At 40.8% G+C, this 140,255-nt stretch overlaps 3 protein-coding genes, 1 long non-coding RNA gene and 2 pseudogenes across 4 annotated transcripts; 5 read left to right on the top strand and 1 right to left on the bottom strand.

Moving 5' to 3' along the window:
• Window positions 1–10,929: 10,929 nt before the first annotated feature.
• Window positions 10,930–23,754, top strand: LOC119741520 (homeobox protein MSX-2-like). Its single transcript, XM_038217305.1, has 3 exons — window positions 10,930–11,937; window positions 15,808–15,977; window positions 22,422–23,754. The coding sequence occupies exons 1-3, from the start codon at window positions 11,316–11,318 to the stop codon at window positions 22,650–22,652; spliced, it is 1,023 nt and encodes a 340-aa protein (XP_038073233.1). The 5' UTR covers window positions 10,930–11,315; the 3' UTR covers window positions 22,653–23,754.
• A 13,368-nt stretch (window positions 23,755–37,122) lies between these two features.
• Window positions 37,123–50,884, bottom strand: LOC119741403 (annotated as a pseudogene).
• Window positions 50,885–57,195: 6,311 nt separating this feature from the next.
• Window positions 57,196–60,671, top strand: LOC119740323. The gene is made up of 3 exons (XR_005272668.1): window positions 57,196–57,365; window positions 58,212–58,300; window positions 58,956–60,671. It is a non-coding gene; the product is annotated as an uncharacterized LOC119740323 (long non-coding RNA).
• Window positions 60,672–63,156: 2,485 nt separating this feature from the next.
• Window positions 63,157–71,150, top strand: LOC119741404 (annotated as a pseudogene).
• A 3,220-nt stretch (window positions 71,151–74,370) lies between these two features.
• On the top strand, window positions 74,371–81,368 carry LOC119740223. The gene is made up of 6 exons (XM_038215455.1): window positions 74,371–74,644; window positions 75,926–76,183; window positions 76,571–76,825; window positions 77,281–77,538; window positions 78,180–78,434; window positions 78,762–81,368. The coding sequence occupies exons 1-6, from the start codon at window positions 74,632–74,634 to the stop codon at window positions 80,285–80,287; spliced, it is 2,565 nt and encodes an 854-aa protein (XP_038071383.1). The 5' UTR covers window positions 74,371–74,631; the 3' UTR covers window positions 80,288–81,368.
• Window positions 81,369–121,075: 39,707 nt separating this feature from the next.
• Window positions 121,076–138,491, top strand: LOC119741170 (homeobox protein Nkx-2.2a-like). Its single transcript, XM_038216877.1, has 3 exons — window positions 121,076–121,150; window positions 130,394–130,781; window positions 134,094–138,491. Exons 2-3 carry the CDS (start codon window positions 130,472–130,474, stop codon window positions 134,795–134,797), a joined length of 1,014 nt encoding a protein of 337 aa, XP_038072805.1. The 5' UTR covers window positions 121,076–121,150; window positions 130,394–130,471; the 3' UTR covers window positions 134,798–138,491.
• The last annotated feature ends 1,764 nt before the right edge of the window (window positions 138,492–140,255 follow it).

The raw sequence follows: 140,255 nt of genomic DNA on the forward strand, positions 1-140,255 counted from the left end.
TGAGAATACTTCATTCAACATGCATCGCACAGCAAATTGTTAATAAGCACAGAAATATTACCGTACCTTTAAAAGGATGCAGGAGTCGTTTGTTTTCCATGCAATTCGTTTGATTTCAATAAAAACACTATACTCTTACATTTCAAGCAGATTGTTCAAACCCTGCACATTTCGAGACAACAGTGAAAAAAACATGCACAACCTTTTGATCACGAAACGCTATTTCCTCGATAGCACTCTTTATTTCCAAAAATCAGTCATTTGACTGATCGTTGGAAATCACTAAACATTTCTTGATTTGTACTAAATGACAGCAAGCCAGACGGAATAATTTCACAGGTTGTTTAGTATCAGTAAGATCTTTTATCCAATTAGGCTTTTTAATAATAATTTGGAAGGTTACTATTGGAATATGTAGGCCTAAATGTTAATGATCCTAAATGCAGCTGCCTATTTTTATGCAATATAAAGGCCTATATTGCATGTTTGAGAGCGTTGCTTATCAATATTTTCTGGTTAGACTCTCGCTGAAATGGCTTGATATGATCAGGTGATGCTCATTAGCAAAGATATGGAAGGAAATCATTGTACACGATATCATTTCTACGGAGGTATTTTCGTTAAAGGGAATGTACATCATTGGCTTTTGCATTAATTTTCAGAAATGAACTATTTGAGGGGTTAGTATGATAGATCAAATTATTGTTACACTGACATGTTTGAAATTTTGTGCTCGAAAATGCTGGAAAACCAAGAAAAACAAAAATTTCAAGTAGTCTGGTTTCCTGACTCCACTGAAGTTGAAATGGATCAATTTATGGATGCTGGAAAATTGTACGGTAAGGGAACCAGTCTAGCTGACCTGCACCCATTCATGAACATGCAACCAAAATTTGGACTTAAAAAAAATAGTAAATTTGGAGCAGTAGTTGAAAAATAGTCAGGTTTTCCAACGGTGGTCGGCCGATCACAGTTGGAAATGTACACAAAAATATAATTTTCTTGAAAATGACTTCACACCATAATTTTACAGGATGCTTTAGACTGTCATTTACCAACATCCTGGAAGGTATTTCGTATGTTTGCAAATGTTTGGTATTTCGATGTTTGCAAATGTTGTATTTTCCCTTTAAACTTAATTTCAAATTCAAATTCAAGGTTCAATTTAATTTCAAATGTTGGCTTTCAAGCATGGTGAGAGGAGATTTTACATTTCTGTATTTTAAAGGCAGATTGATTTTTTTATGAAATTCTTGTTTTGAAATAATTACCATTCTCATGACAACAGACGACTTTACCTGACACTGAAAAAATATATATCTAATACATATCTTGGACGTTTAATCTGTGCTTACCAAGATCCATTTAAAAGTCTATGAACAAGCTATTATGTCTTTTTTATTTTCAACCCACGCTTATCGACAAAGTAGATCATAATTAGGATTCGGGCCTGGTCAACCTTAGTCGAAACACAATGTATAATTTTCTAAATATCATCTTATGATATCATTCACCGTAATATCCATTGTTCATGACCGCAAAAAGGTCGATTTGTCCGTGCGTAGCGGCCCACACTGCATAGAGTGATAGGCAAAGTTCCATTGATTGCTGCGGATTTGACTGAACAATCCGACATCCATATCATTTGCACGTAAACCGGCAAATGCCATTTCATTCCCTGAATTGTCACATGTACAGAAATCATCATCACCCCACCCCCCTTTATTAGGGGAAATCATACTGAGACGCAAAACAGGGTCTATCTTGTCCTTGATTGATGCGTGATGCCCCGAGCGGCAAGCCCGCGACACACTGGGAACCTCTGAGGCATTTACGCTCCATCGGTGTGAAACTAAAAAGCAAAAGAAAAACTCAGACAAGACAAAAGAAGCTAAATCCCCAACCAGACCAGTCCTAAGCTTCCTGGACCGTTTGCCGCCCTTGGTTAAAGCCTACCACCCATCCCCGTCATTAAAAAAAAAACCTCAAATTATTCCCTGTGCCATATACTATTGTCAAAACTTTCAATCGCGTAACCTAATTGGGTTTTTTTCGGCGATCGCTAGAGAAATTTAAAGGAACTGTATTGATGAATAGGCCTATCCTGCTGACAAAATGTGGTCACACTTGATATACCAAGTGTGTATCACCAGGAGCAATAGCTCCATGAGAGAACCAAGGCCGCATTGAAATATCAAAAACATGGTCGCTATGCAGGCTTTACGAACAAGGGGAGCTTCGGTCTAAAGTTAGGCCGCCACCGCGCACCATTAGGCGGTCAGTCAGCTGAGACCAACAGTAATCGCTGGGCTCTTAGCTGGTCCTGCTCCAGCTGTAATGACGCCAGTTTCTTTACGGTGATTATTTTATACGGAAGGATCCTCCCACTCAATTAGGCTGTCAGTGAGGACACGTGCATGTGGTATAATTGAAAAGAACAATAGGCCAACAAAACAAACAAACAAACAAACAAATATGCCTAAGCTATAGGCCTAGAAAGCAAGCTTGTCGACAAAAAAGTTGTGTAGGGCCTAATTAACGCAAGCGCGCAAAAAAATTAGAGATGGCTTTCAACTTCTATGGGTACAAAAAGAAAGGCTGTTTAAACATAGTCGATAAAAACAAACTCGGGTTTCATACAACACCTTTCACTTTCACGAAATCGAACCCGTTTGCTTTCCATCATGTTGTCTCTGAAGCTATCATTAATTAACAAAAGCCATCGGACTCGAGGTTATTTTATGACACTATAACAACACATATCACGGAAGGGCTGAAACAGACAGAAGTTTAGCTTTTCATTAAGTGAATTTTCAAATGTGGTCAATTGACCAATTAAAAAAATTCCAAAACTGTTGGATTTGCTCCTGCGTGATTTCCCTTAATTTGTCATATAAATCATTTTCTGATTTCTGATAAAAAAAATAATGGATAGCAAAGTGAGTACCGTAAATTGTCCGGCCAGATTTAATTCCCAGGATCTGATCGACACTGGCATCATTGGGGCGGGATCTGAATCCATGCGTGTAGACGTGTTCGTTATGTTTGGTCTACTGCGCAAAGCCATCACAAGTCATGATAGATCACCCGGAAAACAAACCGGGTATTTTCTCTTAAACCGTCTCCACCGCCAAGGGGTTCTCAGGGCATGTTACCGGCGCCATCACTCGGCATTTCTCGGTTGCCTGGTGACGGGATGCAGACTGGGGTGTTACCACGCAACTCCTTGCCTCATTTAACGCGCTGGGCTCCGTGCCCTTGCATGCCGAGCGGGCATCCGAGCGAGAGCAGCCCTGGGAGAGCAGCGCATAATACCCACTATTTTCTCCGGTCGCCACGTATGAACTCGGCGGCGCCAACGCGGAATTCTTCCCCGTATTGGTCGGCTTTAATTCCATTACGACCTTACACCAACACACCTTTGTCCGCTAGTTATCCAATTAGCCACTTATGGTAATTTCTTCTCAACAAACTCCATTGTGGAGGGAGGGTTCCTCTCGGTTGTGCTTATTCAAACGCTCTGCTTTGGATTCATCTTGTTTCTTCACTTCCTTTCAGGTTTGGACAGTGAGGGCCCCATTCGGGAGCTCTAGGTAAATGGGGCTTTCTTCCAGTAATTACGCGTGAAGACTCAAGGAAATTCCCCATTTGTTGGTCCTGAAAAGGAGGCTTGCTTCTGACAGAGGAGGCCATTAAGCACACAGTGACGTTTATAAGTTCCTCCGTCAACCGGATCGATGCAACGATGACATCTCGGACCAAAAGAAGCCCACAAGAGGGGGGCTTGTTTGTATAAGGCAGATGCTTAGCTGCATTACTTGATATTTAGAGGGACCCTTGGCTCCGAAGCCTCTGGTTTTTCGATGGACTAGAACAGCAAATATAAATCACTCCATCAAACGGCAAACCAGGGGCCACCGAAGATCGGCCCTCCAACCTCCTCGGTACTCCAGCTCCACGCACGGCCAGATGATAGAATAATAGATTTATGATAGATTATTGAATTAGCTAGTACTTGAATGGCTACTCGAGGCTGGCATTTTTGCGTTGCCCGACGCAGGGGCCCGTTTCGGAGACGCGATTTTTCATCCTTAAAGACGGAGTGAAGAATAAAATAATAGATAGAGATTCATCGTCAGAAGATCACATTGGTCTGTAAAACATTTATCGTTATGTGCCGCATTGATTACTTGGACTAACTATGCCTAGAGCAAACGATCCATTGCCACAAGTACATTTTCAATTGAGTTTTTGTGCCGTTTCTTGAAAGCTTTGGAAAGATCACTGTGGGATTGCTAATTTAAGGAATAGCATGTTTTTTATTCCTCTTTTCTGCCTTGCCTTTGGTTTCAAGGTTTTGCCAGCCTAGACTGTAACAACCTAAACGACACTGATTTTCTACAATGTCCTCATTTTTACGAGTCCCGTGTCAAGATGAGTTTCCTTTATAGTAACTCAAACAGTGTAGTTCCAACTTCACTGCAAAGAATGCACGCATTTACAAAATCAATGGTTCCACTGAGTATCGAATTTTCAGAGAGCACTATATTGCAGCGCTGACTCTTTATAGAAAAAAAAGGCCAACAAGCCACTTGCAGTATGTCATCCTGTGTCCAATTTTCTGCGTATTTAGGCAAACTTAAAAGACCCCAGCCGCGCTGTCTGAGCGCTTCCATTCAGATCACCGCTGCCTATTCATCGGTCCCTTTTCTTTGAGACGATTTCTGGACCACGACGTTTCTTGAGTCATTAACTCTCCAATTCTTACCCCCTCTCCGCTATTTGTCAGACTTGTGCTCGTGTTAAAGCCCTCTGTGTATACTAAAGAAGTGAAAGTTCTAAATAACATCGGTCTCTGATTCTCCAAAGGGTGGGGACTATTATAATAATGTGCCCGTCGATTGATGGGACAAGTCTTCCATCATCTTCACCCATTCCAAGTTTCCCCTCCTCCGCTCCTCCTCCACTATTAGGCCAGATCATCCCAGCCCAAACAAAGCGAGGGTACATTATCTCATTACAGCCTCATTGGAAATGACAATAAGCAATTGGGGGACCCTTCCAGTTACATCTATTGTCCGCTCTTTCTCCCGGGACAACTGGTGTTGGGTGTTTTTCAAGCGGGGTTTCGCCGCGGTCTGCCCGTGTAACACCGGACTGTCTGGCTTGGTGGCGCGGGCCTTTTCAAGTCGGATGGTTTTAACCGGTCGTCCTTCACGTGCTGGCGTCTGATTATCTCCTACCTCTATTCTTTCCTTTTTTTCCCCCGTGTATACCAAGACTGGCTTTTATTTTGCCGTCAAACTAAGGATTGTGATTCCGTCTTCACTGGGTATAAGATGACCTGTGAATTTTATCCGACATTTACACCGAAGCCAGTGCAGTCGTGCCGGGGTTTGTTCCGCCGCTAATGGCTTCGCTCGTCGAGCACACCATTATAGGTTTCCCTCCCCCATGGTTTCAGTTGCTTCAAAAAGATTATCCCAACTTGCCCACAAGAGAGGATCCATTTGAGTGGTGCTGTGTTAACAGGGGCTTTCAGCTGAAAATAATGTTAAGGTAGTTGTGCAAAAGTTTGATATTTGACCAACACATGTTCAATTGAAACGCTTATAGGTTGTGTCCGTTTCAAGAGCTATGATTTATGACATGGCCATCTTTTTCCATGCGCTATGTGCAATAATTGCACCTATAGATGGAAACAGTGATTAGTTCCACCCAACCACATTTAATATTTCTTGGTGTTGATTTGTTCATAATTTTTGATAGTGTTTTGAATATCACACCGTGGTTTTAAATCAGTCCCTTACCATTCGTTTGTGCAGCGGTGAATAAATTCGATCAATAAATGCACAAGCTGCAACATTGGATGAATCGCATAATTTTGACTCCTGGCCTGATTTCGATTTGCCTAATTATGAGTTGCCTGATTTTGTGTCGCCTCATTAAGATTTGCCCAATTAGCGACCATGACGAGCAACCTTTTGAGCGCAGTGCTCTCATTAAATACGACACAGATACCCACTCCTTTTTGTTTAGGCCCAACACACGCCTGGAAGTATAAACCCTCTCTTCTCCCTTGTTTATTTAGATGACTCTCCGCTACCGAGAAATAATAACGCAGGGGCTGACAATGGCGCACAACAATGGCCCCTGTTCTAGTGCAAGAAGTTGACAGACTTGGCGTCGCCCGGCCGTTTATTATTTCTCCCCCAAAACCGTAGAGAAGATCGCCGGATTGTTCATAAAATAATCACCCACTTTATTCACAGCTTTGTGTTATGAGGAAGATGCATTGTTGTAATCAGCCGTATTGGTCCGTATACGGGTATCGGATACACTACCCAACGGTGCAATGTATACACGTCCCTAATCGGTGCGGTTTCCCAGTTACAGTCAGTATTGTGCGAATTAGTTACACGTCATTCTTTTCAGGCACTAGCACTTTTTTGTCCGGTTGTTTAAGTGCTAATTACTTAACGGTTTTGCGAGCAAGATCACGGCTTCCCGTATTCCTGGGGGTGTCGTAAACAAACAAGCCGGGAGGCGCAAGTGTAGTGGGTATAGAGGGGGCATTTCATTGTGTGGCTTGCCAAATCAATTTTGATATCATCGGGGTATGCTCATTGGTAATTTGGATACAGTTTGATATTTTCAGGAAATATACATACATTGCAGAGAGAATGAAAATACGGTGTTAATCTATTCGTGAGCACCATAAAAACAAGAAGGCATCAAAAGCTAGATCACTAGTGGACACAACAAACTATAAATATATGTACCACTCAAGAAATTGGGCAGAAACAAGATTTGCACTGTTGTTTTTTTATAGTTAAACAAGTTCTTTGTGTTGTTGGTTTTTTTTTTCAAAACTGAATAGCATTTTGTGTTTGTAGGCTACACAGTTCCGTCAGTCGCAGAAGAAAAAAAACAGTTTTGAAACTGTTGTGCTATTTCACCAAATTTAAGGTAATTAACACCATTTGCAAATAAACTGATGTATACTTGCAGATATCGAGAAACGTCAACAGAATAAATATAAAGCAGGTTATTAAAAAACTATCCAGTTAAAATTTCAGCTCAGTCGATATACTTTATGAGAAAAAGCGGAAATGCATCTTCAATTTATCAGCGCAAAGCAAGTTTCCGTCCGTTGCAAGCCTTTCAAAATGTGCATGAAACGATTTGACTTACAAACTCTTCTGATACTCTCTAAATTCTAAAGAGTGAAAATTCACTCCATTCGAGTGAAGAATCACTCCCACAGTTGGAAACTAGGGACTAGACGTTTTAGAGTGAAATTTCTTCCATCGTAAAGATCGAGGTTTCACTCGAGCTTCGACTGAAGTGATTCATGTCAATCGAAAAGGAGAGTGATTTTCACTCTAAAATGTCTAGTCCCTAATTTCACTCTTGGAATTTAGAGAGTATGATCCCAGTTTGTCACTCTGGTAAATAGTTCTCATTCAGTGACATGTAACCGATTGCAAACTAAAGTAAATTCGGTTAGTAGGGATGGGAGCAGTATTTGGCCCTAGCCATCGCGAGGAAATGATGGCAATTCCTTTTTTTTTCTTGAAAATGACAGCACACTATAGTTGCAACTCAGAGGATCATTGATCCTATTATGTACATTAATCAAGTAGGATATTTCATAAAAGTTTAGCAGTTTCGTTTTTGAATGTTTGTAAATGTTGTCCATTACGTTTAAGACCGATAATCTAGTAAGACGTTGTTTTTTTTCTGGCGACTTCTGCTCATGGTAAAGGTTATAATTTAGCACGCTTGATGGTCCTGCAGACACTTATTGTCAGGTTATTATAGGCAGTTTTTAAAATAGAGAAGAGTAAATTCGCCCAAGAGACGTCCGGTGTATTTTCAAAACCTATGCACCCAGACCCTTTAAACATGGGGCCATTATACTTAAATCATACCCAGTAAATAATGAACACTTCAAATGTCCCTCATTTCAATCTCCGGAAATTTCTAGTGCCGGCCAAAAAAGAGGGGAAAAAACAGGAAAGCCTCAAAATGGCAAAATTCAGTCCTCAAGACCATGCGGTCAAATCAAGCAGAACCCACGCCATAAAAAAAGCCAACCGGCTCAGGTTTTGCGAGTCTAGTGATTGGAAGCTAACAGGAGCAATGCTACTTATACTCTTTACATCCAAGTTGATGAAAGGACAGCATGATTGCACGTGCCAAAGAAATCAAACTCATCGCCCGCGTCTCCCCTTCATCAGAGGTCATAATTCACCGATACACAGTAATGAAAACACCAAATGAGTTTTGTATATCCGACTGTTCAGTCTCTCTTTCTCTCTTTCTCTCTCAGCTCCTGAGCTATAATTGTTATATGGATCTCCGTTCCTTGATTAAAGCCGTTTTTGTACCCTTCTCCTATCTTCTCCTTTGCATCTCTTTGAGATAGATACACACTCTTTGCCGTGATTAAGTCTCGCTCGCACCGTCGCCAGATATGAATTAGCTTTCAGGTCGGATGTCCGTGTCATATCATGCATCGCTCTCGGGACAATTTTCTAAATTGAAAATAGTAACCTTCGCCGTGGCGAGTGTGCCTGCCGTCCTAGGCTGTTGATAGGTCTAAATCCCCGGCGCTGATGCCCGTCCCAGACAGCTTGTAGCGGGACATGTGTCTTATTGTTTCAAGCTTTTTTTTCTCTCTTCGTCTTCAGTGCTGTTTTTTTGATTGCCCTGTCTTGTGTGTATTTCTTTTCTTGGCCTGCATGAACTTCCACCGTGATAATTGCGGATTTGGTGCAGGTAAGATTGATGGTTTGATGGAAGTAACAACCCGTGTTTCAACGGCTGCCAAAATGTTTTCGGAGGATCTCTTTCCACGTTTTATAGTCTCATAAAAAAAGCTCTTTTGGAAGTTCAATGGTGCATTAAGTGAAGAGGCAAACCACATGATGAAATATTGTGGTGTTCTCTAAAAAAAGAAGATGAAATAAGTACTGTTGAGTTCTCTTTATTGCGTCTGTATTAGTTATTTTTAAGATTATGCTTCAACCTCATCACAGTGGCTTGACCATTTAACGCACCCATTTTGATGGTCGATTGTGTGCTTCCTATTTCTTGATTTTTTTCATTTTAGCATAGGTTTATTTGAATTATGGTCACAGCATTTAAATTTACCAAGTTGTTTGTAAATATAGGGGAAATATATAAAGCATTTCGGGAATATGAGTTATGGGAGACCACTGTTTCTGTTTTATTGCTCTGATTCTCCTTCGTACTTGTTGATGCATTTCGATAACATAATTTCTTCTTCATGCGTAGTAAAGGAAGTGATGAACAAAACTGACGAAGATGATCCTACAGCCATTGGTTTTTTTTTCCAATTTACTCTCTTAACTTTGTTTTCTGAGTTCCACAGCTGCCTCGAAGACGTCGGTGACTCAGCCGACTGGATGATACTTGGTGGATTTCAAATGATGCCCGATGTCATTGCTATCGCATTACCATGAATCAATGGGCAAGCAGGTCCTAGCTGACAGTGCCTACATGTGACTCCCTGGGCCCCGAGACAACCCATTCCGCTAGCCAGGGCCCGGCCGCTCCGCGACGCCAAACGCTTGATTATTTCAGGAGTTTAGTTTCATATCAACTTATTTTCCTCCTGTCCATTCATTATTGTGCAGCTTTTTCTTGGTATTACTCCCGATAAATAATTCCGTCACTGGAAACCCTGTCTGCCTTTCAGATACTTGTCGGCGACTTCTTGGGGGCGATTGCAATTCCGAGTTGGGGGGGGGGGGGGATTTCACAAAAGGAGGGCCTGAAACCCTAGCTGGATTATTGTCTTCATCTGGTGCCAGTGCAAATACCATTACAATTTAACGAGACACATCATTTTGCAAATTTCAATTAAAGTGAGTCCGATTTCCGAGTTGCTGTGGAACTGTGGAATTAATACCTAAAAGTTCATCGACTTCAGGTCGCGTACAACAGACAATCTTGGGAACTTGGTTTTGTCCACTTTGACCTTCGGAAACATTTGGTTCAGTGTTTGAAAAATGAGCCGGTGGTATTGTGTTGTCATTCATTGTGGTGTAGGTTTATGTTACGACTTCCCTTTGCGATTTATAAACACATTTCTCTACATGAGTGTTGACAATAATCTTTACAAAAATTACTGGATGTGGATTTAACATCTCATGGTTTTCAGATAGGGTAGGGGCATGAGCAAGAGTGGAACATGAAAACATTGCCGGCGATCCTTTGATCTATGGCCGGTTCCTCTCGCAACTAATTGGGCGGTCGGATTAGTCACGAGTTACTGAAGTTTCACAAAGTACTCTGTAAGATGTTGACAGTAAAAGCTAATTTGGTGTTTTTGTTTTGTGAAATTGTTTCGTTGGAAACATTTTAAAAGCCCGTTAATTATTTGAGTTTCTTAAACCAAACAAAATATAAAGGCCAAGGAGTATAAAATGGCTGAGATGCTCAGAATGTAGAAAAATTTCGACACAAAAACGAAAACTAACTGAAATATATTTTGAAGCACAGTCTGAACTAAAGAGAATTGGAAAGAAAATGTTCTTTTTTAACGGCACTCATTAAAATATAATTCATATGCTTTGATTTCTTTCATCGTTATACTTTTTTTATTGGGGGGGGAAGGGCTTGGGGGCTACGTCCTTGCCTTTCCCACAGGCGTGTCAGTAATTGTCACACTTATTAGTATCCCCATTTGTTGTGCTACGTCGAAACAAGTGTTGTACTTGTTTCAAACCAGCGTGTGGGAACAGGTACCGGTATACCTTGCTTTTGTGGTCCATCGGCTGAGAGAGGGGAATCGAATTTCTCGCACGTATCGAGTTAATCAGCCACCAACATCGCGTCACCACCACACGAGACGGGGAAAAGTTGGGGACGACAAACACTTTGCCGTTCTGCGCATGGGCGAAGGGCCCTCCGTCAATTCTAGCGCAGTGTGTTGTGTGTAGTAGTACACTACCAACGAAGCTAAGCGACTGGCTGGTTGGTTGTTCAACCATGACCGTGATATAGATGAACACCGCTCTGTGATTCTCACAGAACCCTGAAACCAGATTTCGCAGGTGGACTTCACATGAACGCAGTCCTTAAGAAACATCTCTTCAACCTTAAGTCTGTTTACGAATTTCACTGCCGATTTCCCCAAACTATCAACCGACACTGAAGCTCAAAGGATAGCAAACTGCTAGTTCCACTGGCTGCAAAACCTTTTTACCTTTCAACTCTACGAGGACAACATTTCACCGAATCGGTGCCATCTCGGTCTGCCGTCTACACGCCACTCTGTTCCCATGAGGAGACAGAGTATGGCTCTGCTTAGCTCTGGCTACCCGGCCGCTTTCCAGGGCGGACTACCGTGCAGCGGTCTCCTCTCTATAGGTGTGCCCGGCACGTCGGCCCAACTACCGTACCCAAATCTGTCCCTGATGAGGGTCCCACCTCACCTGCCCGTCGGCTTCACCACCGTGGCCAATCTCTCCGCTGCTTACCTCCAGTCCGCCCAGCTATCGGACTCGGATTTCTCGCCAGTCTTGTCCAAACATCACGGTCACCACCAACACCACCACCACCGTCAGTATCCCCACCAACAACCACAGCTCCATCACACCCATGGACGGACTGCCAACTCCTCGTCCAAGCGCAAAGGTGTCACGAACTTCTCGATTGCCGGTATCCTGGGCCGGGACGACGAGGACTGCACGAATCCCAGCGAGAAATGCATAGACGCTAGCCCGTCCAAGACGGCCGAGGTGCCCGAGGAGTCCCCGGCAAATGGCCCGGGACTCGAGGCAAAGGTGCATGTTAAAACAGAATGCTTGAGCTCGCCCAAGGGTGATGAGGATGAAACGGACAACCCCCTCACGAGATTCTCCTGGCTGCAGTGCACCAGATATAAACCGCCCCGATTACCAAGTAAGTTCCATTAACCATCATAACCATGATAAAATGTAAGCTGTAGGGTTTATTCCAAGTGCTAGATGGTTAAAAGAAAATGCCAACAACAAAAGACCATAAAGACGATCGGAGTAATACTCGATTAAGACGAAAATCCACTACAGAATTATTCATTCACCACTAAATCCAAATAACGTGTCTTTCAATACCTCTCATGTGCATTTTGTCCGTCTTAGTTTTCTTATCATCTAAAATTTGGATTTTATTTTTAAACAGAACTATTCTCTGAATTGAACGACATATCGACGTGACTGAAGAAGCAGTTACATCATTTCATATGAAGAAACGTGAATTTATGATTATGAGTTGCCTTTTTCCCTACATACAGTAAGATTCATTTCCATCTATTTTCCCAATATGCAAAAACAAAAATTGGCAACTTTACCTAGGCCTATATAAAGACAACAATTAAAACAAAAATAATATTTCGGTATTTTAATGCAACTGCCTTTCCCTTCTGATTTCATGGACATATATTTCACTAATTTTGTGTCCGTCTAAACGAACTTTCAATCATTAAATCGACACTACTTTAACTGGGTTTTTTTCGACCAGTAGAACATATCACCTTTAACTTTTCCAAAAATCAATTAAACAAGTTGAAAACGGTTCTCCTTTGCAGCAAATTATATTTCAAACATGTCAAAATATTTTCAATTCGTCGTGAAACTTTTTTTTTTTCGGCATCTGAAACACGTTGTTGCGATGCCTGGGCAAACACATTGCAGTTTAAACAACCATACACAAATCCAAACCATCATTTTATCTGAAAAAAAAAATGAAATGGAATGACTTTGTTATGTAATTTTTTTTCAAGCAACGGTTGAACAGGTTTTGTTTCTTCATCCACCGATGGAATTAATGTGGGTTTTGTTTACAGTCAGTACAAATCACTTGCAGGCAACAGGTTTTTAGGTCTGATTAATATCACATGTCACAGAGACAAGCCTTGATTTTGAAACCTTTTCTCATTTGTTTTGTAATGTACATTATCCGTACATAACCAACAAACATCAGGTGATGGATGACACTTAATGAGCAACCGGTAGCCAAGGGATCTGCGCGGGTGCGATTCGGAAATTAATTACTCTTCGACATCAAATTGGTCTCGAATGTCCCGGCATACTGGGCCCGTTGACCGCATGATTTGCGTCACATTATCTGCTACTCCAGCAATACACATTACCTGTTTGTCAACATTTCAACCAGGAACAAATTTGACGTGTTTGATAAGCCGTTGTATTTTGGATTTATGATTGATACCTCTTTTTTTTGGGGGGGGGGAATAATAACATTGATTTTATTGTCAGGAGTAAAGAACTTCACTGCGTAAATTACATACTGCTTACTATATTCTTTTCGTGGAATGTTGTGGGATTTTTGCCGTGGTTTGGAGTTTACAGCTGTTAGTTATGGGTCATGCTTGGTTTAATTAAAACTGTTTTGAATGAGACGCACCGTCACGCACGTAACAGTCATTCTCGCAAACTTGTGAATAACGATGCAGCAATGTAAGTAAGATGGATCATTGTTTATAGCTCATAAGGAAGTTATTTGTTTTTTCCACCTGCCGATACGAATGTTTCACCCTGAATAATAACTGTACTCAAGGCTTCATCAGTACCCGAATTTTGTAACATTTATTTCGAGATTTTGTCCAAATAGAATCATGTGTTGATGTTTCAAATTTGTAATATTCAAACCTATAGAAAATGGCCTTAAAATTATCAGTGAAGAATGTTTCGTCCTGGTAACATAATATTTGTAAATTTATTATTATTATTATTTGGGGGGTTCAGCTGATGCATAATCACATTTCACATTTCAGAAATACTACATTTTGTGGTTTCTTATGAACAAATGATGTTTGAATATTGTCACCGTTATTTTATAATTCAACCCTCTTTTTTTATTTGCCGTTCTTGAACTTATGTTTATTAAAAAAAAAATTAAAATAAACAAACTAATCATTTAGTTTCTGTTGCACTGCATTTGGCGGTAATAGTTTTGTATAGTTTCAAAGTACAACTTTGACCGGGGACCATTACAACTACATGTATTGCGCTATAACATTCGCCCAACATGGCCGCCGAGTTGGCAGACTGTAAAAGGGAAACAAAACCATGACAAAACATAGGCCTAGGACTGAGAGAAAAGAAAAAAACAAGACTGTAGAGCTGAATGACGTGGCTGTCTCATCTCTTTGTTGATTGGGTCTTCTCGATCATTGGACTGTCAGTTCAATCAGCGCGTATCTCATCCCAACCCAGCAGGGGCACAATGAACCCCGTCCCCCTCCAACGCACAGCTAGCTGTTGCATGCCCCCGCTCCACCGGACGGGTCCCCACGATCGATCGGTGTTATAGCCCGGCTTGTACTCCCAGAAGCCCTGGCACCAGCTTGGATCAACATCCAAACATGAACACTTGCCAGCAGTCTAGCCAACCGCTGGGCATTACCCGTCTCTGAATTTCACAGAAATCCCGCCTAATTATACAATTTTTAGGCAAACATTTAGTTTGACACAGTGACAAGCTCATTGCTGTATGGACAGGTGGTGTTTACATTAAGCATTGTGAATTGAAAGGTTGACTGCTTAATGTATTCATCTGCAACATGTTTTGCATGTCACGGGCATGTGTTTACTTCGCCACACTGCACCTTAAATAATCCCAACTACAATATATACCAGATGGCATGTGTTTTCTAACAATATTAACCACTTATTACATAGTCTTGCATCACTGAGTTGCTGTGAAACTCTCCTCACAAAAAAATACGAACAGAAAAAGTCCTAAGCTATTCTGAGTTGCTCAAGGCGATATGCGGTGCTACCACGCGTGAAGCCTGTCCTACTTTTTTCACTTTTAGTCCAACTGTATAGATATGAACTATTATAACAAAGTACAAAGTAGTTTTTTCTGGCAATGAAACCTCATTATCGGCAGTTCCAGCAGGGGTATTTATCACTCCGATTAGGGAACAAGTTTACTTAATAGAGTTTCTCTTCTTTAGAAAAAAGGCTGAAAGGGCTCTATGAAGTGTTGTTTTGGATGGGCTAACTGCTGACCGGAAAACCATATTTCACCTGCGCCGGCTTGGCGACACAATGACATGTCTGTCGTTTTTTGAGGCCCATAAAAATTGATTTGTTGCAGTTTTTTCATTGTCTATTCTAAAACACGTCGTTAAGATGTATGTCAACATGTACAAAATATTACCAGAACCGGGTCAGATCGTCAGTAATTTCGCACAGCCTTTATTACACGTATGCTTTTTGTGTGAGATTTTGACAATTCAGCTTGCCAAGTTCGGTTGCAGTTAATAGTCTGTTAGAGATCCAATTACTGTATGATTTAGCCTTGGGTAGCGTCAATATTATTCATATGCATGGCTTTCCCAACCCTCTCCTTCAAGCCCAGAGGCAACAGGCAATTTCATTGAGCTTTTAGGCAAAAAAAGGGGAAAGGCTAGGCAAAAAAAGCTTTGTTAGCTTTATTTGGTATTGAACACAATACAAAATAGAGCATATTTTTCGATTCAAAGAGACATTCCGGATACATAACGGCCTGAAGACAATTACACATCCACTTGGCATGGTTTCAAAATTAAATGTTTTTTCAGTTTTGAAAAGAAAACATGAATATTTAATCTGCATTCAAATCTAACTTCAGTTTGCATCGATTCTCAACTATATATAAGGTGCAGAGTGTTGCAAAGAAAACAAAACAGGTTTTTATAGTTTTAGATATTCTTTCAATCGAATTTCCCAACACAGCACCGACGACTTCTGATCGTTTTTTTATGTTCTCTCCCGGAACATTTAGGAGCGAAGAGGAAGGACGGAGCCAAGAAGCGTAAGCTGGGCCGCAACCCCCGGGTGCCTTTCTCGCCCTCACAGGTCACCACGTTGGAGCAGAAGTTCCGTTGCACGCACTATCTCAGCAGCATTGACGTGGCTGAGCTGTCGGCAGCCCTCAACCTGTCAGAGAATAGGGTGAGTAATTATGACATGCTCCTAATTCACTTGTAACTCCACTTCTGAGACGGTGAGAGAAAGGGTCTACAGAGAGCTTCGGAGTCGATGCCATGAAACTGCTAAGCAATAAGACAAAACCGCCCATGTGTTAACCAAAGACAAAAAGGAGAGAGGGCAAAGCAATTTTTAGCGATTTTCCTCGCAAGACGTTTTTCGCTATATGATAATCCGTTTCTTGTTTAAGCAATTTATCTTCTTAGCTTAGTACAATAAAATGATGTGCTTAATGTGCAAAGCAGCTTCACTAAACCCCGGGCATTCAAATCAGATAATAAGTTAATTGTTAATCCTTCAGTTGCATGCATAATAGACATCGCATCACATTACCCTGACAAAATTGCCCTAAAAATTAATGATAAGTATGATTGTTAACTTAATATATCTTCACATTTGTCTGTGCCTGCTTAAGTTGCGGTGGATTATATGCTGATAGTCGTTTTGATTTTCACTCTTACAATAATTTAGCCATCGATTACTGAGATCGGTGCTAGGGAAAATTGGCTAAGAAAACTTCCGGAAATGTTACAATGACTCCCGTGGTTTCAACCGATCAAGTCTGATTTGGGCTGCACCATCAACAAATGTGTCGCGATTAGTTTGCAAAGCCGGCGTCCCAGCAATTCCGGATGTTAAGCCGTGCCTTGCCAGTTCCAACTTCGCTCCCGATCCTTAAGTCCATCTGATCCCCTTCGCCAGGAAACATGTACCAAGAAAAAGGTGTCACTTGTCGTTATCCGCAATGGCTTATAGTGCTATCCACGTGAAAAGATCGCGTTCTGATGGATAAGGAAAAGCACAAACTAAGGCAGAGATGTGCAAAAGGGACCTTGTGGAATTCCCTTGTGTGAGGCAATGTACAATGATTGATTGAAGTAGGGTAATCTTCATGTAGCTTTAACTAGTTTGGATAATAAAGAGTTGTTCTAAACGGGGCGCGTTTATATAGCGGAAGGTCCAGTTAAGTGTGAGACATAATTTTTGGGGGAAGTACATAGTAAAAGCCCTTAATTCATAAATGTATTGGCTGAATCTGTGCAAAAAACTATTTTACAAATACAAATGCTTAAAAATGAAAATAAGTTTATCTTCTGCTGCTAGAATTATGTCGATCGTGTATACACCAGTCGTCGCTTCATCTATGTTTTCTTAAACGCAGTTGCTACTTTAAAAAAAAACTGGCCTTTAGTGATTAACTACATGGAAAACACCTTGTCTTCACTCAAACAACTGTCCGTTTGCTTATTGTGCATTTAACATTTTAAGGTATGATTGGTTGAAACGTGGATACTGACTACCCATTGGACTTAAGTAATAAGCCTCATCCATGTTGAAGCATTGTAATTACCGCACGACAAAACGAACTGAGTGATATCCGATCATATCGCGTGAGAAAAGAAAATTTATGACGAGAGACTGTATCCCGCATGGCAATTTCCTTACTTCTAGCAATATGATATAAAATAGAGCAATATACAGGAGCAATAGGGATAATTAGAATGCACTCTGCACTGGTCTAGCAGCCATGGTTCCACGTTGGTGTGATTCATCGATAGGCCTATACGGCCGCAGCCTAATCAAAATTCTTGCCTAATCGGACTTTTACTCAACGACTCCCGATAAGAAGGTCTGATCGCGACCAAGAGCTCATTATCAACTCGTCAGGCTGTCGCAGGGGGAGATTTGTACCTGCCTTGTCTGGCGTGTGTCGAAATATGGTTTTCATCGAAAAGACCATATATGGGGAACACTTGGTTGACATCCACGTGCGTTTTGTAAATGCCAATTTGCTGCGAAATTCAACCCCCCCCCCTCCCCACTGTAGAAACCCCTAGTTAGATTTGACTAGAAAACAGTCAAGTTTTATCCAGCTGACTACAGCTAGGGTCAGCTGGGTGCAGGTTCGATTGTTCGTTTTTCTTTTAAGTCAAATTTAATTCGAGTGTTTTCAGAGTGTCCCCTGCCCCTAAAGGGCTGAGAATCTTCGCCTGAGAATTGTAAATGAGGGAGATCAGTACGTATAGTGGAGACACAATAGAACAAAATTTGCATAATAACAGCGATCTGTGGGTTATTGGTATCCGCATCCACAGTCGCAGGCTGCTCTTATTGAGGGTAAGGGTGGCAGGGCATGTTGATGAAATTGTAAAAAAAAAAAGGCTATGGTATTAAGCGGTCATGATCGTGGTCACATGACACTTAGTAAAAAATATAATAAAACAATCACCAAATGTAGACTTATTTCAGTTCCACCGACGAAATCCATTTCAAAGTATCCCTCGAAGTCTAAACTCCGCCCCCCCCCCCCCCCCCGTCAAAACAAGAAATAGTCCTGAAGCGTTTAAACTTGATCGATGACAGTTGACTTGAAGTATTTGAACGAACACAATCATAGAGGTGTCGCTCATAAGACCAAATAAAAAAAAACATGTTACGCGTCCTGCCTTTTTGAAAAAAAGGAAGGAGGAGGCCCTTTTTTTTTCTTTTTTTTCCCAAAACGACTGGCCAGGCTATTTTTCATTATCTAATCTAAAGCATTTACTCCGTCCATGCAGTGGAAAAAATTAACCCCTATAGTATCCGTGTCAAATTCTATTCTCGTGGAAAGTGCAGTTGTGAACGCGGTACAAAGCACCCCACACAAATGCCTGTATGACTTGTTAATGTAATTAAAACTACCATAAGAAGGCGATGGCCACACTCGTGCGGGCGACCCCCGACTGCCTCATTATCCGTGTTAATTGACTTACGCATTGTGTGGTGTTAAGTCGGCTTCCTCATTATTTAAAACAACGCCACTTTCCACCCCGTCAATTATAGAAAGACGGCCCACTGCCGTGGGCGATGGAAACATCGCAACGTCCCGTGCGTCTATAGGGGAAAAGTAGTAGTCATTTTAACGGGTTTGATTGGACGATTCATAACTACACAAAGCTGGGAAAATATTGGCGATAAACAGTTTTATTATGAGGAAGATTAACTTTGCCATGCTGGTGCATACATTTCTCATTGGATTACTTTTCTTTGTTGTTTTTTCTTGCATTCGCAAATCTGTGTGTTCCCCATCTCAATTCATGTTGTCCATGTCATGACTTCACATTATCTTTATGGTTTGCTTGTATTCCCAGTTCACATTGTGTGACAGGGGATACGTGGAAACATCTCCCTTTGAACCTTTTTGAAAGGCTTTATAGTTAAAGATGGTACCCCGTGGTCATCAAACATGTTTTTTTTTTCTCCTAAAGAATTTTCAATTTTTATATTTTGTTTAAAACGAAAAAAATCTTTTACGGTTTTTGGGCATCTGCAAGTCTGTGGAAAGAGCTTTCATATTGCGCACGAAATAATGAACCGCCCTCTGAGAGTCGAATTATTGTAGGACCGCAAATAATTCGAGTTTTGTAAAGAAATATAATTCAATAACTAAACGTCGGTGAAATATTTTTTTCGTTCGACGTCTCATTCAAAAGTGAATGACAAATAAATTCTGCTTGGAAAATAGCAAATGAAAAAAAAAGTTATTTTCGGTGTCAAACTCGAAAGTAGAATGGGGAATACATCTTTAACGATTTTTTGCGTCCAAAAAAACCCCGATATTATCAACTAGTCCTCGCTTAAAAGGACCTGACATCAAGCAGTTTTCTCTTTCAATTTGATGATCAACTGAAAGCACTTTGGAGAACCAACATGACAGTGGCTGAATTATCTGTAATCAAAATTTTTCACAAACCTTCATCTGAAGATTGCACTTTTAGTCCATCTCAAGCAAATATTGATTCGTCTTATTAAATAGCCTTTTGCGTTTTGTTTAAATGATTCTGTGTTAACGAAGTTCCTAAACTTCCCAACCGTTAAAAACAAAATACCAGCCTTGATTCACATAAATGTTTGACTTTCTCATACTAACTATTATTTTTTGCCGAATATGCAAAGTTTCGGTAAAATTTCATCAGTAAAATTCGACATTCCTCTGCCATGTCAAACCAGGGTCATACAATCTATAGGAAGCACTTTATCGATACCGTTCGAAACTTGAGCCTTTGATACAGCAAGGCCTAAAACCAACAACAACATGATAGTATAGCTCTTCAAAACAACACACAAACCTATTAAACAAAGCACATACTGCCCCGAGGGGTGTCCAACTAACAAGTTAACTCGTTTAGTCCACTTCATTGAACCGCAGCATCGGGTCCAGACCCGCCGGCTGTGGTGGGGAAGGGCCGACGGAAAGGTACGGTGCATAACATACGCGCCGCTGCTAAAAAAGCACCGTAGACACTTCAAGATCGGCCCGGGGGAAAAGGGCCCACTACACGGCGTCACCGCTCCAACGAGCACCGCTTGTGTCGCGCCGTGCTCGTCCCAAAAAAAATACGCTATAAAAGGGGAGTCCTTGCCTCGTTCGTCAAACTGTCAATACACAAAGGATTTGCTACATTTTTGGTCTATTAAACCAAGGATAGAGATGATATATGTTTGTGACTTTAATGACTCGAGACTAAATGCGTAGTTTTACGGGGGAGGGGGGAGGAAAAAATCAATAGTATACTTTATCATAGAATTGTTGGTATCATCTTCCGCATATGGGCGTGCATGCTCATTATAGAGTGGGTTATCATACGTAATGCTGTGTTTGGAGGATAACACAGTCCCAAGAGCCCAACGCAAAGACATAATGATGCCATATGACGGAAGAATCGAAATTAATGATGTGATTGTGAATTTAAAATTACCTAATACAGTCGAGTCTCGTTATAACAAACTCGTTCGGACCTAGCCAAATTGTTTGTTATATCAGAATTTTGTATTAAGAGGAACATCAGTCCCATTCATTGTGCACATAAATGCACAGTCGGGACCAAGGCTTTATGTTTGTTATAACCAGAATTTTGTATTAACAGAGTTTGTACTAACGAGAGTCGACTGTAGTTCTCTTAATTGAGCGGGTGGAGGTATTACTTGGTCAACAGTTTGGACCCCTTCCGTCTTTGTCTAGCTAGATTTTCAACGTTTGGGTGGGTTTTTTCCCGATTTAAAAACGCGTTTTTGTCGACAGCTTTTTCTCGACGTAGAAGGAATGGCTTACATTTTCTTTAAAATTAACGTCATGTTGGTGAAACAGTATCTTTTCAAGCTATTCGCACCAATCACGGAATTAAGCAATCTCAGTGAATCGTCATGTACAATTACATCAACTTACAAACAATCTAAGTGAAATTTTGCATGAGAGAACTGGGCACACTTATCGTGGCATTGAGACAATTTTGTGGGCATGATGCTACAGGCTAAACTTTAATTGTTTGCAGGAAATACCAAAGATCACTTGTATTGTGGTCAATGAATTTGACAGAATGCACTTTCTACGAACTCCTTCTGTGGTGGATATAGCGCACTGGTCGAGAGACCCCCTTTCACATGACTTCACATGTCATAAACAAGTTAGCGGCGCGGAGGCAACGCGTCGCCGAGGACGGGCCGCGACGCGACGGGCCCGGGGTCGTCTGTGGGGCCAGGGCCCCGCGAGCAGGCCACTTAACCCGGGCCGTCTCGGTGTGGCGAACATCGTAATAGAACGGTGAAACGATCCGTATGGCACGGAGGAGTAGGGATAGTCGAGATAATAATACCCGGTCACACGAGGCAACAAGCCTGCAAGTGAAAAAGAAACTGCCGTGATACCTAACACCACGGCGGTCCGATACACAGTTCTTCAAGTTGTTTGTACCGTGGATACTGTATAACTTGACGCGGTCATAGGGCTGTAACATACAGCTATCACTTTCCCAAATGATACTCTCAAGTTAAATAAAAAAGTTCATTTACCGGCTGAGCACGGCTCTCAATTATACAATATTGGTTTCAAACTGGAGTCAATGCACTCCTTCATGAAAGATTGGACACGAAAAAAAACCCCAAAAAACCCGAAATAATCTGCCTCTACAAGGTTTTAAAAAAAACTCCCCATCATGTACCATGTATTGTTAACCGAAGCAAGTCAAGGCGCGTATATTGCCTGGGAGTGCGAACCCCTTGCGACATGCCTTGAAATTCCTCCTTTTTTTAACAATTTCCTTTTTTGTAAATAATAATGTTAATATTATGTGCCACTGCATTGGAAGACCAGATAGTAACATTAATGTAATCATAGTGTCAGAGATATATATAGAGCTTTATGGTAATGTGAATGCAAAACAAAATAATGTTTGTAACGTTCAATCTCAGCACATGTTGTTCTCTATGTAATGATAAAACAATTGTCCACTCTTGTCCACTGGAAAACTGTCGAAAGTTTCAGAAGCACTGCAACTTTCCCCATTTGTTATTTCCTTCGAACCACTTACTCCCGTGTAATCCCGATATCTGTAATAGAAATGTTTTTCTCATTTTTGTTTTGCTTTATAGGTCAAAATCTGGTTCCAGAACCGAAGGGCTCGGGAGCGCCGTGACAAAGAAACAGCCAGCAAAGACACCCCGTCCTCACCGAGCCACAGCCTGATGAAGCCCTGCGGCTCCCCGGCACCGGCCGCCGGGCCGTCCCCGCTGATCGGCATGGGACATCCCGCACTGTCTCCCTCCCCCGTAGATGGCTGTGCCTCGGCTTTCACACCGCTCTCGTACCCGTTCAGCCGTTAAGTGTTATCCTACCGTTCACCAGCTTTGCATGTCACAGTGTTGGTTAAACCATAGCTCAGAATCTCTCGTTGTTGTTCAAAGAAGAAACTTTTAGAAATTGTACTTTAGAGCATAAAAGTACTAAACTAATGTACCATTTTGTGTATTGTAGGCGTACAATGTGGAACGAGGCGAGTCGTATTTTACACTGAATGTTCAAAGAGTACCATAGGTTAGGTATAAAAATGTTAAATGTTTGCTAATCTTTCAATGATTTTTTTAGGCATGTGGGCACCGATAAAGAAACACTGATTTAGATTTCATTGATGACAAGTGTTTGTTTCAATCATTCCAACTGTATCAAAGTAAGTCAAGGTTTTCTTAATTGATATAAACAATTTACTTTCTTCTGAAAAAAAATCCCAAGAAATTGCTTCAGAGTTTGTTTGAGCATACCCCTCAGAAAAAAAGAGAAAAACATACCCTGCTGTGTTGGAGTCCGTAATCGTCGTGTCCATTCATTTCATACTTGTATGACGGATTGAAAATCTCTTGGTTGTACCTGTCAAAGCTTTCAAATTATATGCACCTATATAATTGTACCTGTAAGAAAGATGGCATATTATTGCATTTTATGCTCACATTTCAATGAAAAAAAAATCCAGTGAAGGTCGCCACTAAAATTTGGGCTGGTTGAGGATTTCAAAGGAAAAGGATTCTAAATTATTTTTTTCAAGGTGATTCTGAAAGATATTAAGAGGTACCATTTAAAAACCACCCACTAATCTGATTCAATAATTTTGGGTGGAAGTTGATGACTGCATGTTGACCATGTTTTAATCCAACGGGCTATATTCACAGAAGGCAAGAGGGTGGTGTTAGAGCTGTTAAATCCTTCAGACGCAAAGTGAAAAGTCCAATATGTTATCGGTGGGATAACTTCAGTTACCTAGTGAATTGTATCAGTGTAGTACATAAACATTAAATTGTCGGTGAATAATGATGCCATGTATATAAAGAACATCTTTATGAGTACACTGTTTTGTAAGATACAGTAATGTAGAAACGTTGTAAATATAAATTAAATATTGTTGAATGGAAGAAAGTCAGATGTTCACATTCAGTACTTGGTGATGTCTTTTGTTTGTTATTAAGCTGTGCAATACCCGTCTGCGCATGCCAATCATAGAAGAGAAAAGACAGCTGCACGACCGATTCAGCCAAATGTTAACAAACTGCAAGACTTGGCATCGATCCCACTTCATGATGATGATTGATGCGACTCTCACCTTGTGAGGCGCCCTCTCTTGAATGATAACGGTCAAATGACTAGATGGTGTATTTATGAACACTTTATGAATAGTTAAATATTCTCGGCGTCTTTTATAGATTGGCGCGAAATTTTTTTACAATAAATTCGCTCACAAATTTGTACAAATTTATACCTGAAAAACGAACACGGGTTAAAAGTATACGGCTTTTTTTTCTCTCCGACACCATGTGACAGTGGCGACAGAGGGCGCTAATCAAAACAAACAAAATGTGGCGCGCAACCACATGGCGTAAACAATAATAGGGTTGTAGATGAAGGCAGTTTCGTTCAAAAATAAAAAAAAATACCATATACTCACAACTCCTGAAGGTGATTAATATATACACTTACATTAAATTTAAATCTTGATTTGCCATCTCCTTTCTGGTCACATTTTTTGTCAGGTATACGAATGCCCCATTCACAATAAATACAGTCCTGAAACCAATCTCCTTTTGAAAAATAAATGATCCCTCCACTTAATGAGTACAAATAGAGCAATTCTCACTCCAATGTAACAACTTCGCCACATTAAAACCCTAACCGCCCTGAATCTTATTTGGAGGATTGAGTTTACATGGCAAAAGTGCGTTACTGATTTCGTGGGATGCACTTTCAAAAGTCTTGGGCCGGACCTTGCATTGTTTTTGCTCAGCCACGCATAAATATAGGCCTGGATTATGCTTGAAATCCTTCCTACTGCTCCAGGATGTCGCTGGCCAAGCCTCAACATGTTGACAGTCACTGCCGCAGGATTTTGCAGGATTCAGGCAGTGGTCACCCTAGCCCTCTACGGTCCACATTCAAGAAATAATGGAGGAAAATGCAGGATTAAATTGATGCTATTTTTCCACGAGGCCAATTGGACTTTTTTGCAGGATTGAGGCTACATCTCAGCAAAATGGCTTGTCATTTTGTGTTGCTAATGTCATGTTGGTCTAATCGGTTGTATTATTTTGTATTGCCTCAAGCTATACCCGAACTATATGTCAGGTTATATCGTGCATGCATTGTATTCTACGGGGCCCAGATTCTCCCCAGAATAATTACTTTCCCGTTAATTTGAAGCCGTACGGGTACGGGCATGCTTCATAAAAAACGATACCATTCAACACAGTTTCCATGTGAATTTGCAATTTTGTTTTTACTGAGATTAACAATTTTCAAAAGTGACCAACCTTGATTAACATGTCGTATTTTACGAGCCGTGTCTGCCGAAGTAAATCTGGGCTAATTCCGGCGGGAGTTCAATGAGCAACGCCACCATAAAACGTTAAACGGGTGATTAACGCGCACTGCAGTGGAAATGAGCTCGTGTCAAACCCTACAAACCTATCAACTGTCTCTTCATTAAACCTCCGATCGTCATCATCAAGATGAAATCTCTTCTTTTCCCCCTATCATCTACAAAATAGCCAATTTGGCGGTGAGGTGGTACGTCTTTAACCAATTTGCGAGTGGTAAATACATCCACACGGTGGCATCAGAATCACTTACACTGATGAATTGCTCTCACAGTCACCGGTTAGGATGTGTTGGTTTGTGTTGGTATAATCATAGAGCAATACCGAGGCAGCGCGGCGGTTTGTTACCGGCCGGTTGAGTAATCAACCAGCCGGGGCTGAGGCCCGCACGCGCGCTGCCTCGTTCCCCTGTCCCGTGGTCAGTCACTCGTCGGCTGCGGCGGGACCCCGGGTTCAGGTTTCAGCCGACCCGTGCGTTATTACTATTTTCTCGCAGGCCCATCATTTGCCGGGCGACAGTGCCAACATGATGTTGCTCATCCTTTGAACTTTCCTGCCGAGGATAATCTCGAATCGTGCATGGTTCTTAGTGATTGAACCTCTTACCGTGATGTTTGTTGCTATTTTTTCAATCATCTTCCATCATGTTTACTTATAAAGCCAATCATCTTCCATGGTTACTTTTGTCGACTTTGTTGTTTCCCAACTGGTTTATTCGCTAACAACACGGTTTTTGTTCGTTCAGTAAAGGTATATTTTTGTTTCTCCTTGATATTAAAAGAAAGTGATCTGACTTTTCAAACTAGATTATGATCTACCCCGAATCCGATTTTTATCTTTGTTGGTAAATCTGGGATAGAATAGAGTTTGCAGACCTATCACGATTTTCGTTTTTTGCATCATTTTAAGCAGGCACTTTAAATTAAGTGTTTAATGTTTCTATTTACATGGATTAACATTTCTGAACAAGTGATAATGACCAAGCTAATAACCGTTTCAAAAGGGGAACGCAGTTGCTTACGCCTTATGACAATTTTAGAAATGTCATCAATAGTATCGAAATAGAGAGAAAAAAGACGCCAGCCTTGTTTTAAGTAAAAGGTGACACAAGGATCATGCTCTAGTAAGCCCGCAGATAAAAATAAAGGGTGGGGGTCCGTGGAGCATAAGGACAAAAATCAAACGGCTACGCTGAGCAACAAAAACACGGTAGTTTCAAAGCTATACGATCTATCCTCAAAAAGAACGAGTGACAAGCTTAGTCCGCGATGGCTTCCCTTTGAAGCGACGCGTCGTTCAACCGTACCGAATTCCCCCCTCGTCCATCACTGAAACTCCCTGGCCCAAAGGGGTCTTCAACCTCGGGTCCGAGTTGCAACAAACCTTCGATTCATTTTTGTTGTCCCATTAAAACTGCACTCGGTAAGTTTGTCTTTTCGCAGTGAATCTAATCCTCTTTACAACAGATTAGACCCCTCCAGCTATCACTGTGCTTTCTCGTCCGCTTGTCAGTCAGAATGGGGTCAAAAGACAGAGCATATATATATACGCGTCGATGGTAACAACTGCTCAGAAGTCTTTGTGTCATTAGTTACAGCCAGGTCGAGGTTTTCCCTTTTTTCTTCTTTTTTAAACAGCATGAATGGGAAGTAATTACAAGAAATAGGGGGATTGATTGCGGAGGAGGGAGATTCGCTTGACCGCGATACCTTTGGGTTGGGTTTTAATGGTTGACCGGTGCGTCCAAGCGAGAAGCAGAGTATACCCTGGTCAAGTAATCCTGATGGCGTGATAAGTGAACAAATGGAGGTGCCCTATACACAGTTACATATGCCGGAATTCAAGACTATAGCTAAACCAGGGGCGGGGGAACCGGGGGGCAGGGGGGCAATTCCCCCCCCCCCCCCCCCCGCCCAGATTTACCCAAATGCCCCTCTTGCGGACATAAATGTGCCCCCTCGAACATAAATGTGGCCCCTCGAGATGAAAACAAAAGTGGCCCAAAAATTTCGAATAATTTGTTTTCAGTAACCATTTCCCAAAATGGTGTACCCAGTTCTGATATGAATGAGGAATATGAAAACCAAGCCCCAAGTACCAGCCCTCCCCCCCCCCCCCTCCCCACTATTTGATTTTACGGAGGCCAAGTGTCCGGTGACATTTCAGATGTGCCCCCCCCCCCCCCCAAAAAAAAATGCTGGATACGCTGCTGCACCGACGGAAGATGCCTTTTACTGAGCAAGTGCCCTTTTTGGTCATGCCCCCAGTTTGAAAACCGTTCCGCCGCCGCTGAGCTAAACTGTATACCATTTTTTTTCGAAATTTGATTTTTCAGGAGCACATGCCTTTAATGAGGGGATGGGGTAGTAAAGAGTCAAAAAGGAACTATCATATTAAATGCTTTGTATATAGGATTATTAAAAACGAAAAAAAGGCAATCCAAACATATTGGATAAGTGTAAAATTTATAAAGTTGAACTGTCAAAGTAGTTTCATCATCTCATTAAGGATTGTTCATCAGCTTTCCATAACTAATACCCGATTTGCATCGTTGTTGCCTCGGATGACCGAGCACCACTGATTTTCAACAAGGAAACAGAGTAAATAAAAAACAATTTGGTATAACGTTTGTGCTCCCCATATTAACGCACTTCTTCTGAGTTTAGTAACTGTTACATGCACACCACACGTATGTGAATAGCGCCCTCAAGAATATCACCAAGACAAGTCTCTGTCCTTTCCTAAATGCTACAAATTATAAGCATTACAATAACTACTCAGTCAAAGGAATTGAGCCCAATTACCGAGACAAATGTAGAACTTAGGGAGGGTTCTCTAGCTATACCTTACACTTAAAGGTCCGGGTTTTTTAAAAAAGAAAAGGAGAAAAGATAAAAACACATTGAAAGCTGGCAAACAAGAATCATGCGTCAATCCATATCGTTTCGTATTTGCTGTCTCTATAACCGTAATGAAATCAATCGATCCCCATGAGTGGATCAATACAAACAATTAGAATTCGTGGCTCTCTATAATTGAATCGATAATTTCTCACCCAGTTTGCGGCAGGTGACATGCTGAAGGAGCGATGGTTTATGACAGAAACAAATTCAAGAGGCAAGAAAGACAAGGCTTGCCACTTTTTCGCGAAACGTTCGGATTTCTTTAGTAGACAACAATTGTTGGGTAAACAGAAAAGGAGGCCGTCTAGATCGACGCGCGGGATCATAACTTATTTGTCGGAATTACCACAATACTGCTTTGGTAACGTCATCAAAATAATAAGGTTCATTTAATAAAGTTAGAACATCCCTACACCTCTCAACCGTTAGGCACCAGGGAACCCTCCTCTGGAACGAAATTCAATCTTCCTGCCCAATAACGTCAATTAGATCATGTAAAATGTATCATAAGAAAAACTACTTCTCACTGCGGTTGATGTTAATGGTGATTAAGAGCAAAATTATTAAATTAATTGCCAAATAAAGTCGTTAATAACACATTGAAAGTTAAGGATGGTAATTTAGTACATGTAATTTATTAATTTTATTAGGTCATGAATTCATGAATTTAATGTATAGGTTTTCCCGGCTAATTTCCTTCAATTCAACAAAAAAAGTTCAGTCGTTTTCATTTCTGTGCATTCGGTTTTGAGAAACAGACGGCCAATTACGTTACCTGTGCATTCATTTACGCAAACATACCATTTCGCGCAGAGTTCTGGCATACAATTTTGTGAATGTACAATACAAAGTGCGTTTTTCCTATTCAAAATAGCAGATTGCATCGCATACATTAAGCTAAAAGTGAAATAGAATGACCAATGTTTGAAATCGCCCTCTAAAAGCGAAAAGGAAGTCTTGTAAACGAATTTGAATGAGCATAAACGAAATGTGCTGCTTAATCACTTAATTGATTGAACTGATTGAACTTAATTGATTGAAATTGAATCGAATGCTCTGGTAGCAAAAATAAAACGCGTGTTCAGAGCGATTCTCAAATTCAGACGGAATTGAATGACCGCTTTTCAGAAGTGAATGAACATTTTAGGAAATTGGCTGGGAAAACCTATATTAACATCTATTATTTCTTTTTGATATCTACTTTGGTTAATCATGAATTGTATAACTACATGTATTCTTTGTGAAGGGGGCAGACACAGTACAAGCTTCGGCTTTTGTCTGACCTCCCCATACTATTATTTCAAGTTTCGTTAAATTTTTCCCCATGTATTTAACATTCCTTATAGCATGGAAATAAATCTGAACCTGAACCTGCACCTAAACATACAAAGCCAAAAGGAACTATACAACAAAGGTATGGCGCAAGTCGTTCTAAATGGCATCCTTTTTCCTAGATATGTTTTCGTGTTCTTTTTCTGCTGTGCTGTGACCATTTTTTTCCTATTAATATCTGAGATTTTCAAACCTGTACATTATTGGCCCAAATTTCCAACTTGCTTGATTGTTAAAACAAAAAAGAATGACTGGGAGTCTTAAAACTGTAAGCTTCCGTGGTGTTTTTTTTTCAGGTTAGGAATCAGATGAACCCCTTGATACAGAATCCACTGGCATTTTGAATTTAGGTTAAAAATCGCATCTAGGTTGGACTTAGGCCCTAAATATTTATTAACTGTGACGTTTTTTTATTTGTGACCGAAAGCCACGAAATTAGACTAGGGAATACTTTTAACGTATTAATTTTTCATCTGCAATAAATATGCATGCCTTGTTGTTCATTGAAGTAAAAGCGGCCGTGCAGAAGTTTCACGATGGCTGTTTGTTTTCGTACAATAGCGCCCTCTTGCAGCTTGATGCAAACAGAGGGCGCACTATACTGGATTAGAGAATGCAGGCATAGAGCAAGTTCGGTCGCGAACTAGACCTAGTTAATCGTAGTTCGACTAACGTCGCTCGAACGAAGGATGGTTGAACTACTCTAGGCGACTATTTCGAACCGGAGCATGTTCACGGTTTCATCGCTGGTTACCCATAGCCTAGCCAGCCGTGTGCGTCATAAAGCACAACAGGGAGCCAGGAAAAAGCTGTTTCGACCATCGTTCGACTAGATTGAGGCGTTCTCAAGTTGCTATTAGTGCGCAGGCGTAAGTTACGTCAAGAATTGACCACTATTCGACTAGTGGTCCTCACCCGAACTTGCTCTGAGATACAATACAACGTGGTCGAATAATCAACTTGAATAATTTGAAGTTATGTCTGGTCACCAAATCTAACTCGTTCGTGTAGTCTCATTCCCAGACCTTAAGATTTTGAGTATTTAATAAATCTTAGGTCCAGTAGGTACCACGGCATGTGACCAAAACGGGGAAGATTCTACCCGTTTCCGAAAACTTCAGAAGTTTTATTGGCACTCGGGTATGTTTGCGACAGCTGGGGCATTTCTGTTTGTAAAGCGGGTGTTTATTGACCAACAGAGTAACTATCATGCTTGCTTGTTATCATTCCTGAAAACTGAGGCAGAGGGTTGCCTATAAACGTGAAGCGCACTTCAGCAAATTTCCCCACAATTCCCAAGAGATGAACGTCAAATTTTTTTCGAAGGTGGCGTATTATGCTAAACCATTTTTCATACCCAGCTACATGTCTGCAAGCAATGCTATGGCACCCAGCCTGTCGGCATATGCCGCAGATAGAGCAGCATATAGGCCCTATGCCGCATGCTTCGATGTAAAGCCGCAGCAAATAGCGCCACCTACTGCCCAATGGGATCCAGTCACGTCTGCATTGAACCATTAGGATGCAGGGCAGTAAATCGGTCCGAAGTTGCCTGTGCCGGCCAGATCACGATTCGCATGCCTTCGGATCTTCAGTATTTGAGCATGCTGTGGGCCATGAACTTGAGGGTTTGTAAAAATAAGGGTGGAGCCGTGCACATGACTGTGGGCTTGTAGTTCCGTGCAATTTGGATAAAATTGGGGCCCTAAAAGCGCTCTATTCTGCAATGGAGTGTAGGCATCGTTTTTTAAAATGGCGATGGGCTTCAAGACTATTTTTAGGGGGTGATCATCTTCGGATGGAAATTTCTCCTAAAAGTCATCAGTTGACCCCCCAAAAATTGAAAAGAAAACGAAAGATGATGAAATAAGCTTTAATTTGATGTGTGTCTCGAACACCTTGGAGAGCTGAGTATTTTTCCTGAATTTCTGAAGTGGGGGCATTTATCATTGGGGGTCTATGGAAATTTATTTACTGGTCTGCAACCAATAGGCAGTTGGTCTGATGACGGTCCAGCCCCCTCTCTCCTCACACATCACCGCTTTTTGTGACTTGGAAACCAACTCTTGGCTACCTTCCAGCAAGGAGTAGTCAGCAATTTGTGTTTTGTTCCGCCCAGTGGCGTACATCCGTGTCGGCGAGAGCAGGGGGGGGGGGGGGACGGGGGATGACCATACTGCAAAATCCTTAAATTACCCGGCCGTGGAAATTTGAAAAGCAGGGCGGGGGGGGGGGGGGAGGCGCGGATCCAGAGGGGTTTTTTGGGGGGTCACCCCCCCCCCAGCTCTGTCCAAAAAAAATAATTATCATACAAATTCCTAAACAATAAGTCGATAACCCCCCCCCCCCCGTGACACCCCCCAAAAAATAAACCGGTATAATTCCTGGATCCGCCCCTGCGGGGGGGGGGGAGGGTTAATAATACGTGGCACTAGAGGCGCTATTAATGATACAAATGTGAATGTAATGCCAACTTGAGCACTTATATCCCTTGGCCTTTTACAAAAACAGTGGTTTGAAAGCTTTTGTACTGTTTGTTCTCCGTTGTTCTAAATTATTTCATACATCAGGACCATGGAAAAGTTAAAAGATAACCTCAAAATCGGCATTTTTTTACCACAACATTGGGGGGGGGGGGAAATGATCCAATTACCCATCCCCGGTCAAAACTGGAGCAAAGGTTAATTCCACCGGACATTTGTTATTTGAAGGCAGAGATGCGACCGAGGCCCCCCCCCCCCTTCCCCTCTTGAGTGTTGATCATTGTGTTCCCGGAGTCTCAGAAATTCTTTTGAGATATCTAGGGGGGGGGTGTTAGGTAACAATAGTCTAGTGTGTCCTTTCTCTATGGTTATAGGGACATTGGGGGTTGGAGCACCCTCTGTGTCTAATCGTGAACGGTATATAATTCCAGGTCGGTTCTATTAACGTCATCATCGTTTGTGCATTAATATATTTATTGCGGTGCTTTATGTATCTTCATAACATTACAATGTGTTTTGATAGAAATTCATCAATATTGTTGTGCTTGCTACTCCAATATACACAGTGAAAATGAGGGACCTTACGATAGTAATTATACCTAATAATAAGTAATTATACCCTTTAACAAATATTGCACAATTAAAATGAAAAGAATATCCACATTCATCAGAATGTTGAACTATGAGATATTATTTTAAATACAAATGGTGAGCTCATCAAGCACTCTCTAATGCGTGGGAAAAGAGTAAGCCTACATAAAGAAATATCGTTAAGACTCATTTCATTATAATCCAATCGGCGATAAAAACAAAATGTACCCCCCCCCCTCCACCCAGGGCCTCTTGTAAATATGCCACCAAAGTGGCCCCATCCCTCTCACAAATCACAAATCTTTTATACAATCAAATCTTTAACTATAGAACGCAATCTGCCAAGCTCAATATTGTCAGCTTGATTAAACACTTTTAAAACCCAATTTCTCATCTATTCAATACAATTTTTCAAACAAACTTTATAATAACAATTAATAATCATGTGCAGCTACTTTTTAAAATGTGCTCCAACAATATTTTGTTTCCTCAATATTAGCAGCGCAAATGTTTTAAGCTAAATGCGACAACGATATTTTTAAATAAAATTTAACCAATACAAATCAAACCTCATAATGTCAGTTGACCTGCATAAACGCCTAAAAAGCAGAACGAAATCGCTATTAATTAAACAAATGTCTTTCTTTTTTTAAATACCATGCGTGTCCTCACTGTTTTCTGATTTTGTTTCCACAATTGGTGTCGACGTATCTTTCAGACTTTAATATGTTTAAGAGTAAAGAGTATAACATATACATGTAGTTGTGTTCCCCGTGCTCTTCAACAAAATTCGTGGTTTTTTTTGTCAATTAATAATTTAAACATTAAATTAATTAAATGTTCTATTTCATCCAACACCCTCCCTTTTTCCTTTTTGGATGTATGCAACCCTCTGAAAAACGGTTTTTGTTTCCGGCACAAACATATCCGCTTTGTTAGCAGACTGGCTCCCGGTCCGTATATTATCAATACTGATTTTAGGGGCGGAAACACGCCTACCCCGAGAGAAAGGAATTATTGTCTGTCAACCAACGGTTCGAAATTGTACGATAAAACTTCAATAACTAAACATTAGCAGATTTTTGTTTGGGGGGATTGATGTTTTTAAAATTCAAAAGTGAATAACTTTTGTGTCAAAAAGAAAAATAGCAATTTAGAAAATAGATCTATTTTTCAGGATGAAACTCGAAAATAGCACAGGGAATGCAACTTTAAAAGTAACTCTTTTAGGCAGTACCCTAGGCTTAGGTTGTCCAAATCTTGCACAACAGAAATGAAAAAGGAATTGTCACTTTAAAATCCACACAATGTCCATATTCATCAAAATGTTGAACAACGCGATAATTTTTGGATCCAAAAATAGAGCCCAGTGAGCTAGCTCTCTCTAAATGCAATGAAAAAATAAGAGAGTACATTAAATTTTAAATAAAATACATGATACAAATCAAACTCATAATGTCTGCTGACCGAATGCCTAAAAAGCAGAATGCAATTTCAATTAAACAATTTTTTTCATACCAATTTGCGTCCTCACTGTTTTCAGATTTCGTTTCCTTAATTAGTACCGAGTCTCTTAAACGAAAGTTAAAGAGTAGCAACAACGATCATCACATATCATCTATCACTAAATGTTGCAAGAAAATAACATTCATAAATTGTAACCAATACGAAGCATTTTTCTTCATAAAGTTAACCTAAACTTCTACAACAGAACGCATTTAAAATGTAACAAATGCATTTACACTTATATTAAATATTTTTAAATATTATTTGCCTTAATTGAGTGTGTAAAAAAAATCTTTGTAAGATTCATTTTGTAGGATACGGTCACATTTACTATCCAGGGGGTGAAATAAACAAATCGTCACCGTTTTCACGAAGGGTCGAATTTCATGAAAATCGTCTGTTTTTTATTCTATATCTATGATCACGAAGGGGCGAATTCCATGCGCGTGCAATAAAACGTTTTCACGAAGGGGCGAATTTCAAGGTGCAGGCGCAGTGGGGCAGAATCTGCGCGTACTGTACAAAAAAATGCATTGACTCAGACCGCAGAAGGGCGAAATCTGTGCGTAGTCAATTTAGCGTTTTCACGAAGGGGCGAATTTGCTAATTGGTCTTTTTTTCGTTTTCACGAACAGCCACTTCTCTTAATTGATTAATTCTGCAAAACTAATCACCTATTTTTCTTAAAGTTTGCTACATTTAGGAAGATTAGAAACTCTGTTTTCCTCTGATACCTAAATCTTGCATATTTTATGCATCTTTAAGTTTCAAATTGTCAAATGAAAAAAAGGACCAACTTTAAACGCGATTATCTCGAATGTTTGTTCAGACAGTGAAATACTAAATTCGCCTCTTCGTGAAAACGAAACGAAAACGAAAATATCCACCTCCACACTGGGCCTGTAGTAAACGCAACACCAAAATGGCCCAATCCCCCAAAAAATATTTTTAAGACCTGCCCCCAACTAGAAGACAATAATAATGCTAAGCTCAATATTGATAAAAACCTTTAAAACACGATTTCACAACCATTCAATACAATTTTCAACACAATAATGAGGAAATAAATGTGTGATTGGCCGGTTTTAAACACTATGTTTAAGACCGGTTTGGAGTCTGGATGCTGATGATCGGAGCCGAATACAATCAGCACCATGACTCTAACCAGTCTTAAAATCTACAACATAGTGTTTAAATACAGGTCGAGCACATTTTGTTCCCATTCTTAAATACCTATTTCGTCATAAAATCAAAAAATTTCGGCCCAACAGTCAAAACAAGTCAAAATTTATATATTTCCAACGATTTTGTTCAAAAGTTTTACATCATGTTTTTCGAAACACCCCTCTAGCTATGTTAGGGCATGTCCCTCTCATGAGTAGTCGTAAACAACTCCTTATATGGAGATTTGCGCGCGCGTCGTGCGTACTGCGCGATGTGACGCAGAACGCACCTGTGTCGGTGCAGTGTGAATTTAGGACTATGAAATACTGAATAAAGCCCGGTTCATACTTCATGCGAATGCGAATGCGAAGCGATTTTGACGTCATGAAACATTCGCAGCGAAATTCGCCCGAGTTGAAATGTGTTCAACTTTTGCGAATTCGCAGCGCGAATACTTGCCATGACGTCACAGATTCGCGTTCGCTTTCGCTTTCGCATGAAGTACGAACCGGGCTTTAGTGGTAGTTTTGCGAATGCTCACGTGAGGATTGTGAACGTTCAACAAATAAAACGGTAGCAGGCACCGGATTTCATAGGAGTCCAAATTTCATGTGACACTGGAAAAGTGTTTAAGACCAGCCAACCGGTGGTTTATCAACCGTTTAAGACCGGCCACGTGACGGGCTCTCGTTCAATAGGAATGGTAAATTGTCTTAGGTATTTATAAATGACATTGTTTTAACAATCATGCGCAAAAACGTATTAAAATGTGAGTCAACAATATTTTGTTTCTTCAACATTGGCAGCGCCAAGAAATGTTTCTATTTTAAATGGAACCAATTAAACCTCATCGTGAATGTGGACCTGAAAGCATAAAAAGCAGACCGCAGTCAAAATAGCTATTAAAACTAATTTTTGTTTCTTTTTAAATACATGCGCCTCCACATTGTTTCTGAGTTTGTATCCTGAATCGGTGCCGAATCTCTCACAAAAAACTTTTAAGAGTAAATGTAACGATAGTGACATTTTAATGATCTTATACTAAAAGTGACACGAAAATTACATAGTAACAAGTGTGCTCTTTTTTTAAATAATATTTTCCTTCCACATGGAGCTGCTTTTATAATGTTGATTTTGAATGGAAGACTTTTGAGACGATTGGTGGCAGCAAACACACCGGTCCTTTTCAATTGTTTTCAATTTTCAATTTTGTGCATGTTTAAAGTGACGCAAAGAAAAGAAAAGCACGGTGTGTTTGCTGCAACCAGGCGTCTCACAAGTCTCCCATTGAATTGAATTGAGTTGTAATCTTTCAATTTCAAGGGAACTACAATGAAGGCAGTATTGGCCCAAGACGGATTCGGATTTTTTTTCCCCCAATGCAACCAACCGAACCCTGACAAGAACAGTAAAGCCCCTACGGTGATACAGGTCGCTGATAAACAGCAATCAATCAAGTCTTTGAACTTCGGCAGCGCTACCAACGCGCGTGCATTAGCTTGAATATACGGCGCGCGTGATGTATGCTCATAGAATTGACTAGGTAGCGTTGCCAAAGTTCTAACGACTGGATTTAATTGATTTTATATATAACTACATTTACCGCCGTGGTTGCTAAACTGTGGCTTGCCAAAGAGCAGCTGCATTCGGAAACAACCCAAAATACAGTCTTGGACAAAGACTACCATGAAGGTACACGGCCCAAGTCGTGTATTAAAACGTCTCGCTCCTCCAGATGCACCCGTAGCTCCCTTGAGCTTCAAAGTCTAGATTCATAAAATTGTCATTTCAGGCAGCACTCACCAGAAAAACCCCTTAGATTCCGTCGCAAGCTGGTTCTTCCTTCGTCCTGCATTCTTACGCCGCTCGTCAGGTACCATTTCGAAGCAGTCACCACCAGTTTTTACCGAGCAGTTTTGTCTTTCTTGTCTCCACCCGCATCACGAATCGTTTGCATTAACGAAGTTTCATGCTGCAACTCTTGAGAGAAACATCATAGTGCCAGTTCTACCACCGAATGCCCTTGTGCTGAACGCCAGGCTGCACGTGGCAATATTTGCCGTTTAAGTGATTTGTTTCTCCATCTACTCCTTTGCACTCATCGAACCACCATGCCCCTTCAGTGTACTCCGCACAATTCAAACCAGAGTAGTCGCCATCATTGTCTCTGTCCTTAGTCGTGAATGGCCAATCACGGTTAAACCAAAAATAGTCAAAAGCAGTGCTGCTTTTATCATACAAACCAACTTCTAAATAATAGAGGTCTGTATTAACAAAAAAAGTCCGTACTTGGCCCAAGCTGTGTTGTTTTGCCAGTTCCCCAGATCTACTCACAGCTCCTTTGGTCCTTCAGAGGTCAGACTCACCAGATTGTCATTACCAAGCCAGAACTCACCGGACAGATCACTAAAGCCAAACTGGTACTCGGTCCAGTTTCGGTAAAAGTCCACGCTGCCATCTTGTCGCCTCTGAAAAACGATCCATCCCCCGCCATCAGTTTCCATGTCACAGTAGACTTGTAGACCGTTGTCGTATCCTTCTGGGTAGATTGTGTAGACGCCGCTCGTGTCGTAACCTGCCTCCAACAGTTTCTTGCAACTTTCAGCACGGGCCAAGGGGCTGTCAGCCAAAGAGAAGAGAGTTGTGGTCTAATTGGAGTCGTAGTAAGCGCTCCCTGCCTCTGCCAAGAAGTATCCTGAGTGTACGTCTTGTCTCGTTGCATTGTTCAGTTCGCACAGACCACTGGTCCCATTGAAGTTGAGTGACTTGCAGTGGTTATCCATGCTGCATTCTCTCCCGCAGATGACACGAGAGCGCGTTGTTTTCGTCGCGTATGCAAACTGTCTCAGGACTCGATTTTCCACAGCATGTAAAATCAATGCATGCCCGAAATCGCACTTGCTTCCGAAACCAACGGCACCTTCGAAATTCCCACCAAGTGCAATAAAAATGAAGAAAGAAATCTTAAAAGCACTGAAAAAAATTGCCATCTTTTTCTGTTTACATTAAAAACTTTCAACGATTTAAAGAATAGTGCTTGATTGGAAAAGGAACTCTGCGTAAGGTATTGACGAGAAAATGCAAACTCTGACGCGAGGATGCTGCTTGGTCGAAATTGCCACACACATTACTCCGTCGCTCGGGGAGCAGGTATCGCCAGCCGAGAGTCTGATGGAATGTCGAGATGTGATTGGCTCTCCTTCCATACTAGGCGTCATTCTGGCATGTGGACGTGTGTGATTGGTTAAAAGATTTTACCTCCTTCACTTGACATGTGACGTCATCACCATCTCAAGCTGTATACGAACAACGGATCGGGGTTTCGCCGTGTGTGTGGCGGGGAGCCGGGTGAAAAATAGCCTTTCGCCCAGGCCATCGTGGCTTAGAGCGGCGGAGTTGCGAAGACCCGAAGCGACTGGAGCAAAGATTAAGTCAGCATGTCATATGCACGAGTGGCTTTGCCACTCTCATGTGTGGTCTCCATCTCCAGTCGCTTCGCATTTTCACCGCTTTGAATGTGGGCAAGTTAAGCCACGATGGCCTTGGTGAAAGGCTAGGTGAACTACGGCCAGTCATGCGCGCCCACTGATACAGCATAATTATACCTAATTGTACATGTACACAGCCTTGCAATCAGGTCCGGGACCAACCTCGTCTCCAGTGCTTACTTTATTTCCAACCGCGTTTCCAATAGTAAACCCTGGATAGGAAACTTTCTTCCTGTATCCTGATTGGATACCGCAACTGGCTAGTAATGGATTTTTATCGTGTACTTGGTGCTATTATTCACAACGTGCAGTACGTGTTTTCGCGATCATTCGTCCACGCCTTCTCGAAAATACTAATTTCCTTTCCAATTTGCTCATATTAATATGAAATATGATACTGCATGTTGTCTCGATAAGATCGTAACAGTTTGATTTCAAAAATCGTGTTATCGTAACTCACGCCGTACTCGCGCTGCTACGAATTGACTCTGTTTTTACCCCAGACACCGCATACAAAAACAAACGCTAATGTGTAACGCATATCCAGGCACCAGACTGTTCCTCATTTGCATACGTGTTCAAAAATCTTGCACATGCAAATGATCCAATACCAGGGTGAGAGAGCAGGTAGTGGTGGGCGCGTACTGCTCGACACCCTGGGGACGAGGTTGGCAAGACCCCGCCTCTTGACTTCCTAGATTTTGACCAATCAGCAGGTGCTTTCTATAGGTCTATCAGGCCTTTGGTCATTCACCTATTGCGCGTCATAGACATGGATTGTCACGGCGTGCGGCGCTCGGTACAAATGCGCTCCCGAGTGATGTTGTATTACAAAACGCTGCATTCGGATTGACCAATCACGGCGCGCGGCGCTCGGTATCATGTTAGGCGAATGCGCTCCTGGCTGTTGTTGTATTACAAAACGCTGCATTCGAATTGACCAATCACAGCGTTAGTCCTGATTTTGGGATGAAGTGACGTCACGATTTAGTAAAGTCGACTCCGATTGGCTGGCGCGCGGCTTGCATAAATCTGCATGCTTTGACATATCAGACGTTAGACAGGAGATGGCTCCGTGGATAACGGGTGATACTCAGACTACACCGTCGCCAGCTGCGGGCATTAGGGGGGGGGGGGGAGTGCACAGTACAAACTAGGGGGGCACACCATAAGAAAAAACACAGTTAGGCCAAATTAAAAAAAAACATATTTAGCTCAAGGAGGAGGCCCTTTTTTTCTTCTTCTTCTTCCAAAATGGCCGCCCGACCCGGCTGCGATATTTTTTTTCCGTACGCATTTCGAATTAGGCCTACGTTGAGTTGCAAGTCAGGTTCTCGGACTTTATTTTCCCTTTAAAAAAAATACTCTAAACCACATATTGGTAAAAGACAAATGTTCCAAATGACTAACAAACCTTTTTAAGAGAAACTAGACATACATGTATGTTTGTGGACAAACATAGGGCTGTTTCGGCATTATGTTACAGACTGATAGGTAATGCAGGTGTAGTAAAAGAAAATGCAAAATGTAGATTTATAGGCTGTACAAAATGCAGCTTTAATGTGAGTGAGATGTCATGTCAAGACGTCATCATGACGTCAGTTGGATTTATGTATACGACATGGCGGCTTAGGTTCATACCAAGCTACAACCAAATTGGATAGTATTGTGCTGCAGACAGACCATATGATAGAATAATGGCCACTTAATGTTACGTAAAACTCCAATTGTAGCAGGTCTTCATTCAAGGTTTCTCCCCAGTTATAAATTGTAAAGAGTTTCCTTGTAGTGATTTATTTATTCATTACCCATCGAAGCCGGCGATGCGGGCTTAGTTCGTATTAATGTGCTCAATTATAAGTGTATAGGGGTGTTTACACAATAAAGGAAACTGAGAGCAATCTAAGATGGCATTGGCGGAGATCAACAAAAAGCGAAATGCCCAAGATCAGTATTTAAAACCAATGCAATCACATGTGTCTGAAGCATGCACTGGAAGGGGATGTTTTGGCAGTATTACCTACCGTATTTGGAAAAAGTTTAATTTTCTCCACATGCCACACGCTTGTGGTCAATTTCTAAGCCTTTTTTTCTGTGTTTTTTTTTCTTCAATTTTTGCAGTCAAACTTACATGCAGTCGTTGCGTCATTTGAAATTGTCATATAGCTTTGACCTTAAATCCGATTCATATAATTAAGAAAATTGACTTTAGCATTTCTGTTCATGAGATTTATTGACGTGTGAAAAGTGTTTGAAAAAGGATTAACAATATTATTGAATTGGTGTCATATGATGTTCAGATATTGTGTTTTCTCATGCTTCCTCCTCTCTTCCTTACTCATACGCTGTTCAATGACCTTGCCATTCCTTAACCTATGCAATGCTTGTCTTCGTTCACATCTTCTGATTTTCTTTCTGTTTGGTTTTGACACCTTCTTTGTCTCTTTGATATACTCTACAACACAATCCAATACCTGATGTCTACTGCAGCATGTTTGCCCACTGGCCTTCAACCTTCGCACTGCTTTCTGCTGTTTCAATCTCTTTGTAGTCATTTTGTTGATTCTCCACTTCTTCCATCGATTCACATGTCTTTCAACATCTGCCACAGGAACAAACATGTACACAGGTTCTAATTCACACACATGTTCAGCATTAGACTCAAGCATGCCTGTACCTTCTTGTATGAACTCCATGATACACAATGGGATTGCATTTTGTCCACACTTTGATTCTTGTTGGAAATTTGGTTTCCACACATCCCCTGTTATAAATCTTGAGTTTACCTTGAAAACATTAACTGACTTCAACTTTGTCATCTTTGGCTACAAATTGACAATCAACTTCAGTTTTGTAATCTTTAGCTCAGAATTGACAATCAGCTTTAGCAAGTAACCGTTGCCTTTGAATTGGCAATCAACTTCAGCAAGTAATCTTTGCCTTTGAATTGGCAATCAACTTCAGCAAGTAATCTTTGCCTTTGAATTGGCAATCAACTTCAGCAAGTAATCTTTGCCTTTGATCTGGCAATCAACTTCAGCAAGTAATCTTTGCCTTAGAATTGGCAATCAACTTCAGCAAGTAATCTTTGCCTTTGAATTCGCAATCAACTTCAGCACGTAATCTTTGCCTTTGAATTGGCAATCAACTTCAGCAAGTAATCTTTGCCTTTGAATTCGCAATCAACTTCAGCAAGTAATCTTTGCCTTTGAATTCGCAATCAACTTCAGCAAGTAATCTTTGCCTTTGATCTGGCAATCAACTTCAGCAAGTAATCTTTGCCTTAGAATTGGCAATCAACTTCAGCAAGTAATCTTTGCCTTTGAATTCGCAATCAACTTCAGCACGTAATCTTTGCCTTTGAATTTGCAATCAACTTCAGCAAGTAATCTTTGCCTTTGAATTGGCAATCAACTTCAGCATGTAATCTTTGCCTTTGAATTGGCAATCAACTTCAGCTTTGTAACTTCAGCTTTAATGTGAGTGAGATGTCATGTCAAGACGTCATCATGAAGTCAGTTTGGATTTATGTATACGACATGGCGGCTTAGGTTCATACCAAGCTACAACCAAATTGGATAGTATTGTGCTGCAGACAGAATATATGATAGAACAATGGCCACTTAATGTTACGTAAAACTCCAATTGTAGCAGGTCTTCATTCAAGGTTTCTCCCCAGTTATAAATTGTAAAGAGTTTCCTTGTAGTGATTTATTTTATTCATTACCCATCGAAGCCGGCGATGCGGGCTTAGTTCGTATTAATGTGCTCAATTATAAGTGTATAGGGGTGTTTACAAAATAAAGGAAACTGAGAGCAATCTAAGATGGCATTGGCGGAGATCAACAAAAGGCGAAATGCCCAAGATCAGTATTTAAAACCAATGCAATCGCATGTGTCTGAAGCATGCACTGGAAGGGGATGTTTTGGCAGTATTACCTACCGTATTTGGAAAAAGTTTAATTTTCTCCACATGCCACACGCTTGTGGTCAATTTCTAAGCCTTTTTTTCTGTGTTTTTTTTTTCTTCAATTTTTGCAGTCAAACTTACATGCAGTCGTTGCGTCATTTGAAATTGTCATATAGCTTTGACCTTAAATCCGATTCATATTATTAAGAAAATTGACTTTAGCATTTCTGTTCATGAGATTTATTGACGTGTGAAAAGTGTTTGAAAAAGGATTAACAATATTATTGAATTGGTGTCATATGATGTCAGATATTTTTTTTCAAAATTTTGTGCAAATACCTTTTACCTAACAGACCATTTACACACACAGAATTTTGAATTTTGCATGTTATGTTCATGAGATATGGCTAAAAGGTCAAAAACTTCAAATATTCATATAAAATCTCCGGATGACGTCATCATGGCGTCACCTAATTTGTTTTTACCTATAACACATCCCGGTCTAGCCACATACATGTACCAAGTTTCAACCCAATCAGACTTACAGTTCTGTAGATATAGGCCTAGGACTTCATAATATGCACGTAAATTTTCAAAAATCCATTAAAAAAAATTAGGTGATGACGTCATCATGACGTCATAGTCTTGGCATAATTTTTGTATGAGGGTCTTCCTTGGCTGTAACATTGATGACGATTCCAGATCGCCAAGTTATAGAAATGGTGGCTTGAAAACGTGTACAAAGTCAATGGGCTAACACGTGTACAAAGTTAACGGGCTAAAATAAAAAAAAACACTGCAGAAAAATTGCACCTTTAAATTTGTAATTTGCCTTTGAACTGAGACATTTTTATGAAATATTACTTGATATTCTGACCCTTAGGAATATGTTCAATCGAATGACAGCGCGAAAAAAAATACGATTTCTCTTTTCTTCTCATAGTAATTCTCGGCTGAAGTTCAGAACTACTCAGTAAGATATCAGTGTTGTATAGGAAAAGACTTGTGGAAAATCCCACTGCAGAAAAACTGCACCTTTAAATACGTAACATAGGGCTTTTAGGCATTATGATTTTTTATTATACGGTACGTCCCTGACTATGCGCATGCATGAACATAAAATCTGTCAGAGATAGCCGAAAATCAGCTAAAACGGTCACTGTGATGTGGACAGGATTTGACCTCGGCAACACGTGCTCTGCAGGCTGACTGACATACGATGTACATGTATGTGTGTAACGTTTGTGTATGTACATATAGACGTTCTGTGCATGTTTTAGAGCAGAGGTATTGTCAGCCTGAAGTTTTAAGCGTGCGCAGGGCATGTCTGAGTTCGCTTATTGCCTCGAAGCTTTGAAATGTTTTAGACCTACCCTTAAATCGACAATTAAAGTAAAAACTAACATAAAAACTGCCATGGTTGATTTTTCAGGAATTTTCAAATGAAAAAGGGTCTTTTTATTATAACTTCCGGTCTGATGACGTCATTCGCCTAAAACTTCGCACACGTCTTAAGTGGGTCAAGGTCATCATTTACACCAATATTTAGGCGATTCCGACAAACTTCGCCACAGACATCTATAGATTCAAAATAAATTTTTGCTAATTTTCAACCTGTTGCTAGAGGGCGCTCGAAGATTGCATGACGTCATTGGTAGATGATTTGAAGAATACTTTTAGCCAAAAGACTAACACCGTTAAAAGCAAGTTCATATCTATTACCATTTTCAAATAATAAGCCACTTCCGGTTTTGGCCTTTTTCGACCGGAAGCATTATGGGCGCGCCCGGCGTGCAATCTTCGAAATGCCCGCGCAGTACGCTGTGAATAGCCATTCAGTGTCATTTACGTCATCATCACAGCCAGGGGTTAGTGTAAGGAACGAGCACGCGCCCCTGGAGTCGAGGCTGCTTTGCTACGAACAAACCTAGTGCATGTACATGTTCTGTATAAAGTATAGGCCTAGTACCCAGAACCATATATCAGCTTTCGAGGTACGACCTGCGATATACGAGCAGTTTTGTTAGCGGAAAATTTAGTGATGTTAGCAGATTGTTTTGTTTAGCTTGTATTTGTAAATGTCTGTTGGATAATAATACTGTTTTGTATGTAAACGTTTCAGATGAAGTGTTAGGCCTAATTGTATAATTGGTGATTTTTTGACGACTGGTGACGATATGGTCACGTCACCATGGTCACGTGGATAATGTATGCAGAGCTAGCTGCATGGTGTATCACGTGGATATGTATACAAGCAAAGTACCGGCCGGCTTTAGGTGTATCCATGGTGTATCGTGGCCCAGGACGGGTGTACCCCACATTAATGTGGCTCAAATACTCCACTTTTTACTTGTTGTTAACTGTACTGGGATGATATGGGGGGCATGTGTTTCACGAAAAGTTGACAAAATTGAGGTGAAGTCATCACGACATGAATATGATGGGATCTTTGTGTTAACATCTTTTTATTTGGAAGATATACACAAACTCACAGACTCACAGAGTGGTGTTTTGTACTTGTAGGTCAAAAAATAGTGAATGAAAAGAAATCAGAGTACTAGTGTAGTCATGGAGCTATAAAAGTGAAATTGTTAGGAGTATATGACCTGAGCCTGTCATGGCTGTTGTTAGTGCAATCTTTAGGATGAACTGACTGACTTACATTTCCTGCATAATGATCTATGTTTCCTACCTCCATGTTGCATGCATGTTTGCTATGAACTGACATGATCTATTTTGAATTGGATGATGTAGTCAGTGAACATTTATTAATTGAAATTTCATGGAAGTGATTTTGTTGAACATCTTTTCTCCAGATGGTTTGATCAAATGTGTTATCTTTGAGGAATGTGGTTACTTGGTAGGCCCTAGTCTTTTGTGGCATTTCAGTTGACTCAATATGGTTACAGCGGCATACAACTGTATTGAAATGCCCCAAAGAGTATTTGGTGACTACAAAGTAGGCAGTATTGTTAAATCAGTCTATGTTAATTATTAATTTTGTGGGTTGCTGTGGTCAATTTATACATATGATGTGTTGCATTAGATGATCAATTTACAAAGTGGTGTATTAAATTCTTTGGTACATCATTTGTCAGACGTCAGACCCTTATGCTTATTGAGGTTCAACATTTAGAAATAGGGTGACAACTAAAGTGTTACTACTGCAATGGTATTCTCCACAAATTAAGGATTGACTATAAACAAAATAAAAGTGCCCTTTACAAATACAATAAAGTATTTACAATCTAAGCTCCCCCCCCCCCCCAAGAGTGTGACTGTACATAATGTAGTTAAGTCACTTCAAAAAGGCAAATGTCTTTTGATTCTAGTTGATCATGTGTCTTTTAAAATCTTGAGTATTACACAAATCTGCATGTTGTGCAAGGCAAAAGGCAATTTTGTGAAGAATTGTATTGCGGTTTTTACACACTAGTTGTCACCCTAACTGTATTCATACTTCATTTACAAATGTATTTTTCTTCTTATTTTGTTTTCAGAAATGAAGAGTGTCGTGACGCCATCCAAGACATCAAGTTCCTTCTGGTCTGTTTTTGTGCAGTTCGTCCAGTGTGTCTGTCCCATTAACCCTGCCCTGTCATCTCATTTCATTCCTTAGTGTGTTCAGTTCATTCCACATTCACTCCAACATTTGATCTCCTAAATATCATATGAATAAAAGTTGTTACATGTGAGCTGAAGTTGTTATATGTGAGCTGAAGTTGTTATATATGTGAGCTGAAGTTGTTATATGTGAGCTGAAGTTGTTTTTTGTGAGCTAAACGTGTTCTGTGTTAAAGCTATTTTGTTATAAAGTTACAAAGCTGAAGTTGATTGCCAATTCAAAGGCAAAGATTACATGCTGAAGTTGATTGCCAATTCAAAGGCAAAGATTACTTGCTGAAGTTGATTGCCAATTCAAAGGCAAAGATTACTTGCTGAAGTTGATTGGCAATTCTAAGGCAAAGATTACTTGCTGAAGTTGATTGCCAATTCAAAGGCAAAGATTACTTGCTGAAGTTGATTGCCAATTCAAAGGCAAAGATTACTTGCTGAAGTTGATTGCCAATTCAAAGGCAAAGATTACTTGCTGAAGTTGATTGCCAATTCAAAGGCAAAAATTACTTGCTGAAATTGATTGCCAATTCAAAGGCAAAGATTACTTGCTGAAGTTGATTGCGAATTCAAAGGCAAAGATTACATTCACTCCAACATTTGATCTCCTAAATATCATATGAATAAAAGTTGTTACATGTGAGCTGAAGTTGTTAAATGTGAGCTGAAGTTGTTAATATGTGAGCTGAAGTTGTTATATGTGAGCTGAAGTTGTTTTTTGTGAGCTAAACGTGTTCTGTGTTAAAGCTATTTTGTTATAAAGTTACAAAGCTGAAGTTGATTGCCAATTCAAAGGCAAAGATTACTTGCTGAAGTTGTTTGCCAATTCTAAGACAAAGATTACTTGCTGAAGTTGATTGCGAATTCAAAGGCAAAGATTACATTCACTCTAACATTTGATCTCCTAAATATCATATGAATAAAAGTTTTTGTGAGCTAAACGTGTTCTGTGTTAAAGCTATTTTGTTATAAAGTTACAAAGCTGAAGTTGATTGCCAATTCAAAGGCAAAGATTACATGCTGAAGTTGATTGCCAATTCAAAGGCAAAGATTACTTGCTGAAGTTGATTGCCAATTCAAAGGCAAAGATTACTTGCTGAAGTTGATTGCGAATTCAAAGGCAAAGATTACTTGCTGAAGTTAATTGCCAATTCAAAGGCAAAGATTACTTGCTGAAGTTGATTGCCAATTCTAAGGCAAAGATTACTTGCTGAAGTTGATTGCAAATTCAAAGGCAAAGATTGCATTCACTCTAACATTTGATCTCCTAAATATCATATGAATAAAAGTTGTTACATGTGAGCTGAAGTTGTTATATTTGAGCTGAAGTTGTTTTTTTGTGAGCTAAACGTGTTCTGTTTAGCAAAGATTACATGCTGAAGTTGATTGCCAATTCAAAGGCAAAGATTACTTGCTGAAGTTGATTGCCAATTCAAAGGCAAAGATTACATGCTGAAGTTGATTGGCAATTCTAATGCAAAGATTACTTGCTAAAGTTGATTGCCAATTTAAAGGCAAAGATTACTTGCTGAAGTTGATTGCGAATTCAAAGGCAAAGATTACTTGCTCAAGTTGATTGCCAATTCAAAGGCAAAGATTACATTCAATCCAACATTTGATCTCCTAAATATCTTATGAATAAAAGTTGTTACATGTGAGCTGAAGTTGTTATATGTGAGCTGAAGTTGTTATATATGTGAGCTGAAGTTGTTATATGTGAGCTGAAGTTGTTTTTTGTGAGCTAAACGTGTTCTGTGTTCAAGCTATTTTGTTATAAAGTTACAAAGCTAAAGTTGATTGCCAATTCAACGGCAAAGATTACTTGCTGAAGTTGATTGCCAATGCAAAGGCAAAGATTACTTGCTGAAGTTGATTGCCAATTCAAAGGCAAAGATTACTTGCTGAAGTTGATTGCCAATTCTAAGGCAAAGATTACTTGCTGAAGTTGATTGCGAATTCAAAGGCAAAGATTACATTCACTCCAACATTTGATCTCCTAAATATCATATGAATAAAAGTTTTTGTGAGCTAAACGTGTTCTGTGTTAAAGCTATTTTGTTATAAAGTTACAAAGCTGAAGTTGATTGCCAATTCAAAGGCAAAGATTACTTGCTGCAGTTGATTACCAATTCAAAGGCAAAGATTACTTGCTGAAGTTGATTGGTAATTCTAAGGCAAAGATTACTTGCTGAAGTTGATTGCCAATTCAAAGGCAAAGATTACTTGCTGAAGTTGATTGCGAATTCAAAGGCAAAGATTACTTGCTGAAGTTAATTGCCAATTCAAAGGCAAAGATTACTTGCTGAAGTTGATTGCCAATTCTAAGGCAAAGATTACTTGCTGAAGTTGATTGCGAATTCAAAGGCAAAGATTACATTCACTCCAACATTTGATCTCCTAAATATCATATGAATAAAAGTTGTTACATGTGAGCTGAAGTTGTTATATTTGAGCTGAAGTTGTTTTTTGTGAGCTAAACGTGTTCTGTGTTAAAGCTATTTTGTTATAAAGTTACAAAGCTGAAGTTGATTGCCAATTCAAAGGCAAAGATTACTTGCTGAAGTTGATTGCCAATTCAAAGGCAAAGATTACTTGCTGAAGTTGATTGCCAATTCAAAGGCAAAGATTACTTGCTGAAGTTGATTGCCAATTCAAAGGCAACGATTACTTGCTGAAGCTGATTGTCAATTCTGAGCTAAAGATTACAAAACTGAAGTTGATTGTCAATTTGTAGCCAAAGATGACAAAGTTGAAGTCAGTTAATGTTTTCAAGGTAAACTCAATATTTATATCAGGGAATATATCATTGGATTGTGTTGTAGAGTATATCAAAGAGACAAAGAAGGTGTCAAAACCGAACAGAAAGAAAATCAGAAGATGTGAACGAAGACAAGCATTGCATAGGTCGAGGAATGGCAAGGTCATTGAACAGCGTATGAGTAAGGAAGAGAGGAGGAACCATGAGAAAACACAAAAGAGTATGCAGAGTCACACAAAAAGAAGTCTGTCTTATGTTATCAAGAAAATGAAAAATAAAGAGCAAATCAAAAAAAGGAAGTCGATCAAACATAAGAATGAACCGGTCTTGTTAAAGAGAAGTAAATGTTCAGATGGACTAAATGGAAATATAGGAAGGAAACTTCACAAGAGATGTAGTGTTGAGAAGTCAGCAGTTAAGGATGTGAATCGTTCTATAAACGAATTACAAGTCAAGCAATGTTGGTTGTGTGATCAAGTGGCTAGTGAACACGATCAAGTTGTGCAGTGTGATACTTGTAAAATCTACTATCATGTCAATTGTATGGGATTTGCAAACATTCAGTCTGTGCTTGCAAGCAAATCCGTAGCATGGCTGTGTCTAAAATGTGGGAGGTGTACCTACAATGACTCTTTGTTGTATGATCTTGACATTCCGACAGATCAGAGCAAATTTGAGATGCCATCATCTGAAGTGTACACGGAGGAAGCAGCTTATGAGTCATGCACTGAATGTGTTTCTAGCACACAAGAGCACATTAAAGTTTCAACTGTACATGGAAATGAAGGTGAGGAACAGGCAGGCAATGACAAAATTGAGCATGTAGATAACATGGACAGCAAACATGCATGATTAAATACAGGTGAAAGATGTTGCATTGTTCAGCAGACTGGAGGTTATTTTTTACGCAGCAAGAAAAGTACTAATGCTGAGATTAGTTGTAGTAGTGGAAAGGATAAGAATGAGGAAAATCAAGACAATGTACAGAGGACAAGAGGTCAGTCTGCAAGGAAAAGTAGAGATGTTAATGGCAAAAGTAGAAGGAAAGAGCGAATGTTCATACAGAATGAAAAGAACAGTGTTGAGAAAATTAAGTCCAAAAGAAAGCTGGAGACAACATGGAAGATTTAGCACAAGATTGTGACAAGAAAAAACTCAGAGCCAAAATACATGTATGTACATACATAGTAAGTAAAAAGTAGTAAACACAGTTGCTCTTGTAAAGACAATCAACAGATTAATGAGACTAAAGAAATCAGATGTATTCAAGGTAGCTTCCATCAAGGTGATCTCAGATTTGCGGAACTGGCTGGAAGACAATGTGTTTGTATGAGCCTGTGTGGAATTCTCTATAGCCGAATTAAGCCGTTAAATATGTGGAGTTGCAAAGACGTGGATTTTGTGTTGAATACTGGGAATGAATTGTACAGTTGTTTGTCTCGTAGCTCTACAATGATGGATGAATATTTTTTAATCAGTGAGTTGCCTGATGAAATTGATGCATTCGGTAAACATTTTCACTTGAAGATAGATGAATCTGTTTCTGATAGTTTTGGGGAAGAAACATGTCTGAATGAATTCAACATGATTCCATTGAGTTGTGCAGTGGAGCAGACAGTGCAGAAATATCGTGCATGTTTTATTTGCTTCAAAGGGAATACAATATCAGTAATTGCTCAAGATGGAATGTATTATATTTTCGATTCACATTCTAGAAATCAGCATGGACATCAGAACAGTGAAGGAAGAAGTTTGCTCAAATGTGCATCATCATGGCAAGGTGTGTGCAGGTATTGTACTGAACTTGGAAAGTCTATGAATGTCAGAGATAATGAACAATTTGAAATTACAGGTGTTACTGTCTGGGTAGATGATGATGTCAGTATCTGTGGTTGTGATGAGACTCTCAATGGTAGCTCCAGTAGTATTGCACGGATAAAGAAACATGGTGAACATGACAGAGGACTCATACAAGCTAATCAACCTGACAATTTAAAATTTGTTCCCTTGTCTTATGACCATAAGATTGCACTGTGTGAGAAATTAGATGTGACAAAAATTTGTCTAGATGGTCATGAAATTCCTGTGAAATGTGAGAAGTTGACAAGACCTGATGCTATAAAGAAAATTCAAGGTGACGGTAACTGTTTTTACAGAGCTATTTCATATGCTATTTCGGGCACTGAAAATAATCACATGCAACTCAGAATGGCAATTGTTAATCACTTGTTGGAAAATGCTGATCAGTTTAAGGGCTATTTACGTGAAGGTTACAGGACGGTGGAAGAGTATGTCACAAATGCAAGACTGTATAACAATGGAACATGGGCTACTGAGGTAGAATCATTGTAACAGCACACATGTTGGATGTTGGTATTTACACGTATGATGATGCTAATAAGTGGTATTTATTTTCGAACAGATATACATGTACAGAAAGAAGTAGTGACAGTTCAGTCCAGTCGGGAATTTATTTGCACCATAAGAAACAGGTACATTATGATTTAGTGACAAGTGTACATGGGTCCAGAAGAAAGGAACGAGACAACATTCAGGAGCATAATGACAATACATCAGAAACACAAGTGTTGAAAAGATCAAAGAGACAGACACGTGTTAATATAAGGAAGAGGCAAAAATCACGCAGAGACCAGCAAAGGGAAAGATATCAGAGAAAGAAAGATAAACAAAATAGAAACGATGCTGTAAGTGTCAAAGAGAAGAAGAAATGTGCAAAGAAAGAAAAATATCATAAATCTGTGGAATACAGACAAGGTGCTATTGAGTGTAGCAAAAAAAACGATACAAAGAAAATGCAGCAAATATCACTGGGGTCATGCGGAAAAGATACCAGGACAATGCTGATTATAGGAGTAAAAGAATTGGCGGTGATAAATTGAAGTATGACAGAGATGCAGAACATAGGCAAAGTAAGAAAAAAAGTGCCAAAATATATAGCAAGAGAAAATACCATAGTGATTTATCATATAGAAATGCTCGTGTTAAATCAGTGAAAAACAAGTACCACAGTGCTTCATCATATAGAAATGCTCTTGATAGATCTATGAAAAACAAGTACCATAATGATATATCATATAAAAATGGTCTTATTAGTTCGATTAAAAAGAAGTATTCTTTGAACAAATTTTATAGGATGAAATTGATACATTTTCAGAAAGCAAAGTACCACAGCAATCAATGTTATCGTCAAAAAATGCAGCAAAGGAATGCTGAACGGGAAAAAAAGAAAGAGAGCAAGTCAACGTATTATGAACAATGTAATGAGATATTGGAGGCAAGATGTGTCATCAGGACCTGAATATATATGTGCAGTTTGTCACAAACTCCTTTTTCGAAAGCAGGTTGTAAAGTGTAAAGAAAGTAAATACAAAAGTGTTGATTGCATATCTCATAAGTATCTGCATAAGTGTGCCAACAATGAAAGTTGTGGTGATAAGTGTCGTGTGGCAGAATCAAGTAGATCAAGTTTGTGGATTTGTTATACATGTCACAGGAAATTGCTTCAGAACAGGATCCCAGCAGAAGCTTGTGCAAACAATTTGGCATTGGAAGATATCCCAGAGGAATTGAGTTGTTTAAATATATTGGAGGAGCATCTGATTGCAATCAATGTGGCATTTATGAAGATGATGGCTTTACCCAGAGGTGGACAGAATGCAGCGCATGGCACAGTTGTTTGTGTACCTTCAAATATTTCGCAAACCGTAACAGCATTGCCTAGATGTTCTAATGATAATGAGTTAATCAGGGTTAAGTTCAAGAGGAAATTGTCATTCAAAGGATATTACCAGTACCAATTTGTAAGTAGAGAACGTGTTCAGCGTGCACTCCAGTGTCTTAAGGAGCATTATGTGTGGTACAAGGACATTGAGATAAACTGTGAGTGGGACAATCCCCTGGAAGATGAAAGTGATAGCCAAGAAGAGCATGAATCTGATAATTCAAGTGAAAGTGATGAAGACATAGATGTGGACACAGATGAAGAACGTTTGACAGGTATTGTTCACGATACATGTTTGCAGCCAGTGAACATTGCTCAAGATGCTTTGGATCAATATTTGATGATGTCATGTGTGTTGCACCTTGTGAAGGAAATAGCCCAGTCAGAGTATTAATGGAAGAAGGTAATGAGGCCAAATGTTTCCCAACATTATTTCCAACAGGCGGCCCTATTTTCAGTGATGATCGTGATGTAAAGTTACGTCTCTGCAGATATTTTCATATTGGGTTAATGAATGCAAATAATAGATTTGCAAAGTGTACTCAGTATATCTTCTATGCTCAATACCTGTCAGAAATACAACAAGTAATGTCAAAAGTCTCAATAGCAATGCGTCAGAGCTCATCAGGCAGTATACACAGTGCTGAAAGTGTAAATGCTAGCATGATTAACGATAGAGATCAACTGAGAGATATTTTACAGTCTGACAGTGGTTACAGGTTCTTGAAACCAATCAGAGGTACACCCCCATACTGGCAGGCAGCTCAGAAAGATGTCATGGCTATGATTAGGCAACTTGGAATACCAACATGGTTTTGCTCATTTTCAGCAGCTGATATGAGATGGCCTGAAATCATAAACACGATATTGAGACAACAAGGTGATCCTAAAGATATTGAAGATTTGGATTGGAATGAGAAATGTAAAATATTGCGAAGTAACCCTGTGACTGCAGCTAGAATGTTTGACAAAAGATTCCATTCATTTTTGAAAGATGTCATTATGTCGAGAGCTCAGTCTATTGGCAAAGTGAACGATTATTTTTATAGAGTTGAATTTCAGCAAAGAGGAAGTCCACATACCCATTGCTTATTTTGGATTGAGAATGTTCCAAGATTGGGATATGATAGTGATTTAGAAGTTATTCAATTCATTGATTCATATATCAGCTGCAAATTGCCATCCAAGGACGAGGATTCAGAGCTGAATGACATTGTGAGTCACGTGCAGCTACATAGCAAGAAGCATTCTAAGTCATGTAAAAAGAAAGGAACTGAGTGTAGATTTAATTTTCCAAGACCACCATCCAGTAGAACCTTCATTACTGAGCCAGATCCAATGGATAATGATGATGAGCATGATGATAATTATGTTGATCATGATCAGGCGCGGATCCAGGGGTGGGCCGCGGGGGCACGTGCCCCCCCCCCCCCTCCCCCCCCCCCCCCTGTCAAATTGAGTCAAAAAAAAAAACAGGGGGGAAAAGAGGGGGAGGTGAGAGAAATGGAAGCAAGGAGGAAGGCAACCTTCTAACAAAAATACCGGCGCCGATATTAAACATCAGCGGCCTGCAAACATTGTGTGGCCGTATGACACAGGGAACTCGAGAAGCTTCGAAATAAACCGCGATCCCACCGTACGTACTCCATACGTAACCTTGCATAGTATATCGGTTTATGATATGCGATTCTGAGCGTACATGTGTATGTACCCGTACGAAAAACACGCACGTGTACGTGTGACAGCCGTTATAGTGTGCTCTTTGGACCACACTATTGGTCATAGGGGCCAGCATTTCTTCCACGCGCTTTCAAGGATCGAGTCCAAAACATGTCCGCTTCCGTAGAAAATTTCCGTAGAAAATCTTATCTTGTTGATAAACTGAAAATTTAACTTTATACAAAACATTATCAAAGCAAGAAGCACTCAATTTATAAAGGTCATTGAATGAACAGCAGAGACAAGTGTTTAATAAGATTCGTAACTGGTGCTTGAAGAAGGTCAATGGCAAAAATCCTGAACCATTTCATGTATTTGTGACAGGTGGAGCTGGAACAGGAAAAAGCCACTTGATAAAGTCAGTTCATTATGAAGCAACAGGACTGTTTGCTAGAATGGTTCAAAATCCTGAGAACATGTCAGTTTTGATAGTTGCGCCTACAGGAGTTGCTGCATTTAATGTCAATGGTAGTACAATTCACAGTGCTCTTTCAATCCCTGTTGATGCGAGATTGCCATACCAACCACTTGGAGAAGAGAAATTGAATACGCTGAGGAATGTGTTACAAGATCTTCAAATTTTGATTATAGATGAAATATCGATGGTTGATCATAAGATTCTGTGCTACATACATGGACGTTTGCGTCAGTTGAAACAAACACTAATCATAATCTTTTTGGTGATATCAGTATTTTAGCTGTTGGAGATTTTTATCAACTACCTCCAGTCAAAGGAAAAGCATTGTATCAGAGAGCACTCCCAGTAGATCTATGGAATGATATTTTCCAGAAAGTAGAACTTAATGAAATCATGCGACAAAAAGATGATGTACAGTTTGCAAAAGCACTGAATAGGTTGCGAGTGTAACAAACAAGTCGATGAATACAATACACAAACACTCTTTGCAACGTGTACTGATTGTATATTGATTATTGCTAAGGATTTACAGAAAGATGCTAGTAAAGGTAGTCAGAATGGAAGGGTAAAAGTTCCTAAGAAATCAACATACACAAGCTTGCCTGAATCATTGTGGTTAGGTGTTGGTGCTAGAGTAATGTTAACTAAGAACATTGATGTATCAGATGGACTTGTGAATGGAGTATTTGGCACTGTACGTGAAATTATTATGTTGCCGGATAAATCTTGGCCGAAGTGCATTGAAGTTCAGTTTCATAATAAGGATGTTGGATTGAAGTTAAAAAGAAAATACAAATCGTCAAATAAAAAAAAAAAACAGTTCCAATTCAAAAGGAAGAAGAAAATGTCAGTAAGCAGTGTGTTCGACAGCAGTTTCCCTTAAAATTAGCCTGGGCAGCACAGTTCACAAAGTGCAAGGAATGACAACAGATAGAGCAGTTGTTTCACTTGAACGTACATTTTCAGCTGGACAAGCTTATGTTGCACTGAGTAGAGTCACATCAATGCATGGACTTGTTATTCAAGGGTTTGATGAAAAATATATCTACTGTAACAAGGCAGTTTCGGAATCATTGAAAAGTATGCCAGAATTTACTGATGCTGAAGAATGCATAAAAGAGGTGAAATTAAACAAGACTGTAATCATGATGCATAACATTCAAGGATTAAAAGAACATCAAATGGACCTTAAATGTAATAATGAAATGATCAAATCTGATTTCATTTGTCTTACTGAAACATGGATCGATGATGAGGAATACTCTGATTTAGAATTACCTGAATTCAAATGCTATCATCAGATCAGAAGTGCGTCATATGATAACTCAAGTACAGTTACACAAATGTTGAAGCAGCAATGTCATGGAGGTGTAGCAGTATTTGGTAGAAGGAACAAAACATTTAGCAGACTGACTCTTCCTGTGCAGAATCTAGAGCATATTGCATTTCAGGTAATAAGTCAGATGTCATATTCTGTGGCAGTAATATATCGTCCAGCTTCATATTCAATGGATGAATTTCTTGGCTATCTTAAAATTCTGTTGAGTGAACTTCATAAAGTTTCCAATAGATGCATTGTGATGGGTGATTTTAATGAAAACATTCTGAAACACTGTTCACGGATTGAAAAGTTAATGCAAGATAATGGTTATAGACAGTGTGTTCATGATGAAACTACAGAAAATGGCACATTGATTGACCACGTATACATCAGAAATATGGATACGGTAGATGCTGCAGTGATTCCAACATACTACAGTTATCATGAAGCAGTTTCCATAAGAATATAAATTTAATATTTTTATTGAGGACATTCTGAAACCTATAACATTGAAACTGTCAATGTGAAGTACACTAGTGTACACGTACACTGTATTTCTCAGTTCCGTGATGTTGGGATCATTTTGGACATTATAGAAATTTCTGATCAAGTGAATTTTTATTCTCATGAAATGTATGAATTTGTTTTCATCATGTTTAACCTGAACCGTGAAGGCCCTTTTAAAATAGCTTGGTTGCATCCTCAAATTGTTCAAAATATTCTAATTGCCACAGAGTACAAATTGAATACAGCGTCAGTCTGCCTAAATAATTTTTTTGTGCATGACATTTGTTCACGGAGGGATGATCACTGGCTAAATATCCTTCATTTGTATACCGGTACATACAAGTTTTTCTATTAAATGTAATATTGTTAAATAATGTTGTTGTTATGTGAACATGGTGAAGCTGACCTTTCAAACTAACATACAATTGACTAATTTTAAGTAGTCATGAAATTATGATGGATTTTTTTTGGGTAAATCATGTTCATTTTTCAAGTTGTATACTCAAAAGACGTACACTCGAATTCATTAACAATAGCACTGTTGTAAGGTTCCTGTTATAACAAGAAAAATTGTTGGTCCCAACTCTTATGTTTTCTTTGTTTTCAACTCCTGACAATACAAGGTTCCCGTTATAACGAGGGAATTTGTAAAGTCCCAAGGACCTCTTATTAATGAGAGTGGACTGTACACAAGGTGCAAGATGGAATTATGTCATTCATGGTAAGTAAACAATGTAAAAATAGTACAGTGAAACATTGACACCGAGATATATCATAGAAAGATGCTTTTCAAAACAGCATGACCGGCTTGATGTCTAGTGCACAGTGTCACACTGCACAGATCAACACCTTTGTGGTTTTGCAAGGAGGAAGCTCCTGAATTGCATCTTTCATTTTGCTGAGATCAAAGTAGAAATCTTAGAAAACATACAGACCAGATTAGTTATAAGCCCAGCTACCCAGTGGTCTGAGCTTCAAAAGTGCTATAGCTCAACATTGAGGCAACTATTCTTTTAACAAAGAAATCCTTAAAAAACAATTGAGAATATCGGACTCCTTGTGACGAGGAGATCTGCATGTGACGCACATCTCAAGAAGAGCCACCCACTGATATGCATTGATCAGAGAATTCAGTAACACATACTTAGAAATGTAATCTTCTCTGATGTCAAGATTGATGTAGCGATAGATGTGGACAAACAGTCGATTTGGCAGCCAGTGGAAGAACAATAATGCTTTGGCACCTGCCACTGACCATACACCTGCTTAGGCTGGACCAGTCTGTTCAGCATACATGTATGACTTATCAGCTACAAAAGCACCTGAAGCAGATGTGTACATCAAAGTCATAACTATTGGCCACATTACAGTGGGGCCACCCAGAACTCTTGTGTGTTATTTGCTCTCCAACAGGATCACTTTACCTGCCAGTATTTGAACATGGTTGAGATGAGTGAGATTGTCAGATTTTCTGCGGGGTTTTTTTTTTTTGGGGGGGGGGTTGGTTGGTGGTGTTCAAGTGTTAGTAAACCCTCACATGTCATTCTCTTTTATCCACTTACTGTAGAAGTCATCAACTACAAATCCACATGTTTCCTGCCAGTTGCCAGTGTGCTATAGCATCACTGTGTATGCCAGTAGTTGAACGTGGTTCAGGTGAGTAAGATTGTCAGATTTTCTGGGTTTTCTAGAGTTTTGGTTGGTGGTGTTCAAGTGTTCTTCAAAGTGAAACTTGCTGGCTTGTGTTTGGTGTGTGTGAGTCTTGGAGGTAATAGACAATCACACATGTCATTCTCTTGTATCCACCTTCTGTAGAAGGTTTCAACTACAAATCTACTTGTTTTCTGCCCGTTGTCATGGCCAGTGTGCTCTTCAAAAGCATCACTCTGTATGCCAGTATATGAACATGGTTCAGGTGAATAAGATTTATCATGAAACTTTGTTTCCATTACCATTATCTGAAACCTACTGTATTTTCAAACTTTGGACAATTTCATACTTTGCTTATAAAAATACACGCGGACAACTGCAGTCTGACCTATTTACCTCAAATTTGAGGTAAAAGGCAAATGATACAGAATACAAGGGGTATGCTACTGACAAATGGAATTGTCCTTGAATGAGGCATTTGCAACAGAACCTACATCTCTACAAATAGTGTACCTTGAATGCAACTGGTAGCTTAAAATTGAGTTTGTCCCCTAATATTTTAGCATTTTGCAAAAGTGAAGCTAGGTGGCAAAATTGTACGAGACATAATTTTGTATGAGTGTTGCTTCTTATAAACCACTTCCTATTATATTGTATTCAGGGAAACATGATGACTCTACAGCAGATGAAATTGCCCGCTGGATGCCGACATTGCCACCGTCTCTCTGAACGAAGAACTCCAGAAGATCTACGAGTGAGGGCAAAAATGGAACGTCATGTTTGCCACAGAGAAATGCAAGGTGATGTCTCTGAGCAGAAGGTCCCCTTCTGAGCAGCCTCTAGAATTGATTATGGGAGGAAAGCCCCTGCAGAGAGTTCAGGAGCTGGACATACTTGGAGTGAGATTCTCTAGGAGTCTATGCTTCCAGTCTCATGTAAACTCCATCGCTGCTAGAGCTGGACAATGAGTGAGTACGCTTCGTAGAATCGCTCCATACCTGGATCCTCATAGTCGTGCTCAAGTCTATAAAGCCCTTGCCCGGAGCACAATGGAGTAAGCCCCTGTACCGTACATGTCTGCAAGTTCCATGTATTGCAAGAAGCTCAATGATGTGCAACATCACGCAATCAGTATCATCAAGGCCCCTCCAAAAGAAGTTAACATCAATCTCCTGCCGCACAGGAGAACTGTGGTAGGTCTCGGTCTGATGTACCGACTACATTCAGAGGGAGCTCCAGCGCTTCTTAAGACCATGCTACCGCCTTAAGACCATGCTACTATTGCGAGGCCTAATTGTCATATAGTTTGACCTAACAACCTATGTGTATGCGTGGACCTCCAAGAAGTGTGAAATGTACATAGAGACTCTTCTACGAAACTATGTCCAAAGCAACACTGATAAAAATCCTATCACTAAATACAGTGCTTGGGAAACAAAGTGAGTCCTTCACTACGGTGCAGAAAACAACTAAAAGTATCAGTGTTGTACAGGAACATAATCATGTTCAATTTGTATTTATATTCTTATCTTGCAAAAACGAGCTGTTCGAATAATTTCCAATGCTGGTTATCGAGATCATACCACACCATTATTTGCCAATCTTAAATTATTGCAATTTAATGATCTTTATTATCTCAATCTCGGTAAATTCATGTACAAATATATGAATAATTTGCTCCCTTTGTGTTTTAGCTCATGTTTTACTTTAACTTCAAATGTCCATTGTTATAAAACCAGGAGTATCGCAAAGAAAAATCTTCATGTTGGCTTCAATAGAACGACAGTGTTCAAAAATGGAATAGTTCAACGTGGCACGAGTATCTGGAATAGTCTAAGTATCCCTCTTAAAACGTCTTTAACTCTATCTACATTTACCAAAAAATTAAAAACACAACTTCTTACATTTTATTCGTATTCTGTTGATACTTTGTAAACATACAACAATAGCTTAATGATACTCCTGTTTGTCTGTTTGTCTGTCATTGTCCTTAGTTCGTACTTAATTGTCCGTCAGTCTGTAAGTGTCCAACGGGTCAGGGAACAAAAGCGATCGCTTCACCCTATCCCCGTGTTGTTATGTGGATTATGCATATATTTTTATTATGTTAATAACGGTGTTGTGTAAAATTATTTCGTAGTATATTTTGTATGCTTAAATTTTAACAACGATTTAATATTTCTAGTGACATAACTTTCAAATAAATGTTCAGCAATTAAATGATGATACAAGTACATGTTACGTGTAAAATACAACTGACAGTGTACACTGTTCATCTTTATGTTTGTATGAAAACATTCAGTTTTAGTTTGATGAAGCTGTAATTATGTACTGTACTAATTTCTTGTGGCATGCCCCAGATAGGTGTGGAGACACGCCGTCTCTAAAAGTCTGAAGGCTTTTGTGCATTCTAGAGTATGTTTTGGGGAACAGTTTTCCCTCAATATTTTAGCTGTAAATGTGTAGTGTTTATTTTATCCATCAAAATTCTTTATAAATGCTCAGTAACATATATCAGGGATAGTTTGTATGCACTTATCTTACTTTTAGATGAAATCGTCTTTTCCACCGTTTTTTTATTGTGTTAAAAAATTAGCTATATTGTCAATTGTTAAGGATTTTGATAGTGCATGTACCGTGACGACATCTATTAACGGATGGTGTAGACATTTTAATGTTGATCAATTATATGTAAAGCCATTGTCACATATAGGCCCTTTCCAATGTAGCAACCAACAAGTCATCAGCAAGCATGTTCAAAATTAAAACACTTTACAAAAAAACAATTTTAATTTGACTTTTAGTTTCTGGGGGGAGTGTTGTGAGCATTATGCATGCTGGTAGAGATGGGCTGACTATTAAACAATTAAATATACATAAGCTTTACTTATACTGTGAGTAATCCTTTACATGTCCAAAAGGTTCCACAATGATTAAGGATATCAGTAGGACTTATCTTACGTTTAGATGAAATTTGTCTTTTCCTCCGTTTCTGAAGTCTTAAGAAATTAGCTATATTGTCATTCTCAAACATTTTGATAGTACATGTACTAAAAAAGGTGACATCTTTCATGTAGACATTTGAATTATTTGTATTGTGGTCAATTGCCATTGTTACATATTTGCCATTTCCAATGTACCAACCAACAAGTCGTCAACCAAGCCTTTTCTTCAATAAAATACTTTATGAAAAATAAGTCAAATTTGTCTTCTATTTTTTTGTTTTTTGAACTGATTGTTTCTTTTGGGGGGGGGGGGTATTTGGAGTGTAATGAGACTAATCATCTGAGCACGTACTCATTTGAATAAATAATATGATCGTGTAAGTTTCACTATAACATAAATTATTGCAGTCATTTCGTTTAATTAACTAAAACAACGCCTTTGAATTTTTTCCGCATTATTTTTTTTAATTGAGGCGATGTTTTTTCTGTTTTATTGCATTATTATTTTATGTGCTGTTGTTGTTTTTGTTTATACATGTATATAGATTTAGGACTTGCAGACTGTACACCTATAAGATGATGCACTGCGACCCATTATGACATCATCATGGCTTCTGATTTGGTATCTACATGTATACTAAGAAAGGAACGACATCTGTCTGTTGCCCTTCCCCTGAAGCAGAACAAAAGCACTGATACAAGTCTACTGATTGGCGAATGGGGGCGCCATTCACTTTGTACGCTGTGTGCCGCTGTATTTTTTTGTGACACGCTGCCCTTTTGACCCCGTAAAAGCGTTTTACGCCTCCTCGCGCACATGCGCAGCCTAGCCGGTGCGCTCCGTACAACCGTTAAAGTTATGTACTGCCCTCTTTTGTGAGAATGAAGCGACGTAATGTACATTGCATTGTACGACGTTTCAAAGCCACATGTACATGTGCGTGCTATGCGTGTGGAAGTCCTGTGTATGTTTTAGAGCTCTCTGCCGCAACTTGCGCAAGGGTATTGTTTTTGCCGATCGACGCCGCGTCATCTGTGGGAACAATTTGACAAGCTGGGAACTTGGCACTGTTGAGGCAAATGTTTACGCTACCATTTAATGGGCAATTCAAGATTATATCTGTACGAATTGATTTGTTAGCAATTTTTGAAAAAAGAAAGGTCTTTTCAACGGAACTTCCGGTCTGATGACGTCATACGCCTAAAACTTCGCAGACGTCTTAAGTGGGTCAAGGTCATCATATACACCAATATTTAAGCGATTCCGACAAACTTCGCCACAGACATCTATTCAAAATACATTTTTGAAAAATTTTCCACCTGTCGCTAGAGGGCGCTCGAAGATTGCATGACGTCATTGGTAGATGATTTGAAGAATACTTTTAGCCAAGAGACTAACACCGTTTGAAAGCAAGTTCATATCTATTACCATTTTCAAAAAATAAGCCACTTCCGGTTTTGGTCTTTTTCGACCGGAAGCAAGGGTCACGTGATTTCACGCACACTGAATGAAATAAAGACCTCAACCCACTCTACCACTTGCCGGTGTGACAGGTAATTCTGTTCCCCCTGGTAAATGTGTCCCCCCGGACACATTTACCGGCTCGTGACCCGGTAAATGTGTCCGGGGGGACACTTTTACCTAGGTAAATTTGTCCCCCTCCAGGTAAAAATGTCCGGCCCCCTGCCCAACGGTGAAAGTGTCCCACTGGTAAATGTGTCCCCATGCAGTATGTACTGAGAGCAGCAGCGTGTCGCACGCGCCAGTACATGCTGCAAGATTTGAGGCAGTGATTATAACATGTGTACATAATTATGCGTCTCCCTCTACAATGGAAATTCGTCCAATAGGAAATTTCGTTACGCGCTATGATGGGAACACAGACCAATCAAAGGAGACGTTGTATCATACTATCAATGAGACGAGGGCCATCGCCACGCATCGCCGCTGTGTACGTGTTGACCTATCGCGGTAGAATCGCGATAGACTTCACAGTACTCCGAATCGAAACATTGTGTTCACGTATCACCTAATAAATGATAATAGACTAAATTAAATATTTTTTATATTCATGAAGGGCAAGCTAAAAGTCCAAAATGTATACCTTGAAGAGTGAATTCATCAAAACAATAACCTTCCGAGTTTCAAAAAGAGGGGGATTAAAAAACCTGGGGGACAGAATTACCTGGAGGGGACAGAATTACCTGGAGGGGGACAGAATTAACGGGCCAGGGAGGACACTTTTACCTAGGTAATTCTGTCCCCCCGGACACTTTTACCTTCCACACCGGTAACAGAATGCTGCGGACGCGTACGGTTGATTTCTTATGCATTTTTAAATATTAAAAGTGTCACAATTTAATTGCCTATAAATACACACCGGATGACGTCATCATGACGCCATCATTACACAATGTTGTTTGAATTAGGGTCTTTGCTTGGACAAAGATTGGTGCAAATGAATTACTAGCAAAGAGTCAAAAATGCCCTTTAAAAATCGACAATTTTTTCTAAATTTCTGTACAAAGTCTATGGGAAAAATTAAATATTCAAAAATCTATAATAAATTAGTCGATGACGTCACCATGACGTCAATCTTCGGGACACATCTTTTCTATAGGGACTATGCTTATGCAAACTTAGAATGATGTATGACAAAGATTAATGCCAAAAGTGGAGGCCAGAAAAAACGTGCACAAAGTCTATGGGGTTTAGGCAACAAAAAGAAGAAAGAAGATGAAGATGAAAAAAAAAAAAACTAGAGGTTTATGTCTGTTCAAACAACAGAACATATGGCTTTTTCGCATTGTTGATTGTTGTTGTTGATGTTGATTGTTGATTGTTGATGTTGATTGTTGATTGTTGATGTTGATTGTTGACGTTGATTGTTGATGTTGATTATTTATGTCGATTGTTGATGTTTCTTGATGTTGATTGTTGATGTTGGTTATTGATGTTGATTGTTGATGATGATTGTTGATGTTGCTTGTTAATTGTTGATAGTTGATAGTTGATTGTTAATTGTTGATTGTTGATGTTGATTGATGATTAGTTGATGCTGATTGTTGATGTTGATGTTGATTGTTAATGTTGATGATGTTGTTATTGGATGTTGATGTTGATTTTTGATATTGATTTTTGATGTTGATGATTGTTGATGTTGATTATTTACGTCGATTGTTGATGTTTCTTGATGTTGATTGTTGATGTTGGTTATTGATGTTGATTGTTGATGATGATTGTTGATGTTAATTGTTAATTGTTGATTTTGATGTTGATGTCGGTTGATGATTATTGATAGTTGATTGTTGATGTTGATTAATGATTGTTGATGTTGATTGTTGTTGATTTTTGGTGTTGATTGTTGATTTTGATTGTTGATTTTGATTTTTGATTTTGTATTGTTGATTAGTTGATGGTGATTCTTGATGTTGATGTTATGTTTATATGTGTTTTCAACTATCGCATTTTTGATGACGTCATGATGACGTCACATTCTTTTCAAAAGTTTGTGTATATACTTATTCCCTATCAAACCAAATACCAAAGAATTTTGAATTTTGCATGTTGCGTTCGTGTGATATGGCTTAAAGGTCCAACAAGTCATAAAATCATATAAAATCGCATGATGACGTCATTATGACGTCATTTCAATTTGTACCTATAACACATCCCGATCTACCTTCATACCGAGTTTCAACCCAATCAGACTTACCGTGCTGTATATATTGTGCTTTGAAATATGAACTTTAAAGATGACGTCACGTGACCCATGATGACGTCATTAAAACAATACTTGGCGGTGCTCATTATTCTTTTGTGGATTTAGCCTGTACCAAGTTTGAAGCGACTCAGATGAATAAAAGTGTTAAATTTTGTAATAAGAATAAAATTGTAATTTTTTTAAAAATCGTTAAAAATCTGTTGATGACGTCATCGTGACGTCATTTCATATTTTGTGCACTGGTACAATTATCTACATACCCACCAAGTTTCAGTACGATCAAACATTCCCTTATATGTGTTTTACAAATCGCATTTTTGATGACGTCATCATGACGTCACACATTTTTCAAAATTGTGTGCATATACCTATTGCTTAATAAACCTAATACAAAAAGAATTTTGAATTTAGCATATTGTGTTCGTGAGATATGGCTTAAAGGTCCAAAACGTCAAAAATCGATATAAAATCACACGATGACGTCATGATGACCTCAATTTTGATCTATAACACATCCCGGTCTACCAACATCAAGTCCAAACCCAATCCGACTTATAGTTCTTGAGATATAGAGTCCTAGAGTTTGCACATTTCAGATGACGTCACGTGGCCCATGATGACGTCATGATGACGTCACTTTTTCATGCACGAGTTCACTTCTTTTTTTTAAATGGCCGCCACTTGGACTCAGGAAATGACATACCAGCTTTATATGGGCTAGATGCAACAGACAAAGAGGCCAAAATAAGGTCACTGTTTAAAACTTATCATTTTGGGGTTTAAAAAAAAAGTAGGGGGCCTAAGTTGAAAATACTCCGAGAGAAAACAAAAATTGATTCTGTTGAAGAACACGGACGGTATACATGCTCAAACTGTCGTTCACAGGTGGAAGTGTTATCTCTGATGACTCATCAGTGATGAGTCCCTAGCAAAAACAGCCTCGGCACTTAGAGACACCTGGCCGAGTCTTGCAGAGCATCTTGGCTTCGATCAGGATGAATGTCTGCTCATTCGCCTGGAATGTTCAGGGGATGTCAAGGAACAGGCCCGGCACATGTTGACGGCATGGACGGAGAGATACAACGGCGTGGACATGCAAGGATTCCTCATCGGAGCTCTGAGGAAGATTGGACGGTACGACTTACTGCGAGAGCACGGTAAGCGTGTTGGCAAAAATGTAGCCGGCCTATTATTGATGCCACTTTGTGTAGATAGTCTGTGGCAACCTTGAAGGATAACGAATTTTCAAAAAAATTAAATGTTTTTCAGGCACAAAATGTTATATGTTTTAGCAACCTAGGCCCTATTTGTAATAAGGTATAGAATCGATAAACAACTAAAGATAACATTTTGTGGACGAAAAAATAAACAGAAAAGCTTCGATCCTACAGCTTTCTATTCGCTTACTCTAACCAGTTAAACATCCCAAATCAGGTGATGCAATCACGTGATTCGTCTTATGAATGCGTTTCATGTTAAAGGGAATATACATCATTTGCTTTTGCTGTAATTTTCAGAAATGGTTGGAATTGGGGGGTTGGAAATATAAAGCAAATATAGTTACACTGACTTTTTGGAGGTTTTGGGTTCGAAAATGCTATAAAAACCAAGAAAAACGATCATTTTCCTTTAGTCTGGTTCCCTGACTCCATATAAGAAGAAACAGAGCAGTTTACATACATTGGGGAATTGTAAGGTTAGGGAACCAGTCTAGCTGGCTCGTACCCGTTCATAGGTTTGTAATCGATTGTAAACAAGTGCGATGGTCAATTGGGGCCAGTATTTGAAAAAAAAGCCAGTTGTTTCCAACGCTGATCGGCCGATCAGCGTTGGAAATTGATACAAAAATACCACTTTTCTTGAAAATGACAGTATACCAGGTGCCATAATTTTACAGGATGCTTTAGACTGTCATTTACCAACATCCTATTAAGGTATTTCGCAAAAACTTGGTAGTTTTATTTTTCGATGTTTGCAAATGTTGTATATTCCCTTTAAAGCCAGAGTCCATCATTTGCAGCTATCCCAAAAGTAACTGGCGTAATTATTGTTGTAAAACATACTTGGTTGAAAGATAGTAAGGGGACTAAACCCCCTGTGAAATTATTCTTTCTGTCAAGCTGTCATTTTGAAGAAATCAACGAAAGAAGGCCTTTCCAACGGTGCGTCTTAAGAAGCGTCTTAATTCGTCGGATCGGTGCGCGACATCGCGTAGCTGCAATCGGCTCAGTGAGAACGTGTCTCGGACGCTGAATTCAGGCCCAATTTAAAACATGATTCAGCAACTTTTGATTTGAAATCGAGATCCTAGAATGTTGTTTTTCTCGAAATACACAGCTGAAGCTGAGCTGAAACTTCATCAGGTGAGTTGTTCAGCACCCTTCTTTAGATTTTGAGCACTTTTGTTGCTTCAAACGAACAAAATGCACAAATTACAAATGATGGACTATACCTTTAATGAACCACAGCTGGTATTTGCAACCTGCGTGTATTAATTAACAGGAGCGGAGGTTTTTGATGACCCTTTGCTGGTGCCTCTGGCTGATGCGCTTGGAGAAGCCTGGCAGACACTGGCTGTTTATCTGCACCTGGACGACAATCAGATTTTAAGCATCGAAGGATCATTTGACCAAGTTCACAAGCAGGCCCGACGCATGCTGACGGTGTGGAGAGAAGACTACCCAGGCATTGACACGATTGGTCAATTGACCAAGGCACTGAAGCGAATGGGGAAGTATGACCTGCTGAAAATAATAGGTAAGAATCCCGTCATTTATTGTCATCCATTCTCACTGTCACATTATTTCGAACTGCTCACGACGAGAGCCTTAAATCATCAGAGAATAGGATGGGTTAAACAACTAACAGGTGATTATTTTGTGTTCATTTGCGAAAAGATAATATCTATACAGGGTGTAGAAATAAAGGTAATGTTAAATAATAGTCAGGTAAGTGAACAATTGAGGTTGCATCAGTAAGATATTGTTTATGGGCTTTCCACAGATATTTCACTTGAAACTGTTGGGTGTGGATGATCGGGATTTACTGGTTCAAAATCGGAGGGTCATTATTCTTTGCCAAAATAATTACAAATGAGTTTTGTCACTTCTGACAAGGCACTGTTGATAGCAAAACAAGCTAGTTGTTTATAGTAAACAACGGACTCTTCCCACCTTATTTTCCTGACAGGGATGGAAACTGTGGACGAAAAGTCTCTCCTGAAACTGGCGGATGAACTTAAAGGAGTGTGGCCCGAGGTAGCAGAACATCTTGGATTTGACGATGACGACTGTGGGAGCATCCGCGTTGCTTACCCCGAAGACATCAAGGAACAGGCCTGGCAGATGCTTAAAGCTCTCCGGGAGCGACACGATGGTCTTGTCAAGATAGACGAATTGAAAGGCGCCCTGAAGAAAATCAGTCGGTATGATCTGCTGAAGTTGCTAGGTAAGCATCTTTATATTTTTAATGATTATTTTAGGAGAATCGGTTTGGATAAAAGAAGCGCCACGTCCTTTCAGCTCGCAAACAAATGGACTAAAAATATCTGTCTGTCTAGCTAGGGAACTTAGAATGCGAAGCTTTTGTATTTCAATATCTTTTGTGCACTTTAACGGTCCCTGGTCAAATTGGACTCGGAATACGGGGTCTATACGACCTAACGCTTGTCGATGTCAGACATGGAATTGAAACGTTAAAGGTTTCCTGATCAAAATGACCCAGAAAATATCTAGGGAAGTGTCATTTAGACCTGGAAAGTTGTCATTTCTAAACCTGAAACGTACCAATACAACCAGGATTCGGGGTCAATCTGACTTATAGGAACTTTTTTTAGAGTGTACAGGGGACACAACACTCATATCATTATTAAACCTTGAGCAGTGCACTTGTCCATCAATAGCGCCGAATGGGTCTGGAGATCTCCCTAAATAAAATGATTCTTGAAATTATTTGAAATGGGTCTCTTACTGATTGCGCTCCTCTGGCGTTCGTGATGACGAGCTGGTACAACGCAAGTGGAAGTAAAGAACCTAATTCGCCTACCGATACTATCTCCTGTCTTTTGATCAACAGGTGAGGAGATTCTAGAGACAACCACCATCCGCAAGGTTGCTAGGGGCCTGGGTGAGTCCTGGCCGAAGTTGGCTCTCTATCTCCTGATGGACGAGGTCCAGTGTGAAGCAGTCATGGAGTACCGTTCAGAGCCCTGGCAGCAGGCCGAGGAGATGATGGTTCTCTGGCGAGAAGACTTCGAGGGTGATAACCCTGTGGAGCACTTGGGCAGAGCCCTGATGATGATGGACCGCGAAGATCTAGCTCAAGCACTTGGTAAGCCAAGGATGGTCCAAGTAGACACAAGAAAGCCTATTTCTTTTTCTCTTATGACAAGTTTTTGGTGCAGATGCAAAAAATTCACAAAACACTATCCAATTGTTACGTTATTGAAAACAACACGAAGAATTGCGGCCCTATCCGTGTGAACAAAAAAGTACACCGTAATATTACCAGTAAAACGAGTGAAACATATTCCTCGTTTTTGAACATAAGTACTTGTTGAGAGTCCAGCCCACCCCAGCCAAACAAATTAGGAGTAAATAATAAAAATCAGTAACTCGTACGTTAAATCTTTGCTCCATATCACGATCTCATTCCGATTGCAGTACCGTCGCAACAGCTTCAACCGTGTGGACGATGCGGCAATGCAAATCCCCTCAAGATGCGAAGATACTACAGCAAAGACTACGAAGGTTTCACCCGTGTGATTGGTCTTTGCTGCGCCTCATGCGGCCAGGAGTGGCTCTCAGAGCGCTTCTTGTTCCATCCAGACGTGGACAACACTCGCCCGTGGGTGAAACTCGGTGGGGTCGTGCTGAAGGAACAACTAGAGGTACCTGTGGAGAAAAATCCGGTCTTTCAGGTGAAGGACTGTCGCACCAAGATTGAACACTTCGACGACATTAGTCATTACATGAAGGTAGGGGATCATATCACGTGGCACCGACCTTATGGCATATGGCACCATGCAGTCGTGTCTGGCCTCAGTGATGAGGTTGGAAAAGTCAAAGTTATACATTGGCATAAACCAAACTGCAGCGTTACGGCGCAGATCGTTGAAGAAGAGCTTGACTTGCGCCAGCAGTGGGGCGACATGTTTCGAATCGATTATCCTGACGAGATTACCGCGGCCAACACGACGGAGTTGGTTATTGCCCGGGCTGAATCGCGAAAGGGAGACATCGGTTACAACCTGTTCGGGGATAACTGCGAAGCGTTCGCGTCTTACTGTAAGACTGGGGTTGCAGAGAGCTGCCAGCTTGTCTGGCTGTATCGCAAATACACGGAAATTGTGGAAAAAGCGCTAGCTAGTCTCGCAGACGGCGTGTGGAAGGTTGGGTATAGTCTCGTCAGGAAGATCGCTAATGATGCGATGGCGGGTGGAGGAAAAGAAGCAATGAAAGCGGTGGGGGAGCAGAGTTTATTGAGCAGGTATGGAAATGATCTAACTTGGTAGGGGTGGGTCTTGTGTTTGCTTTTGAAGGTCGTACGTGTTACTGGGACCTCAGACAGGTGTATGACAAAAGAAAGTCAGGTGGCATTTCTTTGAAAGATTTCATTGAAACTGCTTCACGGCGTGTGAGCGAAGCAATTTTTGGTGCCGGGCTTGCTTCATTCATAGGCATAGCGGGACAGGCTGCTGGTAGTTTCATTTTGCCCGGAATACTATCGCCAGTCGGTGCGTTTCTTGGAAGTGTAGTGGGAGGTACCTTGGGCTTGATTATTGGAAAACCCCTGGGCTCCATTGTCGGACCCCACATCGGCCGTGCCATAACTTCGGCAATGGGGACCGACGACAGGGCAGTGGAGAGAATCGAGGACATGAACCCGGGAGACCAAGTCGTGTTTTACGGCAACCTGTTGCATCCGAGACACCACGCCATAGTGGTTGACCGGTTCCCAGGTGCGAAGAAAGTGCAGGTGGTACACAACACGTACAAGCAGGGTGTCGTAGAAGAGAAAGTTGATTTCTCAACACCTGTCTTCAGGCTGGTGTACGACGAGCGGAAGTGTTATCCACCTGACGAGGTGATCCAGAGAGCCCGATCTAAGATCGGGGACGAGACCAACCGATACTCCTTAGTCTGGAACAACTGTAAGCATTTTGCTCGATGGTGCAAACTGAGATAGCTCACTGAGTTACACCTCTATGTTCCGACACCCCTATGTTCCGACTGCACATATTCCTATTCCTAACCCTAACCCTAACCCTAACCGGGAGTAACACAATCTAGGTTGTCGGAACATAGGGGTGTCGGAGCATAGAGCAGTCACCGCTCACTCACATACGGTCTGGTTTGAAAATGCAGTTTGTAATGAAATTGATTGGTATGCTGGATGGTTGTTTGTGCCTTGAGCGATTGGGAAGTGCAGTCGACCGCACGCATGATACGCTGTTTTTTGGAGATACCTGATGTGTTCATGTTGGTAGATCAGTAAGTAGGATGGTGTGAATGTACAATATAGCCTGGATGTCTAAATTGATTATATCTCTCAACAGCGTTTAGTTCAATGAGCTTATTGTTGATGACGATAATGGCTTGAAGCTCAGCAAAACCTGTCTCACTGATGGCTGTGTTAATTTTTGATCTTGGTTGGCTTGAGGTCTCTCGATCATAATTTTGAAAACAAAAATGTTCGATTGATTGTGTTGATTGGAGGTGCTGTAAATGCATTTGCAGTCGTTTGTGTCTTCTGTAGTCATTCTCAATAGTAACGTTCATTTATTTATTTCCATGTAACACGCTCGACCTTCTGTACAAAGCGCACATTGTTCCCCCTTTTTCGTGGCTGCTTCGCGTTAGCTGACGGGCAGTTTGTGTTTTAAAGATGAGTGCCATATGCAGTTACCCGTGAATGGTCGCCTATTTATAGTGCCCCTCAACGGTAAAAACAACAACAACAACAACAACAACAACGGCAACAACAACCGCGAAATATATTGTCAGTGCCGGACTCGCATTGATTTTATAACTGAAATTTATTTAGAAATTTGTTTTATATCTTAAAAAAATAATTGTGTGACAGTTGCACTCTATAATGTCAGCAGGCCTATCTTGACAGTATCGGTCACAGAAAAAAGAGAACTCATAGTCGCGCACTCATTGACAGTTAAGGGACCGGATTTCACAGGGTATAATGCTTGGGTGAAACAGGGATTTTAAAAATTGCGCAACCATTTTCTAGAGAAGTAATATAATAGAACAAATATGCAGATTTTGTTTATCAATGCTGCCAGTATAAGTACCTACATGTACATAGCATGTTTTTCAGTCTTTGAAACTGATATATCTTTAAACGTTTTCATTTCTATTAAATCCCAGCGTTATGTGAATTTTGATATTGGATATAATACAATGCAGTAAGGACAACATTGAACAAGAATCTTATGTTTAGTTTCGTTAAGGTAAAGGTTTTTTGTTCATTCAAGTGTGAATGAAATGAAGCCGTTTTGCATCACTGTTGTAACCAATTTTTTTTAACTTACAGAGCGCAGTTGAAAAGATATCAACAGTGTTGTAGGACTCGAGTCCAGGACTCGGACTCGAGTCGGACTCGAGTCACATTTTTTGTGACTCGGACTCGACTCGAGTCACATTGGAAAATGACTCGGACTCGGACTCGGACTCGACCATGATGACTCGGACTCGAGGTTGGTGACTCGTGACTCGACTCATGCATTTTCATATAAAGAAAAAACATAACGTAGGGATGGGAAAGGATCATTGAGGAATAATGTTGGGATGATAAAACATGAAGGGAAGGGATGGAGGAGGCTTTTTAGGGATGGGAATTAAAAGAAAAACACATTTTGGTTCTAAACAACATGTACACACACAAGGTAAACTATATACACTGGGATTTACTTAAAAGACGGAATGGATGATTAAAATTTAATTTGAAAAAAACAATTTGGTTAGTTTGGTATACAACTAAGAACAAGTGACTCGTGGCTCGTACTTGGACTCGAGGCTTGTAACTCGAGACTCGGACTGGAGGCTTGTGACTCGGGACTCGGACTCGATGTTGGTGACGGCGACTACAACACTGGATATCAAACATATTATCTTATATTCAGTTGAGAATTGAGCCATGTGAAAACGATTTAAAGTATTATCACGTCGGGGAGGGATCGATACACAAAACTCTTTACCACTTTTAATCTCAATTCTTGCAGATGGAAAAGTGTGTCTTTGGCAAAGTAAGTACAGAAAGTATTCACTATTTCAAAACATGTTGTGGTTTTTCTGGAAACAAAATGTGACATGACTTTGAAGGACTCGATCATGCTCGATTTGTCACCAAATAAAATTGTTCTTTAAAAAAAAAAAGGTTTCATTAATTTTGTTGAATTTCTTGTTACTATTCCCCCCCCCCCCTAAAAAATTAAAAATTGATCCAGCCTGGCTTATATGATACTCTGGCATAGGCCTAATATTAATTGAAACTGCAGATCCACGGGCAAGCGAGATTGCCATTTCTTTTCAGAAAAAAAATTGTTTGTCTGACATAAAAGTAACTTGGTTTTTCAAACAAACTTCCGCGAGTAGTATATTAATATCAACCTGCTGCGAGAGGACATATAATTACTATCAACCTACAGCGATTTAATTGCGGGTTTAATCTAAATCTGTACAAATCGTAGAATCAACTCGAAGTGCCATGCAATGTCAACTATCCTCCAATTTGTTGTTATATAAGATACAATCTATTTTCTGATTGTCTTCAGTTTGATTGTGTAATTGTGTCTTTGTAACTTTCTTCAGGGCTGAGCCGTTACGTCTCTCCAGCACCGATCGATGTGGTATTTGTGGCGACTCGGCGTGGCCTTTCTATGCTTCTGTGCTAAGCTAAATGTCTAAGCGAAGCAGAGGACCACCAAAAATCAAGATGACTCATTTTGCATTTTTTTTTTTTGGACGAAGCAGCATGGGTGATTGTATGGAAATATTATTCAAATTGTTAAGAATGTCTAGTTTTGTAGTGATTATTCACAATGCTGCTTTTAATAAAAAGAATTTTGTATCAGTTTTGTACCCATGTTAATGTTTTAAAAAGTTGTACAAACAATATAGGTGCCGTGGTCGTGTGCCCACAATAATTGTGCTTGTCATTTATTGTTTTGTTTTTAATTGAATGTGCATTGCCTTCACAGCCGGTATACATGTACTGGAAAATACCCTAAGTTAAAAAATATTTTATACGAATGAAGGTTATTTTTCCCCCAAGCGATCCACACTTGTCCTCACTGGACTGTGTTCGAAACCCGGACAGATAAATAACACCTCGATCAGCGCCGTCGCGCTAATTGTACATGCATTCTTTTCGTACAAAGAGCGCCGACAAAGGAGGGCGCTTTCAGTGTCAAGCAGTTGGTTGCCGTAAACATAGCCCCAAAAATACACACGGGATTTCCCCTTCGTACGGCGAGCTCGAAACCCAAAATAGCGCCATGGGAATTTCCGTACACGGAAGTGTTGCACAACAACAACAGCGCAGTGTTCAATACAAGATCGTCAAAATGGACATTTTCTAATTGAAGAGTCAAGAAGTATCGCTCTACAAAACGTGTGCTGATATTTCAACAGTACACGAATGAAGAAGACGGATCATGGCTAGCCAAGGTAAAGTAGAAAGCAACCTGTATGTAATGACATGCTCTTGTTATACCATAACACCGCTATTTTGTTTGGACTTTGAACTGTAATGAGCTGCAACATGGCTGCTATAACTCACACGGTGCTTATTAAAAATCGTCCACATTAAATTACCCAGCATGCTTGTGGATCGAGACTGATGTTAATTACAGCGGTTAGCACAAAATTTGTAGGTACACCCTCCTACAACCCCCCCCCCCCCCCCCCCCCCCCGGTTCTGTGTGGGACGTAAATTATCCTTATCATGCTCATGTTGTGCTGAATTCTCACTGAGGTAAGTTAGTTGTCATGCAATAATGATGGTCTGTTGAGCAGCACCGTCGCCAGCTCCGGGCATTAGAAGGGGGGGGGGCACACCACAAGAAAAAACACAGTTAGGCCAAATAAAAAAAAAAAATGTTTAGCGGAAGGAGGAAGCCGGGTTTTTTTCTTCTTCTTCCAAAATGGCCGCCCGACCCGGCTGCGATATTTTTTTTTCCGTACGTATTTCGAATTAGGCCTACGTTGAGTCAGGTTCTCGGACTTTTTTCCCCCTTGAAAAAAATTCTCTAAACCACATATTGTAAAAGAAAAATTGGTAAAAGAAAAATGTTCCAAATGACTAACAAATCTTTTTAAGATGAGATTTGAAGGTTTGCAATTGCATGGTGGAAAGATACTAAGACAAGATAAGTTTGCGGTAGCACCATGTGAATAACCTTTTTAAGAGAAAAAAAAAGAAGTAAAGAAGAAAAAATTGAAAAGAAGCATCCAATGGGAATCGAACTCACACCATGGGATTCGTAATCCAATGTAGTATCCATGACACTACAGCAGTGACTCGATCGATGTGGTAGTTTTAAACATTATACTATTGCATATATTGGGCCCTCCAGCATAATTCTATATAGACAGCATGTGGTATGGATTTTTTTTTTAAATGGCCGCCACTTGGACTCAGGAAATGACATACCAGCTTAATATGGGCTAGATGCAACAGACAAAGAGGCCAAAATGATGTCACTGTTTAAAATTTATCATTTTTTGGGTTAAAAAAAAAAGGAGGGGGGCCTCCAAAAAGGAAGCGGGCGGGAACGCTAATCAGGTTTGTTTTTTTATTTGGCCTTATATATAACTTTTACGCTTATGGTTTTGGCCGATGGGGGGGGGCAGTAATTATAGGCTACAGATTGAAAATACTCCGAGAGAAAAGAAAAATTGATTCTGTTGAAGAACACGGACAGTACATGTTCAAACTGTCGTTCACAGGTGGAAGTGTTGTCTCTGATGAGTCCCTAGCAAAAACAGCCTCGGCACTTAGAGACACCTGGCCGAGTCTTGCAGAGCATCTTGGCTTCGATCAGTATGAATGTCTGCTCATTCGCCTGGAATGTTCAGGGGATGTCAAGGAACAGGCCCGGCACATGTTGACGGCATGGACGAAGAGATACAACGGCGTGGACATGCAAGGATTCCTCATCGGGGCTCTGAGGAAGATTGGACGGTACGACCTGCTGGGAGAGCATGGTAAGCGTGTTGGCAAAAATGTAGTAGGCCTATATCGATGCCACTTTGTGTAGATAGTCTGTGGCAGTCTTGAACGATAAAGAATTTTCAATTTTTTTTAATGTTTTTCAGGCACAAAATGTTATATGTTTTAGCAACTTAGGCCATATTTGTAATGAGGTATAGAATCGATAAATAACTAAAGAAAGGAAGATAACGTTTTGTGGACGAAAAAAAATAAATAGAAAAGCTTCGATCCTACAGCTTTCCCATAATTAAATTCGCTCACTCTAACCAGTTAAAAATTATTCCAAATCAGGAGATGCAATCACGTGATGCGTCTTACGAATGCTTTTCATGTTAACGAACCACACGTGGTATTTGCAACCTTCGTCTATTAATTAACAGGAGCGGAGATTTTTGATGACCCTTTGCTGGTGCCTCTGGCTGATGCACTTGGAGAAGCCTGGCAGACACTGGCTTTTTATCTGCACCTGGACGACAATCAGATTGTTAGCATCGCCGGGTCATTTGACCAAGTTCACAAGCAGGCCCGACGCATGCTGACGGTGTGGAGAGAAGACTACCCAGGCATTGACATGATTGGTCAATTGACCAAGGCACTGAAGCGAATGGGGAAGTATGACCTGCTGAAAATAATAGGTAAGAATCCCGTCATTTATTGTCACCCATTTTAACTGTCACATTATTTCGAACTGTTCACGACGAGAGCCTTAAATCATCAGAGAATAGGATAGGTTAAACAACTAACAGCTTCAAATATCCAATTGAATGATTATTTTCATGTGTTCATTTGCGAAAAGATAATATCTATACAGGGTGTAGAAATAAAGGTAACCTTAAATAATAGGCTGGTAAGTGAACAATTGAGGTCGCATCAGTGAGATATTGTTTATGGGCTTTCCACAAATATTTCACTTGAAACTGTTGGGTGTGGAAGACTGGCATTTACTGGTTTAAAATCGGAGGGTCATTAATATTTGCCAAAATAGTTACAAATGAGTTTTTGTCACTTCTGACAAGGCACTGCAGATAGCAAAAAAAGCTAGTTGTTTATAGTAAACAACGGACTCTTTCCCGCTTTATTTTCCCGACAGGCCTGGAAACTGTGGATGAAAAGTCTCTCCAGACACTGGCGGATGAACTTAAAGGAGTATGGCCCGAGGTAGCAGAACATCTTGGATTTGACGATGACGACTGTGGGAGCATCCGCGTTGCTTACCCCGAAGACATCAAGGAACAGGCCTGGCAGATGCTTAAAGCTCTCCGGGAGCGACACGATGGTCTTGTCAAGATGGACGAATTAAAAGGCGCCCTCAAGAAAATCAGTCGGTATGATCTGCTTAAGTGGCTAGGTAAGCATCTTTATATTTTTTAGTGATTATTTTGGAGAATCGGTTTGGATAAGAGAAGCGCCACGTTCTTTCAGCTCACAAACGATGGACTAATAATATCTGTGTAGCTAGCTAGGGAACTAAGAATGCGAAGCTTTTGTATTTCAATATCTTTTGTGCACTTTAATGGTCCCTGGTCAAATTGGACTCGGAATAGGGGGTCTATATGGCCTAAAGCTTGTCATTGTCAGACATGGAATTGAAACGTTAAAGGTTTCCTGGTCAAAATGACCCAGAAAATATCTAGGGAAGTGTCATTTAGACCTTGAAAGTTGTCATTTCTAAACCTGAAACGTACCAATACAACCAGGATTCGGGGTCAATCTGACTTATAGGAACTTTTTTAGAGTGTACAGGGGACACAACACTCATATCAGTATTAAACCTTGAGCAGTGCACTTGTCCACCAATAGCGCCGAATGGGTCTGGAGATCTCCCTAAATAATAATGAAGTCCGTGAAAATGATTCTTGAGATTATTTGAAATGGGTCTCCTACTGATTGCGCTCCTCTGGCGTTCGTGATGACGAGCTGGTCCAACGCAAGTGGAAGTAAAGAACCTAATTCGCCTACCGATACTGTCTCCTGTCTTTTGATCAACAGGTGAGGAGATTCTAGAGACAACCACCATCCGCAAGATTGCTAGGGGCCTGGGTGAGTCTTGGCCGAAGTTGGCTCTCTATCTCCTGATGGACGAGGTTCAGTGTGAAGCAATCATGAAGTACCATTCAGAGCCCTGGCAGCAGGCCGAGGAGATGCTTGTTCTCTGGCGAGAAGACTTCGAGGGTGATAACCCTGTGGAGCACTTGGGCAGAGCCCTGATGATGATGGACCGCGAAGATCTAGCTCAAGCACTTGGTAAGCCAAGGATGGTCCAAGTAGACACAAGAAAGCCTTTTTTTTTATGACAAGTTTTTGTGCAGATGCAAAAAATTCACAAAACACTACAATCCAAATGTTACGTTATTGAAAACAACACGAAGAATTGCGGTCCTATCCGTGTGAACAAAAAAGTACACCGTAATATTACCAGTGAAACGAGTGAAACATATTTTTCGTTTTTGAACATAAGTACTTGCTGAGAGTCCAGCCCACCCCAGCCAAAAAAATTAGGAGTTGATAATACAAATCAGTAACTCGTACGTTAAATCTTTGCTCCATATCACGATCTCATTCCGATTGCAGTACCGTCGCAACAGCTTCAACCGTGTGGACAATGCGGCAATGCCAATCCCCTCAAGATGCGAAGATACTACAGCAAAGACTACGAAGGTTTCACCCGTGTGATTGGTCTTTGCTGCGCCTTATGCGGCCAGGAGTGGCTCTCAGAGCGCTTCTTGTTCCATCCAGACGTGGACAACACTCGCCCGTGGGTGAAACTCGGTGGGGTCGTGCTGAAGGAACAACTAGAGGTACCTTTGGAGAAAAATCCGGTCTTTCAGGTGAAGGACTGTCGCACCAAGATTGAACACTTCGACGACATTAGTCATTACATAAAGGTAGGGGATCATATCACGTGGCACCGCCCTTGGGGCATATGGCACCATGCAGTCGTGTCTGGCCTCTGTGATGAGGTTGGAAAAGTCAAAGTTATACATTGGAATAAACCAAACTGCAGCGTTTCAACGCAGATCGTTGAAGAAGAGCTTGACTTGCGCCAGCAGTGGGGGGACACGTTTCGTATCGATTATCCTAAAGAGATTACCGCGGCCAACACGCCGGAGTTGGTTATTGCCCGGGCTGAATCGAGAAAGGGGGACATTGGTTACAATCTGCTCGGAGATAACTGCGAAGCGTTCGCGTCTTACTGTAAGACTGGGGTTGCAGAGAGCTGCCAGCTTGTCTGGCTGTATCGCAAATACACGGAAATTGTGGAAAAAGCGCTAGCTAGTCTCGCAGACGGCGTGTGGAAGGTTGGGTATAGTCTCGTCAGGAAGATCGCTAATGATGCGATGGCGGGTGGAGGAAAAAAAGCAGTGGAAGCGGTGGGGGAAGCAGAGTTTATTGAGCAGGTATGGAAAGGATCTAACTGGGTAGGGGTGGGTCTTGTGTTCGCTTTTGAAGGTCGTACGTGTTATTGGGACCTCAGACAGGTGTATGAGAAAAGAAAGTCGGGTGGCATTTCTTTGAAAGATTTCATTGAAACTGCTTCACGGCGTGTGAGCGAAGCAATTTTTGGTGCCGGGCTTGCTTCATTCATAGGCATAGCGGGACAGGCTGCTGGTAGTTTCATTTTGCCTGGAATACTATCACCAGTCGGTGCGTTTCTTGGAAGTGTCGTGGGAGGTACCTTGGGCTTGATTATCGGAAAACCCCTGGGCTCCATTGTCGGACCCCATATCGGCCGTGCCATAACTTCGGCAATGGGGACCGACGACAGGGCAGTGGAGAGAATCGAGGACCTTAAGCCTGGAGACCAAGTCGTGTTTTACGGCAACCTGCTGCATCCAAGACACCACGCCATAGTGGTTGACCGGTTCCCAGGTGCGAAGAAAGTGCAGGTGGTACACAACACGTACAATCAGGGTGTCATAGAAGAGAAAGTTGATTTCTCAACATCTGTCTTCAGGCTGGTGTACGACGAGCGGAAGTGTTATCCACCTGACGAGGTGATCCAGAGGGCCCGATCTAAGATCGGGGACGAGACGTACCGATACTCCTTAGTCTGGAACAACTGTAAGCATTTTGCTCGATGGTGCAAACTGAGATAGCTCACTCACATACGGTCTGGTTTGAAAATGCAGTTTGTAATGAAATTGATTGGTATGCTGGATGGTTGTTTGTGCCTTGAGCGATTGTGGAGTGCAGTCGACCGCACGCATGATACGCTGGTTTGGGGAGATACCTGATGTGTTCATGTTGGTAGATCAGAAGGTAGGATGGTGTGAATGTACAATATAGCCTGTCTCTCTAAATTGATTATATCTCTCAACATCATTAAGTTCAATGAGCTTATTGTTGATGACGATAATGGCTTGAAGCTCAGCAAAACCTGTCTCACTGATGGCTGTTTTAATTTTCGATCTTGGTTGGCTTGAGGTCTCTCGATCATAATTTTGAAAACAAAAATGTTCGATTGATTGTGTTGATTGGAGGTGCTGTAAATGCATTGGACAGTCGTCTGTGTCTTCTGTGTTCATTCTCAATTATAGTGTCAACGTTCATTTACATGTATATACTTCCATGAAGCACGCTTGACCTTCTGTACAAAGCGCACATTGTTCCCCTTTTTCGTGGCTGCTTCGCGTTAGCTGACGGGCAGTTTGTGTTTTATAGATGAGTGCCATGCAGTTAGCCGTGAAATGATCGCCTATTTATAGTGCCCCTCAACGGTAAAAAAAAAACAACAACAACAACAACGGCAACAACAACCGCGAAATATATTCTCAGTGCCGGACTCGCATTGATTTTATAACTGAAATTTATTTAGAAATTTGTTTTATATCTTAAAAAAGATATAGTTGCACTGTATATTGTCAGCAGGCCTATCTTGACAGTATCGGTCACAGAAAAAAAGAGAACTCGTAGTCGCGCACTCATTGACAGTTAAGGGATCGGATTTCACAGGGTATAATGCTTGGGTGAAACATGAATTTAAAAAATTGTACAACCATTTTCTAGAGAAGTAATATTATAGAACAAATATGCAGATTTTGTTTATCAATGCTGCCAGTATAAGTACCTACATGTACATAGCATGTTTTTCAGTCTTTGAAAATGATATATCTTTAAACGTTTTCATTTCTATTAAATCCAAGCGTTATGAGAATTTTAATATTGGATATAGGAACAATGCAGTAAGGACAACATTGAACAAGAATCTTATGTTTAGTTAATGTAAAGGTTTTTGTTCATTCAAGTGTGAATGAAATGAAGCCGTTTTGCATCACTGTTGTAATCAATTTTTTTAACTTACAGAGCGCAGTTGAAAAGATATCAACAGTGTTGAAGGACTCGAGTCCAGGACTCAGACCCGAGTCGGACTCGAGTCACATTTTTTGTGACTCGGACTCGACTTGAGTCACATTGGAAAATGACTCGGACCTGGACTCGACCATGATGACTCGGACTCGAGCTTGGTGACTCGTGACTCGACTCATGCATTTTCATATAAAGAAAAAACATAACGTAGGGATGGGAAAGGATCATTGAGGAAAAATGTTGGGATAATAAAACATGAGTAGAAGAGGTCTGGGTCTTGGTCTGCCAGTGGTCTTACGCCCCATTGCAGAAACCCCCCCCCCCGTAGAAAATTACTAGATTCACCATACACTGCTCCCAGCAATAAAAAAAAAAAAAAACAAATAAATAAAATTAAGTAAATTTTAGTCTGATCATGAACAATGTAAATCTTTTGTGTTTTTCGAAACACGATTGTAAACTTTCATTTCAAGCGCGTTCCAAATTTGACCTTAAAGTGACCCACAAAATTCCAAAAATTCTTCACAATGCACTTCTCACCCTGGGTTTGTCCCCACCAACGCAGTGGTGCAGTGTTGGAATTTGGAAACCTCGTCCCCTATAGTCACACCATTTTGACATCGGTTTCATCGGGCAGGATCTCGTTTTATGGAAAGGAGGTTGCAGCGTGGGCCTCTTTGTACGCCCGCCCTCTATTGATTAAAGCTTATGGCAGCGGATATCTTCGCGGCAATTTCACCGGCACTGTTTAAGGTTGAATAGTTATCAGAGAGACATTTCGATTGCATAAACCTATGTTAACTAGAAAATAATGAATTGTTTGCAGTGTTAGTTCCAGCTCATTATCGTCCATCCTTTGTAGCAAGTCAATAACCATTTCCGATCGGTCAAAATATTATTTTTGACGTTTCTAGTTTAGATTCCGGTGGCCATAGGTTTGGATATCAACGTGATCATTTTTAGTTGAAAAATACCTGTAAATGCCCATTTTGATCCCAATGGCAGTGGTTCAATTTAATTAATACCAATATGTCCTAATTTTTCCAAAATGATGTATAAGTTATTCTTTAGTTTTCAGTCTAAATGTTAAGCAGAGACTGAAAATAAGCTGCAGAAAAACTGAATCCGATTGCGCGCTTCAGTGAAAATGGCCAGAAGACCTGTATAGCGCCTCCAAGCGCTCGTAGACTGCATGGCCGTGGTTTATTTTCCAACAAAATATTTGATTGCGTTTTTCTAGCGGAGCTTTAGGCCAAAAAAAAAAGGCTCCGGTTTCTGGTATGGAGCTTGCCCAAAAAGTGGTGCGGCGACGCGGCTTTTTTTTTTTTTTTTACCTGATTTTTTTGCTTCAAATGTTGGCTGATGACTGCAAATGGTGCCCGACTAAACTTAGTGCAAATATATGGGAGTCCAGAGAGGCCACATAAAGCTTATTCTTGACCATAACCCAATCTAAAAACACGTTAAAATTGTGCAGCAGCAGGATTCCAGTCAAACCAGTGAGTTTGGCGGTTTTGAGACATCATCTTTCATTGATAAAACAAACTTTTCATTGCCGACGCGCATGGCTACGGCGACGCGCGCGCATACCAGAAACCGGAGACTTTTTTTTTTGGCCTTAGGCCAAAAAAAAGAAGTCTCCGGTTTCTGGTATGGAGCTTGCCCAAAAAGTGGTGCGGCGACGCGGCTTTTTTTTTTTTTTTACCTGTTTTTTTTGCTTCAAATGCCGGCTGATGACTGCAAATGGTGCCCGACTAAACTTTGTGCAATTATATGGGAGTCCAGAGAGGCCACATAAAGCTTATTCTCGATTATAACCCCATCTAAAAACACGTTAAAATTGTGCAGCAGCAGGATTCCAGTCAAACCAGTGAGTTTGGCGGTTTTGAGACATCATCTTTTATTGAAAAAAAAACTTTTTCATTTTGCCGACGCGCATGGCTACGGCGACGCGCGCGCATACCAGAAACCGGAGACTTTTTTTTTTTTGGCCTTAGGTCTTTTTTTTTTTTTGGCAGTCATCAATCATTTATTCTTCTTTACTTTGTCTTTCTTTCGTTTCATACAGCCTTTTTATTATCTTGTCTCGTTTGCATCCTTTTAATTTCAAATTCAATAGATGTGCAATAGTGTGGCATCGTTCCGTTTTTAATTTAGGAGTCTTCCTTTTGTACCAATCCTGGGTTTGCATGAAAGTAAACAATTGTTTAAAAGATCCATTTCATCCAGAATTCAATAAGAGACATGGGTATTTGAACAAAGCCTTTGTTTTAAGTATGAAATGAATCATTTGGGCCCCATTTTTAGTTGAATGCTATAAAGGCCGCCCAGCTGTAGGCCTATGCTGGCCCTCCAAGCATCCACACAAAATCACATTGTAGGTAATTATATAAACCTTTTCATTTGTTCAATCTCATCGCAACCATCACTGCAGTATATTCAGGTGCCGCTAAATGCCCAGGTCGAAAAGTCACTGATTAGTTTTTGTAAAGTAATTGACACTATATAATAAATTGCCAAGAACAGGTGTTTTTCCCCGTTAAAGAACAATACAAGAGATCTGAAGCAAGTTATTGAAATACAATAACCTGTCGAAATTTCAGCTCAGTGCATATTATTATCAGTGGCGTAAATCCATGTCGACAACTGGGGACACGAGCGCCCCCAAAACTCCTGAAGCTTGCCCATACGTTGCAAAATCTAAAAGAAGGAGGGGGGCTGGACACCATTCCACACTAGATGGCGCTGTTTGTGGAGTGCCGTGGCCTTGTGGCCTGGGACATTGAATTTGTGGTCTGCGGGTAATTCTGCAGGTTATTGGTTCGATTTCAGCCTGGGGTAATGGTGCGTGTGCCTTGGGCGAGGCACTTTGTCACTCATTGCTTCTCTCCACCTAGGAGTAGATGGGTACCTGTGAGGGCAGAGATGGTTATTGTGATTGAATTAGCTTCCTTGCGCCTAACAGGCTGCACCGAGCTGTATACTCCCCAGGGAGCTGAGATGGTATTTGGAACGTTTAATTGGCCAAATGATCAGGGGTAATATTAATGTAAAGCGCTTTGATCTTAGTTAAAAGCGCTATATAAAAACCCGTTATTATCATTTATTATTATTATTCAGAAAACCGCATAAACATATAAGATCTGCGGCATGAGTAGGCCTATACTGTTTTATGAAACTTTACCTTAATTACTGGCATTTTTAACTAGTTCAAATTTTACTTTTAATTTTAATGTCCACCAGAAAAAGGGGGTGGTGGGGTGGATGATCCGAATGCCAATCCGCCCTGGCCAAAAATGGGGAAAATACAACCCTATCCCTCCCGGGACTTACGCCACCATACTTAAAAAAAAAAACTCTGAAAATGCATCTTCATTTTCAAAAAACAAAAGGCACTGTTTCCGTTGAAAGCCCTCCTTTCAAAAATGTTCATTGATACATTTTGACTTATACGTATAGTATAATGTCACTCGGGAAAAATAATTGTCATTCACGGACATGTAATCGATTGCAAACTAAACTAAATTGGGAGCAGTATTAGAAAAACAAAGAGCAGTTTCTTCTCACGATGGTTTGGTCATAACCATCTCGAGGAACTATAGTGGTAACTCCTCTTTTGACAACATGCTAGACGCACTAATTTATTAACTTCCAACCAAGTATATTTCATAATATTTGGGCAGTAAGTTCGTTTTGGAATGTTTGCAAATCTGGTCCTGACTCACACTGACCTTTACACGGTGAGTAAAAATAGAAACCGACCAAGTGAGAAAAAATATTAATAATATACAGAGTGTGCCCCAAAAATTGCAACATTCAGAAAACAAGTGATTAAAGCTGTTTAATGGTTTTTTGATGAATACCAATGAAATAAAATGAACCATGGGGTTTCCGTACTTCCATAAATGAACGAAAACTTCCAAATGAAAACTGACAAAAATCACCAGCATCATTTCAGAAAAAAAACGTGATTGATTTTGCAAAACACAAAGTCTGACAGAAAAAAATACAGTTTAAGTCTTGACTCAAATTATTAAATTATTGTATTTGAATTTCTGTGTTTAATCTCTGGTTCTCTCGCGGCTGAATAACTTCAAAGTATTTTAGCATTCAATGGACAACTGTAAAAATGGATTCTTTTAGTAAAAACAAATTGCATAATTTCCAATAGCATTGATCAATTTCAGTAATTCTGTTCAGATGAGTGCAAGAACATGCTCGTTTAATAAGTGCTGCATTGGTGTATCAAATTTAATTGCTTTTTAAGGGGAAAACCATTAATCCAGCGCACTTTCTTTTTGATTCACCCTATAGAACAAGGTGAAGTTTAGTGGTCATCACCTGTTTTTATGCTAAATTCAGCTGTATATCGCTTTACCTCATACATGAAGGCAACGAATGGACGTCCCGTTAATCTCAATATTTCAAGTTGTTGGCGAAAACATCACAACAGAATATTGCACTTTTAATAACCTACACTGCTCAGATATCAGTTTGTCAACTGCACGTTATATTTTTATGAATATTTCCCGCTGTTTGTCCTGTACTTCCCACAAAATATCGCGTGTGCGGAACACTAGCTTTAACTTTTCCATGGACAATCTACACCGTCATTTATCACTACTCCGCAAATTGGGTTAACGATTCCAGACAATCTGTCCTGATCCAATCACGGGCCTGCCCCGTGCCTGCGCATTCCTGCATCGCCCCCCAAACAAGACTCGCCCTCGTCTGTCTCCAGAACTCTGGAGAAAATAATGGGGACATTCAAGTAGGTTGCCCGCGAGAGGGCGCTTTCGTGCCCCAAGGCTGTTTCATCGGCCATGGTGAGAGCGGTTGTGTAAATGCGTATATATATTTTGGCGAAGACGTTTGGGTTAAATCTCATCCAATGCATGTTTGTGTTACATTGTGCCTTTTTTGTTTATCTTGAAATTTTATAGTATGTTGTTTTGCTTATTTATCTTTAGCTAATTTTTTTCTGTCCTCTTTTCTCATAACCATGCAGGTATAAATTTACTGAATTGAGAGATTTTTCAAGAGCGCTTTCGTCCCCTTATTGTAAAAGCTTACTTTTAAGTTACTGTTTCATTTTCGTTTTGTCTTCTTAAAGGCAAATGGCGTCTCGAGGAGAAAAAAAACCCTGAACCGACAGAATATGAGCGATGCGTGACGAATTGATTTTAAAAGGTTTAATGAGGTACATTTGACGAGTGCAACTCGACACGTTACACGACACTTGGGCAAAGCAATAAGCGAGGGGAAAACGTGCAAAGGCCATGCAGGATGGAGAGGAATATAGAGGAGAGGGGAGATTTGTTCTTAGAGCCGTAAATTGAAGTATCCCGGGGAACAGCCGGGAGATGTGCGTGTTCTGGCCGAGTCCCGGGGTTTCAGTTATACCGGCACTCTGCCCGGACCTGACAGCCGGGGCCTGCTTCTCAAATCACGGCGCAGAGCCAGACGGGAGATGGGCATTCCGTGGTTGCTATTGGCATGGCTGTACAGCGGGGGATGGGATAGGGTCGAGAAAATGGCAGGAAAGAGAAGACAACTTAAAGGGTAGACATACAGCCATGCATTACGGGAGAATGCATTTACGGGAAAGTGCATTCTAGTCTGAGTTTATTGTGCGGGATCGGTGATTGGATGCAGTTTACTGCTGACGCGACTTCAAATCTCTCAGCGTTCATTGAGAGTCTGTAGTGCATAATGCCAATAGCCTACTTCGATTAGAATATCACTCCGACTTGTCATATTCAATTATATTGTCAACAACAGTATTCTCTCTTTTTTTTATATGCTGATACCAAGAACAGATAAAGTTGCTTTCAAAATTACGAAGAGACACAGAACTACATTGTATTATTATTATTCATTTTGCACGTTGCATATGAAGTCAGATGTGCATTATCACGCTGTTGAGCTTTGGTTTTATTTCACCATAGATTTTCATATTTGTTCTTTACTTTATCTTTCTATAGGCCTACTCTCTTTTCATTTCTGATCCGTTGTTATGTTCTGCTCTTTGCTTTCCTCCGCTCGATTTTTACCCGGCTCTTCTCAGCTTAACTCGGCTCATCTCGATGTGGTTCAGCACTGCTCGGCTTGCCTCAACTCTTTTGTGTTCATTTAAGATGGATTAATAAGGGAATCAATTTGTGCGTTTGGCCGGTTTTAACGGGCTTTAGACCAATAGGAATGGGTAAACTTTCCTACGTATTTATGAATTGTGGTTTAAGCTTATGATTAATATGTATCCTTTTAATATAATAAATTTCAATTTTGTGGTTAAAAAATTACTACAGTTAATTTACTTAGTTGAATACAAAGCTGTTTCAGTTTGTTTTATTTTCTACTCGGCCCCAGTGCTTTGATTCAAAGTGGTTTTGATTTTGTGATTTACGACATGTATATTGGATTCTCACAGAGATGGAGTGAAGAGGTCAGCGGAGCGTAATGTGGCGTTAAAACACAAGGCAATTTATTACTTTTAGAGCGCGGGAGCTGCGGGGTCTTCGCACGTGCAAGGCCACCGGTGAACACGGCCCGGTAGCGATGTTGATGTGGCATCACTCTGGCTTCATCATCGTCAGCTACACAGGAATCTAATCATCGTGAGGATTAGTGCAGTCATCATTACAGGTCAATTGTCCTTGCTTGCAGTGTGCGATTCTTCCGATCGTTTTGGTTTTCCAGCGTTTTAGGCACACTCGCGCCAATCAATAAATGAAATCTTTAAAATAAATCGGTACACGCAATATCATGCTTAAGATGGCGCGGCCCTTATTTCTTTCTACGAGCTACCAAAAAAATCATACCAGAGGTCATAAACATAAAAATGAGGAAAATAGAGGGTGGCGAAATCGATATCGTTGGCAAAATCAACAAGTGAACGGTCGGTCGTTTATAACCCACTTTTGATGTTACATAATATGTAAAGACAACAAAACATTAGGATTTCAAAATACAAAATACAAACTTCAACTTCAACAAACTACGGGCGCTCGGAATGCATCACAGTAAAAGAAAAAAACCAATAAAACCGGTTTTTACAGGAAATTCCTGGCAGTCGGGAAGCCAGCACCATCCTATGAACAATGTAGAGACAAAGCGTTTCATTTGAGAGGGAATTCGTGTATATTAACATCATTTTCCTGTAATGGCATTAAAATGGAATTTTACACCAAACAATAGAAAACATCTGTATCAGAGATGGTCAAGAATGATTAAACAAAAGCATGATCAAAATCAAAGTAACAATTGATTTGATACAGTTAGGGTACAGACAAGGCGTTTTGGCAAAATGGGCTAGGTTTTTTTTCTTCAATTTTCATGTTTATTCATAATTTGTAATCTTGTCTACTACACATATTTTACAGAAATGGTATTTCAAAAATCGTGAATAATAGTGTTTTTAACGAAAAAAAATTGAAATCTTTCATTTTCACGACAACAAAACAGTCGAAACTATTTATTAAGGCCATTCTTTCAGTATTTTACTTTTTTGACATGTCGATAAATGCGAGCTTTCAACAGCCGTAACTTGTCAACGGAATGTCTGATAGAAGTGCAACAAACAGTATTGTAAGGAGAATTTTATAATTATTTATTGCCTAATACCCGCAAACCCTCATTTCGACCTCCGCCCAGTTCCCATCTCATTTTGCCCGAACGCCTCACAAATCAGCCTTAGTCACAGCTCTATCCCGAGCAATCTCTCATAGCGAAAGGAAATTAATTCTTAAAGTTACTTTACCAGTGCTCTTTGCAACACAATCGATTTCGTTTCTCTTTTCAAAAAAAATATATATTTGTACTTTAATATCAACGGAAAACCTACTTGTTGGACGTTCTCAACCCTCTGAAAGTATTTTTCATTTTAGCTTGCTTTTGCGCCCGTAACACACACAAGGATTATTGTTGGGCCGGAAATAATTCGAAATTTGTACTGTAATTATCCGTAGGCGGATTTTTATGTTCGATGTCTGATGCTAAAGCGAATAACTTTTGTTTAATGCTAGAAAAAAATAGCAAATTAAAAACAGCATCTATTTTTCTGGGGAAACTCGCAAACAGCACCGCGAGAACAATTTTAATTCTGATGGCCATGGAGGACATTATACGGGTTTAGTGATACAGAAATTCATGCCGCGGTGACTCACTCATGTTTTCTCTGTAAGTATACCATTCTTAAAGCCGTTGCCAGTTTTGACTGTAGAATGAATACATTTTCACCCACATTTGCTGCTTCAGTAAAAGTAATGACTGGTTTGAGCTAGTAAAGGTGAGAGTTTGACTGTTTTTGCGTCAATTCAGACCAGATAGTATCAACTTCACCGAAAACTTGCCTGGGTTAATTTTACAAAAGCAAGGGTGAAAACTGCATCTACCCAATTTGGGTTGTCCTTTTCCCAATCGTTTGGGTTAGAATTTCTGTTAAATTCAACCAAAACCTTTGGTCATACCAGATTAAATATAATTTGGACCGTTGTATGATCACAGGTTTTGATTGAATTTAACAGAAATACTAACCCAAAGAAGTGGGTCAAGCACAACCCAATTTTGGTAGTTGCAGTTTCCACCCTTGCTCGGGTAAAATTAACCCAGGCAATTTTTCAGTGCTGGCTAAAACCTTAACTTCACAATCCACGGGTTGGATGATCAAACCTAAAAAACGCAATCACATACGCGAAGAATGTCAACACCAGTGCAATAACACTGTTCCCATATTACACTCTGCTGGTCAGATGTAAACATGTTTTGCGAATAGAAATCCTAGGTGGAATGAAGGCGATTAAATGATAATTGTGCACAGACCACTGGGGAGCATCAGCTTTTCATCTCCGCGAAACGGCTCGGACAGGCGTGAGGGCCTGCGCCGTCACGGGATCTTGCGCTGCAAATGACCCGTGAGGATTGCCAGTGTCTTCGGTCAGTCATCATTCCGTGTCTTTTTTTTCATATCCTTCTGGTGTTTATTTTGCTCATCGAGGAGGCCTTCACTAACCGCCTATTGCCTTGCATGAGAGCGCCACCCGTCATCACCTCTTCAGCCCTGATCACATTCCGATTAGGGAAACCCATAGAAAGTGCTGAAAGACTTCTCTTCATGGTGCTCTCATGACTCGACACTTGGTACGAGGCAGTCAATTCTCCACATCGAGTTGGGTGGTGTATTTTCTCTTTGAGTAAATCGTTGATTCCGTAGAATGTTGCATCAGTTTACCTTACGACAATGTCGGTTTGATTACAAAGGATTCGTTCTTATCCCTATGAGGTAATCTTGTGGAACGCCCCACCCCTAAAAAAAACACTCTGGCACTCACACATAAGTACTGCCCTTAACTATCCTTCTTTGACTTTTGAGAATTATATTGGTTTGAGTCATTGCGTCTGTGCCATTATCATTGAATAATTGTGATAATTAGGTTTTGTGTATGCCTTGCAAAAGTTTCTTATCAATTTTACTAGATCGCTTTAAAGGAATTCCCAAGTCGATAGAAGGCTTGAAAAGTTTATTTTGTTTGTCGCCGACTGTAAAGAGATGTCAAAGTTGTTTATCTCATCACGGCTTTAGGGACAGTTGTCGCAAACAAATCAATTCCACTCAGGTAGTTTTTCTCAAGACGGGTGCCAAGACGGGCCGGTTTTTGATTTTGTTTTGTCGTGTATTGCCGTCTGTTTCCGGGGATCTTGGTGTGTTCGACCACCCATCAATGGAACCAGTCGCCCCGTCTGGGCGTAGGGGTGTCTGTCTGTCTCCCTCTCGCCTCCAGACAGGGTTTCAGTTCGGTGCCTTTCTTTACCCTGTCTCCACACCACTCATCTTGGAGGGTTTAGGGACAATGGCCCGGCCTCGTGGGGACAATAGCCCGGTGAGGAGAGTTGAACATCCCTAGGTAGGGCTAAATGGCGCAACAATGGGCAATTATGGTATTTGGGTAATTAGGTGGGTATCCCGCTACAGGACAAACAGTCAGAGAGGGAGAGAAAAAGAGGAATGGACGGGGATCGCTGGCGTCTACATATTCCCAGGTCTGACTCGGAAGCCTTTTGAGACAAAAAGCTATTACATGAAAATGAGCAACAATACAGACCCTGCCTATCCCCACTAATGGATCTCCCCTCCCCCATGTCTCAAACCATTATATGATGTCATCTGCGTTGTCAGGCCGTTGCACGGTATGTCTGACACTGTTGTTGTTTTTCCTTCAATCCTCGCAATTGATATTGTTGCTATATCAGACTAGTACTTCAGTGGAGTAAGTTGTAAGTGGACTTCGGCAAGGTACACTGGTCTCGAAAGCCTGAAAATAACGGATCAGAAGAGGTGTAGCGGAAGTCGAGGATTTCAGGGCTGAAGAAGATAGCTACGTTCAAATCGAACAGGTAAGTTTGAAAATGGAGTCACTGTTGCGCTGTTTGTATTTCCCACTTAGTTTCACTTACTTTAATTAGTTTGGTTTTTTGGCAATGGGCCGAAAATCTCAAAAAAGGACATTTCTTATGTTTGTATTCCTTTTTTTTTTAATGTAACATTTCCTTTCATCATGCTACCTCATTAGCCGAATTTATTGAGAAACTCCATTTGAGAGGGGAGCAGTTTTAATATTCCTGGACTGGCTTTTTTTATCGAGAATTATTAATAACGACGACTAACGGGTTTTAATAATCGGGACACCCAAGATTATGTGTCTTTTAGATTAAAACGGTTTTACGAGCGTGATAAATGTTGGTGTGGTACGGGAGTCGGTATATATTGCCAAGGCGCGGTCCGAAGTCCGATGCGCCTCCATATGTCGCGTTTATTGCCATGCAGACTCGGGGCTAGCTCTGCCGGGGCCGGGCCACGCGGTAAATGGCATGATTTTTATTGCCGCACGCTAGCTGCTGTAGTTTGACATTCATTGCACTTTTAATACCGCCAATTCCACGCGACGGCCATAAGTGAATGGCTGTAAACAGAGATAGTGAAAAAAAAGGGCAAAACAAACTTACGCTAGAAGCGCGACTTTTTTCCCGCCTCTTTTTATTTTTTTAAGAAAGAGAATTCGTGGTGCATTTGGAGAGATCAAAGCTCGCAAACCGTGTTGATATAGGGCGTCAGGTTGGGAATAGGCCCGGACATTTTTTTGATTAATAATGAAGCGATGAAGTGCAGTCGGTACACTGATACGGTTAAGAGATTAACGTAAAAGACAATTGTTTGGGTTTTTTCCTGAGTACTTTCTTTTTGTAGTGGCACTGACCATAATTTGACTTTGATACAGATACTGCAGGGCCAACACTCCCAGATTCAGAAACTAGTTTTCCGGTACTCCCAAGTTTATACTGGCAGTATCATGGCACTAGATTTTTCGTTAATTTAATGATAAATTATTGTTGACGCATTTTTATATTTCCGATGTCCTCGAATGCATTTGTCAACTTTCTTTTATTCTACTTGTAACCGTTTTAGCGTTAGTGCTCTTAGCCCAGTTATCTTATAGATGTGAACAGGTAGCAAAATTTTTCCCCCAAAATACCATTTCGAGTACTACAGGAATGTGCACACCGCTTGAGTTCTGGTACTTGAATCTTGTAAAATTTAGTAGGTGATTCGAAGACGGAAGAAACTAATTGTCTCAGAACTTTAGAAAAAAAATCTGAATTATTATGTGTTTTCTGTAAGTGCTTGCAAATTCAACTCATTGTGTACCTTTATGTTAATTCCATTGATTATCATACAATCTTAATCTTGATTTGCGTAATTGCACTTATTTAAGTGGACTATGAATCGTGTTGTATCGTTCGTTTTTTTTGGGGGGGGGGTTTGAGTAGATAAATGCAGAAGGCCTACAATTTCGTATTCCAGGGCAGGTCTTCTTTCAATAGTGGCCCATTTAGCATCTGTTTGGAACCCCCCACAAAACCATGCGATCTGGTTGGTGTAGGTTTAGTATTCATGATCTCTGAAAAAGACTAAATAGAAAGCAAAACCATCCACACTAATCTCGTTAGTGGAGACAGCAGATTGCAGCCGCCACAAACACTTGTACTCTGGCGTTTTTCTTTCCCGGACGACCAAGCAATGTTCATATTGCCGCAACCCAAATGGGTTAATGACATCCCGTACCAGAGAGGTCTCATGTTTTCACTCACTATACCATATCTCTCTCTAAAAAGAAATCCCAGTAAACCCTCGCTGCCAGTGACTTGCTACGAGTCCTATTGTTCTTAGCAACCGCACCGCGTAAGGACCGCATAGTGGTCAAGAGCCCCTTGATACCGCCCCGTCACAACCGGCCGAGAAACCCCCGGCGACGGAGTGGCTCACAACTCAACGCCTACTCCAGATTCTTAGGACTCTTAGCTGAATACAAGTGTCTGTATATAAGGAACAGCAATAGAGGGGATACAATACAAGTAAAAGACACAGAGTCAAGGTGTGAGACTATCAAGGAGACTCTCCCTGACTTCCACAGCAATAAGACGACTTGTCATTACAGAGCAAGACCCCCGTGCTACTCCTCTCTACTCACAATTTCACAAACCAGCCCCCCCCCCCCCCCGGACGTCAATTCAGTGTCTTCAAGGAGCCTCTTGCGTATAAGGAGTTTTTGTTGTTAATGCTTTGAATCCGGTGACTTGGGCACAAGGTACATTAGTTAAGTCTTGCGGAACTAATCCAGCCGGTCTACCCGCGCTATTAGCAGAACTGCAATCATATTCACCGCAGGTACGGAAAAGAGAAGGAAAAAAACAACCAACCCCGGAGTGGCTATGGGACGGCCGGCCGGGCCGTCCGTCCGTTCTTATCAAGCCACGCCTGCATGCACCGCGCTGCTGCCTGCTCTCTAAACATCTCCACTGCTCTTCAGATTCAAGAATAGGAGAAAAAAGTCAACGTAATTTAAGATGGAAAAGGCAGTGATTTTCCTTAGACAAAGTGATTTCCTCCCAGTTCATGGTAATGGGTACGTTTGGCAATGCTAATTGGATAGGGAAGAAAACGGTGATGTAAATACAATCCAACCCCCCCCCCCCCAAAAAAAAGGTCGTGAATTATACCTTGTTTATTTTCTATGTCTGTTCTTACATATAACACAGATTTCAATTTTTATCTTGCCCAATCTCTTGTGACAAATGAAAAAAAATAACTTGGTAACATTTTGATGTACATTGTACATGTAATACATTTCAAATACATTTCATATACATTTCATGTATTATAAAACGATATTGGATTACTTAACTATTTAAAATCTGAGCCCAAATTATTCCCTCCTTGTTTTATTTATTTTTTAATTCATTCACTAGATACACCTTTTTTATTGATAGGGAAATGTTTTGAACAATGTTCAGTTCTGTTTACTTGTTTTAATCTTATTCCTGACACTGGATTCGGGACAAAGTCGCATTCTGATATGAGCTCTCGAGTCTGTCCCTCCTGATTTCTAGAGGGCCGTATGAGGAGAGGGGAAAACAATTCAAAGGAGCATTACATTCGAATCTCATCATCTAGAAAATCTGGAGAATCTATCATCTCGCAACCACTCTTGAGAACTGAGGCTTACAAGGGAGATTGTGGTGTTGGCCTGCCGACTCGCACATGAATTCTTGCATCTTTCTCGGCCCGTGTTTATACACTGTGTCAGCCACAAGTACCCGCTAATGCCTAGAATTCTGACATGAAGTGGCTTGGCTTATACGACCGATGAACTGGCGAGAAGTGCCATACCCTTCTGGTTCAAAACGGCGTGAGATAGTCACATAAAGCTGTGTAGCAAGTGCTGACAAGCTGCGTGCCAGGGTGGACGGGTAAGTCTTAGGCGAACACCTGAGGAAAATGACGAGAGGTGACGAGACACGGGAGGCATTCCGAAATACCTGGACACTCGACAAAGCCAGCGAGTAGCGTTATTGTGAGTGCTAATGTAAAATTTGTGCCGTCTTTGTTGGGGATGAAATATATGAAGGTGATATAAACTGATGCGCTTGGCTAGATACAGCTCATCGTTATTATCACGGCGAGCGGGTCTTTTTGCGGCCTCCATGGAAAGACCAATTACCGGCGCGTGCGCGGGGAAGTAGCTACCGACCAACGCCTCGTAACGCCTTAGGGTGATGTTTCCAGCGATTTCTTGCATACGTGCAGCGTATAAAGTAACTCCACCGGGACTCGGCCAGTCAACACTCGTTTTTGCGTGTAAAATAATGACATTATGACTTTCCCGCGAGTGCGATCAATCATACAAATCTACAGCAAGCAGAAGGTAATTTATTTGGGGCCGGCGGCTAGCTTTCAGCCAGGGCTGTCTGAAGGAAAAAGAGCACGCAAGACTGATCTCGTATAGCGGACGAACTGGGACCACTCTATCACGGTGTCCGAATCTGGGCATTTAGCCGGGCTAAAACGGCATGTTACATGCATGTGGGTTTCCTGTTCCCCAATTTGCCCGGCGGAGTTAACTAGTTGAGGCTCAATTGTCATTCGGCACCAATATTTAAGTGAACTGGTTCATCTAAACAGCTCACAGCGGGCCTGCAAAGACTTTGTTGTCAAGTGCAACATGTAACAAGATGAAATCCAAATGGCAGGTTGCAGCACACGATTTTCTCATAAACGCTGTGGGCAATTTTACTACATCGAAAAACACAATAAGTCAAAGTAACATATTTAGAATTTTGATTAAACTACCTTCGACACATAACATGGCTACAACACAGACCTATAAATAATAGCTACGAATCGTGAGGTGATGGTTTTTGTGTGAATCGTATGCGTTGCACAATTCAATCTCATTATACTGGGTATTAGATTCAGTCAGCACTTTCAAATTTTGACAGTTGGAACCATTTCCTTAGTTTTAAACAATAAACAACAAGTACTAATGCAAAAGAGCAGTTGCTCTATTTTTACATAAATTTTGCGTGGTCATGGGGATTTCCAACGTCAAATTTAATTTGCTTTGGGAATCAACTCAGGCTCCAGTCAGGCTATTTGTTTCTCTTTGCACTGACAACACGGGCAGGTTTATTGTCAAATATCGGGGCGTGATTCCAGTATTTTATCTCAATAATGCCAGCCAAGACGAATCCGACCAAAAAAAATAACAAGAGAAGGAGACTAAGACGAAGCAGGGGAAGAGCAGAGTTATTAACGTCACTTTCCTGCAGTTAATAATAATTCCGGCTGAGGATCGAATTCTAACTGGGCGAAAATCGCGGCAAATTATCTACGCAGAGTAAATAGACACATCACACAGATCGGCCCGGGCGAAACTCAATCTAGGACGCGGGGGGAGAGGCTCGACGGATCGCGCTAGTCTGCAGGACGTGCCATAGTTACTCCCCATTCGGTGTTGGATTGTAAGACAGTATATTGCCGGCCTGCTTGGCACGACTCGTCACTGTAACCCCCATCGGAGGTGGGGGGATACAAGAAGAGTGAGAGAGCCAGATTAAATTTCAACCCAGAGAGGAAATATGCGATGTTGCATCTCGCCAAACTCGTTCGTCGTTTGCAAAATACGCCAGACAGTTGGACGCCGGCATTTGACACATGATTTCTGTCCTCTTTTTTTCGTGTCTTTTTTTGTTCCCTTTCTTTTTTTGTTCCCTTTCTACGTCGACTTCTGCTCGCCGAGATGCCTCGCGGGTTAATCGTACAATATTGCCAACCTGCTTGACCGTGTTCTAATTCCGTTGCTGTGGTATTTCGGTGTTGCGTGTAATATTGACGTATCTTTTTATTAGTGAGGCACCAAAACACGATCCGCTCGATCGGAGACACATCTTCGGGTGCCTTCTAAAGATTAGATGCACTTTCATTTTGGAAGTCGGCTTTTTTTCAGTGAGGACACATTTTAGCTTCGGACGCATGTTTTTTATCTTGGCTCAGACAAAAACTTTGTGGTATTTTCCTTGAACTGCTTTTGTCGTGTATAAAATACTATAGCCTACAAAGGAGAGTTGAAACTAAAAACGAGGTGTCGAAAGAGAAACCTGACTTTTGGACTTTCGTCTTAAATTACATTCGGATACCGAATTAAAATATCTGTGTAGTTTCGGTTTGGAGAATGGATTTTCCATAAAACCATGAAAATGAATCAGGCTTTGCCATTTGTTGAAATTAAATCTGGCTTCGTAAGCATTAGCTGTATAACTTCGTATATTTTGTGGTTTGGGTCGTGGATAATTTCGATTTTCATTCTCGGTCTGGTCCTGGCTCTAAAGTAATCCTCCTTCTTGATTTTACCTTCCCTCCGTAATTCTGATTCCATTTCAACTCCTTTATTTCATTGGGTCTTTACTGTATGGACTCGATCGAATTGTTGTTTAAATGATTTCCTTTTGTTTTCCTAACGAGGTACTTCGGCTGAGCGCAAGTTCCGACCGCATGAATATTCATGCGCGTAGGCAGCGGCCGATACTGTTCATTTCCTTCCATTGAGCCGGCAGGTACCTCGAGTGCCTTAATGGCCAAGCTGATCGCCTCCGATGAAAACCCACATGGTAGCCCCCGGGGCTTGAATAGGAATATGATGACTTGGCTCATAAATAATGCATTATTCAAATGAGAAGGGATGAAAAAAAAGATGCCTCCGTGAAATCCAAATCGGTAGATGCTCAGTTGTTCTAGATTCAGCCGGGAGATTTTCCGTCAATCAGATCTTTTCTTTAATGAAATACAGATCTAGCTCTCAGTGTCATTGTGGCTTTCGCCGTGGCTTTTCTTTTATTTCCCACTTGACTGAGCAGAGGGATAATTATTGGTTGTCTCCCTCAGAATTAATGTGCAGCTTTTAAGTGAAATGTTTTCAAATTATGGCCCTGAGCAGATTCTATGCGAGCCGGGTGTTGATCTTCGATTATCTATGTATGACCTTCGATTGCAGAGCTGTCAGCAAATAAGTTTCTCGTCGGTTTACAGCACGACTAATTATCAAAAGGAGAAAGTCAGAAAGCATCCCGAAAATAAAAATCTACAGTCCATATACAGCTTGGTTACACTAATTGAATTGAAAGTGCGCCCTCTCTTGCCGGCATCTTTGTTAAGGTTCAACCCATCAAATCTAAAAACCTGCCTTGTGCATTAGTTATGAGATCAGATATCAAGATATTCTTCTCCAATCGCACGGGCTCACTACACTTTCGGGGACAGAAATTACTCGCGTCGCTTATTTTCCGTAAACGGGCCGGTGTTCTTTCCCCTTCTCCGAAGAAAACAAGAAGCCATTTTGCAATTAAGGCATTTCCGTCACTTCCGGCCAGGGCCCGGGAGCAGTTTTGCCTTTTATCGATCGCCCACGGGGCATTCGGGGCCCCGGCCTCGGCTGACTTCAGAACTTTCGAGGAAGACAATTCGCAAGTGCAATTCATCAATTCAGGGCCAAGATTCTCCCTCCAATCCTCCCTTAGCTGCGGCTAAAAAACAAGATATGCGGACTCAAGAAGGGGTCGAGACCAAGGTTTCGTAAGCTATTTCTCTGGATCTTGCTCCGAGGTACGAACAATCCCATGGCGTCTTTTTGTAGCGAGTCCAATAATAGACATGCTCGAGTGTCTACCGTGCTTGTATCTTAATGCAGAAAATTCATATCGGCCGGCCCGAGCGCCTAAGGCGGTCTTGTCAGCCAATAAGTTGAAATTTCATCTCCGGAATAGGGGTACCTTTTATTTTCTCTTTCTCCCTACCTCTCTCTCTCTCTCTGCCTCATTCAAACTTGTCAAGTTCCTGAGAGGATGAGTGGCCCCGTATCCTCCAAGAAGTTGGCAAGTGCTGCCAGCGACAGTTATTAACTCCCAAGATTTGCACATCGGGGGGAAAAACATCATCTTCTGGCCCACATGGCTGTTAATGAAATCAGCTCTCGAGGCCTTTTTTACGCCGGGTTCATAAAAAAAAGTTATCTGAGTGTTGTTGCAATCTGGATGGATGCGTGTCGTTTCTCAGGAACTGGGGGAATTTGCGGGTTTCAATATTGCGGACGTATTAGTTTTTAACATGCGCGGACTTCTCAAGCTGATTTTGTTATTGTATTTCTTTAGTTATACTATTCTTTAATGTAAAAAAAAAACATGATAAAACTCTTTAAAAAAACGAGGGTGTTACAAATATCACATTGATTAAAACTTTTTTTAAAGCCGCTCCGTTTTTACGCATGTCTTGTCGTCATTAATATTCAGTGGTCACCGTGGCTTGTTGCTGTTTTTTTGTATCTTATTGTCTAATCGTTTATGTTGTTTTTGGATCGGCATACCATTTTGATTTATGTTTCTGAATGGTATAAAGGCATAACTAGGGTTCAAATTCTGGGCAAGGATTGCATAATGTTTTCAAGGGGGACACTGAAGGCAAATTATATATATATAAGATTTTAAGCTGGGGCACCTGGGAGGGCGGGGCACGTGTGCCCCCCCCCCCTTCCTCCCCTGTGCCGCTACCCCCAACCCCACCCCACTGGTTAACAGTGGCTTATAGAAAAGTCATTTCATCAATGGCTCCTTGTCCAGTTTCACTGTTTTGTTTGAAGCAGTTTCATCTTCTTTTTGGCTGCAGGTAGCAGCTCAAGACATCATTATGTCTCGTCAGTCAGTCAGTCAGTTAGTTTAGTAACAAACGTTGACATTGTCTATTGCTCCTACATATTTTTACCAATTTCAACCAAACTTTGTCAGAAGTATCAGTAGCCCAGCCTCAACATGTCACATGTGCACACGTTGGCGTCAACGGTCATCATGATGTGACCCCAGTGACCCACTGGGGTCAAAAACCTGATTTTTTTAAACTAAAAACACTACTCCTTCCAGAAATTACATGGAACAATCACGTGACTCATGCATGAACATGATTTCGTTGGCCCACAGCTTCCAAGATCCGATCGAGCATGTTAATTCATGCACCGTGTCACTGATAAAGCTCACATGTAATTATCATGTGACAATTGTTGCCCATCCGCTAACCGGTGGGTCTGAATAACAACAAAGAAAACATTAATTAAAGTCAATCATTTAAAAAGAAAACACGTTGCCAACTCTGTGTTTGGATTAGATATTAAAATTGCGAAGGTGCGTCTGTTTCGCTCTCCTAAACAAACCCATTGCTTGTTAGTCTTTCTACTTTCTTCTGCTCCAGGGGATTATTTTAAGAACAAATGCATCGTTGTTAGTAATAACAATGCTTTGGTGTCGATTTCGCGGGGGCAATTGTGGTGGGGCCTTATACCAAGCTTTGTACCGAGTGCAGGGGTTGTCAAAACACGGGCGGGCTGCCCGTTTGATGACCGTTGGATCGCGTGCTGGCCACGCGGTGTGTCGACCTACGGTCTGACTGTCCATCGCAAGATGACGCACGTGTATCACACGCGTTGTGAGAAAGGCCAGTATTTTTTTGTTGGAGACTGTTGCAAGACGAACTATAAAATAGCATATTGAAATAAATGTTTCTCGTTTTCTTATAATATGCTTAATGTTCAAGTGGAGTATTAAATAAGAGCGGCCGCAGAATATAAGGGCGTTACCAAACACACATGTAAAGCGTTTCCGTGTCATCAGAATAGCTCGTTCGACCTTTGACACACTAGGGCGCCCTCTTTTGTCAGATAAACGGTTGCCACCTACAAATGGGAGAGTTTTTTTATTTTATGACAGAAATAAGTCACTTCAAAATTATGTGGAGGTAATAGTGCGGTACTGAGTACATAGAACACGAATAAATTTAAGTAGTACGCGTGAACATAAAGCTATAGCAGAATGCTCATGAACTAATGCCATTGTTTTGTTTTGTTTGTGCAAACAAGACAAAACCCAGTGGTTAAGATATCTTCATTTAGACGTTTCTGTTGAATTTTTTTTTTTTTTGTATGGGACAACAACAAGATCTTGTATACTTTGTTCTACAGCTTACTATGCATTCTATAAATATCATAACATTGAACCATGGCAACGTGGTATCATTCCTGGCTGACTGTGGTTAGTAGGTATAGACCCCTGTGCAACACACAGTAGAGTGTGAAACTTGTAGATGTAACCACTTTGTCGGTATGATCTTTTTCTCTCTCTCTCTATGTGAGTGCTGTAGTCTCTTTGTCTCGGCTGCAATGATTCGATATACCGTCTGGGGGTAAATATATGCCGAACGAAAATGTGAACATAACCAAACGGAGTTTACACGTCGGGACTGCCCCGGCTGAGTGCCTCTCTCAATGAGGCCCTGTCACAACACGTGTAATCGACGCTAAAATGACGAACTAAATCGAAAGCAACAAGAAGAAAGAAGCGTTAAATGTTTGCGCTGATGATGGCGTTGGACAGTCCATTTACGGAGTGACAGCCGCATCCATCAGCGGGGGCTCAGCGTGTTTTAAGTGCAGCGCGCCGGGCCGGCCGGGTGAGCTGGGGCCGTGGGCGACCGGAGCTGGCTAGCGGTACAAGCGCGCTCCATTCTCCCCATCCATCCCCGTCCATCCACCGTGCTCACCTGACTCGAATTTGACTCTCCCACAATAGTACGCTTGGCTGACAGGAATGAATCATAAAAATAAAGGAAGAGAAACTGCAATATATAGTGACTTCATGCCTGAGCGTGTATACATACCCCATCCCTGAGTTATATCCGACTGTTATATCAACAAAATGACTACAGGGGCCCAGCTGTCATGATTACTGTATACCAGAGACGAGCAATGCCTATACCGTTGGTATAGTGGTCCCGTTGGGCATATAGCAATACACTTCATTAACTCTCTTATCTCCCTCTCTGGTTTTTTTACTCTCCCCCTTTCTCCCTTGTTGGACTTGTTAAAAGCAGAGGGGACATAATGCTCTCACGAGTGGTGCGATTACCCCTAAAAAGTCAGTGCATTTAAGGCGCATTCAGTCAGCTTCGATGTGTTAAGCGACGCGGCCGGCGCACGTGTGTCGTCTCCATCAGAGAATACACCACTTTAGCCTCCATAATAAATCCAGCTTGTTACATGGTCAAGGGCAACAACATTGTCTGCATTGTACTTATTGAGTCAACCGGCATGCTGTAATTTTCTTTCTTCCTCCTGTTTTCCCCTTCTCATTGGGATTTTCCTAAGCCCAACCCCTCGGGCTAAACGGCGGCAATTCGGCCGTCCAAAACCCCCACATTGTGGGTTTTGTATGCGCAAATACAACCCACAGCCGATTTAACAGGCACAATATAGGCTACCAAATAGACAGACTGGTTCGGATGTAGTAGTGCGACTAGGGAGCTCCCACCCTTTTCTCTTGCCCCAGTGCCCAGTCACTCTCGGTGTTTTTCTTAGCACGTCGACCATATGTGCCACGCCGTCGACCCTTACGTGAGCGGGCGGTGTACGGTACACCATGGGGTCCCCGTGGGGGTAAAAAGAGGGAGGTGCTGCCGCTTGGAGCGTACGCTTATCGCTTCAAACATTTCATGCTTCATCAGTGTACGGGGACAGAACAAAAACACTTAGCACTGCGTTTTATAGGAGGAAAAGTGATCATATTTGGTAATATCAACACACTCGCTGGGAGAATCACTACCGTCAGTTTAGTAAGCGCCATAAGAAGGGACCCATGTTTACCCAACAAGCTATTAGCACGGCAATAAATGCAAATCACTGGCAGTGCATGCGAGTGAACGTAACGCGAATTAAACACAAGCCAAGCGTTGTCTGTATATCAATAGGACTTTCACCCCAATGCCTTCGCGTTCGCCGATTTTTGCCAATTCTATAATCAGCCAGTTTGACTTATAGTTGTTTTCCTACCTACATGGTTGTCTCTCATTTTGCTTGTCCGGGATTGTTTCCACTGCATTCACTTTTATAAATACGGTTACAAAATAAATGCTTCCAATGGTGTGTTTTTTTAATGAAAGAGAGCTTGAAAAAAAAAAAAACCCGAAGGAACTTTTTGTTTTCTTTTTTTTAGTAATAATGCAACGAAATAACCGATAGATTTTTTTTTAAATTACCATTCCTGCTGTTTTTGGTAGATTTTGTGTTTTAATGGAATTGAGGTGAATTATTCAAGACTTTGTTCACTCATCCAACATTAAGATTTCATATAGGTTATTAAAATATCAAAGATCATTGTCAGTTCCTAACTTCATCCTGTACCAACATTTACTAATTATGATGTTACAACCTAAGATGCGCGTCATGAAAATGAACACAGTTTGTGACGTCAGTACACTCTCGTTTTTTATTATTAAGCCTGACGAGACTCCTGATCACATAGTTAGCTTTTCAGACCTTATTAGAGAAAATACGATATCAAAATGTCCAAACTTTTTTTCCCCTAAGCATCTGCTTAGTCATATGTCCACGTCTCCTTTATTTCCAAAGCATTACCCACTGAAGATGCGGCTGCTCCACTAACATTCACACTGTACTCCAACTCCAAGAGGCTCTCATGTTAAACTAGCAACCCCTCTCCCATTGACTAACTCCATGGGCAAATAACGAGTATTGGTCCTTGAGTATGCTCCAAGTAGCGACACCCCATAAACACCGGAATAGCGGGGTGATGATGGGGATAGCGGGACTCGAGCCGGGTAAAGGGGGTGCTTAGGACCTGAAGGGTTACCATCTTATATAGGCCCGATGGAGGATACTTGGGTATGGAGGAGGGGCGCGTGATACGGTCTGTCTTGGGCCTTCTTGACCGACAATCACAACAGTGGTTCACCCCTGAAAGAACGTGCGTGGCGCCCACTTGAGTTGAATAGCAACCCAACCACCATAAATTATCAAGATTTATATCGCTAGACGCTTTTGGATATGTGCTGTGCGGGGATTTTTTTCCGAAGGAGCTCATCTGCATTTTGAAAGACATTTTTGTTAAACTGGAAGTGAGATGGAGTTGATTAGTCTATACATTGTGTACTACTTTTGAATGGCCTGTAATGGCATGACGCGATGATAGCATCAGGCTAAACCTAGAGTACTGAACCCGCAGGTGTTATTGAAGCTGCTTGCTATATATTAAACAAAAAATGACCGGCCATTTAGAAAGCCATAATTCTTACCAAACGTCCTTGATGTCATCAAATAATTTGTGAATTAATGTTTTTATTACACAGAACATCGTCTAATGACAACCACTTTTCTAGCTCTTAGTGTACTTACAAATAGTTAACTTTCAAAGTAAAAGACTAGCCTATGGGCGCTTAAAAAAAATATCAGACTGGGTGCTGCTTAATTTTGGTCATGTAAAAGAAAGTGCAAACGAGGTTTTCAGTTGACGACCGAAAGCCCCGTTTTGTTCCTCCCACTCAGTGGAAATTCACGCGTGCTGCCGCCCAATGCCTTGCCCGCGGTCGCCGGCATTTTTCTCTCCAAATTGACATAAAAGGAACGGCAATTTAGAGTAGCGAGTGCGGTGCGTCCTCGAATTACAACTCAGTATTTGTTGGGACATCAACGGCCGGCCCTCAGCGCTCAGTTGGGCATGCATTGTCACAGCGCGCTCTCTCCGTCTCTATAAACCCCCCTCACTCCATATCTCGAGTTGACTCTTCAGTTTCTTTGGCAACTGTAGCAGCGTGACAAGGGGGCTCCAGCGCCGCAGAGCCCCCGCGCATATCAAAGAGTTTGAAGCCCAGCAAAACGTTGGTTACAAAAAAGAGGGAATTGCAGAAGCGCGGTCAATCGATGTAACAACATCCAGACGCAATTATGCCTGTTTTGTTCGTTTCATCGCCCGCTGCTCCCCTTAACCGTCTTTTTATTTTATTTTTTTATTCTCCGCTCGTACGGTGAAAGTCAAAACCCAAGTCAGTACCGAGTAGACAATGCTCGATGTATCAAATGATCGGCCCGAATCGATAGCTAGACGGTGTGAAATGAGGTTTGAACAACCACCAAACAACAGACCAAACTGACATCGGCACAAAAAAATCCGTAATTTAGGCCCTCAAGGAAATCCGCTCCCCCTTCTAAAAATGATACCTTTGCGAGGCCGATAATAAAAGAAAAGTGCAGCATTTAGAAGATACAAATATGTGCTCAAATTCATGACCAATGTGAGCCATAACTTACCGAGCAGCGCGTATAAAACTGTACTGTTGATACAGCGCCACAAAGGCCTTGAAAGCACATTCGCAGACAGTGAAGCTTTAACCGCGCATTTACAAACAAGGTCCTCGAAGCATCATTGTACACGCCGCGTATTAGTACACTAATCAGTTAAGAAAAACCTTCACGCGGTGAAAAGTTTTGTTTTTCAAACTTGAAATATTTTGCACTTATGCTATAAATTTTGTCCACAAGTCATTGAAATAATGTCAGTTTCTATTAAACGACGCCGCAGCTTACTTTAGTTAAAGTTTTTGCGTCAGTCGTCAGTCGACTGTGTGGTTCATTTACAAGATATTTAAAAGCAACCAAAAAGTACATAGTTATATGCACACGATTTTACCACCATGAAAAGCTCTACAATTTGGTCTAAGAACTCAACCCATCAAACCCCAACAGCATGTTTTGTTGGAATCTGTCGGGACGGGTACAGTACCCCCAAACTGACATCTTTTACATTGGGTTGGCACACCTCCAGAATCTAAGTCAGAAATATGTGTGTGCAGTTTCCCATATGGTGTTGGAATTTGCCAGGATGGGTATGGTTCCTAGTAAATCATGCTAGGGTGATTTGGCGCAAGACAGTCCATGCTTCATGTATCACGCGATTGTCACATTTAGCCAAACGTATATTTGTGATTTCCCCAACATAGTGATGTTATCGCCCATGCCCTCCCCCCGCAGTAGTAAGACAATCCTACCAAGCGAATCAGATTACTCATCAACTCAGTATTTGAGGGATGGCGCCCTGAGTGATGTGCAGAGATTTCCGTGGGGGTTGATAAAAAATAAACCAACAACTACCTCCACAAGACATTGTCTTATAATTCCAACTATAAAGGTATACCTATTGGCATATCCAAATGATCTGGCACTGAAGCCCTTGTAAAACTACTTAACTCGTTGGCTCGTTCTATCTCCCCGTGGATTCGCAATCCCACTCCCTAACTAGAGGGATTGATACTTACCGATAATTAATTTAAAACATAATTTACTACCCCCATAACACACGGCCAATGCATTTAATCAAGTTAAATGTATTTGATAATTCCATTTATCTATTGTGCCACGCGCGCGAGCCCGGCCGGCCCGGGCTGCTATGCTGGACACTCGATGAGCTCACTAATTTGTCAAATACGAAGCTCCCCCCTAAATTAATTGATAATGTATCTGTGTTATCAAGGAGGCCAGGCCTAATATGTAGGCTAAAAGACTCGATCAGATAGCAAAGTGAAGATGGCAGCTACGCGCCGTGTACATTGATGCTTCGAGGACCTTGTTTATAAATGCGCGGTTAAAGCTTCGCTGTCTGCGAATGTGCTTTTCATGCCGTTGTGGCGCTTTATCAACCTTTAAAACTTCGGGGAAACGTCTAATAGCATTTTTTTTATATCCGAACTATTGCATTGACTTTGATAAGGTCGCATTGTGTAGCATGAAAATGCTCCGTATAACGTTACGTCACGTTAATGTTCAGTAATCCATGTATTATTAGTTGGTGTGCATGTGCACTATGCCTATGCCTATTTTTTTTCAGTTGGGGAAGTGGAATGAAGAACAATGACATGCAATAAGCAGATTAATAAAATAATACCATGTTTTGGCCGTGTGTTTATATAATCGTTTGGAATCATTGCGAAGTTGGACAGAGAAATACCGGGTGTGGTAACTTTGGGTATAATCTTATTACTCCTGCCAATAACACGCTCAATCCATTATTGCTTCATATTTTGTCAAGTCACTGTCATTTAAGACGTTGATCTTGGTCTTTGAGAGGTTTTAAAAACGGCTCGTCTTGAGAAGAACAATGACACTGGTACCAGGCACTCTTGTGTGTGCCAACGGAGACGGTCTCTCTTCAAGAAAACTTCAAACAGTAAGCAAAACACCACAAGAGAAACCTTTGTCCGAGATCATTAAAAAATACTCAAAAATACACACACAAAATCTTCAGTTGAGGGTTGGAAATCCACCGAATAGGTCAAACACCTCTTCAGCTGAAATAAAAAGTAAAGTTTTACAGGTTGCTCTCAAGTTTGTTACAAGTGTGTCAAAGTATCGTAATTCTAGCGGAGACTGCAGGAAAGTTTCTCATAATGGACGTGGGACCAAGGTCCGTGATTGGGAATAAAGCAGTACAGGTTGATGTGGTGCGACGGCCGGCAGAGACCGGCCACGGGTTATCAGTAGTTCCCGCTCGCTCCCCCGTAGTTCCAATAACCATCCTCGGACCACGAATATGGACCGAGAGGGAATAAGTGAGTGGGGGGAAAAAAGATAAATGACTGGCCATATGGAGCCTTTGGGGGTACCCGGCGAATATCGCCCAGTGTTTGCTTTTACTGCACGGTTGTCACTGGCAGGAAATTGCCGCACAAATGAGTTTATTTTGGGAGCTTTTAATAATTTGACGAACCTCGTTTGCCGAATCGCTGATTCCGGCCGGTTTTTTTTTATTGTGTAATGTTTTTCTTTCCGTTTTTATGCTACTTTTGCTTTGCTTATCATAGTGAAGAATAAAAAAAAATTTAAAAAGGGGGCCCAAAAAGGAGAATATTAATGTTAAAATGTCAATACTCCAGTACTAGTACAATCGTCCTTAATTCTGGCCACTTTACACATTATTGTTGATCACCATTCACTAAAACCTATACTGACTGATTTTATCAGAAAAACTCCGAAGCGCATACAGTTCCGCAGGTTGGGGATAGGGACCCCCCTTCCCAATTAAATAAATAAATAAATAAAACATATCGAACGTGTTCCTGGAACTTCTAAAAAAATTAATAAAACAAGTTTCAATAATTAAAAAAAATGTAGGCCTAGTGATGCCGATGTTGGAAAAGCAGGTCCCCTGACTTATTAAAAAAATAATTGCTATAGACGGCCTCTTACGTTGAAATTATGCTGCCAAGGACGAATTGATTATCTGAAAACATCAATTCTTTTCCTGGCTTAGTTATAAAGTAGAAAAGACTCCAAATGCAGATAAGCTATACAAGTTGTCCAATTTCCATTTTCATCCATTCGTTGTGACAATGTCTCTCTGTTGACTAAACACACAAACCCCCTTTTTCCCCGAATGTTTAGATTTTTAAGGTCCAATGCCCCTAATAGGTTAATGCAAGTACAACGGGGCATACATTTCCGGCCGGCATGCGGCATCCCAGCATATCGGTGTGTATACATCCATGCAACGGGTGATGTATAAATTGAAGGTCTGCATAGTGCACGCATCGCATGATACAAGAAACAAAAATCAGTCGGAGGAAATTTGCTTTCTGGTTTGTTTCGCAGCGCGCCAACCTTGGGGGAAAACCATTAGGCGCTTTAACTTCGGGATCCTCACAAATGAGCAAAACGGGGGGAACACCAGATCGCCGCCCGGTTTCCTGCGAACGGTCATTTAGGCAGGAAAGCGTGTATACAGCCGTTAATGAGCGATCTCTAGCGAACGTCTAAGCGTCAGGCTAAGCGGTGCGGTGATATTACCGGTTTCCGAGCGGGAATGAATTGCGCATGTTTCTAATGGAAGAGTCGTTCAGCCCCAGAGCTCTTTCCCCCCGTCTTTCTCTCTCTCTCCGTCTTCCCCTTTAGTCTATTTCTGTTTTTTTACACGGGGTCTATAAAATGGTAAAAAGATTGTGAGCGACACTGCGTTAACGCGTATTGCCTGAGGCACAACCAGCTCATCGAAGTGATACAGAATGAGAGAAAATATAGCCCCGGCTGTATAAAGGGGTAAAATGCAAGCCACACTAGACCGCACAAGGCAATATTACTGTCAGCCTAGCGTTAAATATGCAGCGAGTTTTGCCCATCCAAGCTGAGTAGTCAGCCGGGCCCGTATACGACGGACAGAGACTTGCCCGCACGCATAAGGAGGGAGGGAGCGGATTCATAGCAGCGAACCGATTTCATGCACGTCTTGACAAGCGATATTTGTTCATTTCGAGCATTTTTACGAGGACGAGGGAGAGAGGAGGGGGAATGACGGAAAATCGATGCGCGTAAATGGACGTGGGGCTGGTAAGTGGCCCGCTTTCTGCACCTAGAGTGTCTCGCATTTACCCTAGCTTGAATTTTAATAGGCAAGAATATGTCTCATCATTGACTGGATGAAGTCATCGTTGGAACACTCTGGACTGCTGCCGTTCGTTGAACCTCGCCCCTCTCTCTATGTGACTCTCTTTACAATCACACACTCGTGGCTAGCAGGATAGCCACAAGGTGAAAAGGCGAAATAACAAATAACGTAGATCTAAAAGTCAGCAAATACTAGCACAGGAATCAAGCCACATCGAGAGGGTGTTCTCTAAATTCTCTTCAAAAAATCGGATCCTATCAGAAAACGTAAAGCGAAAATTTTGTTTTTGATTTTACGCACTTCACTAAATTGACTTTCATGTAAAATGAATAACGCTATTATTATCGATCGTTGGATGTTGGCAAAGTTTTTGATTTCTCAAACGAACAAGAATTTCCTGTTTAGTCTCTATATAACATAAAGTTTTGTTTTCTGCTCCTATTCTGCCCCGTCCCTCATATTCCGTCCTGTCCTGTTCTGTCCTGTCCTGTCCTGTCCTGTCCTGTCCTGTCCTGTCCTGTCCTATCCTGTCCTGCCCTGTCCCGTTTCGTCCCGTCCTGTCTTGCCCTGTTCTATACCCTGTCCCTCATATTCCGTCCTGTCCTGTCCTGTCCTGTCCTGTCCTGTCCTGTCCTGTCCTGTCCTATCCTGTCCTGCCCTGTCCCGTTTCGTCCCGTCCTGTCTTGCCCTGTTCTATACCCTGTCCCTCATATTCCGTCCTTTCCTGTCCTGTACTCTCCTTTTATGTCATGTCACGCCATGTCTTGTCTCGTGTCGTATAGACTCGTATCGTTTAATCGTGTCTCGTCTGTACTAGTTTCTTGCCTGTTAAAACGACGTATTTTCTTAAGTCGTTTTAGAACACTTTTCACGCCTTATTCGATGACGTTTTAGCCTTAATAAATGTTGGGATACAAAAATACCTTCTTTTTAATAATAGATGTAACACCGTTGCACTAACGTTCAGTTTATTAGCATTGCTATAACAATCATTTTCCATCCATCTCACTTACTGTAAAGGTCGAGCTATAGCGATGGTTTCAAATATCAGCATTTTTTTGTACGTCCCCTTTTAGCTTTTAAATGTCCTGACAAGAAGAAAAGGCCCTTTAGGTCCATCAGCAATCAGATATCAGATCTCGTATGTTTGATATTAAGACCCCGCACCAGCCTGCCACACACGCCCGGCGGGACAGTCTGCCGCGCAGGGCCCCGGCAAGCACGCTACTCTACGTCTGCTGCCTTCATCGGACACCACGGAGTTGTCGTAGGTGAAAGGCTGTAATGACTGTGATAAAACCTAATCATGGGGATCATGAATGGCTGATCATGACATAGGGCCGAGCGGAACATTGTTCGGTCAAAGCGGCGGCTGATAGAGCGATTTCTTGTTTAAACTTTGCACACAATAAGTTGCCTGCGACGGCCATATGTCAGTGTCTATTATCGACAATGCCTAAACGCATTTGAGCCGGAGAAAATCCGCCGCATATACACAGTTCTTGGCTTTGCCCTAGTATTTAGTGCCGGACTGCGTTGCTATACAGTGGGGAGATGCCTCGAGGGATTGGGGCCCTAGGGAGTGATAGACTGCGGAAAAGCAAACATCATTTTGACAGTGCCCAGACCCTGGGTTTAGGAGCGAGTGGATGCAACTTGAACGCCCGGCGTTTTTTGGCGCGCCAGATGGGTGCGAGCCGTGAGTAAACAGCCGACTCTGACCTACGCAGGCATGCATTGTTGCTAATAGTTGCCAGAGCAAACCCGCCAAGTATTTAGTTACCGCATATTAGAAAACCGAAATTGTGATTTATGCCGTTTATGAGGAAATCATAAAATGTTTTGCTTGGGCATGGTATACATGTATTGGGGGACACGGCAAATACTATGAAAGGCTGAGCGGGCCGTGGGCAGAAGTGCTCACCGTCTGTTGGCTAAATTGACCCTCCCGCCCATCCCTCTTAAAACCTGGGGACAACATCCACCCAATTTGATGTACTCTCTCCCTTCAACGTGTTCCCCAAGCTCTTGGCAGGGCTTTTTAACCACCCCCCCCCCCTTCCAAGTCTGCGACCAAATAAAATTCATAAGATCCCTTATGAGTTGTATGGATATGGCCCTGTGACTGAGTATTTGTTATTAACACTGAGTTTGCGGCCCACTGTTTACCCAGGAAGCAACCCGAGTCAACACCATGTCATCTTCGCGCGCGCGGCGAGCATATTGCGCCAAGTCAAATGATGGGGGGGGGGTGTTTCAGCAATATTGACAATTATTAGGGGAAGCATATGGCAGGCTTTGCACTGCCGAAACAGAAATGTGATGTGCAGATATAATAATTGTCTAACGGGCTCAGGGAAGCTAGCTAGCTAGCGAGCTCAGCCAGGGAGTGAGGGGGGTAGAGAGAGCTGACGAGATAGAGAAACGGAGAGCGCTCCAGTCAGCTTGAGAGTCGAAGCGCTGTGACCATTTGACTGTGTCAACACGCGGTCCCAAGTCAAGAACTCCCCCTGCCTCAACGTCATCACCGTCCGATATAAACTACCAGTGGGTGGATCGGCAGCGACACTCATTTCAGGGCTCTTGGCTAGTCAAGTTTTTTCGCCCTCATCTTGGCCTCATTGTTTCTGGACAAGAGAGAACAAGAGCTGTCCTCAAGACAGGGCCCTCCTGGATCATCAACAGCTGCCCGGAAAAATAGGTAAGGCTCTCTTGGCTTGACGCGCTATTGACAGTGTATTATAAACCGCACCGTGCTTAAGGAACCATGCTTGATTTTGGTTTGAATAGGAAAGGGGGTTCATAGATTTGTTTACCGGACCCAGATTGTACATACAAGAGGCAAAAGGAATTCTTTCCTTCCTAAGTTTCCTTGCAATATTGAAGTGTCACACACTTGTCTCTGTCTTATTTATGTACTCGCTCCGTCGCACGTTGAAGAAGCAGCGTTTTTTCTCCTGTTGCCGGTGCCAACGGAAAACGCGTTTTGATGAATTCAGATGCGAAAAAAATTATGTTTAAATGTAGATTTTCACTTTTTATCGTGAACTTTGTTTTACAAACATAATTACGAACGCATATTTTCAAGTTTATCAATATGATTCTTTCTGCTAATTGCTGTCTATGCTTTATTCTTTATTTCATGTCCACACTTTCTTGTCCTTGCTGGATTTAGTGAGTGGATTTAGTGCTGGGTAAAATGAAGCAGTCTTTTTTTCGGAATTTGTCACGGCAAAACAATTTAATGTTGTAATTTTGTCACCTTGTTTCCGTCACAAATTGTGTTTTTGTTGCCTATAACGTTTTAATATCTGTGAGCAAAAGTCAGTTTTGGAAAACCGTACGTTTGTCTTTAGGCCTATGTGCTAATATTAACCAGGAGGTAAGACACTTCGAAATTGTAGTTAACAATAGAACATGTACAAAATGTGGAGCCGTTACATCGCATGGGATGTTTTTATTCATTATTTAATTTTCATTTTGATCATAGCAAAAGCTAGTATTTTTTTAAGCAGTCTAATTTTCATGGACAGTGTTTTGATCATAATTTATTTGAATGTCATTTATTTGAATTCAGGTTGAAAATATTTGCGTTTGTTTTTCTTTTATGTTTGTTTCGGATTTTAAAGATTAGTTTAATTAGTCATTCTTATATAATGCGAACAATTTATACCTGAATTTTAATTCGGTTCGGGCATGATTTTTCAAGTCGCGCCGTGTTTTCTACACAGGCGTAGACATTTTTTTGTTTTCGTTTATTCCTGGACGATCTGGGTCTCGGCCTTATGAAGCACACGCTCCATTAGTCATCAATAAGAATGACATTGAAAGTCCTTGATTAAGATCATTTGTCAATTATTTCATGCGATTTACACTGATTTAATGAAGGATCTCTCTGTGGTCTGTACAGATAATCGAGTCGTTGCGGGGCCTTGTGACACGAACTGTCGCTCGCGATTAACATTAGAGAAGAGCAACGCAAGTTGCTCTCGAATCCAGCCGCTAAATCCTCTCGTCGCCATCGTTATGTTGTCAGAAATGACATTCCAGGGAAAATTGATAATGTCGTGAAGATATTCGTGCCCCAAAAACATATGGTTATTGAATTCTTCGCCTGATTTTCGTTAACAGAAAACGCAGTGTCAGGACGCGTGAGTGCTCATTGTGTGCATGCGCGATTCCCGTTGCACCTTCATCAACACTGAAGACAATGCTGGCACGCTGCAAATTATGTGCCCCGTGCTTCAACTTTAAATATATGTCTGAGCATTAGAGCTCTACGTTTGTACGAATTCAATTCAATTCAATTCAAAACTCACATTTATTTCCATACCAAAATGAGAAATACAAGCATAGAATACACGATTATAAAGTACATAAATCAATAAATAGTGTTTGTCAAAAAGGTGAATATATAAAAAGGTATGGAGAAATCTTCTGGAAGCCTGCAACCATATATGACTATTTCATTAAAAATCATGTCCATAATATGAATCAGTTGTTAAAATACACAGTGTGATTTTAAAACGTAATAACACTTCTTCGCACGACAACGATGAGTTGGCAGCTGCTTCGAAAATACATGATGATCTTCTGTCAGGCTATTTTCATCTTTAAAAATCCGTAGTTGTGACATGTCATGGAAGATTTTTTTTTATGTATAATAATATTGTCGTTTTAAAACGGGTTTAAAGGTAACATACCGGTACTATATTTGCAAACATCATAAAACAAAACTACCAAATTATTATGGAATACCTAAGTTACTGGATTGTTAGTAAATGATAGTCTAAAGCATCCTGTAAAATCATGGCAACTGATGCGCTGACATTTTCAAGAACAGTATATGTCCATACTTGAGCCATCGAAAAAGTAGCTTTAAAAATTTAAAAAAACCTGTTTATTGTCTTCCATTATTTGAATCATTTACCAGAAGAGGCGTTTTAGCGACCATTCCTGTTAAAGTTTGGTTGACTGAGAGAGGTACATTTTAATTTTGTCAAGGTGCGTTTCAATTTCTTAGTATTGTACTGATTTAGGAACCCTTGTACGTGTTGAATTTCAGCAACAGAGCAACCGTCTTCACGACGAAAATGTTGCGTCTGCAAATACTCCACTCTGTCGATTTCTGCAATTCGCTTGGTAATAAGTAGGCGCCGCATCACATTAATGACATGCGTCTCTGTGACATTACTCTGTTTTCTAGAGATGGTAAAATGTATACGCGTAGCCTATCGCACACAAAAATGTTCGTCAACACATACCTCATGCACTGTATTCTTCACTTCTATTAATTTCTTTCACTGTTTAATGTTTTCAATGTTTGTCGCGGACCTTGTGGCTTGAATTTTTACACTTGCTATAAAGACGAGAAAATAGCCACTTATAACGAACCCTTCACTCACATATTTGATCATGTTTGAATTTTAAATCAATAGGAATTTTTTTTTGAAAAAAAGATGGTTGTATTTCATGAAGTATAATCATAATGCATAAACTTAGATGAGCGGGGTTTTTTTGTCCTACGTGTTAACTATTTCACGACTTTACTAATTGAGACTGTACTCAACAAACGATATATATACTGAAATAAAATTAAAGAAAATGAAGTTCCAATTTTGAATACTGAAAACCGGTATCCATCAAAATGACAGGTAAATTGGCCTGGTTCCTTTTCAATATCTCTGTGTGTATGCTCAGAAGTGTTTGAAAGTCAATAGTGACAGCCGAAAACAAGACAGCCAATATGGAAACAAGGCCCGCCGCCGCACCACCCGCGTCTGCAAAAAAGATGGTATCAAGTATCTTCCGAACAAGAAATAAGAAGGGGAAAATCGGTGAAAGGGAGCAGCCGAAATGCGGTTAGCCTGCAGCTAAAGCGATTAGGAGTAGAATGGGGAACCGTTCGGATCTGTGACGTGCCCGCCCGTAAACCGGACCGTCTTTGGTAATCTGATCTGTGGGAGGTCTGTTCCATATTTCCCTGCAGAGGAAATGGGGCCATAGAGCACGGTCGGTGTACGGGGCAAATGGAACGGATCCCCGGCTGCATCTGTCGAGGTTTACGCTGAGCTGTTCCCGTGTGGTCTTCCTAGCGACACGGCGAGAAATATGGTCTATAATGTAGGATGGCTTATTGACAATCGTAACAAAAACTAATGATTAATCTGGAAAACTAGAATTTCGATCTAGTCCATCGATTTGGCTTACCAAAATATTTTCTCATTTTTTTTTATCTTTTGATTGATCATGTGTTATCGGGTTTTATGTCTTTTTTATAGTTTTCTTATGATTTACTTTAGCTCAAAAAATTACGTTTTAATAATCCATAATCAATGAAATATGTGCTTTTCGCTTAAACAGTTTTTTGAATGCTGATTTGAAATGCATTTATACACGGATTCACCCAGTCAAACCAAAGGCTGTTTTTCGTCTTTGACCCATACATTTTCACTTCTTTACCTTTCTAGAGAAAAAAATGCTATCTTGTTTACATTTTCTGTTTTGAGTTCCAAGAGATCCATGGCATTAAACAAAACCTCAATGGGAAAAAGAATTGACCAAATTAAAAATTATATTCAAAATGAGGGTAAATGCACCTTTGTAATACGAATGTTTAACAATTATAACTAATAAATTAAAAAACATCTTACAGGAATACAAGAGACATTTCAGCCAAATGTTCCATAATTATTGATTTAGCACTGAGAATCCCAGTAAAATTATAGGCTCTATGAATAGGATAATTTCTGTAAAATTTGCAGCAACGAAAAATTAAGATATTAAGTCAAATTCAATGAAGTTTCTTCGACGACTTGCCTGAAGTTCACTTGACAAACAAGGAAATGTCATAGTTTGATTTGAGTCTCATTCAAACAAAGGGTACCATTGGTTTGTTGGGTTGGTTCAGCATTTGCAGACATTGAAAAACAAAACTACCGCATTTTTACGAAATACCTTTCTAGGATGTTGGTTAATAACAGTCTAAAGCATCTTGTAAAATTATGGCACCTGGTGTGAAGTCATTTTCAAGAAAAGTGGTATTTTGTATAAATTTCCATCGGTGGTCGGCCGACCACCGTTGGAAAAACCTAATTATTTTTCAACTTCTGCTCCAAATTTATCATTTTTTCAATCCAAATTTTGTTTGCTATTGGTTACATGTTCGTGAACGGTTGCAGGCCAGCTAGACTGGTTTCCCTACCTTACAATTTTCCGGCATTTATAAATTGATCCATTTTATCTTTAGTGGAGTCAAGGAACCAGACTACTTGAACATTTTTGTTTTTCTTAGTTTTTCCAGCACTTTCGAACACAAAACTTCAAACATGTCAGTGTAACAATATTTGATCTATTATACTAACCCTTCAAATAGTTCATTTCTGAAAATTACAGCAAAAGCCAATGATGTACATTCCCTTTAATGTAGTATTCAATGTGACTAATAGTAATGGTGTGGAAATAAATGTTTTCTTGAATTCTATATAAGTTATACATTCCTTTCATAAAGGTGAAAAAATCGTAGCCTGCATTAGACAGATCTTGTTTTCAATCTTTTTAATATAGTGTTGATTCGTAGGGTATTATGAATTGTGCATTGTACACTAATTGCTTTAATTTGTTTTAGTTTTTGAGATTATATCGTGTTCATTCCAAAAGTTTCCTCAGTAACTTGTAATTATATTGTTGTATCAACAAGTATAGCTGACAGTGGTTTTTCTTGTGTCATCTATTAAAAGGACTTTGAGTGATACAAACCATGGAATTTGGTTTGCATTCAGAGTGAGTATTGGTGCATATTTTTAATTTTAGAAGTGGTGGATGATAAGTGAAGGTTTCAAGTCTGTAAGCATACATTTAGCAACGAGTTACTCTGAAAATTCAGCCGAGCTTGAGAGTCGTTTTAAAGCCCCAAACATAATGAGAAATGCCGTCGGCGGTAAATAGCACTTGATGAAAAGTGACTTGCCACATTGGTGATGGGTCTGCATGGCGCCCTCAACCGCCGCAGAATTTACCCGCGTTAGTCATCACCCAAACCCGACGTAATGAACTAAAATGAAGTGGCAATGGTTAAACAATACTTCCCCGTCAGCTCCATTCCTCGACAGTATAACGAAGCATACATCATATGGCTCGACAGCAGAGGATTCAAGCAGTTTAGCACGGGGAGGGGACATTGCGGTGGGGGATGTATTACCGTATACGAGTCACGTAGTGAGTCAATGGTTGGCTTGCGAATCTCCGCTTAGATCTAGGCACGTTCTTGAATGGTCTGCGGTCATTATAATGGTGTGACGGAGTAAATGTCTCAAGGAAGGCAAATAAAGCAAATCCACCGACTCATATTTTATAGGGGTTTATGGTATGTGTAAAATATTAACTGATCATTCCAGGTGAAAAGGAGACAATTTAATGTCATCGGGCATTCTGACATTCTAATCTATATAGCTTTTGTTCTTCACGTGCAGATATTTTAAGTAGAATCAAACAAGACAATGTTGAATTGTCTTTTTAGTCCATGGCCACTGTTGTTTTGAACAAAACTATACAAACAGTATTCTTTTCCTGTGACAGGCCTCTGTAAAACATTTCATCATGTTCCCTGAAGAATGACTTCTGTCTGTTATTTCCGCATGTTTATCTTGGTCTGTTTCTTCCCACTATAATCGCTGCAAGTTCAAAGCTCAGCCGAATAACCACGTCTAAAGTGTTATTAATGCATCGCCTTAATCTTTCCAACAATTGCATTCGAACCAAGTTTGCACTTTTCCTGTATGTTCTACGTCACTTCCCCGTCATTAGTAGAATTAATTGTAAAGTTAATCGCTTCTAAGAGTTCTTATAAATTGATCACTCAGTGATAGCAATTATTTTGTTGGCATTAGGCCTATGTGTTTGTTTTTAGAGGGGGGATGTGCGAAGTATGACATTTGTATTAAAAAAAACATCTCGACTTTGCTGAAATTTTCATCCTTACCAAGGGCCACTTTCATGGAATTGTTAAACAAAGTAAATTGCTGAGCACAAAAAAATGCTAAACAAAACTAGGCCACCAGCCAATTTGTCATGCAGTGTACACCAAAGACTAGTTCTTAATTGATTTCGGCTTAGCAGCCCCTATAAAACTCCACCATACCGTAATTCACAAAAGTGTGGCCTTTTGATGGCTTTTTAATGGCGATGCGATTTCGCCTGAAACCTTTGACAAAATGGCGGCTGCGTGACATGAGTAGCCATACTGTCTTGTCATCTTGTATACTTGGCGCGTCAATGGTCCATTTTTGCGAGTTTCGGTTCTGTATCATGCGTTTGTTTCGACCTCTTCAAAAAGAAATTGATGTTCAGTGTTTCAACAAGTGGCTTTAACGACGCATGAAGGAATTCGTCTGTCTTCTGCTTCTCCCGCCAATTTTTCTGCCGATATGTATAAAGAGACAAGCTTTTCAATGTTGTGGTAGTGTGTTCATAGTAGACAAAAGTAACTAACCGCATTATTTGAGAGGAGCTAAGAAACTTAAATATGTTCTCAATTCATCTCAAAATACGTTCACAAAATTAATTTTCTCACAGGTGCGCCTGAGTCGTATAGGCATAAATTTATTTTGTCCGGTTAGAAGAAAAAAAAATTGTGATAATTCCTTGCCGACTTTGACCGGTCGTTTGCCACGCCAAGTGTTGGTCTTCATTCATTCAGTACCATTCGCTGACAAAGAACAACGACAAAAGTCCTATTTGCTTTGCTGTTATGGCTTTGTGACATTATGGCACGGACCCGCGCAATTCACCATTAGACCCACTTCAGTCGGAATTGCAGCTTTATTGTACGGACAACATTTATATCAACTCTTGGCGGTTCGTTTTATTACCGTATAATCGCCGCGTATTCAGGCTAATGTCCCTGCTTCATTGTTGATCTTCCCCGACAATATGGGGTTTCTTTGTTGGTTTGATATCTTCGTGTTAAGACACAAATGGCCCTGGACTTATGATTGGACTTATTACCGAGCGGCGTGCCCATTATATGTGGCCTGCCATAGCAGCTCAATTTGCTTTGCGAGCTGGGGTCAACTGGATTGTGTGTTTTAATATCAACATGCTTCAAATTGAACAAATAATGTTTGGACTCTTTTCCCGTCACGTCCTGTTCCATTTTCCCTTTTGAAAGAGTCAAATCTATCTCAAAGCAGATAAAGTCGTCAGCCAATTGAATCAATGTCATCTTGTCTAGTAGATTCCCGGCTTCAGTTGAAACAAACAGTTACACGACCTCTCGGCTCCCTTCATTTCTAATATTAATTATTTGATTTGTTTGTATAATCGGAAACTGATCTGCTGAATAAATGAGTTTGCGCTCGTAGTCAAGCTGAAAAGAACATCCTTACCTTTATTGATGATCGTCATTAAGCAAGAGTGAGCATTGTGTCTATAATGTGTTTTTACTCTGCCCAATATAGTCCTATAGCTCTAGAAGAAAAGAAACCGAATGACACCCCAATTACCCTCATTAGGGGTGAAGGGCCAGGGAGGCCCCTCTCATGTCCACGCGCTCTCATAAAATCAGTTTACCAACGAGCAATTTGTGTCAGCTACGGCGAGTGATTTACGCCCAGGAATGGGCCGGCATCAGCCTTTATGGCCGGTGATTTGCCCAGACGCGATGTCCCTGTCAACGAACTTGAGCCCAGTCGCTGGGAAGGCTCCTGTACCTGTTCCTGCTAGTACAGGAGGGAAGAGTGTGATATGAACTCGGTGGTTTGGTCCCTTGCACTGATCGGCTACAGATTGGGATCCGGCATCGTTAAAGCTACAGCAGAAGACCTATATCTCTGTCAAAAATGACAGACCACATCGGCATTTATGTAGATGACAAGCATGTGGATATTCTCTAGAAGTCCAATCCAAAGCCGGTAAAGAAGCTGCCGAGTTTGATGATCAACTTATTGCTCTGTATACGGGAAAATAGCCCAAGTAAGTCAATCACTTTGCGTAATAACGTGAGCTTCTGACTACAGACATCCTTTTGAACAATGCATTTTCGGAGATTCAATATCTTCTGCACCAATATAGTGTACTTACTGAACCAACAATTTGTCGATGATGGCTGTCAAACTCCGAATTTATACGACAGCTTTTTTTCCAGATAGGTTTCCAATCCGCAATGGGAATGCTTGTGAAGGCTTTTTGTATGTGATGATGCATGGGTATATCAATGGTCCTATCAGTTATTCGATAAGCTAGATCATCCTATCTTTACAATGTGCTGGTCATGTATTTTATGAGCCATGTGAATCCTAAAGAGTCATATGAGCTACTTTTATCTTTCCTGATCAAAGGAAAAGGCAAAAAAGTACGCATTACCGGTTTCATTTTTGCTATTTTGTAATATCATTATGACGTATCATGTATCCTGCATCACATATCGCTATTCGGAAGAGTATTCGAGGGGTGACGAGGGATAATTTAGATGCTGTAGGTGTTGCAGAAGTGCACCGAGCAATGAGGTGATTATTTTGTCATATTCGTCTGTCTGTATCTGCGTCGTGGTCGCTGTCCGCACGGTGACCGTGTGGTGACTGTCGTTTGTCAAAGGTGTGTTTCCCAATTGAAATTGCATTAATTAGGCCGAGTTGTCACTTTCGTAGGCAATGCTGATGCCATCTCTGAGTGGTGTCACAAGTTGTTTTGTCATTCAAATCGTGTCATTAACTTCATGAAACGATTGTGCATGGTGCTTCTATGCAAATGATGATACGATCAGAATGATGTGAAAAACATAATGTATGCAAAATATCTCGTCATCCAAAGTTATATATGAAGCGTGTCCTGGCATTGTCACGCCTTGATTAAGAATTACCATATCGGTTGTGAAATTGGACCAGTTGATTCTCGCTGAAATACTAAGCTCTGACTGATGTTGGATTTTGTTGGAGCCCCTTTTCATTTCTGACGGAGAATCTTGTGGATTTTATAGTGTGGTGTCGCTGCTGTGCATGTCCTAGTGTTGAGTGTTCCAAAACCAGCTGCAACTGCTGAAACAAATAGATCATTTGAAGCGTCATTCGGTTGTGCTATTACATGTATTGCAGTGAGTGTTTGCTTATTCTTTTTTTGTATGCTTCGTTTTTGTTGTTTTGCTGCTGCTGCTGTATTGTCCTCGTTTCATCGTGGAATGTGAGTGCACGGAGTCAATGCCTCTCGGCTTTATACCTGCACAATGCGCACGTGAACTCTTGTCATTAATCTCAAACTGTGACAATACCGCGACTTGCTCAGAGAAAAGACCGGTTCAACGAGTGCCCTGCAAGTGTACTCAGTACAGTGTTATCAGTGACAAACTTTAGAGGCTGGTCAATCCGTCAATTTGCGCCATGTCGTACACACACACTGACTTGTGTTGCGCCGGTTTTAAAAGGCGTAGGCCTATTTCTTTGAGAGGAACACAGACGTGAATTGAATTAAATTCACAACGTGCATGTGGACACTGCAGACTTGTTCAGAGTCTTATCTAATAATTCGTAAAGTCATGACGATTGAGGGCCTCTTTCATACGAAAAAAAAGAGTCCCGATAAGTTATCGAATGTGAACCTTAATTGTTTTTAAAACGAGTGAAACATACCATATCCCGTAAGAGAGGCTCCTGACGTTTGACTCTATAACTTCATTGAACAAATTTCAGAAAATTCATATTTTAGTTCATGTTAATTTATTTTATTTATATGATAATTGTCAGATGTCAGATAATTGTTCTTGTCTTTGTTTCTTGTTTGTCCACTCATGTTTGTAATTTTTTGTGTTTGTTTGTACTGGCATGGCAATATAAGCCTTTGGCTCCTGCGCATGCCACCCTATTGCTGTTTTATTTGTTAATGAGTCGTAGTTTTTGTGGATTATTTACATTATTTGTTGGTTATATAATTTTTTTTGTTCCTTACTCAGTTTCTCATTAATGTTATTTTTAAATAGACTCATTGTGCATTTTGTGTCAGCAATATTCAAATAAATGTTTTGTATGAATGAATGAATGAATGAATGAACTGTAAAAAGTATCAGTTAATGCAGCATCGAACGTAAGGTAAAGCACGCCCCCCGGATTATCATAATGTTTGTGTTGTCTCAGCATCATCGGTAGAAATTTCGCAGTGCATGAAAACATCGGGTAGAAAAACTTTGTCGTTTTACACGCAAACAAAGAATTTGCTCTACATCTACAAACATGTACATAACCATTATAGAAATTCCCCAAGATTACAACTTACTATAATAGCAAGGACAAAAAAGAAAGGGTTGCTCTCTAACCACGGGGAAAAAGGAACAAGAAGGATTTGTTTGGTTTGCTGAATAGGTTTAAGTTGCTGTAAAAACCCTTAGACAAACTTGACAAACAAAGCCCGTAGAGTCGTGCAGTGTGTGGCGAGGACCGTTGACGGTACTCGAAGGAGTGCTTAATCCACGGCCTCCGTTGAGTGAGTTGTATGCTCTCTTGATTTTTGAACCCCGTAATGTGGCTGTATTTGGTTGACAGGGGGAAATTGCTTGCATCTAACAGTACGAAAGTTGTCGCTTTAGAACTAGGACCCTTTGTGGTTTACCAGGCATTTTGAGGATTAACTGCTGAAATGGATTTGTTGGGTTTTTTTCCAAGCAATTTTATTATATGAAGGGCAAAACCTAATTTAATTGTATTATATAGTTTTTGTTACACGCAACAAAAACGGACCAAAATATTTTCAAACATCTTTCTATAACTAAGCATCATTCTCATTCTAGACACTCGAATTTCGATTAAGCTGGCATCTTTGGAGATTCGAGCGAGAATACATTGAAATACATCGAATTAACGGAGAAGACATGTTTGATGAACAAGACTTAAACGAGAATTAACGAGAATGTTGATAATTTAATTATAATAACAGCATTTAGTCGGAATCAACACTACCGTGGCCTCTAGATGCAGAATGCATTAAAAGCACCATTGTGATCAATAATTTTGTAGTCTATGAAAGAGCTTTAGACCAGTACACGAGTCATATGTCATAAATAGGCTACCAACATCTTCAACAATCCCGCGTTTTAAATTTCGTCTGGCTTTTCGTCGCGATTGTGGTTGGGCCATGGCTGTAATGCCGAGTATCTATATGCATAGGTGATATCTGATGAGTGCCTATTTATAATCCTTTGTTTGTAGATGACAAAAATAATCATCATTACACTCATAACCAGACAGATAGATGTTCCCTTTCAAGGACACCGTTAGTGTGCTGGCCTTATTATGATCATAGGAAAAGCATGCATGTAATGGCGAGACCATTGCTAGAAACACCTCAGGCAGTGTTTATGACTGTAAAGGTCTCCCTGGCATGTACGAGCATTAATAACACCATGCGGCACATATTGTTTTGTATCTTTAAGTTAAAACCAACGTTTGGGGGATATTCGAATGATTCAGAACAATAGTGCGGTTGCAGCTAGTGGTAGCGCACGTCTCGTAGCCGTACGCCGTGAGGACGAGGTTAGCCTGCACAAAATGGACGGAGGCTCTGTAAAAAAAAAAGCCCGTGCTTTGCGAACTAATGCAGTGGGAACCAGACCATCCTCCTGTACAATCTTTATGTCGAATCAGGCCATACAGACTGGATTCTTTTTCCAGATTTAGGCCAATATACATCAAAACCTTTGGTACGTAAATACGCTGTAAAAATGGTGCATAGAGTTTAAACACTTTTTGTACCCACTTTCTAACACGTTTAGTCCATAGAGAAAGGACTTCTCTATGTTTAGTCTAAAACATGTTTAGATTTTGCACAGTATATGAAAGCCTGTTCATACTATCCTAAATAATTTATGAAAAAAAGTCAATTTTATATTTTCAAATTCGTTTTTTTTTTTTTGACAGGTGATAAAAGAATATTGATAAAAATGTGTAGTTAGAATGTCATTCGACTAAAACCCGATAAGTCGATTGTATTTACTTTTACAATTGATACTTGATGGTACTAACAGGCTTTCGTTGTGTACCTAAACATGTCACAGACACCCATAAACTTAAACATTTCATAGATTCAAACATGTAAAAACAAGTTGGTACACTGTTTAAACTCAAAACACAGTTTTTACATTGTATTGTGAATCTGTCTACCGAACTAGGTCTCCAGCGAGATTTAACCCCAAAGCTCTTCGGGGTTACAGAAAAGACTCTTGAGATATGTGTCAGGACTCAATAAAAACCGTGTTACAATGTGGTGGTTATGTGTTCTGAAAAAAGAAACACCCAAAGTCTGTGTATCGATAAAGGAATCTGTACGGGCTGTGGACCGTTGTGTGCTGGGGCGTTCCCGGGTCCAGATGTGTCTTGGTTTTCGCTGCTTTGATTCTGTCAACATTAAACTCTTGAAGAACACATGAGGCAGAGAGGATTGAACACAAATGTGCTCAATATACCAGTATTCTTTTGAGTCTATTAATGTCAAAGGAATCGTCAGAAAGGGTTCAATCCATGACCTTTTGTATAGCTCTAAGTTACTGCCTTAGAAAACCGGCATATCATAGAAAATATTTATAAAGTTGAATCCTCACATTGGATTGTGAACACGATTTTGAATTTTCACAATATATACGCCAGTGTGAACAGTCATAAAATACTAGACAAAAAGATATTTCTTAAAATGTGTCGAAACACGACGCTGTTGATAATAGCGAATGGCAGTTAGCACTATTAATTCCATGGCCTACTTCACTACTTCAGTGCAGAGCGCTTTTGGAATACTATTTATCTATATAAGGTGCAATCTATGTGATAAAATGCATCTGCCTTTGTCATTATTTGAGAACTTTATCGGGCCTATCACAAGTGTTGGGTTTATACCAGCCCTAATCTTTCACTAAAACTTTAGTCTCTGCTCTCAAATTCCAAATTAATTCATCTGTGTCTGATAATAATGGTGCCCTAAATTGCCAAAGTACTTCCACCCCTTGGTATCGGGATTTTCTGTTATCTTTCCCCTAAAAACCCTGCACCCAGGGCTAAAAAGGAAAGAGAGAAAGAGGCAAAAAAGACACACACGTACACAAAAAGTTTTGTAAAGAAGTTAATAAATTGCAGCTTTTGACAGGTGAATAAAAGAGCGAGTCGACTTCGCGCCCGCGCCCTTACAGTCGCGGGTTTACTTTGTTCAGTTCCGGACTGCTATATACTCCCTGCAATGTGGGGTCGTAGTCTGCGCATGACGGCTCTGTCGCTCTACAAGGCCTCGGCCTCAGCAAGCTAGCAGCGACCCTCCTTCGACAGGTGCCCGGCCTCTAAGCAAACTCCCGCGCTATTTGTTTCGTTGAGTGACGCCGGCGAGATGTGTACTCAGCAAGATGGATATCTGAGTTTCAACGTTTGTGCGTGGTATTTGTCTGTCTGTACTCCCATGTCCAACAAGGCATAACTCAAACACTGTGTAATTCAGCAGAGTGAAAAGGGGTTCGTTCTGTCGGTTAATGTAATTGAAAGTCTGCGCATGGGTCTTTTATTTCTCCGACAATCAAAAAACATAGTCACATCCCTTGAATGAAAACAAAACTACACACCGCTCTTGAGTTGAGATAAATACGCTATTGCAACTGTTTGGCCATAATTTTCTGTTATCGGCATTGTACTTAGATTCAACTTTGTTATTTGATCCGTGGTTTCGATGGTGTGAGTTTGTTGAGTTTTTTTCTGTTGATTTTGACTTCAAAGCGGGAAAAAGTCCAAGTTGCCAGGCTGGCCTTAGCTTCGGGGCAATATACTCTAGCGGATAACCCAAATGATAGTGCAGAGGAGTTTGTTTTGTGGCAGTGGCACATTGCCCCGAGACTAGGTCTGGCGACAAGAACATAAAAGCCCTTCGACTCGGCCCACCCGATCTTATCGCAAAAAATAATCACCGTTTAGCGATTTATCATGGGTTTGACTGACAGTGCCCGCTTTTTGTCTGTGTCAAGTTCGTAACAAATTAAACCGCTCATTGATACTAAAGAATACTTGAGTTTTGGAGTGACAACCTGGGTGGAAAATTGTGGTGGAAGTAATTACCCCAAGTTTGAAAGAAAAACCTTGAAACTGAGTGTGATATATGTGGGGGTTAACGCGTCCATGCATAATACCCGATGCAAAGTTAGTGTTGACGCAAACTAGTTTCCTCTGAATTCCATGTTTGGCTTTTGCCATTCACACACAACTCCTGCTTTTAGAGACTTTGTGATTGGATGATTCAAATTACAAAGTCAATTTTAAAAGTCCCCATAAAGCACGAATACTAAAAGAAAAGCGCAGTGGATTACCATTACTCTCATTTCATGCATGATTTTGCACAGTAGTCAGGTGCAGCGTGTAGTCCCCTGAAGTGTGACAACTTGTCGGGACTCAGACTGAAGAGTCCCGTCCACTTCATCCCTGTTTAGATATCGTTCAGGCCCATACACCATCACCCTGGACCGTATATAGGGTGAGGTTAGTAGTACATAATACAGTCAAGCCCGAGATCTAAGTCCGGAACCAACCGGGCCAGGCCAGGTCGGCCACTCGTCCGTGCTGAGCCTGGGCAACTCCTCTCTTATAAGCGTTTGACATTTAGGTCCTGAATCCTTATACGAATTCTTCAAAATTTATAGAGCTTTGATTTCTTCTGCTCTCCCGAGAGACATTTTATTTAGGCTCTTGCTAGTTCGGAGCGGTTTAGCTTCACATTTTCCGTGAGGTAAATAAACCTTTTGGGGGTTAATTTACTTCCACTTCCAGTCTACTGCAATTTTCAACCACGCCAAGGGAAAAGTTAATTCATTTGAGGAAAAGCTGTGCATGTGTGATACAAACCTTGAAATGTCAATGATCAAATCCATGAATGCAGCTTAGGAATAGCGCCAGCACCGTCCCCTTCCCATGGCAGACCCAATAGATAATTATGTTTTATTAGTTATTTGCAAGCTACTCAGCACATCAAATACTAAGAAGGATAAAACACCAACGATTCGAGCATCACCAAATTAAACCCATGTTAAAGGTGTGTATTAATAAGTTCGTGACAGATTCACACCCTTACAGTGCCTCTTTATTCATCGAGTAAGTTTTCATGTCAAATTTACTTTTCGATAACGGTCATCAGTTCGTTTTCCCGGCATATCTGGATGATATTACTGCCCTGACTTTGAGCAAATAAAGATCTTAATATGGTGATTTTCAGGTCGTGTTCTGTCACCCAATAACAACACTTCGCTACAATACCAAATCAAAAAGGATCGTTCACTTTACATTTCTGTTTAAGAAGTTAAGGTTGACAACTTTCGTAGTGGATTTTTACTCCAAGAAGTTTTGCTTTGACAGCTGTAGTTTTGGATTCATTGAAGCAATTTCATTTGAAAGATGATTGCATGGTTTCACTGTTCAATATTCATTGATCATTTGAAGAAAAACAAATTGTATTAATTATTTACCTTTTTTAGAAATGATTTTCAATCGCTTGCTCAACAACACGTACACCCATCTGGCTTTCACAGTTACTAGTAATCCTCCTCCATCTATGAGTGTTTCCTGGCTGGTTTGTATCCAGTAATGGGTCATAAAAATACACTCAAAACCTTAAAAGCATTGTGATAGACCGCACTTCTTGTAAAGCCACATGAACATAAGGCAAGGGCAGGCTGTCTGCAACGTTAAATACCTGCATTAAAAAGCCAGAAGCATTTATAAATTATCCAATCTAAATGTTGCTTCAAAAAGCGAGATGTTGGCACAGAGGATGTTCCGTTTAACTCAGTTGTTGTTGTCGTCCTTTTATACGTATAGCCCTGTACGTGTTATCGCGCGAGAGAAAACAATCCCCAATCATGCATCTTCCGTGCTTTTAAAGCTACATTTCTGGGAACCGAAATGAAAGTCACGGTGGTATCCAGCATTCGAAAACTTTAGAAGTCCTGTTATTTTTAAGGTGAGAAGTAACAAATGTTGCTCAGCATACAACTGTTGTAGAGCCGTTCAAGTAACTCATCGGTTATAAGTAATCCACGATCCATAGTTATCGAAAACGTCATCGATACATATTTTTGTCATATATATTCTTTCATGTAACCTCATGGTCTTCATCAAATATTCAATTTGCCGTATTTTTTTATGGCCAAACGTTTATGAAATTTAACCTACAGGTTTCTGATTATAATTGGTCCTAGAATGAAGCATATTGAAAGCGGTGTGTTGTAATCAATCTTCAATGAAGCACAAAGATAGGGAAGGCACTTTACCTTTTTAAGTGTATAGTGCCATTTTATGAGTCGCATCAGAGTGCTTTCAAAATTGCCATAGAATGGTTTGTATCCCCAAAAACAGATGTTTTGAGTGTAAACATGCACTGCATTTGCTGTTAGTTTGTGCACATGCAATGCAGTCCGCAAGTTCGAGAATTGTCAATATTCATTTCTGGACATTACAACTACAACACAAATAGCGAACGAACTGACTTTTGTCATCAATACAATTGTGAAAATAGACGTATATTGAGGTCCACTGTATTCCAGAATCATTTTGACAAAGACTGAATTACATTAGCCAGATTTGTCAATTGTTGTCCATGATCTCGGCAAGTTATACACTAACCCCCCCCCCCCCCCGTCCTACCACAATTTATTTTATATGCAGCCCAGACATTCTGAATAATCACTTTCTAAACCACTTGTTTAATAGAATTAACTATTTCATAAAGCACACGAATTTGCTGAACAGGTAAAAATGCGCAGATTGTACAAACACGTTTCCGACCAAATGTTCCTGCTGGGACAATACATTTTCTAAGCAGTGTATTATGCTTTAGTTTTCTAAGAATTCGGGCCCATGTCCGTTGCTCTATACGCAAGCTTTAATGTTAGAAGTCTGGACAAATAAATTCGGTTTGTCTCGCACTTATTTCTGCGGGTTTGTTTTCTAATTGGATGCTAGCGGTCTCTTCGTGCACTCGTCAAAGTGAACTAGGAAATTCAGTCCGGTATAATGCTCGTCAAAGGTAATCCCACACTGAACTCGAACGGAGAGCGCGTTGAGATGGAGAGGCTTAGCGCAGGTATTAACACACTTTTCATTAAAGGTTTTTTTTAGAAGGGGGGGGGGGTAAAAACTCGTCAGGTGTTTTGCTGGATGAGAACAGAGCGGCTATCATCCCACACGGGACAAAAGACTTAGAGCAGCTCAGTACCCTCGGGTGGTGTAATGAAGCCGGCCTGACACCCGTGTCAACGGCAGTACTTGAGCACCAATCAAATTATCCACAGAGTTGGGTGACAAATTGATTTTATGCTAACACCTTGTTTGGGCAATTGACTCTAAGCGCCGCCCACTGCGGGCCCGTGGCCACTGGTCGTCGAGTCGTGCGCACACACCGTGTCCACGCACACACTCACAGCCGGAGCTTTCGGCTACTGCATCACCACTACTGCCCGTCGCGTCCGTTCGTACGTCTATCGCGCACGTTGTGTATATACACGGTGCAGACCGCAAGGGGGGAAAAGGGACTACATGGTGGTGTCCTTTTTAAACTACGCTCCTCGCATGTCGGCCGGTCAGTGTTGTGCCTCTCAGCGCCAGAACAAGTCCTCATCTTCCACGTGCTTGCTGATCAGTGCTCCATCAAGTTTTCTCTATAGAGGACCTTAGTCTGTTGCCACCGTCAAATTACATTAATGCCGTTTATGTTTTATTTCTCCTCTCTTTTGTATTATCACGTGTGCGACTCAGACGCTGTGCAGTGCATCTCAGTGAAGTTCTTCGCCTTGTTGTGAATTGGACTTGATCGCTACCCCTCAGTGTGCCCCCATGTGGACATCTCCTGCCCCCATGGATGAGACAGAAATCGCAATGAATGTCAAGACCAGCTTCTCGGTGAAGGACATATTAGACATGCCGCAAGCCGCGGCCGTAGTGGCTGCGGCTGCGGCCGGTGAGACTGCCAAGGCCCGGTCCTGCCGTGTGGGCAACGGCGGTTCTCCGACGGTAGCCCTACAGGACGGAACTACCACTATCAGCTCCCACGAGTCGGCCAATTTGAACTCATTCTATGACGCCAGCGACAATCCCTACACGCGGTGGTTGCAGACTCAAGGCTCGGACCTAATGCCTTATTCCTGTGAGTATTCTGTTTCTATTCAATATGCAGACATATCACGCAAGAGTAACAACATAACATGCAATGTCGATCTGCCCTAAAAGCTTCATCTCTTTGCTTCTATGATCGAAGGTCGATGCACACCACCTTTCAAAGTAGCAATATTGAACTTTGATAATTCCTAAAAATCGTATTTATATGAAAACAATATCTACGTTTTTCTACTTCCAAGCATTAGGGCCTAACGTTTTGGAGTCAATGCAAAAATAATACCCTTTGTCGCTTTGTTGCTTTTGCTTAATAAAATAAAATAGTTATGGCGGTGCAAGATCAAAGTTGTCGAGGTCCGCACTACTCACATCAATTTATATGCAGTCTTATGATAGATATTTAGTATTCAAAGTGTCATGTTACTCGTAAATTTATATCTCTCAATGTGAAAATCATGGAAGCAGTGTTGGTACTCACCTTTTTTCGTCGCATTTAATTGCAATTTGGTACATTCTTTTCTAGCTACGATCAAAGCAAAAAAGTTGCCGATGATGCACCAAATAATTGAATCCTAGAATCCACTAACTATGAACATTTAGTAAAGTAGAAAAATTCAAACAAGAACACCTCAGCAAATAGACAAACAACACTGAGTAGCTGAATGCCGAGCAAGTCACTATCATAGTTGTGAGCAGCAAGGAATGACTGTTGATGTCTTGAAAAAAATCATGCCCATCATCCTTGCAAACTCTTGAAACAAAACCACGCGCCGTCAACATGAATAAAGCACACTGCGGCTGGCAGCTATCTCCAGTCGGTTTGAAATGTGTTTTCGTTATCATCAAAGTACATTTTGAATGGATTTTGCTTTTGACAATGTGAATCAAAATTTATCCCTTGCAATGGCTGCGTGGTTGCACCACTAATTTGTGAAACATTACCTGTTGATTAAACTTGACAAGTCCCCCTTCTGTCTAATTTTGACATTATTATTGAGCTATTGACCAGACTTAATCATTAGCTTTGTCAGAGAAACTTATTCACCTAGTACTGTAAGTTTGGGGACAATTTGGAGACCTTTTCGTTCCCAAGCCTGTAGATGGCAACCTAGTAATTTGTAACAAAATGATTGGAAGATAATTTACTGTGTACACCCTATTTCTATTCGGTCATTTATAGGCGTATAACGTGGTCATCAAGTTGTCTACGTGGTTTTGTCAATCAATATAAATTAGATTTGTGCACATTGCATCCCCATTGAACCGACATGTGCTCTTTGCGACCGTATCGACTACAATTCCCGTCCACCGCGAACGTCACTGCGCGGAAGGGCAATTTACAACTGTGATGTCCGGTCTCGGTTTACCAAGCGCGTCACCCGACACTATACACGGTTCGGACGAGCCGGGAAAAGGTACAGCAGGCCTGCCGGTTCCGTGCGCTGTGTAGCTTGCATTTAACTTCGCAATCACACGAAAGAAATGAAAAGTGATCCGTTAGAATATAACTACATGTAATCAGTAGAAATGTCCTGTATCAGTTGCTGGTTTGGTTAGCCTGATCAGTTTAAGTAAAGCAACGTTCTACACGAAAAAGGGAACTAGATCCTTGGTTTGAGGGTTGTCCTTTTGTGACGCGAGTGATGTAATAAGGGAACAACGAAGCATGGTCTGCTGCTTTTGCCCCTTGTTCCCCACTCAGAATTTCGAGAGGATAAGAGGACATAAAATACCCTCTTGTTGTTCAAAACCCATAAGTGTCCCCTCTAGAAAGTTAGTCCAATTCCCCCTGAAAATTTGGGCCAAGTCACGCCACTTTTTTGACAGACATGAAATTTTTCGTTATGTCCAACTTGGACGGCTGATAGTATTGATTTGTGTTCTCTCATCACATATTTTGTCAGCCAAGCTGGGTTAAATTGGGTCATTGCCAACCGGGGTTATCATGGATCGACCTGTCAATCAACTGTAACGAAGTTCGTGAAATGGCGCACAGCTGCTCATTGTCTGACTCCAACGAATCCATTTCTATAGGGTAAAACAGTTACACCACACCACCTTTTGTTTCACTGCATCATTGAGTCTGAAAGCGTCCTTACTGCGCCACAAAAATATCTGAGTGATTTTTGTATAGGGACTGAACAGTCATTTTCTTTCGACAAGAGGTTTTAACACCCCGTGCGCATTATTTGCCCGGCTCTTTAAAAGAAATCGTGTTGTTAAGAACCCCCTTTACAACTCTGCAACCAGCTGTAACATCTTTCAAAGTATCTTATCAAATTAGGTGATTGCGCTGTCCGAAATGTTGACGTCTTGTGTCCCCCAGCGCATGAAGTCGCTGTTGTATTATATTCGCTAGGACTTTTTCCCCTTTTCAAAAAGAAAAACAACATAATTGCACTCAACTAAGTGAATTCATCTGATTTTAAAAAAGGAAAATGTTTATTCGATAACTACGTTTTGTTTTGTGAGGTATGTGAAAGAAAATAAAGCAGACATATGGTCAAACCGGAAATAGATACTGAACAATCATGACAACGTTTTCAATAATATACAACATTGTGTAACACTGGAACATGAAAAAGGTTGCTCAGTTCAATGTTTCGTCATTAAAAGAACATCAGACTCATCCATGACACCGTTTGTTTTTACCCTCCCCATTTTCTTAAGAAAATGTCACACTCTCCAGATGTCTCCGACGACATTGTTTCTCCACGGACATCCCCTAATTTCATTTTGAATTTCCCACGAATTTCTGCCGGTAAATGATCGCTTTTGTGCTCGTTTTCTAATTAATTGTATTTGCCCGTGGTGAGCAAACACGGCATGGCCTGGACTCGGCTCGCCCCGCGGAGTGCCCCCACGCGCGATGACACCGAGTGTGTACACGGACATGAGGGGAAAATAAGTCCCTTGCTTGGTTATAAGATTGCGGGTGATCCATCACACACAACACGGTAAGAGCGGGTCTCTACGACCCAGGATAGGCGACGGTAATGTGTTGTGGATTGAATTCTGCGCGCCTTTGCTGCATTATGCCGTTCACGTTCGGTAAACGCCAGGTTCCCCTTGACGGATTGAGCCGCGTCTCTGTTTAAGCAACTTGACTCGTATATTGATGTCTTCTGTCTATTTGCTTAGTCAAGAAAACGGGTATACCTGTGACGTTGCCTTTTGTACTTGGATGTAGATCGCGGCGCGATGCGACCGGAGTCGTTTGGTTAAAACGAAAGAAAGGGTTGGTCATGTGTAAACAACGAAGTTAACAACAGATGGATGTTATTTAAGGGTTTTCCGCATACTCATTATGTGTGTTTCTATTTCATTCCGTTTTCTTCTAAAGCTCTCGGTCAGACGGCAAACTCAGCAAATTCTACTTCGGCTAAAACCACTTCCAGCAATGTGAACACAACCCCAACTTCCAATAAGACTTCCCCGCCAGTCACCACCGACATCAGCAATGGCAACCTGAGTGGCAGCGGTAGCGACGATGAAGAGTCAGCCAACCAGGACTCCTCCTCCTCAGACCCTCCTAAGAAGAGGAAAAGACGAGTCCTCTTCTCCAAGGCCCAGACTTACGAACTGGAGAGGCGGTTCCGCCAGCAGAGGTACCTCTCGGCTCCAGAGAGGGAGCATCTGGCGAGTATTATCCGCCTGACCCCGACGCAGGTTAAGATCTGGTTCCAGAACCACCGCTACAAGCTGAAGCGTTCCCGCCAGGAGAAAGGTCTGGACATGAACCCGTTACCGTCCCCTCGGCGGGTCGCCGTACCGGTCTTGGTACGGGACGGCAAGCCTTGTGGTGCTGGTATGAACGGTGCAGCCAGCGCCGCCATGGCCGCGGCGGCGCCGTGCATGGGACCCAAGTCACACCACGAGATGATTGCGACCACTGCAGCCACAGCCCCGCCACCGCTGCAACACATGCAGGCCTACCCCTCACAATGCAGCTACGCTGCCGCCCCCTACAGCAGTTACAGCACCTTCTCAGGCATGTCGAACAATATGCAATACTCGGGCTCCATGGCCCAGCCTTGGACATGGTGAATGCCTGCCGTCAGACTCGACGAGAAAGCATTGGATCCATTGAGACTCAGTGTCTGTTAAAACGGACACGCATGGGGTATTGCAAATCATAACTGATAAAATATCTTCCATCGGTTGAACGATGACATCAAGCTGCTTTATATTTTGAAGATTATTCGCCCAAGTGATGTTTCGAGAAAGTGTGGATACACCCATCCACAACCAGATAATCAAGGATGTTCACTTCGTCATTATTTTACGCTTCCTGGACGCCCCTTTCACCGGCTGACTGGACACGATTTTTGGACCATCGTCCACCTAAACAAATGTTGGTTTGGCCTTCAGTGTACCCCAGCTGCGAGGGACAGTTTCTGACTCCCGTGCCGCTGTCCGTGCTTGATGGACCGGAAAATCGCCTCGCCACATGTGCTTCCGGTATTTAATGTCCGAAACTTTTGTCTTTTACTACTTTCGCAAATGGTTGCGTTGAAGAACTTATGCAGTCATCAGAATTTGATAGGAAAGCAACCTCTTTAGGTTTTCAATCGAATACCACTATTAATTTTGTAATAAATAACGTTTGTAAATTATTAGTCAAAGACTTTCGAAAAGTTCAGTTATTAATACCAAACCCCTTTCCAGCACAAGTCCCTTCTATTAGTGTACCTTTGTAGCATATTAAATAATGTAATGTTCCGGTGCATCTGAGGGAATAAGAGAGAGTAAAATTATAAACATGGCTTGTAGTCGTATACTCGGACAAAAAGGTAACCAATCTAGTTCTACCAAGGAATCAAAACTGCACCCGGGCCACTGTCAGTGAGGGCTACTCCGGCACAGTCGTTTCGAAAGTAATCATGAATCTGACAAAGGCGCGGTATCTTTCTGGTAACTAGCAAACCGTCCCTATTTGGCAAATATAACAGCTTCAATAAGTTTTGCAGTATTCCATTACGCGGTGGATTTCTCCGTCAAAAGGCGGTATTGGTTAAAGCTCGCGATGTGCTTTTTTTACGAGCGTATCCCCACCGTCATGTAAAATTCATTTTGTGTTTAGGATTAAAGGATGTGACGACTTGCTAAAAGAAGGGTGTGTTCTGGGGCAAAAAGATTGGGAAAACTCCTCACTTAACTTGATCCCTCAAAGATAGCGGCCGAATTAATGGTATTACATTTTGAAATTAACATCTACTTTAAGTTCCGCTTGCAACCATTGGCTCTTTTCTATTCCCCCTCGCACAATACGGGACAGGTGTGAGTTGTGAATAGGTGCAAAATGCGATTTTGGCAAAGGATGACATTCAGAGACAGCCGATTGGTGGTCGTTTTATTCACCTCCTTCACAAAGGCCAGAGGTGAGATGGGCCAAAGATACCCCAAGAGGACATAACCAATTCACACCCTCATTCTTCTTGTTTTGATGAGTCCTCTTCTGCCTTCAAAAGACCCGGCAAATAACCCGGTCCCACCGAGAAAAAAAGCACTATTGTGTGGTAACACCCTGTCCGGATCTTTTTCTTTTTTATATTCCCACCGGTTGTAAGCCCTGTGAATACAAGGAGACTGACTTACGGTCTTTGCAATCAATCGACCGTGCGGACAATGCGGGTGTATTTGCCGAGCTTCCTGTGCACAATGCCCCGTCCAAACAGACCCCCTCGGCCCGCTCACCACCAAGTACTCGGTAAAGAAAAATATTTGTCGTCAACCTCTCTCTCCGTTCTTTTTGCCCCTTCCCACTTTGGCTGTGTGATCGTGTTTGTCAATCCAAGGCTCCCCTTCTATCCTCTTGACTTAAATTGGTAAACACATACTCTAAAAATAATGCTGAGCTGTTTGTATTGACAACACGGTGAAACATTTCATGGCAGAGCTTTAACAAAACCGTACAATTATTTAGTTGACAGTAATCTTGTATGTTTGTTTGGTTTTTCGATGTTGGAAAGATCAAAGTAAGCTTGGTAAAGGGTAGACCCTTTCAGGAATCACAAAATCCGAATGATTTTAAAAAATTTGAAGTACGGTCGTCTGTGTAATAGCTTATGAAATTGCATTAGTATCATGTTATGGATTATCCAGTCCATATAGCTGTATAACAGACGTGATGATTATGTACATGTACGTAGCTTGTTATTTGCAACTAAAACCCGGAGGCACTTAAGTCATGATGTGCTTGATGTTTCATTAATGTCGGCCAAGTCAGACCGAAATGCCTAAACCGTCACTGCGTTGGCGGAAAGTATCGCGTGTAAAGCACATCATAATTAAGTCTGGAAAGTGTACGTTGTCCATGATTCAGAGAATGTATCTGACGAGGGTTGATTATGATACCCTTTTGTATAAGAGATCGGTTTTCCCATTATCTATACCAAGGACAAACAATAGGTTATTTTTTTAGAAAGACTCTGTATTGTAGCAACATAAAACGGCAGTAATCTCATTACTATACTTTGTATCACACTTTGTATTTATTACTTCATTCATGCTCGCTTTAGTTTTGTCATGCAGAAACAAAATAGAATGGAAAAACTTCAACGGCAAGAGCGTATATGAAAATAATACAACCCAATATAGGTGGATAAAAATCGGAGATTTGGTCTCTTTCACTTTTGACGCTTTCACCTGTCAAATGTGATGGTTTGTGATTATTTTTTTTTGTAAATAATAATGCTCGTGTTTTATATATGAGAATCTGGCGATGTTTATCGTGTGTAAGATAAATTAAGTGGAATGTAAATTGACTACTTCTGTTCAAAATGAAGCATAGTTCTGAGTTCATTGGTAAAACGTGTGTTAGAGCTGTCACACAACCGTAGCCTTCTGTTGTCCAGATACGACCGTGGCTAGATGTATTCACGTACATACTGCGCCAGTCCAAGAACGGTTTGTGCCGTTTTGCTGGAGGCGGTTCAAGTTAATTGCCCCATAATAAAAGAAGACAAATCCCCTACTTACATTTATCGAAATAATCCGAACAAAATAATTTCTCAATCTAGGCCTTATTGTCTGTCATTGCTGCATTTCGTTGCCTGCGAATCTGATGATAGCTTATCTCCATTTTCACTTCTGATGTAAAATGGAAAGACATAATAATGAATTACACACACGTACGGAATCACCCATTTTAGTAACTCTCATATGACTGCATTTGCTTCAAATTGTATGCTTTGTATCGTTCCTGTAGAACCTCTTAAGAACATAATTTAAAAGATGAGAAAAGTCGCAAAATTACACGAGATATAGGCCCCTAACATAACACGATGTTCTTATTTAAGGATTTTATTAAGTGCCCGAAAATTATAATCCGATTTGGTGAATTAATCCTAGTTTTATAATTGCCAAAGACTTGGGAAAAAACAGAAATGGTCCATGTTATTTTCTCATAACAATGTACCCAGAAAAGAGTATGTAACATTCCTTTGCCTTCTCATTTGTTTTAGTTTCACATGTGCAGTTGAACCTTTCGCGTCGTTATGAGTGTACATACCCCATGCATCACTGGCACTTTGGATGGGCAGGACAGTACAATTGATTTTTGTATTATCTGTAGGATATAATTTATTATATTACTTATGCGGAATTTGATTGTTAACATAATATGCAACCACCTCATTATACATAGTGTAGCTGTACTCACGTTCAACTATCGCCAGAAGAGAATAAAGATTAATCGAAACGGTTCTGAAATAGTAATATTGACATCCAAAAAAAAAAACCTTCTCGAGATTGTGTTTATTTTCCCCCTGAGTGTATGTCAGTCGTTCCAAGCAATTAGTTAAGATTTACCGCGAGGCCCGAGGATCGTCTTCGCATCCGACCGTCTCATCTTGTCTGAACAATATGACTCATGAAAAAAACACCCCAACTCGAAAAAGATTATCGACATAATGTTAACGCAGCTCTTTGACTTTGAGCTAGAGCTCGCCCGCGGTGATTTCTTGTTTTAGGGACTTTTACAAAAAAAAACACCGCTGGCTGCGTACACGGTGTCGAGACTGGGGGAAGGAAGTGGTCCTAAACGGCAAATTACTCATTAGAAAGCCCAAACCCTACTCTCCCTCCGGCCGTTCTTTTTGCTAGCATCCTGTGCATAAACCCGGGATCATGGGACTCTATTATATCTAAAGCCCAAAAATGCGACGCTGACGGGGGGGGGGGGGATTCAGAGACGTCACTGGATGATAACCCTGGAGCTTAAGGCTAATACTTCACCACTTAAAACAGCTCAGAGTAATATCTTCCTTGACGCTCAAGATGTAAAAATTATTATCCTTGTCAAAAAAACATAAGTCCGTCTGAGCTCACGTTAAGCAAGCTAAGCATCAACAACACGCAGATTATAACCTGATCATGCCCAAACAGTCGGCAGCGTTCTCGGCTCAAATATTCGATTTTTTTAACCAGAGAGGATTCCGCTTGAGACTAAGTTTTCCCCTGGGCGCTTTCCACAGCTTCCTCCCGATCTTATACCGGGTCTTATCAGTCCGGGCAAGGGGGCGGCAGCGAGGGGGAGCTACCCAGCGTCTCCTTCTTCGTTTCACACGTTCATCAAAATTCGGTCTCGATCTTTTTTTCTGTATTTTAATGTCTTCTTCTTCTCTTGATCCGGAGTTTATCTCCGAAGGCAAAATGGTGCTTAGGCCGCGGGAGCGCACGAAGGAGGAAAATCGAAGAGGGTAATTGATCTAGAATCTCGGCGGGCCAGGGATCTGTGTCCCTGCATGCCGAGGACCTTGGCGAAACATGACAGGAATCCGATTGTCTTGAAGATGCATCAAAAGACGCCTCGAGCACATCTCCACTCCCCTGCCGACTAACCTCCTCTGATTTTTCACCGTGACACCGAAAGGTCCCAAAGTAGGTGTCTTCTGATTGTGGTTTTGCCCTTAAAAGGGTGAATTGGCAGATGATTTCAGCAGCATTTCGCTTATTGAATGACCGTATAAGACATTAAATAACTATGTCCTTAGACAACGAATAACACAAAACAAAACACAAACGTGAAAAAAAAACCTCTTAACTTTGAATGACATGGGGGAAAAGTGTCCACGAAACGATATTTTCGCTAATTTTGTCATGATTTTCTGCCATCGGAAAAATGTTCACCATTAATTGAGCAATTTTATTTAACACTCCGCTTTAATACTTCGCTTTACCATTTTAGCCTCAGATATGTTATTACCAATAAATCGTACTGGAAGTTGTTTAATCTTTTAAACAAAATCTGTAATTTGTTTTTGACCTATAGTGTTGAATTCACAAACGTTCAAGTTATGTACCGAAAACTACATTTTTTTTCTGGCTATGGATAAGTTTTTCGTGTTGGAAATCTAATATATTGCATCGTTTAGGAGTAAATTTCAAATGTTACATTTTATCAGGTTAACGTCAAAACACTGCTCACTAACTACTTAAAGGAGAAGTCCGAAAGAAAGTGCCCTTTTTTGCTCGAAAACGCGTTTCTCAGAAAGTGTTAATA

This window comes from Patiria miniata, unplaced genomic scaffold (genome assembly GCF_015706575.1).
Source record: "Patiria miniata isolate m_02_andy unplaced genomic scaffold, ASM1570657v1 HiC_scaffold_5, whole genome shotgun sequence".
NCBI classification, from domain to species: domain Eukaryota; kingdom Metazoa; phylum Echinodermata; class Asteroidea; order Valvatida; family Asterinidae; genus Patiria; species Patiria miniata.

Coding starts and splice junctions, on each gene's coding strand:
- LOC119741520 (XM_038217305.1), top strand. CDS start 11,316: ATGAGGAGACAGAGTATGGCTCTGCTTAGCTCTGGCTACCCGGCCGCT. Junction 11,938..15,807: donor TAAACCGCCCCGATTACCAA/GTAAGTTCCATT, acceptor CGGAACATTTAG/GAGCGAAGAGGAAGGACGGA. Junction 15,978..22,421: donor TCAACCTGTCAGAGAATAGG/GTGAGTAATTAT, acceptor TTTGCTTTATAG/GTCAAAATCTGGTTCCAGAA.
- LOC119740223 (XM_038215455.1), top strand. Junction 76,184..76,570: donor CGACCTGCTGGGAGAGCATG/GTAAGCGTGTTG, acceptor ATTAATTAACAG/GAGCGGAGATTTTTGATGAC. Junction 76,826..77,280: donor TGACCTGCTGAAAATAATAG/GTAAGAATCCCG, acceptor TTTTCCCGACAG/GCCTGGAAACTGTGGATGAA.
- LOC119741170 (XM_038216877.1), top strand. CDS start 130,472: ATGTGGACATCTCCTGCCCCCATGGATGAGACAGAAATCGCAATGAAT. Junction 130,782..134,093: donor GGACCTAATGCCTTATTCCT/GTGAGTATTCTG, acceptor TTTCTTCTAAAG/CTCTCGGTCAGACGGCAAAC.